The sequence below is a fragment of the Pomacea canaliculata genome, linkage group LG11 (assembly GCF_003073045.1).
Source record: "Pomacea canaliculata isolate SZHN2017 linkage group LG11, ASM307304v1, whole genome shotgun sequence".
In the NCBI taxonomy this organism is placed as follows: domain Eukaryota; kingdom Metazoa; phylum Mollusca; class Gastropoda; order Architaenioglossa; family Ampullariidae; genus Pomacea; species Pomacea canaliculata.
Genome location: NC_037600.1, coordinates 17668114 through 17790009, shown reverse-complemented (window position 1 = coordinate 17790009; position 121896 = coordinate 17668114). Strand labels below are relative to the sequence as shown.

General features: G+C 41.5%; 2 protein-coding genes across 6 annotated transcripts; both read left to right on the top strand.

Moving 5' to 3' along the window:
* The first annotated feature begins 1075 nt into the window (after positions 1 to 1075).
* On the top strand, positions 1076 to 89336 carry LOC112574661 (retinoic acid receptor RXR). Of its 5 annotated transcripts, none has more exons than XM_025255866.1 (7): positions 1076 to 1604; positions 74497 to 74869; positions 75309 to 75466; positions 76402 to 76568; positions 77268 to 77400; positions 80650 to 80874; positions 81748 to 89336. In XM_025255866.1, exons 1-7 carry the CDS (start codon positions 1535 to 1537, stop codon positions 81999 to 82001), a joined length of 1380 nt encoding a protein of 459 aa, XP_025111651.1. In that variant the 5' UTR covers positions 1076 to 1534; the 3' UTR covers positions 82002 to 89336. The 5 variants fall into 5 exon arrangements, with proteins under 5 accessions (XP_025111651.1, XP_025111650.1, XP_025111649.1 ...); XM_025255865.1 differs by lacking the exon at positions 1076 to 1604 and adding an exon at positions 70168 to 70317 and having other exon boundaries at positions 76420 to 76568; positions 77274 to 77400; XM_025255864.1 differs by lacking the exon at positions 1076 to 1604 and adding an exon at positions 70168 to 70317 and having other exon boundaries at positions 76420 to 76568.
* Positions 89337 to 96882: 7546 nt separating this feature from the next.
* On the top strand, positions 96883 to 120216 carry LOC112576113. The gene is made up of 5 exons (XM_025258365.1): positions 96883 to 97102; positions 113722 to 113819; positions 114242 to 114472; positions 116960 to 117202; positions 117927 to 120216. The coding sequence occupies exons 2-5, from the start codon at positions 113732 to 113734 to the stop codon at positions 118397 to 118399; spliced, it is 1035 nt and encodes a 344-aa protein (XP_025114150.1). The 5' UTR covers positions 96883 to 97102; positions 113722 to 113731; the 3' UTR covers positions 118400 to 120216.
* Positions 120217 to 121896: the final 1680 nt, after the last annotated feature.

Sequence of the window (121896 nt, the reverse complement as noted above, 5' to 3'; positions counted from 1 at the left end):
TGCTGCTGACATTCCCCTCCTCGTCGTTTTCTTCTTCGGTTTTGTTATCTTTTGCTTACTGTTCACTGTGCATGTGTTTGTGTGGATGCCTGACGGGGATGCCCTTCTCTACAGCATCACTACCTGCTGACCTTTACATCTTGTATTGAGCTCGCCTCCGTCTCGGGACATGCGCTGTATAAATCTTACTATTGTTATCAGCTTCTCTTCTTATTACTTGCTATGTAGTCGTCATCACCGTTGGCGTTGGTGTGTATGAGTAAGCGTGTAGGTGTGCATTGAGGAACATGAGAGGATGTTCAACATCAAGCCACCCCGTTGTTTGTCTAAGATAATATAAGACTTGACATTATTTATCCCAGAGGGTAATTACAGGGTGTAATATGTGTGCATGTATGTACTCTGTATGCACTTTATGCACATCATGAATTCTGTGTGCCTGTGTATGTACTTTATATACAGGTGTAGATCTATATATGTAGTCTGTGAGCTTGTGTACGTGTTTTATATACCTATCTATGGATTGTAAATACTTGGTATAGCTACTCCAGGGCTCTCAATGAACTCGGATTTGAGATCCATTATTATTATAATTAATTATTATTATGTCTGTAGTAAAGCCTGTGATGGAATAAAGCGCTATATCAACTATTATTATTAGCAATATGTTTGTATGTCTACTTTGTGTTCAGTCTCCCTCTCCCGGGTATCCACAGTGTTCTTACCTGTTTACATTCCCGCTACCATAGAGATACCGCCTAATGTTGGTGTACACTACTCTGTACTGAGTGTACACCATATACACCTCCCACCGCACGTGTGTCGTCTGCTGTAACGAACGCGCCGCTCGCCGTTGTTTCTACTTTTGTCTTTTTTTATTTTCTTCCTTCTTCCTACTTCCCTCGCCATCCGCCCATCTCCCCCTCCTGCCCACCTCGCTCGCCCTCCGCCCGCACTCCACACGTTTGTGCGCCTCGTTGTGGGCTGGCACAGGGGAGAGCATTGGCCACGCTTGGGCTGAAGGCGTCTGCTCCGTCCTCCACCACCACCACACCAGCGCGCGGCTGCCATTCGTCGGCGCGAGCACCGAGTCACCCCGGGGTTTGAAGGCAGTCAGGCAACTCTGCCAGGCCGCAGCCACACGGTGTCAAGGCATCCGAGGGTTTGCTGCTGACCACTCGCTCCCTCCTCCGTGCCTGTTCCTCCTTCTCTCCATCGCCGGCTTAGTTTCTTGTTTCTGTCTTCCACCCTCACTCCTTCCTCCCTTTCCCCCCCTTGAGGACTCGAGCGACTCGAGCTTTTCCAGTTTAGTCGTCGGTTGATTCGGTCAACGAGAGTTGTGTGCTCGGTGGAGGTTACAGTCTGTCGTCTGCTCGGCGGCTGGTGCGAGTTGCGGACTTGGTCCCCCCCATCACCCTCTCTCTCCTCCCCCACCCCCCGTGTCAGGCAGATTGTTTAAACGACGGATTTTTCCTTTTCTTCGGGTACCGACGGCCGGCGTGCTGCCGGACACCCCGTCCTGTATCAACACAACATGGTGGCCAACTACACTCCCAGGCAGACGGAGAGCACGTTGAATGGATTGTACATCCCCAGCATCACAGGTAAGACATTTCACCTGGCTTGCTGCCCACTTGTACTCCAGTCTTTCTCTCACAGATTTTCTCCTCCACTCTTCACAAACATCTACCCACCCGACAGACTAGTCTTGCTCCGATCATCTGACTCAACCTCGTCGCATGTATTTATCTACTGTGACTATAATAGTTGTGATCGAGGGCTACAAGTTCTGCTTTCACAATGTGATAAAGGCTGTCATTGCTCCAGTCATAACAATTCTTGATGTCGCAGTTGTGACTTCTCATATTTTTTTATTTACATTTTCTCTTTCAAAACAAGAGAGCGCGCTAGATGGACGAACACATCCACGTGATCACGCGCGCGCTAGCACACACACCAGAAAGATTGTTAAATATCTAATTGAAGATATCGTGTCCTGTATTCTGTCCAACTGTTTGTGACATAGATATGTCTAAGTGTCCTCAATGTAACTGATGCTGTGCGACACATACTGGAGCACACTGGGTCTGAGATACCGCGCTGCACTCTGATCTTTGACCTCGGACATGAGGTCGAGTTCTGAATGTTTTCGTTGTCAGTACCACTCACTAATAAACCTCGTGCTCGTCCGCATTCTTCTTCTTCACTGACCGCCTTATCAACAACCGCCACCGCCATCTCAAATAACACCAACAACCACCACCACCACCACCATCACAAATTATATATTTTCCTCTTTCTTCTTTCTTCCTTTTTTCCGACTTAAGTATGGTAAGCGAGTAAATTGAATGAACTCTGTACATTATATCTGATTGTTGTGTCATTGATTCTGTGTAAACAACACTTAGCAATATGTCAATAGTCAGTTTCTGTATTTCAGTATTGTCTCGTGTGTTTCACGAGGGTGTAAGTAGTTCTGTCTGAGCAAGTCTACATGACACAGGCTGACAGTGACACAAACTGTTGAAGGTGGCAGTCTGACTGCCAGACTGTTACTGGAAGCTTATTGTCTGTGTATTGATGTGACTTCAACACGTTTGTTGAAAGTGTATTAACAGGCTTGAGAATGTTCACAGGACTTTAATGGGACTCGTGGTCTCAGGACTGACACAAGTTAATGGCAGCTCGTTGACTGTGTGTTTATTTGACGATGTTAGCGGCAGCTGACTGTGTCACACCTCATTTGAATATTTATGTCGGTTGACAGCATAACACTGCTTTCTTTTATTAGGTTGAACACTTGTTTTCTCAGCCTAAGAGTGCAAGCAATCGTTTAGTTGCCAGTGTAATATTTATGTTGACACTGGGTATTGTCACGGCAACCTTGTATCGGCCCTCGTGGACTGAGGTGTTGACCCTGAGGTCACGCCTCGCTGATAAGACGGTTGGTGTTAATAGTAATTAATGCAGAGCTTGATGCAGATAAGACAGGAATAGAGAAAGAGAGAGAGAGAAAGCGAGCGATAAATATCAAGGGAGAAAAGAAAGTGAGTGAGTGAGAAAGAGAGAGAAACGGAAGATAGGATGATGATTAGGGAAACATCTTTTAGAAACAAAAATTATTTACAAAACTATTGTGCGGGGATATTTTCATTAGATATAAACACGATCAATGAATTTTTGTGATCGAAATAAGCCCTTAACAAATTTGGAAACATTTAAAATAATAAATACATAGTTAAAGGAAAAAGAGATTACAAATTTAGGGTACATAAGTATAAATCTATAAAGAGGAAACAGATCAAAGACTACCCCACCCCAAAAAATAAAAGGCAAAAAAAAAAAAAAGAAGGAAAAAGAAATATGAAAGCTAAACCATACAAGAAATCCGAAATAAAAATTAAGCATACACAAAACAAGAAAATACATAAAAAATATGAAAGACTGAGAGACGGGAAGGAAGACCGAAAGAATGGAAGAGGGAAAGAAGGAAATAAGTAAAGAGGGGAAGAAAAGAAGACGATAAAGATGCTTATAGTCAGCGATACAGTAATACAGTGATACAGTGATACACCAATACAGAGATACACTCGTACAGTGATACAGAGATACAGTCAAACTCTCTACAATAATATTTTATTTTGCGGTTTCTGTAGCAGGGTTGTTTTACAGGGTGGGGCTGCTAGCTCCACCCTCAACCGGTCTCCTCCATCCGGACTTGGGACCGGCAGGTTACCTGGAGAGTTTCCAGGTGGAGTTACAGTAATACAGAGAAACAGTAATCATACAGTGATAGTGATAGATACAGTGATACACTCATACATTCATACAGCGATTCATTGATTGATTCAGCGATACCGTCATGCAATAACACTTTATATGATGCACTGGGTTTTAAATGTGAGCAAATTCAATCAGGAGGTATACAAATAAAAAATTTAACAAAACACATAAACAGTCATTAGACTGGCACCGCGAGCCATTATTAATACATCAGTAGTAAATTAGTGGTAAATCAGTGGTAGGTAACTGGTCAGTCAGTGCGCTGACACACGTGTGGAAGGCTGTGGTGGTGGCTGTGTGCCCTGTACTATGTCTCTGCCATGTGATGTGTCTATGTCCTTTAATGTGTCTATACTCTGTAATGTGTCTATGTCCTTTAATGTGTCTATAACATGTAATGTGTCTATAACATGTAATGTGTCTATACTCTGTAATGTGTCTATGTCCTTTAATGTGTCTATACTCTGTAATGTGTGTATGCTCTGTAATATCCCTATGCCCTGTAATGTGTCTACACTCTGTAATATATCTGTGCTCAGTAATGTGTCTATGCCCTGTAATGTGTCTATAACATGTAATGTGTCTATGCCCTGTAATGTGTCTATGACATGTCATGTGTCTATAACATGTAATGTGTCTATAACATGTAATGTCTATGATATGTAATGTGTCTATGCCCTGTAATGTTCACACACACACACAGAGTAGAGGATGCCAAACGGACTTCTCGCGCTTTGACTTCCATTTGCCGCACGGTCCACCGCTGTCAGACATGCTTTTATGTTACAGGAACTTTTATAATATAGTAACTCACACCATGTTCATGACACTGTCTACCTTCTTAACCACCTGTCTCACGATCTAACCCAATCAAAACAAAACATGATACCTTTGAACCTGCCTTTAAAGCAAATATATTTAAAATGAAATTTTAGAGAACTTATCAATGGGCTTCTCTACTCATTTCAACAAATTACCCCATTATTTACTTCAAATTAAATGCCTCCAATTATTGGTAATTCTTCCTAACAAAAAAAAAAATTGACTTGAGTTACTGGCTTTGTCTGCTTGCCACAATATTTTCACAAAATAAATTCTACATTAGAAAAGGGACAGGTTGCCCTCGTTCGCAATGTTACATGAAATAAAGTCTTCGCACTGTTGACAATAGAATATCATACTGAAATAATAATGGAGCAGTATACTGAAGTCATAATGGAGTATCATACTGAAATGATAATGGAGAATCATACTGAAATGATAATGGAGAATCATACTGAAATGATAATGGAACAGTATACTGAGATGATAATGGAGTATCATACTGAAATGACAATGGAGCACTATACTGAAATGATGATGGAGTATCATATTGAAATGATTATGGAGTATCATACTGAGATGATAATGAAGCAATACACCAAAGAACATATACTGAAGTAGACACGTGACTCATGGCACCAGTCATAATCATGCAGCAGGCCAATCATATTTGTGCAGCTGTTCATCACAGCTGGTGTGACCTGGCTTACGTAACTAGTTCACACTCACACTCCGACACCCGCCATGCTGGCATCCGACATGTTGACGTCTGACAGGAAGCTGGTGGTGAGGGTGAGGGTGAGGGTGACGTGGCGGACGCCTGTTCCCTGCAGCACGCGCAGGCATGGAGACCTCGGCGGATTGTAATGCACATGTTACGAGCAGCTTTATAGTCGAGGATCTCAGCCCTCCCCATAATATTAACAACGTCGATCGCACTTTTACGACTGAAGGCAAATGCCGCGGCCATAACATCACCAGCCTTGTGGCCGACATGTTGAATGCAATTTTCCGATGTCCGGTCCTCCGTTAGTGCGGGTAGGATTGTGAGATATTAAAACTACCGAATATCGTGTAATGTTTTATGGCCTCGTTTTCAGCTCGGTAACACGGTTGTAACAAGCATGTTAGTAGAGTGAGAGGTGAGTACAGAAACTTATCTTTCAAACCTCTTTATGGTTATGGCCAAAAATAAAAGTAGGTTGAGCGTTGCACGGATGTAGCTCAACCAAAAAAAATCTGTTTATAGCATTTGTGATATGAATTGCCTTGAGCGATTTTGTTGGTAAAGCCTGAAGTGTTGTGATACACAGGCTAGCCCCGACCTGTGTACAAACAGCTTATCTTCATGCCATCTTCACCGAAATATTTGTTGGGAGCTGTCCTCAATCCAGTACATGAAACTCGCACATAAAACAGCTTCATTGGCCGCAAAATTATAACCAACCGTGCAGTCGCATAATGAGAAGTGAGCTCCACACTTTGTGATAAATTTCATGCTCAGAACCTTCTATTATTAGTTTTAAAGGGTAATTACTTCATACCATACATGACCTTTAAGAATTATTATACAAGATGTGAAGCACACCTGCACATTACCTGTGCTACCTGCCCCGTCATCTGTTCTGTTAATCATGTCTGCCATATCATCCAGGTAAAATCAGGGACTGTGTGGAATGATGAGGACGGAACTCTGACATTATTCTTTTAAAATATCTGCCATTAATAGTCGAGTTTAAAAAACTTAGCGTGAAAACTGTCAACAATTTAAAACGAATGTTATTTATATAAATGTATGAAGGAAAATCTCACCTTCACACTTTACACGTCGGTCGAGTATGTCAAACAATTATTTGCCTGAGGAGAAATAAGTTCTAAGTTGTTAAGAGTTAAACTTTCTGTAAATTAAATTTAAAATAAATTCATCTTAAAAATTCATATGTGAAAACACTATATTACATTAAAATGAATTTTCAGCTGGGGATTCAAATTCACGGAAATCGAAATTATATTCCGCTTGAACACCTGTAGAAATTTTTTTTTAAAATCAAAACAACAAAGGCAGTAACAGTTAACTTTCAACAAGAGGAAAGACATGAAGAAAAATTCATCTTTCTTTTATTCGTTGTCTGACATCTGACATTTCACTCATTTGACATCTGGCGACTTATTTCTAGCTCCTTTCAAGACGATGTGCTAAACTGACAAAAACTTGTAACACCCAGCCTCCCAAACAGAAGAAAGAAAATGCAAAACATGCTTTGGCACACCAGTCATGCGTGAGATATTCAAAATTCCTCTCTCTCTTTTTAAGTGCGAGCTCTTTCTCATGCGAATTTTCATTTCTGGTGTGGAAGGCATGTTTCCGAAGCGCGGTGCATGTCTAGTCACGGAGCCTCGTGACCTGCACGAGACAAAACATGCACGTGACACAACTGGCAAAACACGGCGAAACGTGCACGTGACACAACTGACTGGCAATGACAACCTCCTATTTATCTGTCTGCCTGTCTGCATGTCCATCACAAAGGCACTGAGGGCAACAAAAACAAAAAGAGAGACGAGGCAGTGACAGCTGACAGGGACTTGCATGATGTTCTGACAGCGTCTCCACTAGCTCAGGTCAAAGTTCAATGTGTTTTGACAGCAGGAAATGCGCAGAACTTCAGGCTACAGTTTGAATTCTCCTGGAAAGTTGACTGAGTTAAAATGTTTTGAGTTCTCTAGATTGTTCTTAGAAATAAGTTCTTATAGATGTGTCCAGCTGAGAATGTATAATATCTGCAAATGTGTACACCAGTGTGAATGTACACACCACCGTGAATATGTAGAGTAGTGTGAATGTGTATAGAAGTGTGAATATGTAAAACAACCTACATCTATACAGTAGTGTACATGCTGCCACAGTATATATATACTATATCAGCTGCAATTTCCTCCTCCCCAGCATTCATTGAGATGGTTTGGTGGATACAAAATATCGGAACTGTTTCTCATTCTTGTAATAAGATGGACTTATCTAGACAGGTAACACTGTGTGATTAAAGTTGTTGTGTGTTTACTAATATGCTATATTTAATAATGTTGTATTATTTGATAATACTGATGAAAGCTGTTGTATTTTTAATAATAATGACACACGGAGGCGAGCTCAATCGCTTTACAGGTGACAAGGAACAGGAGGCAGTGATGGTGTATGACAGACAGACAGACATCCCGACCACACACACAAACACACAAACAGAGAACATAATCAGGAACACGAAATAGCTCAGAGATGGGAGAAATGTGGAGAAAGAAACAGATTTAACCGTCATTTTGTGCAGGTGGATCCTGTCAATGTAAGAGGACTTTTTATTGTTGTTGTTATTGTGTGGAGGTAGTTCCTGGTGATGTAAGGATATTGTGTTTGTAGTTGTTTAGTGAAGGTTGGGGCTCGTTATGTAGCCCTGTGGGTCATTCACATGTTAAAGGATCCTCATGTGCTGTAAATCACAAGTTAAAGGCTCTTAAAGTGCTGTAAGTCGTTGACAAATACAAACATGAGGCATGGCAGATGACTTGTTACTAAAGTGTGGGGCGACCCCACAACAAAAGTTTCAGCTTTTGAAGGGTGGGACAAACAAGTTAAAGAAGCCAAGCTACTAAAGACTGTTACGAGAAGACTTGATAGAGAGAAAATATCTAAACTATATGGTGATATGAAAGAGAGAAAGACGAACTGGCTTCCGAATAGCTTGAGAACGGAAAAGCGAAGCTGATGACAGGTATACAAGGTAGGAACAACCTATATACAACTAGCGAATTTCCTGAGAAAATATTATAAGATTTTTATACTTGCATGTAATTTACACTGGAAATTTTTTATAAATTTAAATCGTAGTCGTTAAAGGTAATGGACTTGTCGACTAGTGTACAGTTTGTATGAAGACAGGAGGGAATACTCAGCGAACATTCCAGACTTTGTTGGTGTCACCCTGCACTCTATGCACAAAATATTCCCAACTAAAATGTGCAGACAGGTTAACCCCTTCGTCTACCCAGTCTTCATCATTTGAAACTGAGTTTGTTTGTCCCACCCGCCGCCGAGTGTCGACTGTCATGTGTGAATGGTCCAGCAAGCTTGGGAGTCCGAGTGAGTGCCGAGTGAGTGCACCCTTTCACACACCCTCGTGACGAGAGTGTCGCCAGGTTTATGACTTACATCGTCTTTTGTGTCTAATTGAAGAAATGTTTAACCCTCAATGGCTGCCTGGGGGACGTCTGCTTGTTTCTGTAGATGTTGACAGCATTGCTGCTTCTGCCACCTCCTTCCTTCTCTCACTTTGTGTCTCCCTCCCACCCGCTGTCGTCCGCTCAAGAACCTCCCGTGCGTGTTATTCACTTCCTTCTTTTGTGGTTGAATAGAACGAGTGTTTCGCCTTCTCTCTCTCTCTGTGCAGAGTGGAGATATACAACAATTAGTGCCACAAACCGTCCTGAAACATTTACTGAAAATGTTGAGACAGGTGTCAACCCGTCATTCATTTTTTCTTTCTTTTCAAACGTCTGTCGTACTTCTTTCTCTTCTCTGTCGTTCTCTATATTTGTCTTCAGCTTGTCTCTCTTCTTTCTGCCTTCATTTATGTCTGTCCGTCACTCTCTCGTTTTCTACTCACAGTACTACTACACACACACACGAACGCACTCATGCACGTACACACACTGTCTTACAAGCTTGGCTGAAAGCTGGGATTCGGAATAAAATGAATGTACACTTAAATACTTATGAATATAAATATATTTGTGTCTGTGTGTGAGTGCACGCTTGCGTACTCGTGTTTGCGTGTTTGCATGTATGCGTGCGTGCGTGCATGTTATAGAGGGAAAGAAAAAAAAAAACAACATTAAGTGAACGAAATGAACAATATACTTGTTGGCTCCAGCAAGATTATAGGACAATGACTGTAGACTGTAGATAAGATGTACTTTAGTGTCATTATCTGCTCTCTGTCACATGTCTATTCACGGAGCTGCCCACAGGCCGCCATCTTCCCACAATCGCGTGCATGTCAAGGGCACTGCGCGTGCGGCGCACCACGTGACTTCAGCTCGGGGCACGGGGCACGGGGCACGGGGCACCATAGATCATTGTAGTAGCCGACACCTGTTGTAAGTCCTTATCAGTTCTTGGCTTCAGAGGTCAGAAAAGTCTGACTCCTTGGTGAGTCCGCTTCCCTTGCAGTCGGGTGCTCTGAGGCTGAGAGTGGACTGACCTCTGGAAACGTGTGTGACAACGGGTAGCAGGGCGTCGTCACGCTTTGTTTGTCTGTTTATTTATCTTTATCTATCTGTTGTAGCTAAAATAGGTTTAGAGATTTGCAGTTGACCAAATGGTTGTCCCAGGTACGGTTAGAATAGACACACTTCCCTAGTCTACCACTCCAACTCCGCTCATACCTATCTTTTCATTCTTCCATACAGCATCTCTCCACCCTCTTGTCTATCCATAAATTTGCCATGGAATCATTAAAAAGCATTTAAATGTGTGCGTGAGAGAAAGAAGGAGAACATCACCTGTTCAAGGGACGATGAATTCAAGATGCCACATTTACAGTATTTCTATAAATTTCATAATCTCTAGATCTTTGCTGAATTTTCACCTGAACTTCTTCACTACAACTCTGTCATTATGGGAGACGAACAGACGGTATTATCAAACTTTGGATTGATAATAATATTTCACTGACTAGACATCTGTGTGGGTGAGATAGATACTTGACATTTAACAAACTCAAACAACGGTTTCCTGGAGTACGCTGTGTCTTTGTTATAATAAGGGGTAATAAAATCTGTTAAAGAATGAATACCCGAGAAAGCTTAAAATTGAATACTTAGACAATCATCTTATTATTATAATTGCTTGCAATCTGCTGAGGGGTAAAATTTGTTTTCAGTATGGAAAAGTACTAAACGTGTTGAAAAATGAAACACCGAATTTTTTTGCATCTGGATTTCATTAAAACCTTCAACAAGGTGGAAAATCACCAACCACGATAATTTATGAGATAATATATACAGGTCATAGTTTATACCCGAGAAACATTAAAGATTTGCCTACGTGTACTTTCTGTAATACCTCGAAAGAAACAGTGACAACAATACATTGTTTAATTGACTCCTTGTCATGTGAACGATTTTTTGCCTCATGTATGTAATGTTTTTAGAAGGACCCTATATTTTAATTTATGATATACATTGATGTCTGAGCTTGACATGCAGTTTACTCCTCCTACTTATTTATTTATGAGATGACGATCTTGTGCAAATGCTGCTTGCCTGCTGCAACTGTGAGATGCCGAATGAAAAATAAAATGCCAGCCATACCTGAACTAGCTGGCATGCTTGTCTCTACATCTTGACAGGTCACGATGAACTCTCGGTCACGTGTTTGAGATGCTGTACGAGAGGTTGGTACGTCACAGGTCACACATCGGAGACCTCGGTACACAACATCGGAAAAATCAAAGAATTTTAAATCTGTTTCCAACACGACTGTCGTGTAGGAATAGTTTGTCAAAGTTGTAACGAGTTTTAAGAAACTATTTTTGTTAATTATTTGTTGTAACGAACTGTGTCGTGCACGTAACACGTTTGTCAAGCTTGTGACGAACATGTGAGACCCACTGCAGTGACAACTGATCACCTGTAGATATGTCGCGTGGTGGATGGAAGAAGGGAACTTGAAGGGAATCAGCGAAGCCTTCAAAGTCAGGGTACCATGAAGCGTACTGCTTCTAGGATACCCAACATTCTAACCTCGGGTCGAGGGTCAGTGAGTGCATGCACAAATCTCGGCCTCGTTTTGGCTCCGTGCTCTGCCTTCTGCTATCCCCGCCCTCCGTTCTCCTCCAAACGCAGACGAGCGTGGGATGAGAGACTAAAAATACTCAGGAGCTACCTGTGAGTGGTTGTTAGCGACTTTGTCAGCAGCGCAGGGTGGACACCAGCCCCACTACTTGGCCGCAGATGACATTTTAGTACTTGACTCACTCTGCCCTCGCTGACCTCACGGGAGGGAACTCATGCTTTTCACACGCAAGGACGTCCCCTCCCCCTCCGCCCTTTGTAGTGTCCGAGTGCAGTTGTTGGTGGTGACCCTCCACTCCGAGACTATGACGTATGTAGGTCAGAGTTCACAGCTCCCCACACTTGTATTTCTGCAGACTCATCGCGAGGTTTGAACTAAGCTTTGTCCTGGCTTAGTGTTGCCATGGTGCTGTCATGGCAGAGTGGTATTGCCGGGACCTGCAGGAAGTCAGGAGAGAGGAGATGATGGATACAGAGGACAGCGACGATTCTAGTGTCTGGATCTGTCTCATGCCTCACACTAGCATCGGTCACACCTCCTGATCGCCCTTTGACCGCGAGAAACCTGTAACCCTGTCTGTAGTTTACTCTCACCGTCTACCTGTGTGGCTGGTCCATTCATCTTCAACAATTTAGTCTCCACTGGTGCTTGTGGGGGGCAGAGCATGGTCAGTAGAAGGGGGTTGGGGAAAGAGAAGAAAAAATGCAAGTAAACTCAAGTCAAAGTTAGGGCGAAACTCGATCTGGGTTCTTGGTCAGACATTTTGTGTCCGGTCAACTATAAATAGGACTTCGTCTTTAGTAAACTTTCTGAATAACCTTCACATACCAAACCAACTACATAACAGTTTGCTACCTAACAAGTCTACTTGTTAATGAGTCAAATACCTGCCCTATCACCTGTCACAGCAGGAGTCAGCAGTCCACAATCTCTCGTCGCTCTCGGAGGATCAGAAAACATGGCGAGGACTAGCAAAACAAAGCAGGCGGTCCAAACCCAGGTAAAATAAACAAACAAGCAATCAGCGAGACCGCCGACAAAATACACAGACTGTCAGCGAGAGCCGCAGATAAAATAAACAAACAAGATACAAAGGCACGAGGCAAAGTAAACAAACAAGTAGTCATCACAGAGCGCTGTGGGAAAAGTCGCTTTGACTGCGAGTATAGCGCGATTAAACAAGCGTCTAGTTGAGAAACGCGCCATACGTGAGAGGAGCTGGGAACCTCGCTGTCGGGGCGATGGTGTCGCTACCTGTCGTTGGTCATCACAGTCGGGTGTGTGTGTGGCCTGTCATTGGTCATCACAGTCTTTCACACACACTGGTCAATTTATAACAGTTTTTATATTAAAAACTAATTTTCTGCGTCATTCATTCATTCTTTTTTTCTTCTAGCCATTTCAAGCATGTCTTTATATATAATCAAATAAATCAAAACATATCAACACATGTAAATAAAGAAAAAACTTTTGTCATGTGGTGTTTCTGTCAGTTTTATTTCTTTCAGGATTTAGATATTTATATCCCAAGACTCAGATTTAAAAAAAAAATTAATCTGTCGTCCACTAAGTGGTATTGAGATATTAAAAAATGAAATATTTAAACGCATTCCTGTAACATATCTCTCGGTCTCACACACACACTCACACTATATGTACTGATCAGTTTATAAAGGCTATTATCTTAAAGGCTACATTTCTGTATCACTTTCCTTCTTGTAGCCTGTTTATGTATATCTACATATGTAGTCAAATAAATCAAAGGATATAAACGCAAGTAAACAATGGATAAACTGCCGTTATGCGATGTTTGCGACTTTCTGTCTTACCTAAGTCACAGATACAAACACATACTCATATCCTGATATCTCACAGATCCGTACATAGCGATACTAGAAGAAAAAGCGAAGAGAGGAGAAGAAGGAGGGCGAGGGGGAACGGTTGGGCTCCACCTTTCACGGCTTCTACCATCATTAGCCTGTTGGATCCTTTACCTTTATTTATTTTGTTGAGCAGTCTCTTCAAACAAACCTTCATCACACAGAAAGCATGGCATTGCAGGCAGGATGAAGAGACCCCTAGACCCCTACATCTGAATACGGCGGCCAATGGCGACAGACACGGTGACAGGCGGCAAGAGAAATGCGCCGAGGCCATGCATGATGAGTTCTCTCCTCGCGCAGTCTGTGACGGACACGCGTGAGTGACTCGTGCTCTCGCGGCGCCTTCCTCCCTGACGATGAACAGGTTCCACGCTCTCCCTCCCACCCCTGCTCTTTCTCCGAAAATTAATTGGCTGAAAGAAGAGGTGTTTGCTCTTTTGTGTCGCTAACTTCAGCAGAAGGACCTCCAAACCATCGGCCACACGCCCAACAGCTTTGTTTAAACAAGGGAAGCGGAGGAATTGAAGAAGTGCGTGGTGGGGGTTTGATGTTTCACAAGGCACCGCGGGGGTCAGTGCGTTGGGATCATGTCAGTCTTATTCTGCCTCTGCGGCTGTCTGTAATTTATCTGTGACAGCAGACTTTGAAAACGCTTTCAATTGGAGAGGTCACGGAGGTTCACTTTTGCTGTGCTGTCCCCTTTCCCGTCCCATCGCGTCCCCCCCCCCTTACAGACCTTGCCATTTGTGTCGCGAATTACACCAATACCTTTTACCAGCCGGCTTCTGGGTGGAGTACGAGGGTGAAAAAAAAAAAAAAAAAAAAAAAAAATACAGTGGACACCTGTCATTTCCTCCAATTTCATAATCACCCATCTTTTATTTTTTCCAAGTTTGAAAAAGTGGGATGGAGGTGTTTGGGGAGCATGGCAACGTGTTTCGGAATTTGTGTAGTTACGTTGCTATCACTGTGACCTTTCATGAAGAGATCTTAACCCAGCTGCGATAAAAGATGAGGAGATAATCGAGTACTTGACTCTGGTAGGAAAGCAAGGGGAGTAAGCTGATAAGGCATCGTGGCTTGTGGGCTACTTTCCCAGACGCCCTCCGCTCCACGTCTAGCTTCCTGTCTCTCCTGCACAGCTCCTGTCTCTCCTGCACAGCTCCTGTCTCTCCTGCACAGTTCCTGTCTCCTACAGGTCTTGTCTCCTGCTGTAGTTCATGTCTCTTGTCTGCTGTACACCACGTGTCCCTTGTTCTCCCCCGTTAACAGCAGAGGATGCGATGACCGGACAACGGACTTCGTGGTTACAGGTTCACTTCTCTTTGTAGGGCAGGATAAATATTATTGTTTATAAATGAAATCACGGACTTGCAGCATAATCTGTCCTACAGCAAAGACTGTCGGATAAACAGTCTGTTACTAAATTTTCTTCGCTTGACTACATTGTGTGTTGAAAGCTTTTGAAAACAATTGTGTAATTATTATATAAACAAATTCTGACCCTCTGGTAACACTGGGAAACACTGGGAAACTGGAAAGGGATGACACAAGCAAAGATTTAAATTCCTTTGAGAGAGACTGGCAAGCTGGTTCAGATCCTGTCGAAATGTTCATTGAAGTTGTCCAGACGATCTTTATGTCTTACATGAGTCCATACCTTTAAAGACATAGTATTTTATTACTCTTTACTAACCTGTAGAAGTTCTGCATCAACAAAAGTGTTTTTCGGCAAACTTTGTGCATGTAGAGTGACGTACGAGCGACTGAGTTTATCGAGTAAAATATCTGAGTAGGTAGAGATTCCATAAATATTGTTTATAAGTAAATTTACTCTCATTTCCTCCCGCGTCTTGATCTTGTTATTGCTGGTTTCCTTCTTTTCTCCTTAACATACATTTATCTCTGTCTCTCTCTCTCTGACTAACAAACATCTCTATGTAAATGTCAGATTTGATGTGTTTCCTATACTGTTTGGGTTTTCACCTTTGTTAACACGTATTTATCTTACAGTTGTAGATGTTCGCAAAAGTAACAGCTAAACCGTTGTATACATGACAGAAAAGAACAATTAAGGAGAGGGAAAAGATCAAGAGAAAAATAACAGCAATTAATAAAATTAATTAATCATTTATTTTTTTCCAGCGTTAAGAGCTCAGTACGCACGCACGCACCAGACACACCCACGCGCTCACACCAATGCTCATTCACTGAGCACACGAGAGGACGGGGTCAAGAACTTAGGGTCACATGGGTACAACACTGACTTTGCAGACAAGACAGGATAACCCTAACGCAGGGGTCAGCTTAGGGGGAAGTTAACTTGTGATGGGGTCTGTCACACCTCGGCATGGGGCTAGAACAAAAGTCAAAGCTCGCAGAAAAGGGAATTGAAGAAACTCAGTCAAGTGGAACTGGAAAATATTACTGAAGATTTCAATAGAATCGGAAAATGGTTTGTCGCTGTACGTGGTTTTGTGCATTTCATTGGAAATATCCCTATAGCTGGATATAGATAATCTATTTCACTAAGTAACTAAGTACAGTACACCCTTATTGTACACCCTTATAATGTAAATAGTTTGTAGATCATTGACTTCAACCCTGTGCCACAGTCTTCATTCTCGACATTATCTTTCCTCTACCCACAATATTTGCTGGTGCTAGTGCTGGAACTGGTATTGGGATTTGTCTACAAAATATAGTTTATTTTGAGATTACCATTGTCATCGCCATTGGTTTGATCATTGCGGTCAGGAAAGGTGACAGGGGAGGCAACTAGATATCTTTTTCTCACGGCTCTATGTAGTCAAAGATGTTTCTCACGTGCTTAGAAACTTGAATTCCGGTAAAAATTCGTTTCCTCGTTAAAAGTCTTCTTGTGAGAACCCCTCCCACCCTCACTCCCCCTACCCCCCTTTCCTGCAATGCGTGCTGTCAGAGTGCGCCCCCCTGCCGTCCGCCATGCTTGTTGTGGGAACGCTCCGCTACCTCCTGCAATGTGCATTGTCAGACATGGCGGGCAAATCCGATCACCAGCTGCACTGCTCCACGATCGAGGCTGCTGCAGAGAAAACTCTTGCTGTTGGCTGAACTGTCATTCACAGATCTCCTGAGATGCGAGCAAGCCACCTTCACCCTCACAGTTACTGCCACCGCAATCCCCCAGATGGCAGTGCAGTCCGGTGGAGAGCTGAGTCCGGGTACTAGCACCACCACAACCACGACGGTGATGAGAAGTGGTAGCAGCTACACCCGCCCTTCTTGCACACCCACCCCCCTGCCCGATTTCCTCCCCACCCCACACAGCCCTGGTATGGGAGTGAGCAGGGGCAGGTCATTCGTCAGAGAGTTGACAAGAGTGCTCTCATCTTTACGCAGCTCCCCAGCCAGTCAAGTTACGGCCTGATATTGCGAGTACACCCTTTTCTACCCTACGCCCGCCACCAAACTCTCATCCATACCCAGCCCCTTGTCCCTCCCCCGCCCATCCACCCCTCGCACCTCCACGCCGCCTACCGGCAACAAGCGTGCACCGCGATGACCTGACCTAGCCTCCTAGGTCCTGCAAACACGTTTTCGCGCCTCCATTGACACCGAGATGTAGAGACAGTGAAGCTCCCGGCTTTGAAGTCCAGACGACTAACTATTTCAACTACATCCCCACAAAGACCACGAAAGATTTGGCAAAGCAAACATTTTTAGTTCTAGTGAAAGGTTGTTTGGTTATTGTGAATGAAGTGTGTTGTAGTTCACACTCACATCACCCGCCCAGCTCTCCGCCCGAGAGGAAAGTTGAGTGAAGCTGCTATCAGCGCCGTGAAATCTCTGCCCGCCGGCCTCACACTAAGCTTGTGCACGACATCACAATACTTTCCCCTCACACCCCAATCTCTCCCTCCATCATCTGACACCAAGCCTCCCCTCTACTATTAAATCCTTTCACTAGGGACTGGTGAGTCTTTAATTTCACATGTTTGGGAGTGCGTCCTCGAAACAACTTTTAATCACTTTCTCTTCTTCTTCTTTTTTTTTTTTTTTTTTTTGAACAAATCGAAATAGCTCTCACTTGCAAGTCTGAAGATATTTCAGCATGTTTTCATTACAAAGGCAAGTTATCGTATATAATTTTCCTATACGTATGTATGTATATTTCCTGTCAGAGCCCTGGAAGGTTAGAAGGACCAGGTTCCCATGCAGTCTTCCTCTCTTTCTCTTCTCCCCTTCCCCACCCTTTCACTTCTGCTTACTTGACTAAATGTGCGCGCTTGAGCTTCGACATATTATTGATATTTATGGCATTAGTTTACTTGTACATATATGGTAACGAGCACACTGGATGATTACTTATTTACAGTCTGTTGTTATTTTCGCCGATGCTTCACTCATCTCTTGTTCTCCATTACGGTAATGCCCTCTCCTGGCCTCCACCCCTCAACCCTCCGTCCCCCTAACACCTCCCCACACTGTTCAGAATCGTGTGAGCACACCACGTGACAGGCTAGGCAGGGTCTGCACCACAGCACTAGGTAGGCTAGGATATGCACCGAACTTCACTCTCCCCCACCCACCCCTACCCCGACAACCTTTGACTCGTATACGGAAAGACAGAAATAAGGTCGCCAATGCTTTCTTCTCGCAGCAGACCTATCTGCTGCAGTAATATCTAGGTATTTGCAAACTACGGCGCCTCACGTGTGCCAAAGATCAGGCAAATGCTTGGTTCTGTCCAAACAGATTAAAATTTGTTTGTATATTTGAATTCTTTCTATTCTTACATGACTGAAACATAACTACTTCGAGAAACCTTATTTGATCATCATACATACATGTACATGCAATGGACGGGCTGAGTCCAGGGGATGATCACTCAGGATTATGTCGATGTGAACAGTGTACAGACAACAATAATTTCATTATTATTATTATTTTTCACTCGGGTATGATTTCTTCATGGCTATTTTTAGAGTTGTAGCACTAGAATGATAATGAAGGCCAGCACTGTAGTGGGCTGTAAGAAAAAGTTATTTTAGATGTAGTCTACCTCAGTTTTTCTGACCATTTTTTTTTCTATTTATTTTTGTTGTCCCATGTTTTTGTGCCACCCACCCGTTAGCGAGTATTTCAAACGTCAGTCTAATATGGAGGCGTATAGAGGTTAATATATGGAGGTGTATAACAGTGTGTAAACACATTCCAACCATTTATCTCCTCCCACTTACACACATCGCAGTTTTCACCTGTTTCCTAGGTAGGATAATTCTGTTTCTAATTATTAATTTTCTCGTTTATTAATAACTCCATCTTTTCAGTCCTCACTGCAGTCTGGAGTTTGTCCTGTGAGAAGTAAACAACATCTTGCTCTCTCCGCTATATATAATGATACATCTGAAAGTGGTATTATCTACCTGATCGCGCCTAAATTCGCTCATCTAATAAGGTAGAAATAAACGAAAAAAATGAGAACAAGACGGGGAAAAAATAGAGAAGAGATCGGCGACTATGAAAAGAAAAGTAGAGGAAGAGGAGCAGAAAAGACAGACAAGACAGGCTGGTAAATAAATCATTGCGGTATACACAACTGAAGGGATATATATATACTTTACTTATATTGTATAGCCAGGTATTCGTGTATGGATCATACTGGATATTGGGGGGCTGAGGGGAGAGTTCAGCAGCAGAAGGCACACTCGGCTTACACTGGGGTAGCAATCCTGGGTAGGTCTATGGAAATGAGTGTGATCATGTTTTCATTGCGCAAGTCATGTGATCAATTTTGTCCAATAGTGGTGTTTCAGTTTATTTTTTAAAATTTGGATAACCCTGCTCTGGTCGAAGACGAAGCTGTTGTAGTACATCACCATGAAAAAAACTTTTTGAGTGGCGTGAAAGATTTATCCTGAAAGATTTATTTGGATGCAAGTTCTGCAAGACCATTCATTTTTTGTGGCATTTTTTACAGATATTTTTTAGATATTGAGATACTTGTTTTAAAGTAGTTCATTTAAGCTCATTTAAAGTAGTTGCAAGTGTGATTTATGTGGTGTGGAGATGACATCGCAGAAATGTTGTAGAAATGAGGAGCTTGGACAGAGGTACTGGGTGCGAGTCCATTGAACAGGAGTGAGTGGAGCTCAGCAGATTAAACAGAGGGGAGTTGGGGATGGAGATGTGTTTCATTAATGAACTGTCTTACCCTATAAAGACTCCTTTCATATCTCTTATTAATCTCAAAAGCGAAATTACAAGGCGAAACAAAAAACTTGACAAATTAAATAAAGCCAATTTTCATCACTTGTTCAAATTTCTCTCTTCGCGAAGCCGGATGTGACGGGAAGCCACTTAATGAATGGAGTGAAAGAAATTCAAATAAAAAGTAGTTGGTGTAAGTGAGAAAAGATGGAAGAAGGTTGCTAATGTGATCCAGCCCAAAACATCTCTTTAAAAATACAGTCAGTGCACCTTCAAACACTATAAAAACACATGTCAAACACAATATGTCAGCCATAGAGACAGAAACCACAAAGATGGTAAGTGATGTCTTTCTACAATGATCTACATGCTGGGCAAAACAAAAAATGCCCTTCCTTCTTGTTTGTCAGTAAGACCATCAAATTTGTTATCTGCAAACCTTACTTATTACAGACTTGAGAAGAAGTATGTCTCTGAGGATACAAACAATGAAAGCTGATACAATGTTTGTGGTATGTGTCTACAAACAGTCTACATTCATTGCCTGTAGCCACCCACAGCTAGGTTTCTAAAGTGTTCTAAAGTCTTAGGCTGTATGTTACTTGATTTTACAAACTAAATACATTTTCTGAGTTCAACTTATAAATAATATGCGGTGTAGGTTGCATGTAATATTTGTAAATAATTATTAGTTTTATGATTTATTTACAGTTGGGACAAAATATTGCAGGCACCGAACTCAAAGAAAAGCATTATTTCGTGCATGTTGTATTTATAGTTTGCAAAAGTATTTGTGGAGTAGTTTAATTGTTTACGATTACCTACAACAGCGTTTCCCAAAATATATCTCCGACTGATTTTTCCCGAAAAAAAAAAACAAATGCTGAATGAAGTTTCATCTTCTTACTTTACTGGCTGCTGAAGAGTTTCCAGAATTGGAGGAACACGAACTGGTGCTAACCATTAATTTGTCAAGTCATTCTTCAGTCAATCTAACTCTGTTGTCTGCCATTCCTCCACATCTACATCTAGTATCTAGGTTTCTAAACCCTCGCAATCCACAGTCTAATGTATCACATTTTAAGTGTTATGTGGTAATTAGAGGCTTTACACAATTTTGTATTATTCTTCACTGCTAAATAAAGATAAATGAAAATCTTCCATACATCCTTCTGACCGCTGGTCATTGTTTCCGAGCGTGACGAGGACTGACGAGATCGATGTCACGTGGCGCTTTATTCTCGCGAGATTTTTCAGGACTTGCTGATGACGGGTGCAAATCACTAAATTTGAAATTATATGCTATAATAACAGACTGAAATTGACAGAATCTATTTATATCTTTCTCACTAGAATTTGTGACTATATCCTCTACTTATATTCTTATCCAGTCAGTAGCTAGTTGACCCTCTAACTTGCATTAACCCCCCTAGCGACACTACTACTATTAGTCAGTAGCTAAGTGATAATTTAGCGATACCAATACTTGTATTAACCAGTTAGTAGTTTAGACACACCGCTACTTGTGTTAATAGTCAGGAGCTTTGAGTTCCACCCTGTTTGTTTAGGGTTAGCCTTCACCTCACCCTGTCGTCCTCGTCGTCAGCAGCGATGTGCGGCCTGTTCTCACAGAGCCAGCGGGTAACTGATACTTGCCCAGTAAACCACTCCCTCCACTCCTATTACGGATTCTCTTACTCGACCTCCTCCCCACACCCATCCTTCACTCTCTTCTTCCCTCCTCCTCCTCCACTGACTTTCTCCACACTACAGTCTCCACATCACCAACCTCCGACACGTGGGGCCAGTCGCAGGATCTTTGTGTTTGCGGTCAGCCCGGGGCTTGGCTGCCGAGACCACAACGGAATGAAGGAGGGTTAACCGGGTGGGACGGAGGATGTAGGGGTAGGGGACAGTGCACGCCGAGTTATCACACGGACTTCTAGAGCCTGTGTCCCCCACCCTTTCCCCGCGCACGACATCCGGGTAACAGTACTTAACTCCTCCCATCCGCGACAGGAGGCCGTTAAAACGTCATCACTCCAAACTCGCCTTTCTTTCTATTTGTCTTCCTGGCTCTTTTCTTCTTCTCTTTCTATTTCCCATCCACCCAAGAACCATTTTTTCCTATTTTTTCCATCATTCCTTTTTCTCTGTTTTTGTCTTTCTGTTCATCTATCTTTTAGACACAGAAGTACATTCTAATTAATTGTGACGGATTTAAATTTTGATCTTATCAGTGTTATTTATAGGTTACACCTGGACATTGTATTTCTTTAAAATACTTTCTTTAAAAAAGAGTATGGCAGAGACAGACACAGGTGGGCAGATTCTCATCGAAAAGGGGGTAGGTACGAGATATTTATGGGAAGATCACTGAAATAATTATATTATCTTTGGTAAGACCACCCTACAGGTCTACTGGTTGTGTGACTGTCAGGCAGTCCGTCAGTATGCTTTCTTACCTGTCCGTCTGTCTCCTTTGCTAAACCTTGCATTCTCTTGTCTGTTCTGTAGTACAACACTCGACAACCACAGGTCTTTACACTCTGAATAATGTTATACCATCGTCACAACAGCGATAGAATATTATTGTACGAACTACAAGACTGCACCGACATCTCTACTACCCGCACGTGCACGCGCACACACACGTGAAGATCAGAGATTAAAGGGAGATAAACACTGATCCAAGACAGTGACGGTTGTCGTCAATTTATGAGGAGATGAGACGAGGGCTGAATAGAGACGATAGGTGCCACCCTGAATGAGAGAAGAGGAAGAAGAACAAACTCTCCAAATGTTTGGGGGGAAAAACGAAAGAATAATCGAAAAATACTGACTGTCCGATTTCAGCACCACAGAACTGAAGTCGGGTGGACTGAGTCCTCTTGGAGCAGACGTGCGATGTAACAGTTTAGCAAACTTGTTAGCATTGGGTGTATCAGAGACACGGCATACGGAGAATATTAAAAAATAATTCCAGATGTCTTTCAAAAAGTCTCTGTCGCAAAACATATTGTTGAAAATGAAAAACTATTTTTTTGAGGGAAATTTTATTCTATTCGTAATGTAGCATTAGAAGTGACTAGATTATATTATTCTGTTATCTCATTCCATCTTTATGTGTGTGAGTATGTGAGAGAGATGTTCACTGTGTGTTAGGGTTTGCTCTCTTTTTGTCTTTGTCTGTGTCTGTGCCCACCTTCCTCTATCTGCCTGACTGACGAGGATGATGATGATGACGACGACAATTATATCCGGTGAACAAAATTTTTAAAGCGCAGCATAATCACAGAGTACTTTCCAGTAAACATCAACATGTGACAGGAATGACAACATACTGTAATCAACAAGATAACCTCATCAGAAAAATTTATTTTGACAAAAAAATCTTTGAACGGGTGCATCGTAGCATGAAAACCACAGACAAAGAGCTCAGTAGACCCCGCGGACAGTTGTGTTCACGGACTGTTTATACAAGTTCGTGTTTTGTTTACCTGTGTTTTGCCTGCCACGTGATCTGCTTGACACAAACCTGTTTAACACCTGTAATGACCTCTGCTTGTATAAATGAGTGAATGTACAGCACCTCAGTTTTGTCAAATTCCTTACAGAGTCCATGAAACAAAGTGCTTAACATATCCTGTATGATATTTTCACAAAAATTTGGAAAATATTATTTTTAATCTTCTGTGATTTACAAAAATAATTGCGAAGATTTAAAAAAATTATAATTGTTTACAAACTTCCTTTTCCTCTACTACCTTCTCTTTGTTGTCATCGCTGCTCTGTTTATAACTGTCTTGGCATTCATATCCACGTATAAAAATAGTTAATTTATGTAATATTTTAAATTTAATAAATATTGCACCCACCGATTAAATGAGTTCTGTACAATGCAAATGGTAATTTAAAATGTCAATATGCGTGCAAATTTTGAAAGACAGTAATTCCAAAAATCCGAACGGCAGATTCCTTTTTTTTTGTTTGTTTGTTTGTTTGTTGTTGTTGTTTGGTTTTTTTTTTTGTGGTGAGATATCACTGATTAGGCATCATCTCATTAGCATAATATGGTCCAAGCTCTCTCACTGGCCCTGACCCTCAGTGACCTCAGAACTACAAATTTAGGTTAATCCACGAGTTGCTGTAAACAACCCACCTGCACGTTTACAACAAACCAACAACACCTGTATTTTCCGTTACTTTACAAATAACTGTTGAGATTCATTTCATTTTTAACTCGAACTAGACACCAAACAGCCTTTGATGTTTGTTTTTTTTTAAAAAAGGAATTCCACTTATTTGTAAAATAGGAAAACAACTCCATTTACCTTTGCCTTACATTAACAGGAACATTCTATTCAGCGCTGGAGTGTTATCTGGCAAAAATTGAAGTGAGTAAAAAAAAAAACCTTTAGTGAAAACAGGTTTCAGCTACAGATTGTTTACATGTTACAGAGAACAGAATAAAATGTGTGAGAGAGAGAGAAGGGGGAGGGAGGAGTAAGAGAAGACTCTCTCGAAAAGTACAAATAGTTATGTGATTATATCCTTTGAGAATATCACAGATGGTTGCACACTGTCTTAGTTTGACAGCTTCACGCTGTGAATATTATTATAGTTGGCGATTACATATGAAGGTTGAACAGTATTAATACATAACAAAGTATGAGCTTGAAAATATACAGTTGCGCAGCACTAAACATATACAAATATTCCCGATGTGGAATATTAAAATCCGGGCTTTTGATGGAATCGCATTAGTCGGAATAATTATTGTGTAGGCGCTGGTGGAGGCAAATCTCATTTTTGCACTGAGAGAGCTTGAAACTTGACTTTCATCTTGAAATAAGATCATTTCAGGCATTTCTGTAAGCGCATTCCCCTCCTCCTCCTCTCTCACCCCGCTCTCCAACCTATTTTTGCCCTACCTGTGGTCAGGTGCACTTTGGATGCGGAACTATTGATGTGGAAGGAGGGCGTGGCCAATAGTTAGACACTAACCTTTGCCCTGTGATCAGGTGATCAATCAGGACCAGTGAGTGGCAGCCAGTCTCGCTGACCTCTGACTTTTCGTCATCACGTGCCATTACTTCCTTCACCTCAAACATAAATCTGATTATATAAACAATGACTGGTCCACACCTGGACAGACACCGACGGCCATTTTCCAGTTCTACCTACCTGACACCTTGACTCTCGGATCCTTGGGTGGAACCTCCACAAAAATTTGAGTGTACCCGATGTACAGGATTTCTGGCACACCTTCACCTCTCTCTTTCACCTGTAAACACCACCCACACCCACACCCACACCCCCACCCGACTGACTGCTGCACGGCAAATTAGCTTTACCCGATTCTGCCGCTGTGCGCGTGTCGTCATTGCCTGACCTGTGGCGGTGACCTCTGTGGAAACTGTGCCAGGATCAACCCACTTCCACCTGCCTTCCTGTGCACTCAGTCTTACTGCCGCGCTGACAGGGATCCCCAGTAATTTTTACATAGATTGTGTGAAATTATGTCCATGTTCTACAGCGAGTGTATGAAATAGACAGACAGAACGGAAGGATATAAGAAAGGAATACACGAAAGGAAGGAGTAGAGTCTCGAACAAGACTGTTGTCAAACAACAAACACTGACTTACATTTTGACCGCTGCAAAAGGTTAATGGACATCACAGCTCCGAGACAAGAACGGCAAAAAATATATAAAAAATAAAAATAATAAAAAAAATTTCTTTGGGTAAGTTCTATCTTGTCAGAACTCTCTTGAGCTTGAACTCGGCAGGTCATTTTATTTAATTAACAGAGATTTGCATCTGTGATCTGCTTTACAAGCTCTTTCTGTACTAAAACGGACACATTTCTGCAGTAGTTTAAATTTTTATAAACATGCTACTTCAAGTTGCTCCAAATATTATTTTTGATTTTAGCTATTTACACAGTGTTCAGAGCAACCTAACTTATTCGTGAACAAAAGGAGAATTCTTTATGAAAATATTTAATGTAATATTCAGATTTTCCTACCAAAATTATGTAGCATAAGATGTTGATAAGCAGAGGGATTATGATTTTCAGGAAGAAATATAGCAACTTGTTAAAGAGCTTTAAATGTAGCCTCTGGAAGAGACGAGTGCTGCGTCCACCCGTGTTGACCAGGCGGACCGAGTGTTTTTAGCACAGAGCCACCCCTTCCCAGTCATCATCAGCTTAAATACATCATCATTTTATATCGCAAATCAAACGACTGATTTAAAGGATATGACCTGTAATTGCTGTTATTTCAATCCGAGATAGAAAAAAATAAAAAACATAATTAAAAATTAAAAAATACAGTGAAGCTGTTAAAAGAGCTGTAATTCCCTCCACCCTGCTTCACACCCTCATCATTACATCCACCCTTCAACATCAATGTTTCTTGTTCAGCCTGACACGAATGATAATGATGTTGATTAAACAAAACCCCTAACAAAAAAAATGACAAAATCAAAGCTAAACATAAAGTGAGAATATGTGGGGTGGTACTTAATGTAAGTGAGAGCTCGGAGAAAAGTTTGTTTTGTTAGTTGATATGTCTTTAATATAAACTGTGCCAGTCGTAAGGCATGGATTCCCCGCAAAGTGTTTCTTAAAATAATCAGCTTGATGCGTTTTTCACCGTTTCTACAGTTCAGAGGTTAGTTATTTGGCATCTCTTAATTTGCTCAATGAATGTTGAAATTGTCACGTGACTTCATTACTGTAGTAGATGTGTCTGCACAACTTGTAAACACGAAAATTAGCTTAGGATGTCATTTAGAATATAATTGCTAGACATTTTTTCACATCTAAATTAGTTCGTGGTAATTTCCTACATGCTTAATTTCATGAGAATAATTCCTCCAATTTATCATCATCGTCGTCGTCGTCGTCGTCTAAACGAGAAACTATGTGCGCAGTATGTTTTCGTCTATCATTTTCACATATGTTGGTTATTTTCTCCTTGCTGGTCGTTAGAACAACTTGTTTCAAGTCTGTATTTTTAAAATGTTCAGTAAAATACTTTCTTATTATGGTTTACAACCGTTATAAATCCTCATGATGCCGCCGTGTGCTGCACGCGCTTTGAAAGTTTGTAGTCGACTGTTTACCGAGTGAAAACTGTAAACCGCAGAACTGGAAAATCTCTCAAAGATTATTTCACTTCAAGATAACCGCCATCTGGGATGTCAGCATCACCGTTACGAAGTTTCCGTTTTCCTTTAAACACAAAATGTGAAAGCGAGGCTCTATCGTGCGATATCTTGTAGCCTGGCTGGTCTTCACACTTCATAAAATCTTGTTTACTGGATTTCTGTCCCATTCGGCGTGTTTTGTATTTAGGAAGCAAATAAACAGACCAATAAATTCGGAAAGCTTTCTTGTGGCAGACAACATATCTCTGAAGCACCTGCCGGCGACAAGTCGCAGTGACAGCCCCGACTGTTGAGAGCTCACCTCGCAACTGTTTGTGTTTTCTTGTTTACAACTCTGGACTGCAGTTCTGCAGCTGTCGAGGAATCGCATGTTTTCTATTAATGGTGTGAGAAAAAAAAAAAAAAAATAGAAGAAAAAACAGCTGTTGGAATTATCTGTCGGTGAGAAGCCGGCCCGAATGGAATTTCAAATGCTATCAATCTTGACCGCAACATAAGCATGTAGAGATGTTAGCACATCTATAGCAAGGTTTAGTTCTATTTTCTATTCGTTTTCTTGTTTTCTACTTTCCATTGCTCATTAAAATGCACTCTCGCTGGTTTCTGGTGCTAAACTGTACAGTCTGTCCTGATTACTTGCAAATCTTTTACTTTAACTATCAATGCAGCTGGTAATTAATGCATTTGAATGCCGGAAATTTACATTTCGTTCCCATTCATAAATTATTTTCAGGTAATTTTTGTGAGTGAATGAAGGAACTGATTACAAACTCTTCTCAGGCCGTTAGAGCACGTTATTCAAGAACCTCCACATGTCAGTTCAGAAAGTCATCCAACTGAAACTACCGACTCCTCGAAAATTAAATATATTAGATATTTATTAGGAAGCTGTCAGTCATCACACCTGAGTATAAGTTAGTAGGAGTCTGTATGTATCGGCGACTCAACGAAGTCTTTAAAGAAATTTCATGATGGAGTTATTCCACGTGACACGTGACCCAGTCAGTTCCATAACTGTTCCTGGCAGTTAAAACTTTTGGCTGTCTTCTGTATGAAGTCTAAATTAACGGTTATTAACCTGTTATTTCATCTGTGAAGTCGGTTACCCACAGGATACATGAACCAGCTGTCCCACCCCGCGCTGTGGCCTTGGCGGGTGCGGTACCCGGGTTGGAGTACTCTCAAAGACCGGACGTTACAATTACCGACACGTGTTAGAACCAGCAAAGCGCGAGCACTTGATGACCCTGCTGACCTCCCGGGGTCGAGGTAAGGTCATCGCAGGGTCAGGAGCACTTGGGACTGTGGCATGTGGAGCTCGCGGACATCAAAAACAGAAACAAAATGCGAGGGCCGTGGGTACAACATGAAATCTTGTCACGCAGGTATGGATCCTACACAACATGCATGTCATTAGCAACCTTTGTCCACATCCCTCACAGAAAGTTCAACCAGAACGAACAGTTCAGATGAATTGGAGCGTAGCTGCCATACAAGGCAACATTATTAGTGATATTCATTTCAACTTTGTTTGTAACTGTCAAACACACATAACACGCACGTACGCATGGACGCCCGCACGTACACACACACACTAATGCCTTCAAACGATTTCCACACTCGTGGTGTGTAGATAAACGTTTCTTTTGCCATCTTTCATTGGTAAACAAATAAAATAAATAAATTTCCTGTAAACAACAAAATGTGTAAGGGAGGTAAGCGTATAAATAAGCAAGCTAACAATCAGTGTGTTTTGTCTGTACATGCTAAGTCATGCTAGAACATTCTGAGAATAAAAACAACTTTGCGGAGCGAAGATGGCGCCGAGGGCCAATTAAGTGTGTCGATGTTGTTGATTACGGGTGTTGCGCCGTTGCTTTGTTCCACCCGTATCTCCGTTTGTTCGACAAAAACCATGGAAGTCTGACTTTAACACGAACCTGTAGCGAAGGACAAGCAATTATTTTTAGCCACTTTTTTGTCGCAGGGGGGGCGACAGCCATGTTGGCGAAAACAAAACCCGAAGCAAGCGGCTTTGCGTGGCTGAGCGCCAGCCACCTACAGGCGACGGAGGCGACACCGCTGATTGGATAATTGCCTTTGACAGTCGTCTTGTGGCGCCTGGCCAGGGTTCCATTCACCCGTGTTTACACACAAGCACCGCCTGCATGGCAGGCCGGCCGACGTGTCGCGGGAATCAAAAGCCGTGGAGTCACGCGCACGTAATTGCACGAGCACCTGCAGGTCAGGGTGGTGAGGGAGGAGAGAGAAAGGGGTGGGTGATGGTAGGGGGAGACAACTGCACGACAGGTATTTGAGGTGACGATCGTAGGTGGGTAGGAGGATTGTGCACCCGGACTTGGTTGATAGTCGCTGAAAGTCACACGTACAGATATACATGCACGCTCGCATACACACACACACACACCGTAACAATTGCTGATGGGGCGCTTCCCTGATTTTTGTTACCAGGGTTACCCGAGCTAAGGGAGAAAATAAGTCTGTGCAGAGGGTGGGGTTAAGGAATTTTCTCTTGTGATGCACTAACATGAAAGAGCCAAGAACAAGAAGGAAGGAAGACACGAAAACTTCTGATCCCTTCCCCTACTCTTCAGTGGACTGAACCCTCCCATATCCGCTCTCGCCACCAGGTGACTTGGAATGGTCTCCCCCTGGAATGTTGTTTTTTATCTCTAGCAAATTGTCTCCCTTATCTAACTGCTCTCCCTATCCCTCCCCACCTTTGCTAGCTCTAACCTTCAAAACTTCCCTTTCCATATTGAAATAGTTGAGGGTCCTTGTATCAACATGGACACGTGCTGACCAGTTGATGTAAGGTCACTCGGTGCAGCGACCTGCCAGCCTAGCCCTCAAGGCCGAGTAGCCCGGATGGTGATAATGCCGAAACATTATTCTTGTGATTATTATTATACACATTGAATATCTCAATATCTCTTAGAGGGTGACATTAATAAGAATTTTAAAGACAAGTGTTCTACTGCACGTGTGCACAAGCTTTGCTGTAAGAAACAACATGGCCGGAACCCTCGAGAGATTCAGGATGCATGCGGCATTTTTTCTCCCATTAAATTGTTTCTTTCTGGAAACTTCGTGAGCAGAGATCAGTCAGCAGGATTTCGTTTCCTGTTCACAGAGACGCATCCGTGATTCTCGCCTTACCATATCTGAGCATCCTGACGAGGAGTTCGCACTCTCGCGCTCTGAAGTCGACCAAGCGACTGCCGTTACTGTCAGGTGATAAGAACCTGCTTCGTCTCCTCCCGACCACAACTGCCGCGTCAAGCGTCGCGACCCGACACCCGCCGCTGCGCCAATCGCAATTGGAGCTGACACAGCGCATGCACACGTGCGCAAGTAATAGATATTTCTATAACTTCCGGGTCAAGCGGAACTTGGGAAAGCCTCGGTCTGGCGGACCTGCCTTGCGCGCTGCCGCTTTTTTTTTCCAGTAGTCTTCCTTGACTTTGAATGTTGCTTCGCCACTTTTATGACCGTGCTCGGACTGATAAATACTGTTGAAGCCGAGGAATCTATTTCTTTTTATTTTCTTGTACTCCTTTCTTCGCCGCTTTCGTTGAGGCCGTTGGGTGTGAGACGGCCGCGAGCTGTCGGGGCTTGCTGCCATTTCATTTGCGGTATCGGTGGGTGGAGAGCCGGCCCTCCAAGTTTAATGGGTTTATCATAGCCGGCCCTCCAACTTACCGCAGCTTATCACCGGCGAACTCAGTGTCTGTCACGAGACCCTCGCAGCGCCGTGACCTTTGCCGGGGTTGTCACATCTGTTCCTCTGTCGTCTTCATTTTCTGAGAATTATCGCTTCAAGTATTCCAGTCAGCTGTGCTTCACGTGAGTCGGCATGAAGAGAAGTCGTAAAGTCTTAACTAGCGACTGCTTCTGGATACTTGATACACTCAGGGAGAGAGAGAAAGTGTGTGTGTGTGGTAATAGAAACAATAAAAACTCACAAAGTTGAAAAAGTATCTCGCTGTGGTGGTGGTGGAGGAGAGGGAGGCAAACTCCATACTGACCGCCTTTTTTTTTGCCCCATCCCCTGGCTCCTACGCCATTGTAACAAGCTTTAATACATGGAAATATCTATGAATAAAAGCTAAAAACTCTATTAAGCAACAACAAACATCTTTGAAGCACCACCTGAAATTTGTCTGATACAATAACTAAATTATATCTTAAACATATAGGAAAATTTTCTTTGGCTGCAAGTGAAAAATCTCTGAATCAGCGGATGAACTATTTCTTAAGCAGCAAGTGTAAGACCTTGCTCAGCTACCTCACCCACAAGTGCACATGGCGACAGGTGACGCTCAGTGATCATGTGTCACAGTCGCGGCGGAAAGACCTTTAGTCGCGGTTTCACCTGTCCGCCAGACGGCGCCTCAGGCGTCGTCTACTTGTGATTTGTCTCTGGAAACATTTGTGTCCGGCAGACGACCCATCAGGTGCAAGCAGATGACTGAGCATGCGAGTCTACACTAATTTAGCAGATGAATGAGTACCCTAGTCGCCACCCCAGTAGATCCACTATTTCCAATTTTCTCTGATAGGCGGGTCGGCTGATACTGATTGTCGATGCGGTTGAACTTGCCTTCTAAAATGTTTTAAAATAAATGTAATTGTAGTTTCTTCTTCTTCTTTGATTGCTAAAATCACTACTCCATAAAGCAGTTGTTCTCTAAGTATTTCTGACCGCGAACCGTTTATCAAAGTAAAAAAAAACGGCGGACCACCAAAGCCTAAACTCACTCTGTACCGTGAATTTCAAATTTCAACTGTCGCATTTGTTGCGACAAACACACCTGATGACAGCCGTACACATGATACTCTATATATTCCATATACATATCTTTGGAATGCCGACTTGCTCAGTCAAGAAACACTGTCCTGTCGATGTTCTGTTTGATGAGGCGGTCACAACTCATCCTGTGATTGTCCTGCTGTCGCCGCCCTGCTGGACTTCATCCTCCATTGCTTTCCCTGGCAGACCTCACATCTGAGAACATGTCTTGTGTTCATTTTTAGTGAGACATTGGAACTTGTCGGGCAACACACAAAAAAAGAGCGATTGCTGTGGCCTCTTGACGGTCTTCATAATGACTTCCGGTCTGGAGTGCGCCACTCCACTCCACTGGTCAGAACCAGCGGCTGCTGCAGGAAGTCATCATCCTACCGACAAACACACACTGCCGACACTGAACTCACCTGCAATATTACACAAACAACTGATGCTACTAGTGCTTGATTGAAATACTACACAAGCGACTAGTGGACACAGAATCTTTCTCTTATTGAAGGACTTGCTGACCAAAGGTGCAAACCGCAAAATTACAAATGAGTAAATAAGCCGCTGTGTTTAAGGTACTGAAATTCATAGAATATATCTATAGAATCTGTTTATAACTTGAACCATTCAGGTAGGTCTTTAATGCCACACACTGATCGTATCACACCTATACTTCATTTTCACTTGTCTACTGATTTCATTGCCCTAATCTCTGTAGTTCTATAATCTGCTGTTCTCTCTCCTACAGCTTTGTTATCGTCAGTGCTGTTCACCAGTTTGCTGCTTCCCAATCGTTTGGTGTTGGTTGAAAGTCCTTAACCTTTCTTAAAGTTTCTCTAGTTAGTGTTGAGGTCAGCTGGTAGAAAATAGTTCTCAGATAAACGGGTGGCCGACCTCCCACCACTCGCAATGCCTCTGTTCGTTTCTCGGTCTTCAGCTCGCTGATGGCTCTTGAGATAGTGTGATCTTGTGATCGTGTGATCTGGTGATCTGGTGATCTTGTGATGGTGTGATGGTGTGATGGTGTGATGGTGTGATAGTGTAATCTCGTTATCAGCTCGAGGCGCAAGGTATGACACTGCCTTCTGAGGACATCAAGACTTCATAAAGCTCGGTAAAAATCGTGTGATTTCAGAGAAGTGTATATTATTTGAAAACATTGTTCGGTCTGTTGATTTTTTTTTATTTATTTATTTATTTATTTATTTATTTATTTATTTATTTATTTTTGTCCTGATTGGTTTTTAAGGTCGTCGCAGCTGTCAAGTGGAGACAAATATTGAGGGGAGTATTAAGGTAGATAAGCAGGCAAATATTGAGGGGAGTATTCGGGTAAACACGCAGGGAGATTTTGTGGCGAATATTGAGGTAAATATTGAGGTAAATATTGAGGTAAATATTGAGGTAAATATTCAGAAAACTTTGAGAAAATATTGAGGCGCTCAAACTCGAGTTGCCACCGGTCACATCGTTTGTTTCGTTCTCTTTATTCTCGCAAATCGTTTTGAAAGCATGAAAACCCAGGTCAATAGGGTGTGATGTCAGCTGTATAGGTGAGTAGGAGAAACTTTTCATATTTCATTTTTTTGTTGGTACTCATCGTATCTGTACATGCAGAGCACAGACCCTCGACTCTTGAAATCTTTCTTTTGTCTTCCTGTAGTCGGTGGTCCAACACCTTCTCACCGTCTGGGAATGTTCTCGGGGAACACAATGTCTATTTTCTGTCAGTCGTACATGTGTGATTACAAAATTACTAAATCGCTTCCTACTGTAGATAATACTTACCTGTCTATCGCAAATAATAATGAGGTTGCTGACTCAAAGACATTAAGACATAAAAAGACTGAAAAAATTCACATTCATTTTATTCTTTCTTCACTTATCTTAATCAGCAACACGTTCTGTTATCCTCGACGAAACAATTCTATTTTGATGAAGGTTTCTTCTAAGGACTATTGTTACATATTCAGCGAATCTTCTTTGTTACAGACTTTTGTTGCTTCCGTTCCTTATGTTGCTTCGCGTTTACTGTCTTCGTATTCATGGTAACGGTTGTTTTTCATTTCTGCATTTACATCGGGAAACACACCCTACAGATGAAGAAATTACTAATATTATTCTTTACCTCGCTCTGTGTACGATCTATTCAGGATATTTCTATAGGATGTTTATCTCTTTATTTAGTATTTTTATTTTAGATATTTCGTTTATCTCATTATTTATTTTGCATTTGTGATTATATTTATCTCAGTTGTACAGTATTTCTATTGTGACTTAGTTTGTCTCCATATCCGGTTAGTATTTATGCAGTTATTTAATTTCTCTCCTCATTGACTGTTTTCTGTGAGTATTTAGTGTATCTCTTTAATCGCTGTTTCTGTAGTCATTTAGTTTCTCGCCTTCTTCTCTGTAGGGGCTGAGTTCATCTCTTATTATGTTTATGGTCCATTTATTTAGTAATTCTGTTGTTATATAACTTATATGCTTTATTAGTTCGTGTTTCTGTAGTTATTTAGCTTTGACATTAGACACTAAATTCATTGTTCACACTACTTTCTAAAACTAGAAAAAGTTGTCACGTGTCCTTAGAGACTCCGAGACTGTCCTCGTATTTTATGTGAAGCTTTGTGGTAATAAATAATTAATTAATTAGTATCTTCATCCCAGTGTGGTAGTGCCATGATATTGCTGTAGGTTGCCACAAACATTTTGTGTTTCTTTTGAACCAAACAGTCTGTCGGTGGCTTAGTTTAAAATGTCTTCCTCCGTTTTGCTTGTCAGTACAATCTCAGTATTTTGTGTTTTTTACAATCACAATTTTGCTGAAAATAATTTCAATATTTTTTTAGCCGAAAACTAGCCTGCTCCTAGAATTAATTTGACATCAAAGCCGATGAAATTGTTGATTGTAATCGCCACAGCTTAGTCACAACTACTTGTCAGTAGGGATGTGAGTAGGTAGATGTTGTTGTTGTCTGTATGAAAATGTTCCGCTTGGGTCACAATGAAATGTCTACATGTTGTGGTCAGGTCTATATTTAGCTCGTGATATTGTCATTGTACTGTCATCCAGTCATCCAGTACTTCACCAAGCTTGAAGCATGGCATCTGCACACGGGGAAGTCTTGCTCAAGTCAATTCAATTCTGTTTGTACAAAGCAAGAAAATCGGATTAAGCTCCTGTGAATGTTTGGCAAAGTGAATCTTTGCTGCTAATCGGAAAAATAAATTAGTATCTGACAGAAAAGAACCCACAGGACTGCAAAATAAATCAATCACAAACTAAGTTATTTCAACAGTATAAGGGAAATTTAGCGACATTATTCTGGATTTGTAATCACAAATAAACAAAATTAAAAGTGTAAACAAGAGCCAAGCTGGGAGAACATAGATGAGTGATGAGTTTGTTATTCGCGAAAATCATCTGCGGTCACTGAACCATGAACTCAGACCATAACATGAGGATCAGCCACAGCGCGCTGTATCGCAAACAGAAAAAAAATGTTTTTGTTTACCGTAAACAATTCAAGACCTGTTTATTAGTGGCAGACTTTAGTATTTACATGTAGAGCGATGACAACTCTGTTGATATGTGGACAATGCTGGACAATAAAATATCTCTCTGTGTGCCCCTTCGCACTGGACTATGACAAATCTTCGTGTAACTCCGAATGTTGGACAATGACAACTCTTTGGTGTATGTCCTCGTGTCGGACAAAGAAACATGAGTGTGTTTGTGAGTGTGTCCGTGTCGGACAATAACAAATCTCAGGGTAAGTCTTGGACTTCAGCACGCAGGCCGCCAGTAAACGAGAAGAATTTTCTGAGCTTCCATCGACATTACAGTAATTATTGTTCCTTTTGCGTATTTATCATATGAGTCGCCCATTAAATATCCAGCATTAAGTGCTCCTGATGGACCGGCGTTAGGCTTATGTTCTGAATTGAGCTTCTTGTTGAGGGGACTATGACTGGAAACAAGATTAATTAGAGAGAGGGAGCGGAGCGGAGCAGAGGAAAGTTTGCTAAGTACGGCGCCGAGGGGTGGCAACCCGTGAGTGACATAATAAATTAATCAGGTAATCAATTATACAGGATTACATCAGGGGCTTGGGTGCACTCAGGCGTGCCTAATCTCTCGCCAATTAACTGCAGCTTGTTGTCAGGACTGGTGTGGGCGAGTTCCGCTCCGCCATTAAAATTAGTTTCGTCTTTCCGCCTTCTTTTTTATTTTGTTGTCTGTGTTTCTCTCGGTCCCTAGGTCTCGCAAATGTTCTTGACATTCAGCATTACTCTCTTCCTCATCATCATCGTTGTCGTCATGGGCTTAATTTTTATTTTATATTTAGAAAGTCGGGTACCGTCTGTTCTCTGTGCAAAATAACCACCAACGAAGTTCATCACCTAGCGGAGACAAGTCCGTGTTTCTTTGTCCTTAAGAGATGACAGAAACAGCAACTACAGCAGACAAAGGGTAAGAACACAGGAATTGACAAAATTCACAACACCACAGGAGTCTGCGACACGACCCAGGGCAGGAAGGACACTCGGCGACCAATCCATGTTTGTTCAATATCAAAAGGTTTCTAGACAGGTGCGCGGCACGAGGCGGCCAGGTGAGGCGGGCGGGCAGGAGGCAAGGAGTTTGAATAAAGTCAGTTTACCCGATCTCGACAGTGACACACATTACCCATAATCCTCCCCCGCAGCGCTTCACAGGTAGGTAGTGAAACGCGTCACGTGTCAACCGCAATTTCACGGGCAGCCAGGTAGCAGGTATGAAGCGCGGAGGTGCATGGTTCCACCAGGTAAGCTGCACCGGATGCAGGCAACAAGGCGCTGAGCTCTCCCCTAGGGAGTTACATTCTTTTTACACCAACATGGCGAATTTAAAGAAACGATATAAATATTTTGTAGAGGATTATTTTAAGATTACATCATCACCAACATCCTTTACCACCATCATCTTCATTAGCGTCGTCGTCGTGGTCACCATCAACGTCTTTCTCGTTGACGTTTCAGTTGTCGATGTTTGCGTGGGCAACGACTGACTGACCACCTTCCTCAAGAAGAGATTGTTGTCTCGAAACAAGAGCGACCCCAAGCGGGAGGCGACAATGAGCGGTTTGTGCCAGCCGGCGTCCGGGCTGTGAGTGAGTAGTGCTCATCTGGCACTGGCTGCCCACTCACACACAGTCGCCTCCCTTGAAAGGATGTGACACTTTCTCGGGTTAACACTCCACTTCCGGTTTGTGATTGTTTGCGCAGTAACGTGACCTCAGCCTTTCTCCGTCGTTTACCCTCCTCACTCTCTCCCCACCCACCCCTGACCCTTCTCTGTCTTCCTGTCTCACAGTCCTCCTACGACATTCCCACCCCTTGCCCCCTACTTCTCTCACCTCACCCCCTCCCTGCCGGTCCGCCGTGTGTCGAGTTTGTCTTCCTCCTGAAGACCCTTGCCGGGCTCCCCCCGTATCGCCGCCATCTCTCTCGTGTTTTGCTTCTAACTCACACACTCCCAGCTGCTGCGCCATTTCAAGAAGCTTGTTTTCTGCAATTCTCAGCCATTTATTCCTCTTTCTGACTATTTTCCCTTCCACCCATCGACCCGTTATCTTCCTCCGTCTTCTGTATTTATCTCTGGTAATCTCTTTTACACTTTCTCCGGCTCATTTTTATGTTCCCCTGTAATCTACTCTTCTGTAACACGCGAGGTTTTCCAAGGAGTAACGATTGTTTTCAAATGTTATTTCTCTCATCTGCCTGACTTCCGCACCGTTAAATGCGCATGCGCAGATTCCATAACAAACGTGGTTGTACAGCAAGATCTCGAGCTACAACATCCTCTCCCACATCCTGGTCCTTCACATGTAGGTGGACTACTAAAATATTAACATTTTATTAAATGGGTTTTAAGGGTCAGGGGTTATGTGGCGAGCTCAGTTGATTACAGGTAGTTGAGATCATGATGGCAACGGTCATGATGATGATGATGACAACATGTTATCAACTTCATATTGTCATTGTGTAACGACTACAGAGTGTGTTAACCATGTCGTGTAGCCCTGTAGACTAATCTCCGACTATCATGTAACATCTTACCATGTAACACTTGTAACATCGTGTAACATTTGTAACCTCTCCATGTTAGTCACGTGATATTGTCTACGCAGCACGTGCAGCACCATCCAGTAACACGTGCTGTCAGCAGCAAGCGTATCATACAGCATCTTTATGTTCATGTGTTTTTATATTTTCTCCACGGCGACTGAGATGAGCTGTAAATCTGCTGAGAGACTTGTTTACTGTTTGTTTACTTGTCAAACATTCCGCTTGTTGCTCTAATGCCACCCGAGGGTAAATTTCTTCTCTCTGTAGAGGTGTCCGATACCTCGTGCTTGTTCACAGTCCGTGGTTCCCTTTGTTGTGTTTGTTTAGCTTTTTGTAGTACTTTCTGTGTTGTTTTCTGTACTTTTATTTCTTTCTTCAAAACAGTAAACCAATCTGGACATTTATTTATTTATTTTTCATTTGTTGGATTATTTTAACGTGAAATAATAAACTTTCTGTCTGAAACTAATTTGAAAAAAGCGCAAAACAATGTTTCCTAAAACACTCGCCTATCGTTGTTCTCCAAACACCAACAAAAATTATGGAAATACAATTTTTAAAAACTATGTACATTCGATGAAACAGAATAAACAAAAGTCATGTTCCATGCGATCCAGAAACCGCTGTAGACATACTTTCATTTGTCCTCTTTTTTTTTTTTGTACTTGTTTTCCTCTCGATTATCACCTTTTTTCTTTGTAATTTTCTCTTTTCGATTAATTAATTCATTTATTGATATTTTTTGTTCATCGTCGTCCTTTCTCGCTCTTCATTTCTTGATTTGTTTCTCTTTTTTTAAAATTCTTTTTTGTTTTATTTTCTTTTCTATTCCTTCTTCTTTGTCTTTCTTTCTATATGTCTGTTTCGTTTCGTTCCTTTTCTTCTTATTTTTCCTTTCTTTATTCATTCATGTATTTTCTCGCTTCTTTGTCAGTCTGACTTGTTCCCCTGCCCCTGGCAGTTACTCTCACAAGATGGTTGATATGCACAAATTGTGTGAACCTTACCCGTCCCGTCACCTACACCCATCCTGTCTTCTTTTTTTTTTTTTTCTTTTTTTTTTTTTTTTGGCATTTCTTCCTCCCCTTTTCTTGCTCAAACACTTCCTCGCAACATTTCTCTGCATGCACATGTAGGAGCAACTTGTCCTCGTCTTGCTACCATTCTTCATCTTGATAGCACTTCGCAGACTTGTGATCTTGTTGCTGGAACTTTCAATCTGTTAAACCGAGGAAAACAATTTTCACGAAGAAGGTAGAAGGCAATACCCTTTATTACTATTTTGCTGACTCGTGAAAGCCCGGCCTGTCGGTACTTGTTCTTGATCCCGTGAATCCACCCAGGCGCTGGCGACCAGATTTATCGTTGTTTGCTCACACTAACATCTGCAATATTTCTCACAAGATATTTTTGCGAGCGATTCCTGCGCCGAGGTCTTACAATGCCACTCGACATAGTCCCGCCATGGGCCGTGGGCGGGTAGCATTCTGTGGCAAGCCTCCCCACCCTGCAGTGAGGGGAGGAGGCAAAGGTCGCCAGTGCAGGGCTGTAAGTAAGCCCTCCCCAAGCTGATGTATCATGCGACGTGTGTCAGACCCCAACTCTCGTCTGCTCGGCCCATCCTCCACATCCACCCTCCTCCCTGGCTCCTGCGAGCCCGGCTTCCTGTTCGTCTGCTTTCTCTAAGAAACCCGTTTCTCCACTCTTTTATTCTGTCTATCCGTTTATTTGTTACGTTTGCTTTTTTTTTTTTTTTTGTCGTTTTCTTTCTTTCGATCACTGAAGAGATATGTAGACAGCCCCAGGAACGACAGAAGTTACAAAGGAGCGACTTGGGTCTCACCCACCATCACACGGATGTCATCGCTCTCCTCTCTGTGACCCAGTGCCAGTGAAGATTTTTTTTATTTCATACATAAACGGTCACTTTTTCTTCCTTCGTTCTCCAACTTCTACCCAACAGGTCGGAGGTCACTTGCTGGCCCCACAGCTCGCCTTACCTTCATTAATTGCTGGCCAAAGGGTTATGGTTAGGGTCCAATTTACCTTCCATTACTGAGTTTCTTAAGTATCTTTCAACAGCTGTTAAAAGTTTCACAACTGTGAAATGTTTAAACGATCAAATGATCCAGGGTACCACGAGAGCGCCCTATTTTTTTCTTTAAAAAAACTTCATTATGTACTAAGATTACTGTTTGAAGACAGTTTCATTCCAGTCCCTAAACTTAAAAAATACAAATAACAAAAACATTCTGAAATCCCAGTAAAAACAAAAAGAAAAGCCAAACAAAACCAATTACAAAAACAAAACCTTGTAAGAATTTAACACCAACAAAACAAGAAACACAGAAAGTAATTTTTAGAAAACCTCGAAAGCTGTTATTTCAAAAACAAAACTTCTAAAATAGTCAGTATATCACATTTACTTCTTTAAAAAAATCCAAACAAAAATCAATTACTTTTTTATGCTATTGTTTGTGTTTTTACATTGTACATCCAAGATATCAACTGTTGTGGGAGGACACACACACAAACACAGGGGGAACTGCGGATATAGCAGCTGGTATCTCATCTTCACATCTCATGTAGAGGAGCTTATAAAAATGTCATTTTTACTTGAAAAAATATTCTGTCAAACAGGGAAATTATTCTTAAAGTCCTTTTTACTTATTATTACAACACTATTATGTTTTTGTGGTAGTTATTAAACATGTGTACCGAACTGTGTGTGCGCGCGCGTGTGTGAAAACCTGTTTGTGCGCGCGAACTGAATCGAAAAGTCTGTCCGTCGGATGTTTATCCAAACAAGGGAATGTAAACAGATAATTTTCATTCTTTTGCTTCTACACACTGTCCAATTCTTTGAAATACAATAAGAAAACGAGGGCCAAACAATGTTGTAAAAACAATGAAAACAAAAACAAAACAAAACAAAAAAATAGCAACAACTAAGCCGAGAGACAAGTGAGTTCAGTTGATGAAAAGCGATCACACAAAGTAAATGTGAAATTCCTGCTCGTTTCGTGCTCGCCAATATTTAATTATTTCACCGACTGGTTGTTATTACTACCTTTTGTGTTTTGTGTAGTTTTTCTGTCTTGTAGATGGATTTTTACTTCAGGTATGACAAAAACTTGTAAAGAAATCTTTCTATTCTGAAATTGAATTTCTAGAGGGTTTTTTTTTTTCATGTGTGTCCGAGCGGCCATGAAAGTTGCTGTGGTTGTTGTTTTAATGTTTTTTTTCCAAACATCGCACTCTCTTCATTCGTTTCTCAGCTTCTACCCGACACTCAGGCCACAGCTCGCTTCACTTTCATTGACTGGTGTCCGTGTTTGTGGCCAAAGGGACAGGCAATCTTTTTGAAACATCAACAAACTACAGTTTAAAATTGTTAACAGTTGAGGTTGGGTACCTCCCAGGCACACTTTTAAAAAAATGAGGGCCTTGGAGAGAGAGGTTAGGCCCTTACCTTCCTTACTCAGGGTAGAAATACCCGCTGTACATATACGCACACACGCTGATAGTAGAAGGAATATTTGACAAAATTAGAATGTACAACATGGAGCGGAAAACATGCTCTCTAACTCACACACGCAAGCAAACACACTAGCACACACACTAACACACACACGCACACTCTAACACACACACACTAACACACACTAGCATACACATTAACACACACACACACACTAACACACTAAAATGCACATAAACACAGTCACACACTAATACACACACACAAACGCACACACACTAAAAACACACTAACAAACACATACTAACACACTAACATACACATTAACACACACACTAACACACACACACACACACACACACTAACAAACACACTAACAAACACACTAACAAACACATACTAACACACTAACATACACATTAACACACACACTAACACACACACACACACACTAACAAACACACTAACAAACACACTAACAAACACATACTAACACACTAACATACACATTAACACACACACACTAACACACACATACTAACAAACACACTAACATACACATTAACACACTAACATACACATTAACACACACACTAATACACACTCTAACACACACACAAACACACACACACACACACACACACACACACACACACACTAACACAACATCTCTATCGACTATCTGTACAGTCTAGTCCCCACAACTCATTGTAAACAAAACTTTGTAAAGCCCCGCCACTGGGACAAGCCGGCGGTAAACGGCTTTAATTTTTGTTGGTCCATGTGTTCGTTCCTCTTGCTATTTCTAAATTCTAAATACCCCGAAAAACGAACACTAAGACATTTTTATTTTATTTGACTCCGAATGTTTCATACAGTGAAAAATGTTTTGAGTGGAAACACGGTCGTCTGAAGAGCAGAAGCCTTTTGTTGACTGTTATTCCAACCTGGGATTCTTGGCTGCCATTGATTTCAAGTCGGGAATTCAGGTTTGGCTCGCCATTAGGAGAGAGCAGCCATAGAAATGCTGTACAGCGTGAACACATTTCACTCCTGCACAGTTAAATGCCCGGATGGAAGTCGTGTCTAATTAATAGACAGGCAGGCAGCTGTGTGAATGCTGTCAAAACCTCTCACCAGTACTTTCTCCATTTGCTGGCTTTGTGTGATGGCGGGGTCTCAATGGACCGCTTTCTTTTCTTGTTTTTCTTTTTCTCCTGTTTTTTTTTTAAAGCTAAGCCAGTCGAAATTTTATTGAACGATGTAAAAGGAAGGAAAAACAAAAGTTTGGAGTGAAGAGAGGGGCTTAAATGGCCTGGAGTGACAAACAAAGAAAAAACAGCTGTCAGATTTGTTTTTGTTATAGTTCCTCAAAGCACGAGCAGAAAAGACACAAATAACTTGTACCGTCTTGAATACAGAGAGGGAGAGAGACAAATAAAAGAAAGAAAGAACATTAAAAAATAAAATTTAAAAAAATTCTAGACAAGAGCGGTGTCAAGAATGGAACATTGGTTTAAAAACGGCAACCAAAAATTAAATCATTCACTCGGGTAGAAGTACCTGCAGCAAATTTATTGACAGCAGTAGATAATCAAGTAGCATGGAAATTGAATATTGCACAATATCATCTTCGGCACGCGCACACTCACACACACACATTCACACACACACTCACACAAAGATGTACACGCGCTCACTTGCCTCGTCACGCATTCATGATTCCACACTTTGTCAATGCTACAGAGAGACAGACCGACTGTAGAAAGATACTTTCATCACCTAAGGAAAAAAAAAATAAAATGGGGAAAAAAAATTGTTAAAATAATTAGGACACAAATTTGCGGGGAAAATCTGCGTACAGTCGGTGTCCTGGTGGTTCGGCCCTGACTCACACCATCAGCACCGCGTGTCAAGGATGGTGTTGAAGGCAAACCCTTTAGCTGGAAACTAGAGACTTTCAAGCATCACTCTTAAAAATTTTTTTGCAAGCCACACCCTATGCAGATCAGCAGCCATCTTGTGAAGGTCTGGCCCTCCCTCTCTTGCTCACCCTCGTCCTCGCCTCTACTAGTCCTCCAGCTGCGACCTCAAGGTGTCGGGGTATCGCACGTGCACACCTTCAGTCTATAGTTGCACCCCGACCTCTCGGCCACATCCTCGTCCACTGAAGTCTTCATCGGCTAGTTGATAGCTTTGGTGGGAAAGTGCTTCCACCTACAGGTGATTTTGCGTTATGAGAGGAGAGGACACCCCCGACAGTCAGCCCTGCTACTTACCTCCCTTCTGTCTTATTCTTCTGACAGTCTTAGGGATTGAGAGGTGGGGAGATAACTCTTTCTTTTCTTCGTGAGGCATGCTTATTTACGGCCATGGCTACTTTCCTCTTGCCTTCCAGCTCGACCTCATCCTTTACCCTCCGCCCCTTTCTGCTCACCCGCGAACTTCATCTTGCATTCTTTTATTTTTCCCTCCATCGCCCAAGACCTTCACCTCTTTTCCTTCTTTCAGCACTCCCCCTTCCTCCTCACTCCAGTCCTTCTGATCATCTGCATATCTGTGCAATTTCTTTCAACCCCCCGCCGACCAGCCGTTCATCCGTCTTCGTGAGCTTCCGTCACTTCTCGGTAGTTTTTCGATTACAAGCTGCGCGCTGATTGGTTGGTTGTGTGTCGGGACGGTTGAGCTGCTGTCCTGTAAATCAGCCTTTGGAAAGTTGCCCGTCAACAATTGGATACATTTCCCCGACACTCGGGGGTCTGACATTAACTTTTAAAGAAACGTGCCCTAAATTTTTGTGTCAGAATCGGCATAAACCGTGCTGGCGTCTGGTGACTGCCGACTGGAGGAGGGGCTTGCAGTTTGATAAAATCCTTTGGCGGTTGTAGCTTCTGGCCATAAATTATCCCAAGACGGAGAATGTTGAAGCTCCGAGTTTAAGAAACTGTTTTTTCTCCACCCCTTCTCTTCTTTCCTGCTGGCTGTCAGACCTCAGACTTTGATTGGCTGATTTAACTTTACATTGTGAGAACCGCTCACACGTGTCCCTCCTCTAGGATACTTTACATAAGTAGCCAGCCTGACTATTACCAGTTCATTCAAGTACAGGTTGGTCAGTAGCAGGGGCTGACCACTTCACTAACGTAAAGCACCCTATGACGTCACTGGTCGGCGACACGCGGCAACCCGCGCGCTCTAGTGACGTCAGCGAACCTCGGCGAGAACATCGAGCGGCCTCCTCATCTGCTGCCTCTGAAATGTATTTTTTCTTTAGTTATTGTCTTTGTCTTGTCTTCTCTCTGTGTGTGTCTGTGTGCTCCCTAGACAACACACACCAACGCTCGCGCGAAGAAATTTTCTGAGATACTTTAGTTACACAAATAAAATCAACCGCAAATCATTGTGTTCGTATTCACTACCTCCATCGGAAAAATAAAACAAAATTAAAAACAAGTCTCACATTAGAACAATTAAACTTGTGCACTCTCCGTGTAGCTGTGTAGATTGTCTTGGTCATGTTGGTAGCCGGACTATGGGTTGTATCAATCCTGCCTTACTATGTTACTCTATATTTTCTTTCCATTTTGACTCTTCAGTCTTACTCTGCTCACAATTCCTATTTTTCATTCACTCCTAAAGTAATAACAGTGTTAATACCTTTGTACTTATTTGACTTCAGCGGCTGTTCATTCCCGTCAGCTACCTTTGATAGAGTTGTTTACTTAAAGTGGTGAGAACTGCTGGATGGGGTCTTTGTTTACCTGTTTGCTTACCGACCTTTGTTTTGATGGCAGTTCGATTTGAATGAATGAATGAAGGAGTCTTATAACGCGCAAAATCCGAATCCTTGAGAAATGCTCAATGCGCCGAAATGTTACAGAAAAGTACACCAATATAATCCACATTATCAGCTGCAGAAAACCAAAAGGAAAGTTAGAATTAAACGATCGGACGGCTAAAAAAGGACCACAGTTGTGAGCGAACAATCTGCTGCTGCAAAGCGCATGAACACTACTCACAACACAGGTCCACAAATCAGAAGAAGGGAAAGGAGGGAAAACAGGTGTTCACATGGGCATTGTAATTCATGATTCATGATTTCTTGCTCATAAGTTAGTTAGACATGCTTTGTCAAATGAAAATGTTCACATGTGAGCAGACCTGAGAGCAGATTTTAATGTTTGTTGGAGGGAAATCTCTAAAATAATCCTGTCCTTGTTTCAGCACGAAACATAGGGGAGACTATGATAGAGTGGTTCTCTCCTCTCCCCTACGCCTTCCCCCAAATAATAATAAAAAGTAAGAGCTAAATAATGTGACATGTCTACACCGTGAAGACAACAATAATACAAACGTAAGAGCAAAATAATTGACATGTCGACACCGTCAAGAAGATGATGATAATAAAATGTAAGAGCTAAATAATGCGACATGTCGACACTGCGAAAATAATAATAATAAAATGCAAGAGCTGAATGACACATGTAGGCACTGAGAAGATAATAATAAAATGTAAGACCATTTAATGCGATGTGTTGACACTGTGAAGATGTGGTGTAGAGATGTCACGTGATAGACTGATCTCAGTAGATGTCTCGCACCGTCGGACGACCGCATGCGGAGATTTCCATGTGGAAAGTTCACAAGAAAGGATCTTATTTTTAATAACTGGTAATAATTAATGATGAGAACAGCTAGGGCTGTAGTAAATGTGAGAAAAACGACAACGATTTTTATCAATCTTCCTCCCTTCTCCTCTTGCTTTCGTTCTCGTTTACTTTCTTTCTTTTCATTCTTTCGCTCTTTCCGAATTTCTTTCTTACTTGTCATGTGATCTTTGTTTCGTTTCATAGTTTCTTTTGTTCTTTATTTTTGCTATTGATTTGTTCGATCGTTTCTTCTTTTTGTCTTTCGCTCAGTCGTCCCTTTTGCGCCTCAATTTTTCTTCTCCTTGTTATTTTACGACGACGACGACGACAACAACAACAAAAACAACAACAACTTTTACTCTGACACCAGAAGCAATGACAGAAGACACTGTCCACTGCAGTTGTAGGACCAAAGGACTTGTCCTCCACTGATGTGCTTGCGGTCACGTGAACACAAGTTTTTCTCACAACTTTTGTGTATTAAGATATAACTCAGCCACCCCAGTAGCAGGTGATTCATCAGGAAGTGCTGCCCCGCCCGCCACAGCATCCAGTGCGGCCACAGGACCGGCCAGGCTCGGGTATCGACCTCCCCCCTACTTCCCCCGACCCCCTAACCCCACACCCTCTCCTCCCCCACCCCGAAGCTCGGGACAGGGCCATCGATCCTCGTCTCAATCTACAAATAATTCAGACACGGTGCATGTCTAACGACCTGCGCTCCCATGACGTCATAGTCACGCCTGACCGAGCGTTGTGGACGTTACGGGTGACTGGCAGTCGCCGGGCTTCTAAACCCATCCTTTACTGAGATTGGCGCTCGACATCTTCGCCCACCGAGCAGTCGGGTGGCCCAGTAATTGTTTCCTGGCCACCAGTCATGTCATCAGGCCGGCAAACCTGTCATTGCAGGTGTTTGCTGTCATCCATCCTGTCTTTTGCTGTCATCCAGCCATATGATGCTGACATTTTCAGTCATCCAGGCATGAAGCTCGGTCCTCGTATCACACTTGTAATGACAGCTTGTCTGCTCTTGAGATGAACTGCCGACATCTGGCTGAGAATTCCGTCCTGTCTACTAGCAATCCTATCATTACTTCATCACAATCCAAAATCCAGTCATCACCTCCCCGGCTGAAAAAAAAAATCTGTGGCAAGGAAGCCAGTCATGTTATTCAGTATTATCTCCGCAGTTATCGCGGTCACTTTTTCGACATCGACTTTATCTTGGTTTGGATTGACAAGCAGAGGAAGAGCTTGTTATTTTCGTTGGTCGATTCTTTGTTAGTCTTTCTTTTCCTCTCCTAACCCCCTCCCTCGCTCGCTGCCTGGGGAATCTTGTCCTTTGAACAACTCGCTCCTTTGGGAATCTCCATCTTGGACCAATTAAAACCCAGGTTCTTGCTTTTAGGACAAAGAATCTTAATTTAGTTCTTTATTTTTCTTTCTTGAAGCAAGTCTTTTATAAAACATTGAGTTCTGCTTGGAGTGCTGTGCGATTGAAAGAATTCTACGAGCTTTACGTAGTTCGAGTGACCAGAGTTATGGCTTCTGCAACTCCAGAAAGGAGGAATAAAATCAGTTCAAGCAATTTATCCGTCAGATCGGGACTGGGCCTCACAACTGTCTTCTTCTGGCCGCCAGTCACCGCTCAGTGCTGTGTTCTCTCTCTCTCACGCTCAGGGGAGGGGACTTGACCCTTTCATGTTCAACTGTAGAGATAATCAAGTCACCGACAGTTTCTAGCTACCTGGCTTACCTGTACATCCAGCTAATGAGCCTGACGTCACCTGCCTTACCTGCCTTACCGGCGGAAACATGCGACGTGGAGGTGAAGGGGGGAAACAAAGAAAGAAAAAAAGGAAGAAAACTCAGGTGTGCATGTCGGTCACCTTGACCTTAACCTTGCTGACGAGCCCTCGTGTTACCTCAGTGCACGTGCGTCATGCTGACAAGGTGATATCGAGCGTGACTGCACCGCAGACATCTTCAAGTCACGTGACTTACTCACTGACGGGCCCCGTCACTGATGGTCTTGTGGGTGGACCTCAGTAAGCGGCTTTAGTGTGATTAGTGTGATTAGTCCGCCTGTGACACTGGCTAATTACGGAGTTAGGGTGGGTGGTGGTTGGGGCAAAATGGGTTTCGCCGGTCGTGGTTCATTCTGGGATCGCGATGGAGGATGAAAATGACCGTTGAATGTCGGTCTGAGATGATGAAATGGTTTTCGTGCGAAACAGCAGCTCAGTCTGTGATGCCTGGTCTGTCACGTGGGTCTCTTGTCTTCCAAACCTCTTGTCTTCCACATCTGTTATTGTCTCAAGTCTGTTATCCCAATCTCTTGTCTTCGTTATTTGTTGTCTACTGAATCTGTTGTCTAAATTTGTTGACTGTTTGCTGTTAAAGTCTGTTATCTCGCGTGGTAAAACGCGACAGAAAATATTCTTTCTTCACACCCCACTGTTTGTTTCCCAACCGCTAGATGTAATTATGTAATAACCACCACCGCTACACGTGTAACAGCTGATCATGGTGGTTGTCAACATGTCCGTCAGGTGTGCAAGCTTAATGAAAAAGGCAGCGAACAGTGGATCTCATTAAATGTACCTGCGCTGCCTTTATTACGTGAGAAGACAGTGACATCCGGGCACTTAGAGAAAAGATGGGGGAAAAGGGAGGTCTCGTGAGAATGAGATTTGTACGAGATCTCTGCGAGATTAATTGTACGAGATTAATTTCTTCTTTCATTTATTTGTGTCATTTTGTGTTTTGATGCTTTTATTTACTTATTTATATCTTCTTTTTTGTTTTGATATCGTCTGATATGTTTCTCTGTGTTATAATAATTTTATTAATACTTGCAATGTGTTGGCTGTTACAGGTAGGTGCAGAGTTTACCTATGTAAGACCTCTCTGACGACAGAGGTATGTCTAGTCAATGTTCAATTTTAAGTAAGCTGTGTGTGTGTGTGTCGAGTGAGTTGGTGAGCGTGCCTGCACATGTGTTGATATAGGACAATTTGTATGTTATGTGTGTGTATGTGTCTATATATATGTGTGTGTGTGTGTGCGTGTGTGTATATATATATATACGTGTCTATATGTGTGTATGTGTGTGCGCACTCACACAAGAATGTTCTTATCCCAAAGTCTCTTTTTTATTTCTCCTTGCTGGCATCATCTTCCTCGACACCTACCATCATTGCAGCCAGCGGTTTATTTGTGCACTTCTGTGTGTGGTGTTACCTACAATATATCGAATGAATATTTCTTTTCTTGTTTGAATCTTCTTTAATTTATTTGCGCCTACTATAATATCCGAAAATAATATCAGTGGGTGTAATCCCGCTAAGACTGTGTGAGCAGGAGTTGATATGACAACATCTGTCGCTATAAGGCGCTTTATATTAACTACTGGTGCAGCCATCCTTCATACCTTCTATTCAGTCGATCTTCGATCTTACTCTGTGTCTGTGTGTGTGTTTGTGTGTGTGTCTACACGTCTGTTTTTCAACTGCTGAAAATGCATCAAGACGTGTAGGAGTGTGTACTAGTGTGTGTGTGTGTGTGAAACTTCAGTGCATCTTATAACCCTGATTAAAATCTGCTGCAAAGTTATGCATAATTTGTTAAATAATTACCGGAAACCTCAAAAACTCTCGGAAATTACTTTCTTAATATAATTTTTTAATAAAAAATTAATAAAAGGCGAGGTTTTGGAAGCTCTGTAATGGAGGTCCGGGTCTGTAATTTTCTGGCCAAATTGTTGCATGTAATGAGAAACAGCACGTGCAGTTCTATAATAAGACCTGCCACTAGGTGGCGTAGCTGAGCACAATGCACGCGACATGCATCGAGGTGAACACGTCTCACCCCGCGACCTGGCAGCACGTGCGCCAACCTGCTGGCTGCTTGCTGAGCATCTTGCCGGACAGGTGGCCGTTAGCAACAGCATCCTCACTCAGGGCGTCTTGGCAACCACCAGTAAATAAATCCTGGCAGACCTGTCCACTCACACATGGTTGCTTTGGTAGCTAACACTTCTTTTACAAAGATTCCTTTCCTATTTTACTCCAGTATTTGATATCGAAGTCCGGATTCAATTTAAAGACGAATATATTTATTGTATCTTCTGCCAATAGACTTTTGTAGTAGCTTTAAAGCGTGCTGCTTGACTAAAGTGTATACGGTGATGTTTGTCTAAGGTTTGGACAAAAATTGCAGATACGTATTTAGTAGTATGAGCTTTAGGAGTTTAGCAGAATGTTCTAGTCGGATAACAGAAAGGTACTAAAAATTTTACCTGTTTCTAGTTTTTTCTATTAGTGCAAAACCAAGTGTCATCTTAAGCATAAAAAAATAAGAAAAGTAAAATAAAAAAATCCCCCACCATGACTCAAACCCTATCCCCTTAAAGTCACGTATAGTTTGATTTCCGAAACAATTATTCTAGGAAAGGAAAAACCACTCGAAACTATTTTACAAGAGTAAATAGCAACAATAGAAATATTGTTTTAAACAGATACATTCGAGGGACGGATGAAAGATGTTTAAAAGACAGCTTAGTATACGAACCACATATTTAAGAGAATCGGATATAAGTAAAAACACAAAAGGCGAGAAATTACTAAACGTAAGCGTTGATTGGCTGATGGAAAAAACTTCTTTTCAAATACACCAATCAAGTGGTTCAATTTGTAATTGTGCACAATATCGCGGGTTTGGTGACCAGCTGCATATACAGTTGACAACAAATGAGAAAAGTGTGACTGTGACTGAGCCAGGAACACGATAAGTAAGGGACTTACTCTGGTCTTCACTGAGACAATTATTACTTTGGTCTTAAGTCCTACAAGACTTTTCTTGCAGGCGGGAAGCTAAAGCGGCTGACAAATTGCAAGCAGACAGGTGTGATGCTAATACCTGAGGCTAACAGCTAACCGACAGTTTCTAATGCCTTTTCTTTGAAAGCTGACGTCAGCAACGTGAGGAATGCCGCGCACATACCTTTGCGCACATTACAGAGGTGGAGACAGACTGACGAGTTGCTGGCAGTCACGTGGTAGACGAGGGTGCTAGAATAAAAGACGTTGGCATCGAGAACTATTGCAAACAAGAAGTCAACTGTTCGAAGTTTTATAATTTTGTTTTCTAATTTTATTGAAAGAACATTGACTTCGAAAACTAGTAGTGAGATTATATACACAATACAGTAAATAACTGTATAAAAAACGTGTCAAACTGTAAATAAACACATACAAAGTTCAGCTAAGTATCTTTAATGCAATCTAACGAACACATTTTATTTTATTTTTGTTTTATGATTAATATTTTAATTTTAATTCACTTTCCTTGAAAGCTTAATGAATGCCTTTGGCAATATCAGTATTTTCTTATTACTGTTGGCCAATAGCAAAATTAATCAGAAGTCTGAGACATACAGAATTTATGTACAACTTAAAAATGGTCTGGTGTAAACGAAATTTTCAAGTCATGATACTTCGAGAAGATAAACATAAATTATAGTTTTTACTCCTTAAAGAAAGGACAAAATAGACGGGCTCTAGTGGGCAGACTTCTCAGTGTTTTTCTGTAAAACAAACAAAACATAAGCGATGTAGCTTTGGACAAAAGTAACACTTCCCCGAGATGAAGTATCGCAACAAGTGACACTTGCATTTCTTCCAATGCGCACATGACAGACCACGACGGGTAGATTCACCCGAGCACTGACGAGAGTCTCATTTCAGTTTTTTGTTTATTTTAGGGACCATAAGCCCGATTATTTTAGTATTTTAGCTATAGCATCAGATACGCCACACACAATAACAATTTTATATGTATAACAAATGGTGACAAGATGGAAAAAAGAAGAGTATATGATCCAAATATATATATAAATTACTTAAACAGTGATAATGATAAGAAAATAAGACTTATTTAACCTTGTCGCCAGCTTTGTGACCGCACATTGCAGTTGTTGGTCACTTAGTCCGCACGTACAGACGCACATACACTCAAGTACACACAGACACACACATGGATGACACACCTTTCTCCCAGTGTATATGTGATTATTCGGGGAGTCGGCAGCCATGCAATCTAAGGACCAAGGAAATTACTTTTCTTGAGAGACCGATCACTGGGAGCGATCCGGCAGTTCGCCGCTCTTCACCATGGCGTGTCCCCGCCTTGGACTGCTGTTGTAGTCATTACTCCCCGCTATTTTATGTGATGAGGGTTAGACAAGCCGCTCTCAAGCACTCTTTCGCCAGCGAGGACATAAACGGCTGAGTGCTGGTAGTTGGGTGCGTCAGCATTTGGCGCTCAACGGCCACGAAAAATTAACCAATCACCGCTAAGCCTTTAAATTGAACGTCATTATACAAATGCCACGAACTTTTAACAGACCGTCTTGAGGGACTCAACTTTCTCCTGGCTGCCGCAGTAAGTTGCTGATTTGCCCAGTCAGTCGGCGGGACGGCAGCTTCAGATGATGCGAGATGAAAAATGGCAATGCACGGCGCTCTTGTCCCGCCATATTGCAGCTGGAGTTTGTACCTCATTAAGCCTGCCCACAGCAGGCATGTGAAACACATTAGCTGTACTAGTCTCCAAAGGGCAAACTTCGTATTAGTTACTCGGTCTTTCTCGCTCCCTCTACCTAACCCTCCCTTCTCTCATTTCATCTCCCATTCCCTCGCTCCCGTCGTCATATATTTCACTTCTCGTCCTCGTGCTTCTTGACAGCTCGCCCCTCCCATCCTACCCCCCCCCCTTCTGTTACCCGCTGTGACTTGACTATTCCAGTCTCAAGCTCTCACTTCGGATGCTGGGAGGAAGGGAGGTTTGCATCCTCCTTGCCATATACCACAGTGTGGCAGTTATTCGCTCCAACGGCAGTATCTGCGACGTATCGGCATGGCACTGTGACTTTACGATATCGTGTGGCAGACATTTCTTGCCCAGGGTAGGCGGTCCCGTTGTAGGGGCGGGAACAGCTTTCCTCCCGCCTACAAAGCCGAAATAACATCATTAAATCATCCTCTTGTGGTCATGCGTCACATGCGGTTGCCCAAACGGAGTTTTCTAGATGACGAGAGCGATGTACACAAAGTCTTTAGATGTTCGACGATAACAATGCTTGACGAACACGTGATGCATATAACAGACTATAGAAATTACAACAGTGGAAAGTTCAAAAAGACTTACCATCAGATGTCTATAGTCTACCCACGAGGTGTAGGTAGTCACAACACTTCATTCATGTCACACAATAAACATGTTTAAACTTTAACCATGTGATGCACCCGGAGGGACTAAAAGGCCCACGTTTACCTTTTCCCTCCTGAACTGATTTCTATTCTTCAAATGCTTAACTGTCACAACAATTTATTTTGATCTTAAGATAATTTTAAATTAACAGTAATCATTGTCGTCGTCCGCTGTGATTTTTCGTCTGCAAGTATTTTAATTGATGAGCAAGTATTTTAAATAATGAGTAGGGGATGGGCAGGTATTTTAACTGGCGAGAAGGTATTTAAACTGATGAGGGAATATTTTTAACTGATGGTGAATGGGGAGACGGGAGGGCGCCGTTGATGAACACCACAAAAATTTAACATCACAGAATGTAGCTTTTTTTTTCTTCCTTTGCATCATGTCTCATATACGAATGCGTTAGCTTTGTTTGGATTGATTTGCAAAACTTTTTCCCAGCTTCGCAGGATCACTGGCTGTTGGTGCAACAGTATTCTGTGTCCCTGTCTTTCACTCCATCTTTCATTCATTTATTCTTTCTATATATGTATGTGTGTGTGTCTAAACGCGTGCATATGCGTAGTTGCGTGTTTTGATTGCACGATAGTCTTTAAGAGGAAAAAAAAATACCGAGGTGATTAACAAATAAATGGTAAGTCCACCCAATCAGCCAAAGTCAAGTGCAGATGCACTATTCGTATTTTGAGCAGACCGTCAGATCAGCGGTCCGGTGGCGCAACGGTTAGCGCCTGTCACCAATACAGTGAAGGTTGGCTGCCCAGAGTTCATTTCTCGTCTCGGGCACGCTGTTCTTTCTCTGCACGTGGCATCTGTTTACAGGGCTGGCTGCTTGCCGTAATATAGCCTCAGTTGCTGACACGGCGTAAAACACCAAATCCCCCCCCCCCCAGACCGTCAGATCCACGTCGTTGTCAACAGCAAGCAGGTGACAGGTGAGATAAGTGCGACATACATCAACATAGCTTATACACAATGCAAGGCAATACAACTGTATTAATCCACACGGGCAATTCCAGATAGCGCTCATACTAGCAATATACAGATAAATACACACATACGCATGTTGAAATAATTTCTCACACACACACACTATATATACATGTATATCCACACATAATTATACTGTCAGTAACAGTAATACAAGATACGGGCTAGAGAGAGAGAGACCATACCCTTAACAATTCTATTAAAATAGTAAGTCCAAATGTTTCGATATCCAGAATTTCAAAAAGACCACAGACTGTAACCCATGTAAACGTGTCGCCTCCACGATGCAAACAAAGGGGCACAACCGCTACAAAGCCTGAAACTTTTTTTGCGCGCGTTTGAAGAGTAGTCTCCCTTTAACTAATCCCGCCTGCTTCACCTCCCGAGTTGTTTTCGCCAGTACCACGTATAGCATGGTGGCTGTGTGTTATTTGATTATCTGTATGAGTTCATCAGTAAAAGGTCAAAATGTTTATATCAAAATTCGTGTGAAGCCACTGTTGACTGTAAGTGCGAGTGTGTTCCTCCGATTTTCCCTCACATTCCTCTCCGATCGCCACGCGGCCAGCCGCCCGGGGGAACACAAGGGAGGTTAGCGCGTCGACTTGCTGCTTCCGCAACAGCTGTAGTCGACCTCCACTGCCTCCATGTTTCTCTCCAACATACGGTCTGTAGTAAACAAGAAAGATGAGCTTTCTTTTTACTTAATCGAGACTTCGGAGACTGTCTAGTGTTCTGCTTCGTGACATGGCCTAACCCCGACATAATAATTATAAACAAAAAATTTGTATAGCGCATATTCACACTTAGGGAACGAGACATGGGCAACATACGAGTGACAGAAAGAACAACATACGAACAAGGAAGGACATACCTGATTCTGCTTTGTAGCCACGTGGCTCCTGCCGATCACTCGCCAGAACTCTGGCAATGAGGGAGGCAGAGTGTGCATCTTCATAGATAGCACGCGGACCGAAGCCTCCTGTCCACGCACTGCTCTGGTGAGATGGAAGCGAGAACTCTGCTGCTGCATACCATTCTACTTGCAGAGGATGTCTAGCTTCCTTGTTCTAGTGGGTGTGTACATCCACCCGACGACGACAGCAATTCTTCAAAAACTGCATGCATGTGGTGCTGATTACCAAGAAGCTGAACAACAACTTTGTATTTATATGTCTACGCACGCAATCAGCGGAAATTTGAAATGTGTGAGTAGTGTTTAATGTACGTAAAAGACAGAAAAAGAGAAAATAGGCTTGCGTACATACGAGTACACACGTGTTTGCATGTGGAAGGCGTGTGCACTGCATGTATGTGTATGAAAGTAATTGTTATTTTTATGCACATGATTTCCTGTTGCTATACTTGACACTGCATGGGCGTGAGCGCATTGTGTGTGTGTGTGAAACAGTTGCTATTTATCTAGTAAATGGAAGACTACGCTCAGACATATGCTCCTTGTGCAATGTCACGTGGCAAATCAAAGAATTCTGAATTCTAACTGAAGTCAAATTTTCTCGTGGCCAAGCGTGCACAATCAAACAAGTATGTATGCACTTGATGTCGAGGACAACAATGATGATGATGATAAGGTCATCAACGACTGTCCGAACACAGCACATCGTTCAACAATGTTTTATGCACAAAAATCACATAAATGTCACAGTACATTGAGCGCCTATATTGCACGACAGTCTTTATACCTTTCTTGTAACACTGTTTCTGTCATTTGAATTCTGTATGATACTACCAAATAGCATATTTATCACATACTTTCTTCCCCTTAAGATTTAACGAGGACTGATGTACCCGGGTGGGAGTTCCGAAAAACAACGTCATAGTGCAAGCGGGTGGTTACAGCGATCACATGCACAAACCCGGGTGTCTTACACTCGCAGTGCTTCTGAAATTACAGAGTAGTTTATACTCGGAGTATTGCCATTTCGGGATTTTAAACTGTACTTGTGTAGGTTATGTCAGACAATATCTGTCTCGATGTCAACCACGCATGACCTTTTCCAGGCCAGTGGTGATGAGACATGTCAATGGCGATCGTCTTACATCTTGAATGACAACCGAGCTTCACCTGCTGAAGGTGCAAATACTTTTTATTGCTGTCCTGCGCCACAGATCGTTCCGCTACCATAATAGTTGGACTGAAAACATTTTGAATAACATAGATCCCGGTAACATTTCAATGATACAATTACTTCATAATACATTACTTTGACTTGCATCATCCTGTTTGTCTCATTGGCCTGTGGTAGACTATGTTGCTCCCAAAGCGAAACTCGTGTTATCCCCTTCACCCTCAAAAAAAAAAAAAAAAAAAAAAAAAAAAAAAGAAAAGAAAAAAAAGAAAAAGAAAAGAAAATGCATATAAATATAAAACGGTTAACAATTAATGTATACATTAACCTACCTTTTCTGGCTTTTATTGTGTAAAAAGAGGTATAACTGTCTCTTAAAACCCTTTTCTCCACCCAGAACCTGCTTGTTGTTGGGTGTGCTTGCTCGTGTGTTTATTGGTTCTATTACGTGTCATAAACTGCTGTGGCAAGAATGGCCGCTTTATAAATACATGCAAACTTGCAGCAAAACTCGTCCACAAAGTGTTTCAGTTCTAAATATAGATCAAACGGACGCGCACACGGAAACCTGAATACTTACCAGATATTACCTAGACTCGTGAATAGGGGATTGCAACCACCCGCCATGAAGGTCTTGGAGACGATCGCACACCAGTGTAGACAAAATACTCGCCGAACTGCGTTTTTCTCGTCTGATTGAAAGTCCAACCATTACGAGCTCTAGCCTCTAGAACCCTAGATGGCTGTGATGGTCATACTTCCAGACACTAGCGAGGAAAGGCTGTAAATAACCGGGTATCTGACTTGCGTGCAGACGGTGTTGACCACCCTGCCCTCGCTCTCACGTCCCTCCCCAGCTCCTGTCCTGCCTTTCCCCACATTCCCCTAGGAATAGCCATTGACTCGCGACATCCAGAAAACTCGACAGTAAACAATATATGAATCTGAAAAACAGTATAATAACAAGTTCAAACTGTATACATACCGTGCACTTTTAAATAATACGAAATAAAAAAAAAAGTAAATATACATTACAACTTGACCATTAAGTTAAGCATAACAACTCACTGAACCATAATCAAATAAAAAACAAAATTTTACGACCATGTGTCACGACAGTAAATGCCAACTTGAAGGGTGTCAAATGCACATCTCCAGTTGAGTCACCGCTGCACACGGCCATGATGAATAAGTTCGTGACAGTGTATTTCAAGTTTGCTCCAAAGATTATTATTTATTTCAACCAACTCTTCCTTAATAGTTGTCTTTCAAACTCTTTAATACTCCTACTAACTGATTGATACTCTTGTGACGTCAGCTTCCTGCGGTTTGAGGTTCGTTAAATAAGGTGAATACAAACATAAGTAGCAGCACGTGTAATGTTTGTCCCTGAGGTTTGGTGCACGTTTCCTGTGCATCCTGCGAGGAACTTCTCAATGCAGGAAGGGTGCGAAGGGTGTGGCAGGCATGTGGTGCCGTCTACCCTAAGGTAAATGTCTACCCTGGGGGTCAAGTTCGCCCTCCACTGCCACTCCGTGGATGCAGGGCGCGTTCCTGTCATAGTAAGAAACTGAGACGACAACGTGCAAGTTCTGTAATATTGTAATATGATATTTCTTACCTATATCATTCGTAGCTTCAAAAAAGACAGTAAATAAAAAGACAATCCACACCTGCACCCCCGGCAAGCGACTAGTTCACATAAGGGTAGAACCGGGCGTGACTGAGCAAAGTACTTCTAGCTTACGTCTGTGTATGTATATATAGACATAATCTACATGCCTTCATCGGGACACAGTGTGTGCAGGGTGTCGTTGTCGTGGGTCAGCCTGTGGTGCAAGTGTGTCAGCTGTGTCACTCTTCACGACTCTCGGGCGGTCCGGTGGCGCAACGGTTACTTTCTGTCACCAAAACAGTGAGGGTTGGGCGTCCTGGGTTCAACTCTCGTCTCGGGCACGCTGTTTTCTTTCTCTGCATGTGGCATCTGTTTACAGGGCTGGCTGCCTTAGCTGCTGGCTCGGTGTAAAAACACAAATACTCCCCCCCACACACACACACTCAACCTATTTAATAGTCTGTCTTTCTCAGAAGGCAAGAAAACACAAACTTTCGTGACAGTCCGAAGTAACATGTCTTGTTTTGTCGCAGTTCCTCATCGTTTCATCTGCTTTATAGATAAGCGAGACACTGGCTGAGATCAGTTAGTGACAAGGTAACTTGTCAAGTCTCCATGTGAACTTTTCGCGACACGAAGACGCTGTTCAGAGACAGGCGGCGGCTTTTAAGTTTTTGCATTAACTCAGCTGTTGCATGTCGATGTGGATGGGTTTTTTTTTCTTGCTTTGTTTGCTCTCACCAGACACGAATTTTCTATTCTTTGGTGCGACTTTGATTTTACACCGTCTCAGCTCCAAAGAGGGATGAACACGATTCGTGTCGCACAGGACCGTGGGGCCATTCTGAAATCCTTCTCTCCTTGTCGGCTCACTCAAGTGGTGCTCTGCGATTTGTCTCCTTCATGGTGTGAGCAAAGCTTAGTCTGAAACGAAGGCATGAGAAGGTTTGTAAGGAATTGGTGAAGTGACTGCTGCATTATTACCTGCTGACATCTTTGCTGGTGTCCATTATTGATGTGGTGATCCAAGGATGATGAAAGAAACTGCGTTTCCACTACTCAGTTCCAACCTTTGAAAATACTTTTTAAAAGAATCGACATATGTAGACACATAGACGTGTAGATGCATATAGAGACACGAAGACACACAAGTGTATAAAATGTATTCGCTGTTACTTTAACAATAAAAGGAAGGATTGTGCCTACGCGCGCGCTCGCGTGCATCATGGCGCTTCATCACTGCCTGTGGACGGCTTGTTGTTGCCGACAGAAATGTATTGAGAAATGTCGCCAGATGTTGATTTAAGACACACTAGGAGACACAAATTATCATTGTTTGTGCTGTTATAAAACCAGATGCTGCGTTTTCAGGTTTCTGTCCCCATTTTTCATCCAGTGAAAGAAGAACCTTTAACAGGTGTACCTCTCTGTTGTGAGCGAGAGAAGGAGAAGGGAGGAACTGGTGACGGCCAGACTTGTGAAAGAGTAAAGAGAAAGCATATACTGAACGAGAGTGATTGAGAAAGAAGTCGACTGATTTGAACAGATGTCTCGTATTTACAATTTTTGCTCACTTCCTGAGCCCTATTCACTCTTCTTTCTCTCTGTGTTATCTGTTATCTGCGCGAACGTTGGCGGCAGAGCTCGTTGAGCTGTTAGAAGATGTTTGTACCTGGTGCCCGCCAGATATTTGGAGCTTTGTGAAGTTGTATTTAAAACCTGTAGTTCGACTGGCTGTGTGTATGTGTGTTCACGTGTGTGTGTGTGTGTTCACGTGCTCACGCGAATACAGACAAGCTGGTGACATCGACTTGCAGTTTGAACCTGAAACTCTTTTGTCTGGGAAAATCAATGTATTTGAAGTGGCTGCCATAAATTTTATTCGGAAACTTCAAAAGATTCCCCTCTCTTACTCTACTTTTTTTTTTTTTTTTTGGTGCGCGGAACCTGACTGCTAAATCCTTCATTCCCACTTTCCCCCCGTTTGCCATCATGCACGCGGCGCACATAAGCTGTCTTCAGTTGTCTGCCCGTCTGTTTCCATGCACTTCATACACTGGGCATCTCCTCAGATATAGCGGACCGGTGGCGCAACGGTTAGCGCTGTTAGCGCCTGTCACCAATACAGTGAAGGTTGGCTGCCCTGAGTTCATTTCTCGTCTCGGGCATGCTGATCTTTCTCTGCAGGTGACATCTGTTTACAGGGCTGGCTGCTTGCCGTGATATAGCCTTAGTTGCTGACACGGCGTAAAACACCAATTCCCCCCCCCCCATCTCGTCAGATGATCGCATCATGTTGACATCAGCCACCGAAACATGGAAACAGGGTCAATGCATTCTCACACTTATCTTACATACAGGCGCTGGCAAATCTCTTTGAAATAAGTAATTTATAATCGCCTGATGTATTTATAAGTTTGTATGTATTTATTGTGCGAGCATTCAAAGTATTATTTAAGTGTGTGTGCGTGTGTTCAAGTGTGCACTTAGGGAAACTCTTCTTGTCTATAATTATTACCCTCAGCTCCGACTTGTAACAACGAAGCACTGTCACTGGCTGTGTGTTATTGCATGTTGCTGTGTGTGTGCCTTGCCTCGCTTATTTCCTTTATTGTCTTATCACCGTGGCTTTATGGAGCACCTGTACAGTCACGTGCGCTTTGCACGAAGGTACACGCATGCACGCACTCAAACACGTGAACCCATGCACGCACGAACACACACACACACACACACACACACACACACACAAACACGCGCACGCACGCACGAACACACAAAAACACGCACGCACGAACACACACATGCTCACGTGATTTTAAAATAACTTCACTGAAAGCAAACGGTTTTTTGTGGTTCTGCGTTCCCCGAGACAGAGATCACAAACCTGGTTGCCGTGGTTACGCTGGTAGTATTGATCGGTTATTGGTCCTGAAACGTTTGAAAACGTTGAGCCTTTGATGTGTAGCGCTGCTGTCTTGTGTCTCAACGGAATCTCTCCATCTCTCCATCTGCTCACGTACGTCACTCTTTTCACACTCCTCCCCTCCTACAAACTTTGTTCTCTCAACATGGCCACGAGTGTGCATATTGATGTGTCCTCTTATGTTTATTATATAATTATGTTTCCTCTTCCATGGCCTTGACACTGCGCGGCCTACAGTCTACCTGGAATACATCGACGGAGTTTTCATCAAAGATTTATATTTATAAAACATTAAGTAAACATTGAACAAAAACCTTGGTGTGGTTACTGGATTCGATTTGCTTGCACGCAGACATAAAATGGAAAGTCAAAATCCCGCAATTTTAGCTAGAAACAACAACAAAACTACAAAAAACAAAAACCGTTTATTTTTCAGTGTTATCGACTACACACAAGACAACAATTTGTGGACAAGACTGAACAAATTTTTACCCTGTGAAAATCCGATGCACTCTGGGTATTTCTCTACCCCTACCCTGTGTGCGCGCGCATACATGCGTGTACATTCGTGCAAAGCTTGTCTTCTCCCACTTTTGCAGTATTTTATTTTTGGCAAGTCCCATTTACCAGCTTGTATACACTCTTGAACCCTTGGTACAGCGCCTTGACATGTCAACCACACCCTCTTGTCCCAGGTTCCAGGCCGGGTTTATAGCGCACTGAGTCATTCTACCCGCTTCACTTCCCTCGCAACTTCATTCAACCTTTCCCACTTGACCCCAGTGCACCCCAAACCCTAAACTTTACAAAATATTGCAGCAGAGTAATGGTTTTTATTTCTCTCACCCACACATTAACACTGAGTAGCTGACTCACATTCATTTACTCACTCTGCACTCTTCACTCGACCTCAGCTATTTAAACACACACACGCACGAGCACATGCACGCGCACAGATGTACAGGAGGCGAAAGACCAAGTATAGACATATGCACTCCAGATTCATGAACTCCTGCAGTTCCCACACCACCTCGCCCATCTTCAGCCGAAGACATTAAATGTTTTGTGGTTATTGCGCATGCGTACCATTCTGCATCCACTTCAGCCTCCTGGCAGGATGCAGCGGAGCTTTGTGCTCAGCCTCCATCTTGACGGTAAACTCATTTCTCCCATGGAAGCCTAAGCCTTCCTGCTGAGTCCCTGCATTTTCTCCACACTGTTTTATTTCAAGGACAATCTTTTTCTTGAAGCCTGCCAATCTTTGCAACTTGTTTGATTTATTTCCACAAAAAGCAACTCTATCGCCTCTTTAGAACTCGCCCATCCCTCCAAAATGTTCCTGAAGACCTTGCTGAGATCGCCGACACTAGTGTCAGGGCGGCCCTGTGCTCCTCAGGGAGTAACAAGGAGTAAACTAAACTAGGAGTATGGTCATGGAGTACTAGCGGGACTAAAGAAATTATTTTAATAATTAATTCTCCGACTTTCACCTGGTAGTGTGACTGTGTGAGGTTTAAAGACAAGACTGTTGGTGTTGACAACATTGCACGTGCTACTCGGTGCTGTTTACATTATTTGCTGTGCCACAATGCTTCCTCCTGCAAGTGTGACTGACATGCTATTGTTATTGACAATAATGATGTAACTGATACGACAGGGATCTCCCAGTGCAGGCCGACATAATGAGTGCGTTGGCTGCCATCATCTCCCCCGCTAGAGGGCGTACTACATCCGGTGTTCAGTTCCGCCTTCTTTCTGTTTCGGCGGTTGCGCAGAAGATGACTGAAAGGAGTCTGATGTTCAAGACTGATGTACAAGACTTGTCAAGAGCTACAAAACATCCCTGCATTTCCTGCCTCTGAATAAAAATAAAAATTTGCGTGGCTCTCCGTGGCACAGAGCAAATGAAAAGGTTATCATAAAAAATGTGATTTTGGAAAAGTGCAGTTTGCCAAACGCGTCTGCCAACGGTTTCACAAACCGACTGCTGGTCACGTGGGCGAACGTTTCGCACGTCGTTTCGGAAACACTGTAGCGTCCCTCGGTGAACTCCAATGGCGGAGTTCGTGGATTCTGAAATGATTTGAAAGAATTGGAAGGGATAAAAGAAGAAGGTTATAGGTCAGACCCTGGGCGTAGGTAGCCAGTGAACTGTTATCATCAAATCTGCGTGTTGCTAATGTTGCCAAGTCCGATGTTTCGTCTGTGTGCTTAGTGTTTATCATTTTCAACGCTTCCCTATTTGTGACCTCTGACCTCTATTTGTGGGTTTTCAATACGCCTTTCACCGTGGTTGTATTCATTCAGGGTGTGATTGATTTATAATAAGTCAATTATTTACCACAAGCTGTTTTAGCAATGAAGTCATTGCGCGACAAGTATAATCCGCCATTCTACTAGAAGTATTTGATTAAAATGACTGGACAAGTGTATATTTGAGGGATTAGCTCACTGGCGTCCAAACCTGGAGTGCGCGGTTCGATACCCATGTGGTACAGCGCACTTTTCCTGGTCTATCCTGCTGTCGGGAATAGGATGCTGACCCCACAGAGATAAGATAGGGCAGGAGGGAGAGGAGATGGACACCACCCTCACAGCAATTTGGTCCCGTGAATAGTGTGGTCACATGACCAAGACCTTGAAAAAAGCTTAGGGGTTGAGCTTTCTTTTTAAACAGTCTGTCGTGTCACGAATGTTTTTGTAGGGTTTGCCAATGCAATGGGGAACCATATCGAAGGGCGTATTACAAGCTACGTTATCATAATTTAAAAGGAACAAAAGAAAAAGCCATGTGAACCTTGAACCTTAGACCTCACAGATAACGACTCCATCACACAGGCTTCAAGCACTATGGTCTCCAATTTTAATACAAAACATTAACGACAGACTGACAGGTATCTGATCTCTTAATTTGGTGTTTCGATGGACTCGTCAATGCTTCAGACACGCAGATCACACTTGACCACATAATACAAGAACATATTACACCAACAGATTATTCAAACATCTTTACACCAACACATTATACAAACACGCATGCACGCTAATTTGATCAGCAAACTATCAATTCACAATAATTGTCACGTGATCACTAGTATACCAGCGTGTTCCCCTGACTCGTGGAGGGAGTAGAAGTGCGGCACCAACACTACAGCCCTACACTAGCTGTCACGTGACAGTGACGTTACTAAGCAACGCCAGGCACCTTCACGTGTCTCCAGTGCAAGCGGCCAAAGACTGCCTGCCGAGCAAGCCTTTGTTTCTTATTAAAAGCCTTTTGCACATAAAAAATATTCACGAAACCCATACTTTGCGACCGTCGAACAATTCATGTCAACAAGTGGAATTGGCGAGAGGCCTTGGAAGCCATGTTGAAAGGAAAAAAAAAGAGATAACCTGACATTTAGAACAGGTATACGAGCCAGACAGGTTTGCCAAGGTGCGGACGGAGTATGTCTCTGGACTGTTGGCAGCAAATTTTCACGAGGCCGCTGATCGAAAATGCTTCTTGTTTCACTGTCAGATGGAGAATAGAAGATGGTAACTTTCACATTGATGAAGGTGAAAAATCTCAATCTTTGCTTTTTGTGCTTTGTTGGCCACAGGCAGTGGTGGTCAAAGACCAACGTTTGGTTGGACTGGTCATCAAATCCTTTGAGCTTGACTAGGCAGCTTCGCTAGGTCGGAAAGAACTTTAACCCTCTTTACAAAGTTAAAAAAAAAAAGGAAAGATAGAGAGATTTTAAGGCTCATGTTGACGACAAAAACACATAAAGTAATTGGCGAATGTGCTAAAACTGCGGGGCGCAGCACTTGTCTTTCGCCGAGGGCGCAACGAATCCTGCACGGACTGCTCGCATCGGTCGACTGACTGGGTCAAAGTTCGAGCCAGGCTCACTGCAGATGTTTCTCGCGCCCACCCACCCATTCAACCTCACTCCCCACTCCCCCACAGAAACATACACAGAGCATGTTTAACAAACACACACACACACACGTCACTCAAGTAACGTTATTCTCACAGCCGCAAACGTCACTCGTGTAGACAAACGTCACTATCAAGCAGCGGTCCGTGAAGAAAAAGTAAACGACACGCTTGACTGGAAGACTGAACTCTAGCCGAGACTGTCTCGAAAGCAGCAGTGTATAATGTGTATTATGTTTCAAACTTGTAAACTGTTGTTGTGTCCTGCTATTCACATCTGTAAACTGTATCTGAGACCAACAATGAGGACCTCGTAATGTGAGATAACGGTTATAGTCGGGTAGGTCTGTAGACGAACTTCAAAACACATGTCTACGGGTGTCTACGGCGTTTCGTAATATGGAGACTTGGCTCCTGCCTGTAGTTTGTCATGTTGCCCCCCGGGAAACCACTTGACCTCTTTTCATAACCAAGACCTACTTTTTTTCAGGAATATTTGTACAGTTAATGGCTTCTTTTGTTTGCTTGTTTCTCTCTTTCACACATTTATCTCTTTGATTGTTTGTGTGTGTTACAAGTATTGTTAAGCTGTTTATTCATATCAAAGCACATTGAGCTTGCTGCTGGCAGAAAAAAGCGCCATAGAAATGCTTTTATTATTATTATTACAGCCCCTGGTGGGCTTCTGTGCATGTTAACATGGATGTGGAGACATTTAATTCCGACAGTGTGTGCGGACACTTGTACTTTATAAACAGTCATGTCGCGCCCGTCAGACGGTAGGAGAAGCGGACAGACAAGTAGTTGGAGCGCTGACGTCCCAACTGAGAGCGCGCTGGTTCGATTCCCGATTAGCGCATGACTCTTTTCCCCAGTCGACCCAGCTGGCGGGTCTAACCGAGGGTTAGGTAAGGTAAGGCAGCGAGGGAGAGGAGACGGGCACCGTCTGGCCCCGAGAAAAAGTGAGGTCTCACCTCACTCTCCAACGAAAAGGTCAGGGGATGACCTTTACCTACCTTTAAGACGGTATGATACCTCGCTGTCGAGTTTCTATGTGTGGGGTGGTATGAGATTTCGTTTCAATGTGTTTATTTCTGTGTGTGACAGAAACAGTGATGCACTTCGCTTCGGGGGCAATAATGAGGCATTACTCACTGACCTCAACAGACCATCTCTAAATTTAGATTGACGGTGAATGTCTGTTCAGCTAGCACTGACCTCTGGCGGTCTGATTCAGTGGCTGATCACAAATAGCAACAAATATATGTCATATCGACCTAAATTAGGTCTGGGGAGTGGCTAAGCTGTCCTTCGGTGATCTTTACAGCAGGTAAAGGTAAGCAAACCACTTAGCTCTACGGTAAGGACTGTAAGTATTTCGTTGACAACAGCTTTTGTTTACAGTAAACACATGGGAAAAAAAATCAAGAAAAAACAACTGTCGTATGCTTGGAAGTATGTAAATGTGAGAACTCTGTATGATGTGCGTGCCACATTTACTCACCCATTCCTCCCGACAGTTGTGCGTTCTTTTGTTCACATCAAGGACAGATTGCACCTGCCAGGTGAGGTCCCATCCACTTTAATAGTCTATGTCGTATAGAAGAGGCACGCTCGTTGTCTTAACTTCACCTCTAACGTGTCTTTACTCACATAAATCACCTGTACCTATTGAACACTTACAATCGACCAACAGACGACAAGTGACCCAACTTATAAAAACCTATGGAGAGAAAAGACAATAAAATATTCCGAACGATTCACAGAATGGAAGGCAAAAACCTTGCTCGTCATCTACAACCTAAATTAAAAGCTGAACACCCAAGCTTTCACATCTCTGGGTGTGTTAGTGACCACTGTGTCGTTCACTGGTGATGTCACCGAGGTTATAGTTCACACGGAGTTATTCATTTCTTATCAGTTTGTAGCTGAGGTGAGATAAGGACCTACTGTTGGTGACAAAGAAAGAACATGACCACTGGACAGCCGCATCTCTTCACAAAACAACAATATGATCTTTATCTGTTTCATATCGCATCTTGTCACTGCAATCACACTAATTACTAGCTGTTGTGAAAAGGTTTTTGTACTCATGACAATCTGAGCTCGCAAATAGTCCACATCATGACAGCCGCGAAGTATTAAACACTATTACTACAGTTACACACAAACATGATTAAGTCACATTTTCTATCAGACTCACAGATCAAGTGTACTGTTTGAATATTAATACATTTTCCATGCCACGCACACATACAGATACATCACATTGGATAGAATTTGAAGACGGAGAGAAGGGAGACATCTATTTTGATAAGATAAGATAATACTTTATTGATCCCTAGAGGGCAATTCGATCAGTTAATTGGTGCGAACGGGCTCTGAAATTTAATAAAATGAGTAAAATAGGTGGACAAAGTAAAGCCAGGGAGACGGTAAACACTCTGCAGCTTTTAAAAAATCCATTTGCTTGACGTCGTCGTTGCCTTTAAATTCTGGATGCCTTTGTTGTTGTTAATGTTGTTGTTTATACGTTGACGCACTGAAGGCGACAAGCCATTACATCAGACTAGACATTAGGGCTTCTTATCTCGCCCGGAGTTAATCTTCAAACTTTTTCCCACAATGTGGGCTTAACACGCAGGATGGTGCAGCCAGCTTTTTCAAATAGACACAATAATCAACCAGCCCTCCCTCCCTCTCAACCTCCTGCCCTTCCCTCCTCCCACTTTCCCTCCCTCTCAACGGGAGGAAAGGTTTGTCAGTGGCTGCAGTGCTGCCAGCTATACTCTCCCCCCGCAATACTGCATCCGAGGGTTCGTTTTTTGTTTTTAAAGCTACATGTGTTTTGTTTTCGGACTGAAACTATGCTTTGGTTGTGAAGTGCGGTGCAGCTCTGTGACTGATTATCTCTTCCTGGAGCGCGTGCGCTGCCTTGACCTGGTTAACTTTTCACCCCTGTGCTCGGGCTCTCACAGGGATGACAGGTTTACAGCTAACGATCTCTGGACGAAGCCAGGGCGTGCACTGAGAATAGGTTAGTAGACGACACCACACTCGGGTACGTGGCCGCCCACCTACTGCGCATGCGCGAGAAACCCGGCCGACCTGCGTCTGGAGGCTCGAGTACAGCAACTACAACTCGTTTACTACGTGCAGTCACATTTTATTTATACAAATACCTAGCACAGCTTTCTAGTCTATTATTTACACTTCAGTAATTATTTTTAGTAAACAAACAACAGAAAACAGACAGACAATACAGCATCGCAAGCTATATACCCGATGGCGCTGGTGGTTAACAACTGTATTTCATCTGACGGTCTTGCAGACTGGAACAAAGGAAACAAGAAAACTGTGTTCAGTGTCTATACTTAGTAGGTTTAGTCATTCAATGCATAGAGGTGTGTATCTAACATGCATAATATGAATTCCAATTCATGCTAGCTATAAGACCCCTCTAATGAGAATCACATGGTTGTTTTGTTTTGTTTGTTTTTTTGCAGTTTTCTTGACTACATTCTGAGGTGCAAAATATGGCTCGATCTTTTCCAAAAATCGAAAGTGCAATATCTCAAGCTTCGATCTCTTTAAAACTATGTGTCCATGTGACCTTTGACAGGCTGAAATAGTTGATTTTGATGAAATGACAGACAAAAAGACAAGAGCTTATCTTTGACAGGCAGTGCTTCCGCGAAGCATTTGGTAAAAGTAGTGTAGCACTCTAGTAGTGTACTGAGTAGTGTGAGAGTCGGCATCGAACCACAGGACTGTCCCCCTCTCACCCCGTTCTTGACCTGCCCACCCGCGCCACTGGCTACTGGGTCTTTAATTGTTACACCCGGAGTTGCGAAGTTGCCTCAGCCACATGGGGAGACCTTGACCAGACAGGGTGGGGGTGACCACGTGGACTGAGAAAGGACTGGGAAAGTTATACGGGGATAGACTAAGTAGTGTACAGTTGAGCAGGCTTTTTGGATTTGGAAGTGATCAGAGTGGAGAGACGCCAGGCCAGCCGCCGAGGGAACGAGTGAAACTCTTTATAAAAATAAACAGTTGTGAGGCAATTGCCATCTTTAAATAGTTGTTTCTTGTACGACTAGCTGCCCACCCTATAGCCATCAGGGACTGACGTGTTGGTTACAATATTGTATAAATAGTTGATATACATATAAAGCACCGGCCTAGCCTACTCAACTACATACATCACCCTTGTCTTCGCTTGAATAAACCAGTTCACATGTCTCCGGGCAAATATTGCAGAATGTTTGAGCTCAACATGTTTAGAGAAGTCCAAAAACCTTGGCCGAACTTGACCAGTCTGATTGGATAGTTTAACAATGCCAACTCATAAAGAAAACCATGCAGTGCCGTTTTCTACATCATGCCAGTTTTTTTTTTTTTTAAAGAAAACATTGAAGTTATATTCTCGTTGGATTTTGGAATAGTTCACGCTTAGCCTAGATGTAAATACTGGCAGACAACAGATGGCAAGGTCGATTTGTAGATCTATGATGTATGAACCCATCGATTCTTTGGTAATGTGTCTCTTTTTAAACTCTTCCGCTATACATCCTTCCGCAGGCGAAAGTCTGACAAACTGATAAACGTGTGAGGCTGCACTTGTTACGGGTTTGAGGCTTCTCGAAACGGTGAAAACTCACTCAGTAGTGTATGAGAAAGTAAAAGGCATCGGAAGCAAAGGGTTGGGCTACACCTCATATGTGCTCTAGACACGGTTAGCCACTTACAGTTCACTCCACTAGGGCAGGTAGGTCATGGGACCTTCATCTTACTGTAACCAGTCTCAATCAGATTAGAACACAGAGTGCAAACACCATTTCAGTTCTGTCTTTAGGTTGGATGCATAGCCTGACCATATGGTATGTAGGCTTCTTCCTGTCTTCTTGCAACAATTAATGGGCATGGCTACTTATATAGACTATCTTAGAGAAGAATGCATGCATGTGACATTCACCCTAATTTGTAGTGTAAACCTCTTCCGGTACTCATGCAATATCAGAAACATATATGGGAAACTTGCATGGTCCCTTTTAGTGCAGATGCTAGACATCTTCAGTTTATCTCCACCTTTGAGAGTGGTTAGGTGTGATTTGTTTTGATGCTAATCGTCACTGATGACACACACTCACACAAACTTGTGGATACTTGTGTCTCTATGCACAGGTAACCCTGCCCACAGGTTGAAAGTTAAAGCCTCCGTTTTTCTGGGGAAACAAATAAAGCTACAATGTTTCAGTAGCACTATAGACGCGAAGGCCACTGTCACTACTAAAGGTCAGCGTGACTTTGCGAACTCATTGTTTGCGTCAATGGCTTACAACTCTGACCTTTGACCTCAAACAACCCTCGCCATTCTTATTTCCCTCTTCCTCCATCCCAAAGGCAAACAAAGACTTTCTACACACCCTTCTTCCCGCAATAAACTGCTAAATTTTCAAGATGTGATGTGCTGTGTGTTGTGCGTCACACACGGAAGAGCCACATACATATATATTGATTTCTGTTGGGAAAAGCAAAACATAACGCCGTCCGCCGTCCGCGAGCCGCTCGCACTCCATAGCCCGTGCGCGCGGTGCATTGTGGGAGCCCTGATTTTACTGTGCCAGGCATTCCGACTCGAGTCACGGGCGTTTCGCAAGGATTGTCCGCTTTGGACGTTCTTTGGAAACTCACATAGCATGGATCGTTCAGAGATGGGTAAGCAGATGCTATCTTTGCTTCTTTTTGTGCGGACGAGTGTAGAGAGCAGTGGATACTTACTGGGTGGGTAAGAAAATGCAGTCATCATGTGCGTGCTTTCGCCATCTTGGAGTCAAAAGAGTTCGCGCACTAGATTGCTCTCGTCTCTACTTTTGCTCTCAACTCGAATCAGCGTTGTGAAAGATTTTTTAAAAATATTGCAGCAGTACTGTTCCGTCTGTTGCCAGAAAATGAAGTGTAATGCTCGTAGATGTGGAGCGTTGTTTGAGTGAGGTCAGTGCACAACAATGTATCGCTGTACACTGAACGTTCAGTACAGTGCTGACAGTGACAGACACACAGCACTGTGTAACCTGTTGTAGGTGTCTGGTACAATGAGAGTGATAAGTTGCATGCTAACAGATCAGTGTCAGCAGATGAGGTGTTTGATTCTTAATTAGTGTGGCAGATGTCTATCTTTACTTTATATCTTTATGATGTAGTAGGAAGATTTGATCATGATCATACTGTTGGGAGAAGACTGATGGTCAGCCTTATGTTTGTAGCATGGTGTTTGTAATGTGTCATTGTTTGCATTGTGTTGTAGGTCGTAGGTTTTAGATTGTAATAGAAAGCTTAGTTAAGAGAATAAACTTAATGATGTTGGTTACTCTCTCAGTGCAGATCTGAATTCAGTCACCTTTTATTTATTTATTTTTTTCTGTTTCTCAATAATATTACGGGTATTATAATAATTCACTGTTCACTGTGTGATTCCCATCTTAAAGCTGTTGGGGAAGATAAAGGAATGCTAATTAATGACTAATGTAGATTGATACTCAGGAACGAATATGCCTTCGTCCTAATTGAAATTGGGACAATAATCTGTTCTCAGTAGGTCACCATTCATTGTGACTAAATGTGTCACCAGAGCGTCTTAAAAATTGACTTTCATTGTTTAAAATTATTATTAAAAGTTAACCTATTCACAAATTTAAGCAGGTGACACCATTTGTCTTTGCATAGAACTTCACCAGTTTGAACTGTTATGTCCAGAAAAACTTTCGAAATGATAGTTGATAAAAAGCATCATTAAATATGATCATCAGAAATTATAGTGCACACACTTGAAAAGCCAATTTTGCAGCTCAAGTTTGGGAGCGTGCTGTTTGGAGATATCAATCTGTACAGCATTTTGATTATTAACCGAGATCATCAGTTGAGAAACTGTTATTATCAATGCATTAATATTCTGTCAGAAAAAATATTTGTTTTATTCAGTTCTCTGCATGATGTGTTATTTTTCAGATTTACATAATTTGTAAACAGCTTTTGTTGACAGCTGATGGCTTTCTTCCTTATTTCTCTATGTTTGTCAGCTTTGTTACTTTTATCCTTCTGCTGTCTGTTCTGCTGCAGAAAATCTTCTTAAGTCTCAAATCCTTCAGTTTTGTTGCCCTATGAAGCCATAACTTGATGCCCACTATGCCAAGAAATGCTTCTGGTTATAGTAGTTTTAAATCTCAGCTTAAAACCTTTTGCTTTTGTGCAGCTTTCTCAAAACAGCCCTCCATTTGCTTGTGAGCAATGTATTTTCATGTTTATGCTGTATGATTGTGTGTGTGTGTTTTAGAGACTGTATGCCCTTAAAATTCTGGATGTGAGGGTAGGGCTGTATGCAACATGCTTTTTAAGTGCAGTGATCTGTTTTGGGAATAGTTTTATTTAACAGTACTTATTATTATCATTAACATAAATAGCTTCTCGAAGGACAACTTGATTTCAGTTGGTTCATCTCTCCTACTCTGCATTCTCAGCCTTCTTTGTGATCGTTGATCTTGTCTCATGTCTTGTAATTGAAAGACTACTGTAAGTGGCATGAAGATTCAGTTAATCATCATTTCAGATGCAAGATTTCATTATTTGTAACCCAGTGTGCCTTGTCTAAGTGGCTAGGTGTTTCTGGAGAAACTCGTAAGGCTGTAGCAAGCTTTCAGTCTTTTAACAAAAACCTTTTACCACTCATCTTCGTGAGTGATGCTGCTTTTGTAAAAGCAGTTTTAGATAAGTTGCAGGCCTCTTTTGAACATGTGCCAGGTTTCTTCTGCTCTTAACTCCACATGGGGCTCAAAAATTGGTTTTAAAAGTATCAGCCTGACCATAACAAGTAATGCAGTCTTTCTATTCATGACTCTTTCTTTTGGGCTGAGCACTTGGCTGGATGAGATTGTGAGAACATTTCTGTATCTGCTCTACCCTTGAAAGTTCTTTTATGGGGGTGCTTTTGTTTTGGTGTGATGTTAAAGAAACACCATTGTAAACAGACTTCTGATAAGTGACTTTTTGTGGTGCCTTATCAAATCCTCTCCTTGTCTTCAGTTTGAACTTTTTCGTATTTTTGCATTGGGGAGGGGGGAAGGGATGAAAGGAGGCTAATTTTGAATTACTAAGATCTGTATCTCACCAGAGCCTTGTGCTCTTTTCTGTACAATTAGTAGACTCCCCTTCACACTCTGCCACCCCATGCACAAAAAATCTTACAGGTTTGGTACATGCAGAATGCTTTTACAAGATTTTTGTGTTTGACTTGTTTTTTTTATAGTCAAAAAGATACTATGGTTTGCCATAGATTCTAAAGTGGTGTTTCCCATTCATGCCAGTTAGTAAACTAAAGCAATAGGAAAGATCTAATTTGAAGGTTTATTATTAGTTGCAAGGAATAATAAAAATAAAGTAGTTGATGCAAATAAGGTTAAAAAGTTTCAATTTATTTAAAGGAAGCTATTGCACTATATAGGAGAAGACCATTGTGGTGTGTTAGATGGTACACCCAGGGGGGGAGGGCATCATTCACCATTGTGCAGAGCTCAGGGGGTGATAGGAGAGAAGCATATTACTGATAAAGCTGATCTTCACAAAGGAACATAATGCATTTGTCTTCCTTTTGTTCATTTGATGATAGCTAGGCATTGTATGTACAAATTTTATCAGACAATTTAAGAATAGTTAAATGCCATTGCTATACGAAGCTACAGAAGATAATTAAAGTTTAATTAATTTAATGAAGTGTCCCAAAAGCCAATGGATTTTAATACCTTCATAACAGTACCCAAAGAAAAAGTTTACCCACAGATCAATTTCTGCAGGCATGATAATTCTGTGGTAGGTCAGATTTGGTGGATTTGTATTATTTTCTGTCAGTACTGGGAGGTGTTATTAGGACTGCATCACTTTACTCCCGTGGAAGCTGCCCTTAGCAATGTCTCTTAATTCTGGACGCACACAGTTTGCCTTGGCAAGTGTCTGAGAGCATATGCATTGCCCTTGGAACAAAGACGCTTTCTAGGAAATGTCACGATATGCAAATGTCCCAGGTAATTGCAGAGTAGTCTGAAACTACATGACCTGATTCTGCACTGCTCCAGAGCTTAGCTTGGTTTGGTGTGAAGGGAAAAGCAGTAATGCTTATGCTGAATGGGTGGGGGGGAGGTTATTAGCCTGACTGTGAACTAAGATTATGATGAGATTTGTAAAAGTAACCAAGAAATGGACTTCTGGCTCTCCTGCCTGTTGTCCTGGATGCATGCAGATAAAATACAAGAGGTAGCTCCTCATGGAAACAGACTTTTACTAGCAACTTTGATTTTGTTTATAAATGCAAACTTTTGGACATTTAAGAACTATCAGACTTGCTTTCACAAGAGTTTTTTTTAATTGCATACCTTTATTTCGTGCAGATAAGTACGGAAATAACAGAGCAAAAATAATGTTTTAAATCTCTCACATGGCTTTTTCCAGAAGTCCTTGTATATCAGCAGAGGTTGGTCTGGAGAAATTAAGTTGAGAAATGAGCAAGTGATAGCCTGGTGACTGTATCCATATACATCTGGGTGTTTTTTTCAAAACATTACTAAAGCAGCTTTCCTGTGTTCTTTTGATCATCTAACTTGAATCAGTTACCTCCTGTTGTCATAAGATGCAAAATATAGGCTTGAAGCAAGCATTGATTATTAAAATGTTTTTTGTGTGTATATATATCTTTTATAGATCATGTGCTATTTATTTGTTTTCCTGTCCCTCGTATGCTGTCTATGTTTCGTTCTTGTTCTTAAGCGATAAGAGAATGCTCCTTAGGAGTGTGAGTATGCGCTTTACAGATTTTGCATTTATTATTATGCATATGACATTTTTTCCCAGATACTTTAGAAAACAATGGACCAGGATCTGGAGGTATGCCGGGTGGAATGTACATGGGTCACCCACCACCTGACATTAAACCTGATCTGGCCACATTGAACTCTCCAACTTCAACACATGGGCCATATTATGGATATGGTCCAGGTGGTTCAATGCCGGGTATGCCTCCGTCTACACAGCCCTCACCTGGAGTACCTAACATGTCCTCAGGAATGCATTCACCCACCTCCTCCTTGGGCTCCCCTCCCATGATGTGCCTCTCCCCTACAGGCCCCTCCCCTTCCCCAGGGATGCCACACTCCTCACTGCATAACAAGCACATTTGTGCTATTTGTGGTGACAGAGCTTCAGGCAAACATTATGGTGTCTACAGGTAACTAAACTATTTATGGTTTCTCTCAGTAGTAGTGCTAAAGTTCTCCCCCCCCCCCCCACCTTCAGTTCCCTTTTCTCCTGCTGCTGCTTCATTTATGTGAGTGTGTATGCTGCAGGTGGAGTGTGGCTTGAAGTAGGTGGGAGGGTCAACCAAATAAAAGTGCTGACAATCTTTTGATATGTATTATCATGGACGATGCTCAGGGATGCCTTCTCTCAAAGCATTACATTAAATTATAGGTATATACATAATGCGCTGTGCTGCAACATGGTAGGCAGTAACTTAGATTTTCATTTGTTTCCTCAGAGTACAAATGTAACTTAGCTATGCAAAGATTGAATTTATCTGTTAAAAACTGTTGAAGTCACAAATAAGTGAAATGAATTGTAGTCAGTTTTCAGATTATTTGATGCAAATGTGAATTTCTCAATTTCAGCTGCGAGGGCTGTAAAGGATTCTTCAAAAGAACTGTGCGTAAAGATCTGACATATGCATGTCGAGATGACAAAAACTGTATGATCGATAAACGACAGCGGAATCGCTGCCAGTACTGCCGTTACATGAAATGTCTTCAGCAAGGCATGAAGCGAGAAGGTAAGCAGCATTCAGTTTTCAAATACATTGCCATGAAGACATCTCATTTTGTGGTGCAAAGCTGTTCTGCCAGTCCTTCCATTTTTTTAATTACCCCTGAAAGCATTTAATTAGCATAAATCAAGAAACAGAAAGTGCACTCTGGCTTCAGAAATCATTTATCTTTTAGTCTGTGAAATACAATTTGAAATGTATCTTATGACTGAGTTTTTGCAAATTTTGCAGAAGTTATTGTTTCCTGTATAAAGTATTTAAAAATAATTATGTCTGATAAAACTGTAATCAAAAATATTTGGAAATAACTCTGTTATTGTGAAATTTATGACCAGATTTATCCTTGTCAAACCGACCTACAAGCAGTAAGTTGTTTAGAATTCATGTAAAAACCAGAGTAAGCTGGCTGAAATTTAAAACATCGTTGTGAAGAACACCACGTCTACATCATTTAAAAAAAAAAACCAAACACTTCAGTGATGTTAATTAAAATTGATTTTTAATGAATAATAGAGTATAAATATTTCTTAAATTAAGCCCTTTATGCTTCTTTGTATAAATCCATAACAAAAAGTGGAGTAAAATCTTGAAAACTATGCTCTTGATCTGTTCAAGCTATATGGGCAAATTGAGAAATCACCATTGTAAGCTATGTGGGGAAAGGGAGAGAACAAATGGCCATTTGACATTGATAATAGCTCCCTTATCCACTACAGTGTTAGTGCTTTTTGTTGGCAAGGCAATTCATGATGCCATGAAGTTTTGAATAACTATTTGAATATTTTTCTGAACAAGGACTCTTAAGTTTGACAATCATGATGTGGCATGTTAGGCAGTAATCGTTGACCGGTAACCATCGTTTGGTTTTTGATCAATGCAAAGAAACCCCTTAAATCCGCTGCATTTGGCAGGGACTTAGTGGTTTCTAAATTAACCTGCAGCCTGTCTGTCCACTGCAGCTGTGCAAGAGGAGCGCCAGCGTGTCAAGGAAAAGGGCGATGGAGAAGTGGAAAGCACCTCTGGTGCCAACAGTGACATGCCAGTGGAGCAGATCTTAGAGGCTGAGCTTGCTGTGGAACCCAAGCTTGAGACTTTCATTGATACACAGGTATTGACACTAGCATGCAGGTACTGTCACACTGACACGGGCATGGTACTATTATTGCAACATTGATCCTTGCTTTAAAGTGGATTTAGTATTTTGACTAAACGAATTGAAATGAACAGTATAAAGTGAATGATGCATGAATACTACACTTATAACATCAAACCTTTGTCACCACTTGAGCTGATGTCTTGTTACTGCCTGACACTGTTATTCCCTCTTTCTCATTCAGTCTGTTTATTGACCTCATATTTGAAGCATATCCACAAATAATGAGCACATTGGATACATGCAAAACACTTATTTGTTAGTAATTATGTATGGAGTATCCCTTCTGTTTCTAGCATAGTTGTATGGTTTTTTAATATGAGCTGGGACTAGAGGAGAGAAATTTCATGGGAGGAAATCATCAAAAATGTCATTGCCTTAAAATGTCTTTGCCTTATTGATAGTGAGAGGTGATCATGTTCCACACTTACAATTGTTATTTTATTAAAAAGAAGCATCTTACTTTCAAATAGGCTGGCTTGCAAATTTTTATAGAAATGTCTTGCATGCATAATCTACCTTGCCTGTTTTTCTTCTCACCTTTGATGTCCTTTCTATTTTTTTTAGACACAAAATAATTGACTCTTGTAAATGATAGGTCATGAGCTGTAGAATACATAGTTGTCAGAGTCAGTATTTTTTTGTGATCATGAGAAACAGAGAGATCCTGTGACAAACATCTGCCAGGCAGCTGACAAGCAGCTATTCACTTTGGTTGAATGGGCCAAGCGAATTCCTCACTTTACTGAACTGCCTCTCGAAGACCAAGTCATCCTGCTAAGGGCAGGTAAAGAATCAGTTTGTATTTTCAGTGTTTGTTATTGAAACATCGTTTAACTATATACACTAGCCATGTTTTAAAAATCTGTAGTAAAGAATTATTAATACCATAGTATCATAGTGTTAACTTTCAGCCTGTTGTCCCACAAGCAGCAACTTGCACATAGCTCACTCAGCTCTCAAAAGAAGCAGTGATGACTGACCTGACAACATTAGAAGATAGAGGCAATGCTTGTCAGCAACAAGCAAGAAGCCCCACTCTCACTGCATGAGGAATGTATTACAGAGTCTGACCATTTCACCTACCTAGGCAGCATAGTCAGCAAAGATGGAAGTGCAGAATAAGTAAAGCAAGGCTTGCATTCCACACCGTGTGACCTATCTGGAACACCAAGGCTTTATCTCTACCCACCAAGATCCGCATCTTCAACACAAATTTAAAGTCCGTCCTTCTGTATGGATCTGAGAAATGGCGTGTGACAAACACCATCACCAAGAAGATTCAGACATTTGTCAACAGATGTCTGTGCCACATCCTCAACATCAGATGGCCCAAGATCTCCAATACAGACCTGTGGTAGAGAACCAACCAAAATCCTGCTAGCCAAGACATCAAGAACCGGAAGTTAGGCTGGATCGGTCACACCTTGCGAAAGCTGGCCAACAATTTAACGAGACAAGCTCTTGGCTGGAACCCATAGGGGAGGCACAGGGTTGGGAGAGTCAGAGAGACATGGAGGAGATTGGTCCACAGCAAGGTGGAGGCAGCTGGCATGACATGGTCCTAACTGGAATGGGACGCCCAGAACCGGATCCGATGGCATGGTGTAGTTGCAGCCCTATGCTCCTCTGGGAGTGAATAGAAAGAAGAATAATCATAGTGTTAAGAAAAGATCATTTTGCAGTCTTCAATCCTAAATTAAATTACAAATAAGCAGCTGGTGTAAATTTATAGTACAGTGGTTTGCCTTACAAAAAGCTTACATCAGTCCAGACCTTTTGGATGGTTGTAGTGCTTGATTGACAGAGTTCTTGTAAGCTGTATGCTCCACCATTTTCTCCTGGGAGATTTTGTGCTGATGGCTAGTACTAGGCATTTCAAACTTTCCCTTAAGACAATGCTAGAATTTTTTGACACAAGATAGCTCTTAAAAACTTCCTGCACATTTACTAAGTTTATTAAGATTGGCCAAATAAAACAAAAGTTATACATTTAAAAAAATAATTGTAAGCTTTTTTGTGGAGAGAATGAATTGGATAAAATGACATTTTTAAACATGACATTTCAAGATTATTAGTTCTGTAGATTATATTTTGGAATTAATGTTATGCTACAAATAGGTAGCAACAGCTAAAATTTTGTTTCTTGAATGTCACTTTGAAATGTGTGTTACTGCGATGTATAGGAAAATACAGGAAAAACAACCAAAAAAAAAATTAAGGTCTTATCATTGCTTGAAGCAGGGCTACACTATTTTAAAAGTGTACTAGCATCCAAGAACTACTTGCCCAGTGCGGGCAGGAGAGTATGGCCACCATCCTGTTGAGGAAGCGATGGCGCTGGATTGGTCACGTCCTCCGAGGCGGGAGCAACTCCATCATAAAAACTGCTTTACACTGGACACCAGAAGGAAAACGTAAGCGAGGTCGGCCCAAGATCACCTGGCGCCAAACTGTGGAGGCAGACATAAAGACCCAAAACCTCAGCTGGGGTTCTGTGGGGAGTCTAGCCCAGGACAGGCAAAAGTGGAGGACCTTTGTCGCTGCCCTACGTGCCGACCGGCATAACGGGAACTAACTAACTAACTAGCATCCAAGTTGTTTGTATCCGTAGCCTTAATGTTTGACAATTCTCTAATTTGTTACGTGGAAAAATATAAACCATTTGCAGTTCAAATAACATTACATCATTATGCTGATGCTGGTCAGGCCTGTGGCAGATGACGCATCTAAAAAAAAAAAAAAATCATTCTGATCTGAAAACAAGTGAATATATTCGTTAAATAACATGGATCTTATACAAACTTAGTGCACATGTTGCATAAACGGCTTTTTCTAATGTTGTATGTGACTTCCAGCGTATAATACTAGCCAAAAAAAAAATAAATAAATAAAGCTTTCGTCTGGTAAACCTGTGTTTCATGTTGCATAATCGAGAAAATAAACCTAATCCTAAAGCTTAAAAAACATTTATTTGCAAATACTGCGGTTATGGTGAGTGCAATTTTCAACAAGATTTACATTTTTTACCAAATATATGCTCATATTTTGTGAAAGCACTGTCCATGTTGGTAATCTAATCGCTCAGCCCAGTATTGTCAGCCATGTTGAACTTTTTGTGTGGCATGACTTCAAATGTTCTCAAATAGAAATGGTTGGCGAGTCATGCAGTCAAAAGTAATAGTTAAGCTCTGTATGCCAATTTTTTTCTGCGATAAAGGACCTTTCTGACAATACCTGATACAAGTATGTAATTTTCAGCAGTATTTTCATGGTTGTGGATCAAAGTTTACGTTTGTTAATGATTTAAGAAAAAAAACCAACTTCTGATTCATGTATACCTGGATATCAGAATCAAAGGTCAAGGCCCAGACTCAATATGTTAAAAGTTCCTAATTTTTGCAACTGGATCTTTATAAGTTGTAGTCAGGACCTTTGAAAAAAAAAAGGATAAATGTGTTGACGTGGGTAAATTTCCACATGAAAAAAAGTCTTTTACAGAAACTATAATGACTGTTTTTCACACTAATGCATACTGGGTAGTTTTACATAACATATTACGTTGTGTTTAAATAGAAGAATATTTAAGATATCATTAGTTATAAGTAGTTATAACTTCTCGTCTTTTAAATTTTGTAAGTGAAATTTTCAAGCTGATTTTTCTTGGCAGTTACGTGAAAAATTATTAATTACATTTCCTTCAAAACGTGAAAAAGCATTAGCAAGATTTCCATCATCAGTTATACTTTGGTTTTATAGTCTTTGCTTTTTACACACATCAGCAGTTATACTGTAGTTTTATAGCCTTGCTTTTTATACACATACTTCTTCCTGACTAGTATGTGAATGAAGAGATTAAAAATGCATACACAGCATTTCTACTATGGTAACTTTTTCAGCAGGTAGCTTATCTCATAAATAACAGTTATCACATTAAAGTTTATATTTTTCCATGAAAAATGTTTCATGTTGGCCATCCAAAGAATATTTGGAGTATTATTTACTCATCTGATAAACGAGCTTCTAATGATTACAGGGTGGAATGAGCTGCTGATTGGCGGCTTCTCGCATCGTTCGGTTGCTGTGAAGGATGGTATCTTGTTGGCAACTGGTCTTCATGTGCATCGTAGCAGTGCTCATCAGGCTGGCGTGGGCACTATTTTTGACCGAGTGCTGACTGAGCTGGTGGCCAAAATGCGCGAGATGAAGATGGATAAGACAGAACTTGGGTGTCTGCGAGCCATTGTCCTCTTTAACCCAGGTGAGAACATTGTAGAAACATGGGCATTTATAAATAATATGATGTGTTATACAAACTAAGCTTTCTTTTACTAATTGTTGTTGTCATCTTTGCCATTCCAAGATAACATGAATGCAAAATATACAACAAATAGAAAATTGGAATATAAATATTCTAAGCAGTTAACTAAAAGGGCTAAAATGTTAACAGCTATGGTGATAAAACAGCAAAGCTTAATTTAATTTAAAACTATTCTGTACATCTGACATAGAGCTTAATCCATGACATTTCAGTCCCGTTGAAGCAAACATATTGACAAGCATCCTGACTGCTTCACACCCTATAGTTCAAACTAGGTTGCATCGCTAAACGCTCTGCAAAAGTAAACAAGGGGAGAAACTGTTGGCTTCTTAAAGGATTTTACTATAGATTACTTCCCTTAAAGAGCTCAGACAGTCCAGCAAACTGGTATTTGAAAGTAGGCAGTGAGTTGGTCTAGGGCCATGTTTGAGATGGTTGTCAGTTACTCAATTTGACATGGATTAGTACTTCAGCAGCTGAAAATCACAATGTAATAATTGTGCATTCTAATAAAGTCTTTAATTTTTTGGTATATTTATGTTTATTGGGTAAATAAAAAAATTCTACCTTGTGATCTACTACTATGAGAAGTGCTGTCCTTTTAATTTGGATATTATCTTTCAAGATATCATCTTACAGGCAAACAAAAAACATATTTCTTGCAAATTACATCATTTAAATGTTTAAGAAGTGCTCTTTAAAATGGTATGCCATTGATTCTTTATTGTAAGCTACATACAGTGTGCTAGGATTCAATGGCGTTGCCCTCTGGTCATCTTGAACATGTTAAACATGCGTATATTATTTCTTTAGATGCCAAGGGCTTGTCTGCAGTATCAGAAGTTGAGCAGCTTCGCGAAAAGGTTTATGCTTCGCTGGAAGAATACTGCAAGACACGCTACCCTGATGAGCCAGGACGCTTTGCCAAGTTGCTGCTGCGTCTTCCTGCCTTGCGCTCAATTGGCTTGAAGTGCCTGGAGCATCTTTTCTTCTTTAAGTTGATTGGGGACACTCCCATAGACACTTTTCTCATGGAAATGTTGGAAAGTCCTTCTCCATCCACATAGATGTGCATAGCTGGAAAATGCCCTTGTGACCTTTGTGTTTTTGTTTAATAACTTTTTTGAGTGGGAAGGGGAAGGGCTTGAAAGGTTAAATTTTGTAGGGCAGCATCCAGGACTTAATGGCTACTATTGAAAGGCCTGTGGACATAAGCCAGCACCTCTTGGCTGCACAAGACTGTTTTGTGACTGGGACATGCAATGCTAGTTCTGTGTACAACACTGTGTCTGGCTATGCAAAGGAGCAAAAGTATCACAAGCCCTGCGATTGGTTTCTAGCTTGTCTGCTTCTCACCATCTTTCAAGCGTGACAGTTTTGGATGTGCATCAGGCAAGTTGTTTGAAGATAATATAGTATCATCTTCAAGCTTTCTGTGGTACAGTTCAACACTTTTACTTTGAACATAATGCTTTTGAAACTTGCTGATTAGAGAAGACGCACTTAGATGCGACCTCAAGCATACAGAGAAGTATTAGGCTTGATAAAATTTTCTGCCACTTCATTGTTTACAGCATTGATTCTAACAACATATAGGTTATAAGAAAATTTATTCTTTTACTTCAAGTAAGAAAAAATAAATAACTTAGAGCAAATTCTAGTTTTACAGAAGAAAGCTTTTAAATAGGTACTTAGCTTTGTGTAACCATGGCGATCTTGATGGTTTTATGAGCTGCCTGTATGGCTTGACTGCATGAACCACTGATTGTCTCTGCTTCTTGTTATCTATGTGTAACACACACCCCCTCCCCTTGTGGTTGTGGCAAACTCAAAGGCGCTTTTGTATCACACTAAATACACATTTACATGACAGCAAAGGGTCACCGCAGAAAATTGCAAAGTGAGTTATCATTTTTTTTCTTGGGTTCTCCCCACCCCAGTTTCGCGTATTTTCTCCAGCATGAGTAGTAAATTGATTCAGAACATTCCCATCAGTTATCTTTTTTGCATTAGCAAGAGTAGAGAAAGCAAGGATGAACTCTGTTTCTTTTGATTTTAGTTTATCAGTTGAATTTTTCATAGAGCATTTACATTTCAACTTTTAAACCAGTGCAGGTGTTCCAGGAACAGAAGACAGGTAACTTCATCAGACACTTTGTCACCTGTAACCTGTCCAGATAAATTTTTCAAATTTTAGCTGTTTTTTTTCCCCATTGTGTTTAACCTAGAACAGTTGCCAGGAACTTTATCAAGCCCTTTGTGTGCCAATTGTGTGGTGTATTAAGTGCCTCAAGTTTAAAAATCTGCATGTTTTATTAAAAACCACAAAATTTCGCTGATTCTCATATAATGTCTACTGTAGAACATAGCTACACACTTGCACATTCAACCTCTTTGCCTTATATAAATCATAAAATTGTATTCTTAGCACTAAGTTGTCTTGGCAGTCTTTATTGTTCAGTGGTAATGGCAGTAAGACTTAAACAGCAGATCTTACATTCTTCTGAAGAGAAGACCTTTAGGAGCTGACTCTTGGATATTCCATGTAGAGTTTATTTTTACTCCATCATGTAGAAGAAGGTTGCACATATTTTATTCGCTTTTGTCAGTTAAGATTCTTTGCATTCTTAAGTGTTCTGTTGGTGCAGGTGAGATATTTGCCCTGTGCATAAAACTTGCACTCTTTGGCAGGATGCAGAAATCAGTCATGTTAGCAGAACAGAAATGCATAAAGAGTATGTGCTAGCATGATTTTGTGTGTATGCCTGCTTATGAACTCAGAGTGCTTGTGAATTTATGTCGATGAAGTTTCTAGGAAATAGCTGGGTTATACTGATGTAAGGGTGGAGGCTAAATATTGTGATTTCAGTCTTTAAAGTTTCTTGTTTAAAGGGGCATGCAGGTCTGCTGCTTTTTTTTTTCAAAACCCATTCCCCATAAATTATGGACAGTGCTTGAAATGTTGCCCTTGGTATTTTGTTATGAAAATTTTTGATAATTTGAGGCCATTGGTTTTGGGATGTTCATTATGTTCTATCAAAATTGTGGAAAAGTAACAGCTGAGATGAAAGCATTTGGCATCTTGATGCCATTAAAGTTTTGAAGCAGACAGGGCTAGGTCACCCCTGGCCGATGCAGTGGCCGTGGATTTAGCTGCTTTGTTACAAACTCATTGGGATTGGTGCAGAAAATGTTAGATTATTAGCTTTCTTTAACAGCATATATGAACCAGTATCCCCTGCTTGTGATAAAAAATGTAAAAGGACTTTATGATTGGGAAAGTTCTCAGTAGTGCACACATGGTGGACCTCGATCCAGCCCAAGGTAAGTTGGGCGCCTGTCACTAATACAGTGAGGATTGGCTATTCTAGATTCAGATCTCAACTCAGGCATGTTCTTTTTATGTGGTGCCTTTATACAGGGCCGGCTGCTTAGCTGTGACATAGCTTTAGTTGCTGATGGTGTATCACCAATCTCCACTCTCATCCTCAAAAGAAAATGCAACCTTCATGATTTCACCAGGTTGGGATAAAAACAGAAAGAACCATGTTTGATTTTACAAAGGGGGAGCTGAATAAGACCAAAAATTGTTTTCCCATGTAAATTTGTCCATACCAGTTTTCTTGGAATGTTTGAAATGAACCAACTTGCTAAATCAGTACCTGTCCTGCCTACCTCCCTTTCCTTCATAAGCAGTGACTGCAGCAGTTTCCAGTTGTGACAGAAAATAAATCAAGTGTATGCAGAAGAATATAGAATTTGTGTTAAAATTTGCTTCATTGAATAAATCTGAAGAAGCCAATTCTCACAAGATGTAGTTAAGGACACATTGCGCTGTTTCCTTGTTACATGTATTTTAGCATGTATACAAAAACTGTATGGTTAAGTGGTGGGAAATGCGGAAACAGTTTCCAGATTAGATTGAGTGTAAAAAATGTACAGGAGAGCCAGAAATGATATTTACACAAACCTCAATATTTTCTGACCCCCCCCCCCCAAAAAAAAAAAAAACCCTGACTGAAGTTAAAGCAGCATTACTTAAAAATTAAATCCAAGAGAGCAGTGACTCATTAAAATGGGGTCAGTGGCCTCCATGTACAAGAGGAGCCCTATCACAAACTATGATAAGGCTGATGATTGTCTAAAGTAGTGAGATCACTTAACATTTATCTGTGCTGCCTGATGCACAAACTATGATCCTTTTTAGATCATTTGTTGGTATGTTGGGGAGATAGTTTGTATGAGAGAAATACATATGCAACATCTGTAATTCTTTGTAAACTAGACTAGGTAAATTTATCGATACAATATAGTTTTTCAGCTATACTTGCACCAGGATTCCATGAAATCATCACAAGGAAAGCATTTTAGAAAACATATCTTGCATGTAGAAAATTTTCAGTGGTTTTTTTTTTTTTCATTTGTCTGGGGTGTTTTTAAAAGGAAATTCTGAAGACCTGTAGATTTCTGTGGTTTAGAGTGTGTCTTCAGTTTGCAGAAGAAAAAGCTGTTGGTGGCTGTCTAAATTTTCACCCTTATTTTGGCGACTAAAATTTGTGCAATTTAGTGGCATGCAACTGGGTTTTTAGATAAGTTATTTTCTGGTTTTAGCAAAGAGGCTGCATATACTGTTGAGAATATAGCAGTTTTTCTTTCAAGGACTGTTAGCAGGTTTGTGCAGACTATTCTTAATTGCAGGACACCACTACTGTATTCAGGTTTTGTGTAGGCCATTGTGATTTACATGATAAAAGTTTCACATGCAGTTTTGAGCAAGATAAAAGTTTGTTTTTGTTTTTTAATGTTTTTTTCAAATGGAGGGGGGCAAAATATGTTTTTTAATGTTTATTTGAGGCTAAGAATGTGTTTTGTTACAGATAAAGTACTGATTTTTAAACTGACAAGCACCTAAACCAGTCTAATATTTAGAGAGATTGTGATGCATTTTTGGGGGGTCTGGAGGCTTAGGGATGGCTGGGGCTTAGGTGAGTGGCACCTAAAAAGGTTTAGGATTGACTTGCAGATAACCATGCCACTTTCATTTGTTTCCATCTCCAACCAAAACCATTGTGTATTTGTGACATACTGAATTATTACAATCACTTGCAAAGGTTGTGTCGCTCGTTTATCTTAACACACATCGCCATATGCTTCTCTCATATGCTAGCTACCACCGAAGAACTTCAAATTCAAAAATTGTGCTATGAAATATATGTCGTGACAAACGACCTGTGATGGATTTGGGAATGTGCTGAGCATTGGTAATCTAGCATGTCGGTCATAGTTGTAAACTACACAAGGTAAATCAGCTACTTCTGACTGTCTCATCATCCTCATTGAATGTTCTTCTGGAAAAGTGGCCGTTACAGCTCATTTAAGTAAACTCACCTCTGTTCCAGATTCGTAGAGACTTGAAGCTATTGTATTTTTATTATTCATAAGATACAATGATGAATCTGTTGCAGTTAACAGTCACATGGATTTTATCCATTCTCAGTTTGGACTTTAAAAAGTACATGTAAAGTAGTTGCTCAGAAGTGTTTATTAAAATCATTTTTAAGAAATTATTCCGTATACCAATACATTTTCTTGCTGCATTTGAAATTTTTTAATTTAATCTTGATTTTAAAAAATTGTCACTTCACATGCTTATGTCCAATTTGGAGAGCGATTGTAAGTGGTACTATGGTGTGGATATGTTATACAGCATGTTCATCTTTGTATGGAGGGTATTGTAGTTAATAAAATGTAATGTGTGCATTCGCTGTTTAATCCACTTAAAGCTTTAACATGCATGTGAGTGGTAGGGAAAGAATATTTTTTGTAAGAGGTGAGAGAAAAAAAAATACTATTGTTTCATATTGGATCTTATGATGGGATCCTAGTCTACACTCAAGAAAGAGAAGCAATACAGTTGATTCCTGAAATAAGGCATTTTCAAAATTTGTTATTAAGTGCAGGATTTGTTAAAAAAATATTTTGATTATTTTTTAAATCCCTTTTCATTGTAATCAGAATGCTAAATTATTAGACCAGTAAAACTGCGTAGCATGGCTGCTTTGATAAAGAATAGTGTGAAGAAAGCACTCTCAGATATCTCGTTTCCATGTCAGATACAATCTGTTGACAAGCTTAAAGCATGTGAGGAAACCATGGCAACAGAGACAAGAGAAGCTCATCTTCAATGTCAGGGAACTTACTGGGAAACTTTCTGAAGAATTTCTTTAGTGGCACAGACCTCTGCTGCTGGTTAAAACTGCCTGTGTATCAGACAGTTGATCTAAGCTCCAAAATACGGGAGAATTTCTAGGTTTTCTTTTATAAAAATTTTATTATTGTCTCATAGGAAAAATGATTATCTTTTTTAATCCTTCTCCATTTAGTACAAGAAAAATTAATTTTTTGAAAAAAATTTTGTATAGGCTGTAATTAATCATTTTTTATAACGTGGCTTAGTTTCTGAACTGTTGTGACATACAGTTGTTTATATGACTGAACTTTTTGTTTTTGTTGCTTGATATTTCAAGCAACGTCTTAATTTTAGAAACAAGATTTGTAAAAGTAAAGCAGGATTTACTTAAGGAAGACAATTATAATATTATTTCTGTTTATTGTTATTGCCATATGGATATTGTACTTGAAAGATCCCTTTGGCTTTGCTTTATTGAGATTTGTGTGTTGCTGATGACAGCCTTTTTTTCATCAGACGTGGTAGTAAATACAACAGTAAACGGAAATTGTACGTGCTGGGCCCATGATTCTCACTGTCATGGTTACAAGTGCTTTATTACTGTGCCACTGGACCACATTATGAAAATAATTTATACTTCATAATGCATATCATTAAAGAAAAGTGTTACATGATGTAGTCATTCTAAAGCTCATGACATTGTTTTTGAAGGTCTTAAAGTGTCTTCTCAAAGAGATGTCCTGAAATATAATTTTGCCCCCTCCTGTAACAAAAATATGATTGAAAAATGAGAATTAGATGTTTTGCCCCTCTCCCCATATCCATAAAAGTAAAATGAGTTAAGTTTTTTTTTTTAAAAGGATCTCTGCAGTATTTTTGTTGAATGTGTACTGATAGTAAATGTTGACACCAGAAGCCATCTAATAGGTGATATCGGTATATATAAGCTTATATCATACCTTAAGTCTTACATGTTGGTGCCTTGTCAGTCTCCTTGTGAGGAAAAGTACCATATTTACTAACTTCTTGTGTGTTAGTACATAATCTGAAAATAGTAGTAAAGAAACAGAATTAGTTCACTAATGAGTAGTTTTCTTGCCACTTGATTTTTTATTTACAGCTTGAAGAAATGACTTCCATGGCAGGCATTTAAATAAGTGTCTAGTAGTCAAAAACTTGTAGATATGGAGAAAATTAGAAGAAAATTCACCTTATTAGAAAATGTGTCTTGATTGTTGTTCCTGACCAGTATGCAGGAAAAAACTTGGAATTTGAGTGGATGTCAGGATGGCAGCATTTAGGTCTTGTACAAAGCTGTGTAAGAGGCAGTCACTTGAGGCCAATGGCCATCAATGTTCACAGATACGCATCAGAAATCCCAAGGTGGTGATGGCAAGTGTATTGTTGAATGTTTTTGCATTTGTATAACCATGTTCTACAGGACTGGAAGTTTATTAGAGGAGTGTCAGTGTGACCTGCAGAGCTTAAAGTTAGTGTCAGTGACTTTCATCATGAAACTTGCATGTTTTGGTAAACAACTACAGTGGGTTATTTTTTCTTTTTATCTTTTCTTTTTACATCTTAGCGTTTTATGTTGAGATTACATGTCCATAATTTGCTTTAAATAAGACACCTCAGCTACTGGAGAGCTAAAGCTAGGAACGTACTTCTGCACAAATTGACATGAAACATTTTGCAAGATTTCAGCCTGTCTTGTCCTAAGAATATACATATTATAAGGTTGGGTTGTTTTTTTTAAAAGGAATATGAAACTGTTCTATAAACTAGTTTTTATAAAGTCCTCATCAATCAAGACTGCATTACTTATCTGCAGTCAGCTCGACTGCATTTCTTTGGTTACATGCCTACAGAACCATAGCATTGCTATGCTGGTACTCTCCGTGGGTTCACAAACTACCCTCAGCAGTTGTGTGCAGTTTTAGTTTTTCATTTACCGGTGGAAGAATACACAGAGCATAAATCGTAACTTAAATAGTAAAGCAAATATTTGCACTGTTGTATTGGCTGTACCTGGAGACAGCCATCTGTACAGTAGAAAGTTTGGTGACGTGTCTGCTACTCGTTCATTGTTAGCTTCAGCCATGCATCATTTCTCTGAAACAGAGCATCAGTTACATTGCTCGTTTCTTCGCTAACATAACTTTTTTTTGTATATGTATCATTCTTCTAATAAATGCCACAAATTGTAAAAGTTGTGTTTGTTGTTTTTAAGCAATGGTGAGGTATGTGAGATCTGTAATTGAAGATGAATCAAAACACTTAAAACTTGATGGAATGAGATGAAGTGTTGTGTCAACATTAATTTCTATCCAGCATAGTGTTTCTTGTCTGTGTGTGCGTGAATGCTCCTGTTTGGTGTGGAATGAAGGAACTTGTAGTCAATCTCAGTTTAAAGAGTTATGCCTCTTATACTCCACGCTATGGTGTATCACGGTACGCTCTGGACGAGGCAATTGCTACTATTAAGCATGGAGAGAAAAATGATCATTTGCTTGATGCAAATTTCATTAAATTTTTACTTGTCCTGTTCCTTTTGAGAATTTCTAATGCAGCAATGTACACCAGTGACAGTCCACCTGTATCTACTAGACGCGCAATTGAATTGCGGTTCATACATTGCCTGTCAATCGCCCACAGGACAGTCTGTCACCATTTGGAACGCAGGTGCTGTTGTCAATTAGAAAAAAAGCTGAATTTGCTTTTATTTTAGGCAGCTGGTGAGTCGTGATCACCTCTAGTACGATCTTAGAAACACATGCAGCTGTTCGCCTATACAGTTCTATCAGATCATATTTCATTGTCTGCTCCTGTGTATTATTTATCATCTAATAAATAGCTGATAACTTGAGAATTACTTAGAAGTCCAAGATACATTCTTCGCTGACCTCATGACTTCCAGGAGTGTTTCGCCAGACTTGCTCTGAAGTCTTAGGAACAGTGATCATCCATCTAGTCACGAGATTCTTGTGTTTTGTTGTCCCCCTGACGAGCTGTTCCTCCACACACCGGCGAACTCAGAAAGACTGACAGGATGAGATATGTAACCAGCAATACTTACAGTCTACGGACAGATCGCCAAATGTTTCATTTTTTCCTTCATTTTCTAGGAAACAAAGGTCAGTGGACAGCACAATATGAAGCAAACACTTTGTAGTGAGAGGGAAGAATAATCTTTTACAGACTTTCAAGCCCTCGTGGAGACCTAGCGAGACTTATAATCAGTCCCAGTGCCCGTGGCTGTATCTGCTTCCACTTGTCGTTATCTCAATCACTTTGACTGGAGGGCAGCGAAGTGGTGCAGTACAACAATATTTACCAACGCCACCAACGGACAAACAGATTGCACTGATTAATAGCTCAGGAAGCAGGTGATCGTTTATTTGGGCATCACGACTGCGACAGCTGGTCCTCGACAAATACAGCACGTCCAGCAACAACTTTGTGCTTGTCTTTGGATCAGGATTAATTGTCAAAGGACACATTTTTCTAGGAGTAAAATGGAAACAGCCAGGACATACTCATTAAAACAAGAAACGGTGCAAAAATCTGAAACTTGAGCTGTCACAGAGGAAATCGTTGTGCATCCATGCCTCTTAATAACAGATGGTCAAGGCCAGAAACTTCTAGGTGCGGCTGTTGATAACAATTTGTCTTGGTCCCAACATTATATCCCAGCCATTAGCAAAACTATCGCAAAGAATCCATATCTTATTAGGTAGAGTTCTATAAAACAACCTTCTTCACACCTGCAGCAAAGGGAATCCAGTCTATATCAGTTCAAACAAGTTCAAAACCTTTCATAGCTTGTAAAGGATTCCTTCCTCAGGTAAACACCTATTTATAACAAGGAATATGTACTGCTTGTTCATTATTCATTAGTCAAATCCCTCTGTAGCTAGACATCAACCCCAAGCTTTGTACATATTCTAATTTTTATTCTTGTTGTCTTGTTGTGCCTTTGGTAGTAATGTAGTGTTTCACTTTCTTTTCCTTAGATTGAGCGCTATAGATATATATCTAAAACTTTCACTTTAACCTCGCAGATGAAGATTTGTCAACTGACAATGGCGCTGGTATTTGTCACCTGCAACTCGGACGGTGTGACAGCGGGACGACAGTTGCCGTGGAAACAGCGCCAGACCGAGTGATAGATCCCTTGTTAGTGAGGTAGTTGTAGGTAATTATAAAACTAGAGGCGAATCCTATTTGTGACTCTAGTAATAATTAGTTTCCTGTTTTGAATAAACTGTCGATGTAAGCTGTTGGCTAACTGGTTCTCTCTCCTCTGTGTGTATGCCTCTCTCTCTCTCACTCTCTCACTCTCACGCACACACCACACACAAACACACACACATCCTATGAGTGAGCAGAACCTCACAGAGGTAACTTTGTTTCTCAGACTAACTGATGCTCTCATCTTTTACAACTCCGGAACATGCTCCCCACACACGGTCGCTTTTGCTTTACTCGTCTACTCACTCATTGATATCATCAAATCTGCTGAAACTACCTTTGGAGTTATGATTTGAATATGGAACATAGTGAAATGATACAGTGCAGCGAGTAGACAACATTCACAATTATTCTACTATGCTGGCTGACGGCTAGAGGTCAGAGGTCACAGGTCTTTTAAGTGAAAATCACTGGCAAACGTGTAGACAGGTACGCTCTAAACAAACTTTTCTTACCTTTTATTTTGAAGGATACTAAAATAGTATTTTATGCCTCAGTAAACCCATAAATAAAAGTGATTGAATTTACAGCTCACGCGAAGTTAGTCATCAGTCCACCTTGTTTTGCTGTCAAGAACGAGGGACTAAATAACAGTTTTGATCACCAGTTCATGGCACCTTTTAGCCTGCAACTTCTGTAATAAAGATGGAAGTTATTGCATTCTTGAAGTAAACAAATCAAAACTTCCAAAACCATTAATTTTTTTTTAATTCTGTTTTCCAAAATCACGTTCTTTCACTAAAGTCCAGCCAAAACAAGTTGTAACATGACAGGTATGAGACATCATAAACATCAGCGCTTTACTGAAGCTTTAAATCGTCCTTACATTATCAGCCCTATGTCACTCTTGACACTAGCAGCCCTATCTCAATCACTCTTTACATTTGCAATCTTCTGTAAACAGCGGTAGGGAGGGGTGATTTCCCTGTTTCATGTTGACGACATCATCGATGTCATGCGACTATTCATTGAATAAATCGGAACAATGGGGAGGTAACCCGGAAGAAGCCAATCACAGAATTTGCTCACATTTTGCAGATGTCACAATTTTTTACAGCAGTAAGGAGCAGAGAGAATATTCAGGAGGATATTCCCCTCCTCCCCACACCATTATCAGCAGCACAGCACTGGCTGTCCCCTGTGTAGGTGTCGACAGAAATGTGATTACCTCTAACGAAACTTAAACAAAAATACAATATAAAGACGATTTCAGGAAACTCCACAAGAAGTGGAGAAACTAATCTTATTTATTAGAAATTCGGAAAACACCTGCCCTGAATTTGAAATGAGCGAAATTTAACACCTTTTTGTAAACACGAAATTTTATGGATATGACCCACATATGTCCGTTAACCGGGAAAGTGAAAGTATCCTGCGTGCTCATCTGAACTGGAACATTCTGTTGACGTGTCCTCCGATGATTATTCACGCGGAGTGCGCGCGCTGTCCGTGGCGGGGGTGAGTGGTGTTCACCGCGCTGCCGCTGGTGGCGATGTGAATTATTGAGGCGACGGACACTTGCTCCACATCGATTGCTGCGGCTACCGACCCACTGGCGGTGAGTGATTCCCGCCACCGACAGCAAGGGAAGAAAAACAAACCTTCTGGAAAGGAAAACAAAAAGTTGCCTGTGAATACTGTTCTTTGCCCATTTCCCTGGCAGTTTCAGGGTTTCAGTGAACAAAGAGACTTGCAACAAAACCGTTTCAAAGAGCAGAGGAAAGAAAGCGGGCGACAATTTTCACCTTTGTTTTCAAAAATCTCATTTCAAAGCAGGAAACGTTTGGCCATTTATCACTCTTGCCAACGAAGCTGAACATGACCTCACGGCCGGAGTTCTACTGGTTTATTGCGTGCGTTTCTGTATACTTTTTTTTTTCGAGAGAGAAACACATTGGTTTTATTAAAGGGAAAGGAAAAGGAACTAGAAAATTGGACTTAAATGATAGCTGACTACATTTCTCGCTAATTGCAAACTGGACATGGAGGTCTCGCTGGTTAGTCGGGAAACTGCTAACAGTACCACAGCATCGTTCAACGAAGGGGTCCTCCTACATCATGTCTCTTTTTCTTTCGGGGGGAAAACATGCACATGGGGACCTTTGTTGAAATCGATCCCAAGCTGTTTAAGACCCGAGTTCCTCTGGAGCCCGTTATTTTGATGAGACACGATTAACAACGACAGTGTCTATCATTTAAGCCTACTTCACATTTCCCTCGCGTTTTTATCTAATACATCATTTGGTTTCGAAAAAGTTTGAGCGAGACAGATTAGACAAAAACCAAACAAACAAAACTGCATTTATGAACCATAGATAGAATAAAGGTATTTAACGAACTACAAGATCCAAACAAATACAAGTTTTAAAATGACCTTGCTGAAAAACAATGGTCAGACCGAATCCAATCTGCCATGATTTATAAGACAGACTATCGACGGCTCCCATTTGTGTAAGTGGTTAGTGAAGATGTAAATATCTTTCGTCAATGGCTAACACCAAAGACGGCGACGACCTGAAGTACCAGGGTCTCGCGGTGTGGTTGTCTTGACTGCCGGGACTGAAGTCGAACCCTGAGGCTCAAACTTTGTAGTAAGCTAACCGAGCAAACAGTTTTATTAGCGTGTTACAGAAAACTAACTAAAAAGCACAAAGAAAGCATAATTTAAGTGACCTTAAGTTATATTTCTGACTTATATGAAGACCGCAGCCAATACACCAAGATGTGGATACAACAGTCTCCATCCTTTGGGCGGTCTGATGGCTCAACGGTTAGCGCCTGTCACTCATGCAATGAGGGTTGGCTGTCCTGGGTTCAGTTCTCGTCTCGGGCAATCTGTTTTTTTGTTGTTTTTTTTTCTCTCTGCATGTGGCATCTGTTTACAGGGCTGGCTGCTTTGTCTTGATATAACCTTAGCTCCTGGCTGGGTACAAAACACCAATCCTTCTCCTCTCCATCCCTGAAGTGTGCAAGCCACACACGCATGCACGCACGCACGCAGCAAATGTGTGTTCTCTTGCTTTTACACGAAATAATTTTCTTTGGGTAAGAACCGTGGCTTGGCGACATCGTCCATCATATTGGTCCCCCGAACTTTCAGCGTCTGCTTTTGCAGAATTGTTTCGGGCATCTGTAACTGTCTGATCATTACATACTTAAGTGTTAAAACATTATATACTTGTTCTTATATAGCGAACAAGTTCTGCCATGATGTAGTGGCATGTTACATTATTTTATTTTTCGTTAGATTTCTTCGCTAAAATATTGGAAAATATGTTCTAGGAATTAGCTTTACTTGGAAACATCAATGAAACAAAGCACTTTGTATGACAGGTTTAGTTTCTGACTACTTATTTCCTTAATAAATAAATTTAATAAATTACTTTATAAATACATTTTAAAATCCCGTTCTGAAGTGTAATACCTATACACAGGGACCTTTGTAAGAAAGTAATTGTCGAAAGTCAAGATGGCTTTTGCTGATCTCACTAAGACCAACAAATGTTGAGACTATGGATGTCTGCGGTCGTAGCTCTGTTCAACTCGTCCACTTTGCAGTTAGCTGCTCTTGTATCAAGTAGCAGTGGCGAGGGAGACTTGATTTCCAGCCCACGCCTACTTGCAGATAATGTTCCCTTTTCTATTTAGATAGGTGTGCGCCATGTTGTGCCCGACGGAGACGTCCTTCTCCCACGTCCTCTTGAAATAGAATCCGGTGCTGACGTCTGGCGGTGCTCGCGCCTCATGTAGACACCACAGATATATCTCCTGCAACCCTCCTCCCTCTCCATCTATTGACACCATATCTATCTCCTGCAGCCTTCATCACTTTCAACCTGTTGACGTAATATACTCGAAGGCTACGAGCTGTAAACATAAGTGGTTCGCACAAACGGAAGTGGGTTGACTAAAAATAAACTGGGTTCATTTGAATGTGGTAATTAATCCTTACAGAAATAAGCCGCCAGGATGCGATGACAGCCAGAAACAACTGGAAACCAGAAAAATATGCTGGCTATTAACAACAACAACAACAACAACAACAACAACAACAACAACAACAAACAACAACAACAACAAAAACAACAACAACAAACCAACAAACAAACAAAACCACGGTTGTTAATAAACAACTTTACAGAATTCGCTATATAAAGTTATAGATATATATGAGAGGAAAACAGTTTAGTGTTAGACCGAATGACATTACAAAATTACCTGACGGCATTATTTTAAATATTTCAACGTGTTAGTCATTTTTTTAAACTGTTGACATCGAATTTGGACAAGTGCGGCTACTTTTATTTTATACCATCTCCCTTTGAAACGAAGGTAAAACACTATCGGCTCAGACTCTGTGCGCATGCGCGACATCACGTGACCCAGAGTTGATATCAACGTAACTAATGGATCAGAGAAATAAACGCTTTGTCTGTCCGCAGGATCGATGCCATTGGCAATTACATTCCACATCACAGACACCGACACCTGCCTGTCTACGTGGTCTGGTACCCCGGGTAGTCGCGCGCCTTCACGCTTGATGTTTGCCATTGATTTCCAGGGTCGGATGGAGCGTTTCCAGCGGTGGTACAGGGTGAACATTGATCTGACATCGACGTGTTGTTAGCGACGTACGACGACGAGAGTGCACTGGTGTGTGACCGTGAATACAGATACCAACCGTTGTCTGACAGACTCGGGGAAAAAATAGCTCCGGCCAATCAGGGAATCCATTGATGGCTGGCAGTTGGGGAATCGATTAAATACTGAAAAAATCCTGAGGATTATTGTAACAATTTAGCTTTCTTTTTATTTGTCGCCTTATGTAATGCATCAAATTAAAAATAATCAGTTAATACAATATATGGCTAGGTAGGAAGGAAATGTGTACATGTAGATATATTTTTTTTCGCTGGAAATTTATTTTAATAAATATCATTGCACAGGACAGGCTAATAGCAGGAGTACTGCATGACAGGTTTATCCTACATCACCGAGTTATCCTCGGTCACAACACATGATATCACCGGGGTATCCGACACTAACACTTGTATCCAACACCACCACAAACTAGCAACGGTTTGTCTCACACCGCAAAATAAAGGCAATGATTTGTGAATTATCATAGACCGAATGACACACACACTCTCTCTCTCTCACACACACACAAGCACACACAAACACAAAATACAAACCATTACAAACTCTAGGGCAACTCTAGTGTTAGTGTACTTTAAGATACTATTGATCACAAGCTGAGCAAAGAACTGTTTTCCATATCAAACACAGTCTTGTGAGACTTTCAAATATTTACACGCGCATCAAGAAGTGACACCTATGACGTCATCATGGTTAACGGTTGTAGCATGTGTGTACGTATATGCGTGCGTGTGTGCGTGGAAATGAAAGAGGAAAAGATGGTGTGAGTGTGTGTGATACCCAGACTGTCAGATGTACACAATAGGTGAGAGAGAGACAGAGACAGAGAGACAGAGACAGAGACAGAGCGCGCGTGCACGAGGCGCCACGTCATGTGTGTGCGCCGCACCATGGCGCCAGAGCGCGCTGCATCAGTTCCGCAGCAGCCGCCGCAGACACACACACGCTGCAGTCACTAGCGGCACCCGGAGTCCTGTGGACGCACCCTGACGTATCCCACACTGCAGCAGCCAGTCCACCCTCACACGCCATCTAGCGGCCAAGCCAAGTCCCGCTATCTGGGCGGTAAGTAGCACAAGTACAACTAATCATTCATTAGTAACAACAGACAATGAGCACACGGCGCCTCGTCAAAATATGTCGAGAAATGTTTCGACTACTTGTGGATCGACTTCCTTTCCTAAAACCCAGATTGTGTTTCACAATAATCGTCGCTACTTCATGGTGTATGTGTACTGATGTATATGTGTGATGATGTATATGTGTGATGATGTGTATGTGTCATGATGTATATGTGTACTGATGTATATGTGTGATGATGTATATATGTCATGATGTATATGTGTCATGATGCTTCATGACTGTGATATTCATCCTTCATAACCGTTATCAGTTATTTCTTGCCTGCAAGTTGTCACAACTTACGGTCCAGGTGTTTTCACTGAAGTGTTTGTGACTTCAAACACACTTTTAGAAAGGATAATTTTATATTTGCATTGATCTCAGTCTATAAACTTGGTTTTAGTCTTGTCACGGGTACAAACTTCAGCTAGTTCCTCTCAACTTCACCAATTAAAGCCCAAACAACCAAAATTATTGCTTTTAAGCCCAGGAGAATATCTTTCTTTCCCGCCCAATGCAAGGGTGACGGGCGGAAAACGGGATGTCCCTATTACATTTAGTAACAACCTCCCAGAGCACCATCCAGCCCGGGGTCACAGCGGGGTCAGCTTTCAGCAGTCGCCGATGAACGTGGGCAGACCAAAGGTCTGGTTCCTGGCGTGTCTCACACAGACAGGTTCATGACCACAGTCTGTAACAAAAAATTCTTTCTTTTTTTATCCCAATTTTGACTCACCTCTAACAGTGAGGGTTCCTAGTTCAGATCCCACTTCCGGAACACATTCTTTCTGTATGTATGTAGCGACTGTTTGCATTGCTGGAAAAGTTGGCCATCATGTAGTTCAGCTGCTGACTCGGTAAAACTCCAACAACCAACCTCCCTTATTATATTATATACTGGCAATGTTACCTATCTATGTTACCTATAACATTGGTTCCCTGTTCATAATATCTGTAACGTTAGTGTATTACCTGTTCATATTATCTGTAACATTTAAATTACCGATGTTGAGTATTACCGTAGCTCATGTTGCTCACAACAGGTTGCCGTGAAAAAACAATTGTCATCAAAACAATTTGTGTCTTGTTGACGAAGATATATGTTAACGAAGTTTCTCAGCTTTGCCCTTTCTGTCCATCTTTCCTCCAAAACGGAAAACAATTAAATGGCTGCATTGCCTCCCTTTTGTCCTTGACTAATTAAAAAAAAGGATTTAAAATAAAAGGAAGCAAGCGTAGTTTCATAGTTTAATCAGAGAGATAACTGGTCAAAGGTTTGGTACCGGGAAGAGGTGCCAACGATCATGGCTGAAGCGCAAATGATGATTACACCGAGGATGATGACAGATGATGACGGATGATGAGTGCGCGAGGACAAGGCTGACTAGAGAGAGGTGTGAGGGGAGCCGGAGGTGTAAGACTACTCAGCTATTCGGGATCATGAACTGTACTCACGCTCCACAGTCTAGTTCTCGTCTGTTGGGCGTCCTGTCCACCTGCATGACCTGATGCAGACATGAATGTTTCAGGAGGAGGCACAAGAAAGCCAACGGTCCTCCGAGACCCGTGCTTTAATTAGATTGCCGGCAAATGCGGCCAGCAGAGCCGCACGACGATCGCCCCATAAAATTGTAATGTATGTGGGTGTTGGGGCCATTTGTGAACATCTGTGTCCTCCACTGATGTCAACGCAGAGCCGGCGGTTGGGAGGAGGGGGTCAAGGCCGTGGTTGTCATTCAGCCAGAATTTTAAATTTATTTTTTAATCAGGATAAGTAGGGGACAGACAATTTTCAAAGCGCTTGAGGAGATAACTGTGTGCTTTATTTTTGACGATGTTTGGCGAAGATGCTGTAATATATTAATAAAATCTGGTTTTGTATGTGCTGAAGTTGTGGGCTCTATTATTGATGCAGGTTTTTCTCATATTTAGTATTTTTTTATTTGATACCATTTGGTTTGTTAAGGAGATATTTGCGCTTTTTATACCTTGCTCGCTTTAACTCTCGGATTGTCACGTGGGCTAGCAGTAGGGTTTGGGTGAGAACTTTTGTTTACTAAACAAAAACATCTTTGTGAATAAATAATCGGCATCTCATCATGTTAAACTACACCCAAAGACGTTGGTCATCGAGAGATAACATATTTCTAAACCATTTTAATTGTGTTTTTGTAAGTGTGGTGTAGTTTATGTGCGCTTCAATACACGCATTATCAGTGTCCACCATGCATCTTGGGGGGAAAAAATAGCACCTCCAGTATTTGCAGACATCGGGCTACCCCCCCCCCCCCTCGATGGGTCGTGTGACTGTTGGCTGATCCACACGAGTGTCCTGCGTGGAGTGGACACAGAAACAAACACAGAAACAGAGACACAGAAACACAGACACAGAAACACAGACGCAGACACAGAAACAAACACAGACACACGCATGCACAATGCACAGCAAACTATAAATAAAGTTGATGGAGAGGGCGCTTTACTCGCCATTCAACAAAACACACAAACACAACAGTTTATTATTAGAACGGTTTTTACACTAGACATCTGCTTGTGTTGCTGTGTCCAAGCATCTTGTGTGTTTATCTCTCCCAGGCTCTGACTCTTGTCAGCCAGTACTGGAGACACGTGACCCCTGCTGTGACGTGTAAGGAATATCCTCCCCTCTCACCATAAACCATCTTGTTTCAAGTCTGCTGGGAGGAGGCCGAAGAGGGATTTTATGGCAAAAACCGTTTCCTTTGCTTTTCTTGAGACCCACATGTCTATGGCACAGTCAATGCGGGTGTATCTGGGTGGCAATGCGGGTGTCAATGGAGGTATATCTAGATGTAAATGCGGGTGTATCTGGGTGGCAATGCGGGTGTATCTAGATGTAAATGCGGGTGTATCTGGGTGTCAATGGGGGTTTAACTGGGTGTCAAATAATTTCCAGTATAATTTTAGATTATCCGAACAGAGCTTATGCAGTATCTTTACTCTTTTTTTTTTTCCTGTTTTGCATACTTATGTCAATGCAGAGTTGATCATTCTTTAATATTTGTGTTTGTCACAGTTACTGGACATACTTCCGTAACCCTGTATTCATTCCAAACACCATAAGTTTTATCTAGATTTACTGTTTGCTGTAGTCTGTGCAAGTTATTTGATCGGTTTTGTAAACCTATCACTATGCTGGAGAATACAATGTCTTCTGTAAAGAGCAGAAAACCATTTTTATTTTACTTTTATCTGTATACCTGTTACCGTTAAGGGACACTTCATTCACAAGCTGACTGAGAGAAACGGACAGCAGTTCAGAAGACATGCTTGCTCTACTTCCCGCGGACAGTCACAGTGCCTGGAGCGTGACTTTGGTCTGTTACTGACTTGTATGTACCCCGTAGTGACAGATACACCCTGTCATTCACTCCCTTTGTTAAAACACACCCAAAGGGTGGAGGTAGAGAAAGACAGAGACCTCTGCCTGACTACACATCATTCCAGCCTCCTGCGCTGTCTCCTATGTTGCCTCCTGCGCTGTCTCCTATGTTGTCTCCTACGTTGTCTCCTATGTTGCCTTGACGTCTTGCGCGTGTGTGCGCATGCGCGCAGGTGCATTGATGCCGCTACTAACGACAACCTTTGCAGTTCTTGCGTTTAGATGTTCGTACTCCGGAGCGAGAGTATGTGCAGGTGTTTGTGTGAGTTTGTACGCGCGCGAGCGTGCAGCTGTACTGACAGGTTGAAGGCGAACAGTACTAATCGAAGTTCCAAAAACATAAGGCAAGACGATTAACGGGCCTCCGTCTCTCACGACAATGGTTCTTGTCAGCCTGCTGGTGAAATCTTGACGAGCTAATTGGAAAAAAAGGAATTAACGGAAAAATGTCTTTCTGATATTTATCTCTATTACCGCTAACACAGTTTTTACCCTCGAGTAATGCAGTTTCCAGCGATAAGGTGCATTAGGTGTGTTTGTCTGACCTCTTAGTCTCATTAAGCACATGGCTGTTGATGGCTGTTGATGGCGGTTGATGGCTGTTGTAGAAGACAAAACCTACGCTGACGTCTACCAGCGAAACGACAGCCAATTATCTCTACCTACATCAGTCACCCAGGCGCGCGCTGGAGAACTTCAAAGATCCAACCGTCGTCGTTTCTGCGGGCAGACAAATTACTGATGACAGGAAAAGTCTTAATGGCACTTGATAAATCCATGTGCATCGACCCGAAGGTTCTCGAACAGCCTAGTGTACATTTGTCTGTCGGGCCGAGTCTGGTTTGAGCTCGGTTATTTCTTGTTGTCCCCTCGAGTCCACTTGTCTACAGTCGTATGTAGGGTGTGGGTAGACCACCTGTCTTGGTGTGTGTTGGGTGCGTTGACCACGTATCATGGGTACCCGGACGCATATCATGATGTATTACTAACCTAGATATAGTCTGCTGTCACTGAGTGTATGTATATATGTATGTATATGTACAACTTAACACAGGTAAGGTGTGCTTGCTATCACTGAGTGTAGGGTTAAGAGTGTCGGAGGGCGCATTTCTCCATAGAACCAGTATCAGAGAATATATCCTGACATACATGTGTCAGTCAGTGTGAGACAACCCTGTGGGCCGATATTCCACCAGAGGTCGCTGCAGGCAGCTGACAGGATTGTCTTTGGGCGCTGCACACCGCAGAAACATCAAATGGATTCGCTTTTTTCACGCTTTGGAGCTCATCGATTGGCGTTGAAGTGACTGGCAACAGCGAGAACTGAAGATGATGTTTCTAACCTCCATTTCTCTGGTAAGAGAGGAGAGGGGAGGGGTCGGGGAGGCTTGGACGTGTAACGATGATCTCTCAAATGTTCTAGGTCACCGGGTGTGTGTCTCCCAAGGCTCCAACATCCCTAGAGACTGCTACTCAGTAAAGATGGCGATAATAAAAACAGAGCAAATATAGTGTTTGGCAGAAGAGAGCAGACACATGTACACATATTGTTTGTGTGTGTGTGTGTGAGAGAGAGAGAGTCAAACAAAGAAACATCCAGAGAGAGTGTGAGATGCACAATAAATAAATACAATATGAAAAAAACTTATCTATTGTTAGGACTATAAAATTGGAAGATTTATTTATATATATATATTATAAGCTACCTGTACCAATATATCAGTTTCTGAATCTCAAAGCAGAGGCGAACCATATTATTTCTTATTCTATGTTGAAATACAAAAGTATGCAGACCTCCTTGACGATTAGAAAAACCTGATAGAAGGATTGATAGAAGAGGGAACTCCCATGCCAGAAGTGGCGAAAGTTGTCAAATAAACTTCCATTCAAAATGTGAGTTTGATGAAACATGAATTTAATGAAACACAATGGCATTAGTGCTCCAAGGCAAACAGGCTAAATACCAAGCAATTTCGTGAACTGATTCGGAAAATATTGAAAAGACACTTCTCACAGCTCAACTGAAAGCGAGGCCGGAAATGAAAGGACAAAGTCGGAGGCCGGGCTGGTGTCGAGATCGATTCTCACAAGGAGGCAAGTAGGTCACAACATGTCTTATGGCGAGGTCCGCTGGCATGGACACACTGCGACAGGAAGGATGGATAATTGAACTTGCGATTTGAGATGTTAAGCTTTGCCAGTCTTTATTCTCTTCTTTTACTGTCTCCTAATCTCGTCTGCTAACTCATTATTGGTTTTTCATAATTTAGATTTTTTCTTTCCTTTAAGCAATCAGCTGCAAGCATACTTGAGTTTGTTTTAAAATGCATAATTTCCATTAAACATCAGAGAGAAAAAGCAGAATGAAAGAGCAACTAAGACAACAATAAAGAAAGAAAATGCAGTGAATGTCAGGTCTTGTTAATGAACAAAGCAAGTAACCGAGAAGACAGCTTTGTGTTTCGTGTTTGTCAAGCATTCATTTCTGATATAAAGGTAGCTCAGTGAGTAGGTGTGATGACTGACTGGCAAACAGGAAGAACAGGTGTTGACTGACGTTCACAGTTTCATTGTTTCCGTTTTGAATATCAACTGTCGGTTGTGTTTGCGCAGCCACCCGTGGTCAAGACAGAGCCCTTGACAAATGTTTTCGCAAGTTGTTCGGGTAGAAGTGGGTTGGTCGGGTGGAGGTAGTGGGCACCTCGCGAGGTGTAAGTAATAGATGGCGAGTGTTTATCACATTCTTCATTTTGTTGCACGGCAAGTAAGGCAAGTCTGTAGGAGTGTGTGTATGACTGCATACGTGAGGCTCTGTCCGTGTGTCTGTGTGTCTGTGTGTGTGAAGGAGAAAGGAACGGACAGGAGGAGTTCGTAAGTACCAGAGAGACGAGCCAATTAACAAATGTGACTTCCTTTGATGTCCTAAGGCGACCGACTGGTTGTCAGGGCAAAGTGTCAACATGGACAACAGCTACATCCTGGGCTGCTTGACAGAGGGAAGATAAATATAATTACACAAGTGTCAATGGTGTAAAAGTATTAAAATATTACACTAGTACCGTATTAAAGTATTACAATCTTGTAATATTCCACTACTACTATATTACAAAATTATAGTATTAAAATATTGAAACATTACCGTATTATTACAGTATTAAAATATTAGTATTAAGGTGTGAAAATATGGGAGTATTATAATATTTCAGTATTACAGTATTAAACTACTGCAGAATTAAATCATTACAGCATTACAATATAACAATAATTAGTCATTACAGTATTACAATATTGAGTATCAACAGTATTATCTCCACACTGGTAGATATTTATAATCAAATATCATCGACAACATTATCAACAACGAGCTGTCGTCATCCACGTGGTCAGTATGCCATCCTATTCATCTTCAAGAAAAGTTGACCAGGAATGCAACAGGTTGAGCGTCAGACACAAGAAGCTGCTCAAGAAAACAAAAAATTCCTGTTTTAAAACGGTTTTCGTGTTCACCGAGAACACTGCATGCTGTACAATTAGTACTCCGGCTAGTTGCAAAGGTTGCCATGGAAACCACGCTAATGGTGGACATGCACACAAAGAGCAAGTGGAGCGCCTCGCTCTCTGATCTCTGTACTTTATTTATTTAATTTATATCTGTATTTTGCTTTTTTGGTTCAGATCTTCGATTTAATCTTTAGCCACTTTCAAATGTCAAGATAGAGCCCTCGGCATCTACCACAGCACGAGTGACGAATTTTATTTTATCAAATCAGTTAACCTGGCTTTTACAAAAAGTTCACTTGACATTTATCACAAGAATGTTTTTGCTGGGGAAACAGAGAAAGAAATCTGACTTGAAGGTAATTTTTTTGTACTTTTGATTTCTCTGCAGACTTCGAATAAGTTGGCTGCCTCTCTGATTTCTTGACGACCGCTGGCCGAGTTTGTGGAAACCTGTAAACCGTTCAAATATTAGTTAATACCTAGAATTGTTTTCTAATGACGGGGGAGGCTCAAAGCCAGATGTTATTTCCCCCATTCTGGGTTAACACCGACCTTTTGTCCCCGAGATACACGCCCACAAACAATCACCATGCACAAGAGGTCAAACTCCATGTAAACAATGAGTGGATGTGTTTGTTTTGAGTGTGTTTGTGTTTGTGTAATATGTGTTGTTTGTGTGTGTTGGTATTGTGCTGAGAGTGCTGTGTGTGTGTGTGTACTGTGTGTGTACTGTGTGTGTACAGACCTCTGAAGACTTTGCACCTGTAATATCAACACATCTCTCGTATGACAGTTTTGTTCCAACCTCAATGTCACAACGAAGACAGCAAGAACAAACATATTCCTGTCTTGAACACCAATGATATCTAGCAAAACTATTTTTCGTGTAACAACTAATCGAAGCTGAAACTCGACTCGCTGTGTTGTGACAAGTCCCACCGGGGCATCAGCTTACACTCAGCCTCCTGATGGCTTGACTGCCGCACTCGCTGCACCACACCAGCCGCCAGGAGGTGAGAGCTGATGTGTGGAGGCAATCTGTCAAAGTGCTTTTTGCATGCGGCTGGAAATGAGAAGGATTATGAGACTAATTAGCAGGCTGGTGGTTTAAAGCCTCGTCAGGAACAAAACTTCAATTCTATTTTGATTTGCAGCTGAAAACTGAAGACTGTTGTTCCTCAGTTTTGATACATTTGAGAAGTGATCTCACAAAAATATTCTTGAAGTCTCGCTGCTTCATGAAGTGTAGTTTGAAGAACTGTAAGAGGCGGTTAGCACTTCTAGACTCTTCTTGGACTGCCAGACTCTTGTGGCACTTGTGGGGTACTTCCAGGGTCTGGTGACAGTCTTGTGGCAGAGTCTGTGATACTTCCAGTGAAGGAAGGTGATTGCCTTGTTGTACCGAAACAGGTCCCGCGACATTACTGATGATAGTTTAATCCAGTTTATTTGTAGTTTCATGTACTGAACCTCAGGTGTGCTCTCAGAAACTGAAGATACCCCAACACTCTCACACCCCTCATCACTCTCACGCTGGGTATAATAAGAGTGCTGACAGAAAACTCAAAGTGTGACATATAATTAGCTGACAGTTGTTGTTGTTGTTGTTGTTGTTGTTGTTGTTGTTGTTGTTGTTGTTGTTGTTGTTGACTGTCGCATTAAGGTTCACATGCCGACTAAGTAAACTCCATTAAACAAGAGGCTGTTTAACTAATCTAACGAAGGCTACCCCCAGGGCGATGGTGAAGACCACCTGCACCGTTACTCACGTGACAGAGCCGTGACCGCACAGGGTCATTGACCCGGAAATCAATCATCGCTCCATTTGTCGTTTATGTTCTCTCGGTAAATGAAGACGCCCCGGGCATGGCTCGCCAGTCGATAACTCCTTCCCTGACATTGTTCCTATCACAGAGGTATTTGCAAATAATAATAATAATAATAATTCATATTAATTAATTGATATAGCGCCATTTTTGATTTAGCAGAGGCTCAGTGCTCTTTACAAGAGAAAGGTTAATAATTGTACAAAACATACATACGGACACAGTCCAAGAAGAAGAAGAAGATAATTATGATGATGACAACGATAATGATGATGTGAATAATAATTATTTGTGGTGACGAGCTTTGTCATTGTAGCCTTCATTTGTCTGTGGTCGGTGATGTCGAGCTCGCTGCCTTCTTGTCTGTTGCTTTGGTCTCCAACTGAAAAGTAAGAAAGCGCCGAGGAAAGACGAGAGGATTTCTCATTCATATTGCTAAAAGCTCCCTGACTACTTAGCTTGGCTCTGATCTTCCCTTTCAACGGCCTTCAAAGACGAATCACCTGGAATCCTCCCCGCAAAGTCTAGAATTTTGTTTTGCCAGGGATAGCCAGTAAGGAGGAGGCTGTAAAGTAGATGTATAAAGTTTTCAAGGATGTAAGAAGATGCGGTGTTTGTTGCACTTAAACTCATTTTTTACTCAAAGGAGTCCATTATTGTAGTCGGCGATACCGCCACCCTACACCGCTGTATATCGCTGTATATAAGCTGTATATTGATGACATTTTATGGCTGCTAAACTCTGGTTAACTTCAGGTATTTGTTTCACTAGAAAAAAGTTAGAATAAAGGAGAAAAATGAAGAAAACAGGGTAACTGTAGTTTGCGTTTGACTTTAAATCATAATTACAGTTTATAAAAGATAAAAGGTGTTCAATGATTACTGCTTCTAATATTGTCCTCCATTGTTTGGGCAAATTTGTGTAAATATTTTCTTGAAAGTGTACTATATAACAATATACAGTAAAGTTGTGATCAGTAACGTTGACGCCGTAGTCCAGTCTTAGCAACCTTCCACTAGAAAAGCAACTGACTACAAATTCTTGCCCTTCTGTCTTCAGTAGTGACAGAAATGTGTTCATTATGGCTGATGATGACCAGATCTTAGTAGATTGATTAATAATAGTAGTAACAGAATGTAAACTGTGCTGTAGCCGAGCAAATGCCACGATTACACTCGTCCACAATCCCTTACATGCACAATCCCTTACTCTTTATCTCTCGCCTTCCCTCATCTGTCTATCCTGGTGTCAGGGAAATGCATTCTGACAGTACTTCCACCCCTCTATACAGATGTAGATATTTGTTCTCAAGGGAGCGGTTTTGTCGACAGCCGTCAAGGATTTTACAAAATGGAGTCGCTTCTCAGAAACCTCAAACCGGAAGTTCCATCTAGCAGCACTTCGTGTCTCTGAGGGTTTCTCTGGAGTCGCAGGTTTGACAGGGCATGTCTCCTGCGGTCGGGGAAAAGCCACAAGTGATAAGCTTGATAGATGGGGAGGACCTTGTTGCTGGTCTAAGGTCAGGGTTATCTGTACTCGGCTTCGTGGAAGCAGAAGCCAGTCACGTGGGACTCCAGGGGCACGTGCAGAGTCCCTCGCGTGGGACGCCCCCACTCAGTCGAAGATTGACGAATCACCTCGTGTAAATGTCAGAACAAGCAAGAAAACTTGTGTTTGATCATTCTTTGACTTTGATCTCCGTCACTCCTTCCATCATTGGTCTCATGACAAGTGGGGCCTGATGCATGAAGGAGGATGATGGCTAAAGTCGGGGCCTGCAACCGTGTCACCGACAGAAAACAACGGAACATCTCGTTTTCTCCATTTTGGGACGAGGAACAGGGTCACGTGATACTCGTGTGTCGAGTGTTGGACCACGGACTTTCCACACTTGCACATAGTGTCATCAAGACATCAGCACGTAGTGTCATCAAGACATCAACACATAGTGTCATCAAGACATCAGCATATAGTGTCATCAAGACATCAGCACATAGTGTCTAGTAATCAGCACTATAGCCATTGGAACATTGTGTTGTCATTATCAGATAGTGTCTAGTCATCATTACAACACGTGTTGTCATTAGCATGTTGTGTCTCGCCATTGTCACAGCACGTGAAGACATTAACATCTGTCTCGCCATCGATGCACCACTGGACATTGCAATCCGACTTGTCAACAGATTTGTTGACGAACTGCTCCGGTGTGACCCAGATATCTAAGCTCTAGGGGGCAGCACCGGGGCTCACTCTCTAACTAAAAGTCCTGATGCAAGGAGAGGACGACAATCACATTATTCCCATTCGGTGCTCGCGCTCAGATCGTTTCAGCTGCTACCCCAGGGGAGGGGTTGACATTGCGACCTTTGATCAGGGATGCCACTGAGGATGAGTCAGAGCGGGGTGGCTGATTGGGAGGTGGGGGAAGCGGAGGTGAAAGAGGACGATGATCAGATCACGACTGGTGGTCGAGTCAGCATTTATTCGCTACGTTGGGTTCTTTCTTTGACCCCTTCTTCTGACGTCCTTCCGATATCATCCGTTTGATAAATGTCACAAATTATCAAAAATACAATAAAAAATACGAAAAGATTACTAAAAAACGAGAGTTAAATGGTAGGATAGTTGACACTGCCGTGATGTGGGAGTGTAGGTGATGTTACAGGTATGCAGGTGACGTTATAGTGATATGGTAATGTCGGTGACACAGGGAGTGTGCGTGAGCTATACACAGTGTCTTGCTCGTGGGAATGTCACACCAGTCGATGGCTGTGAATACTACTCACTTGTATGACCCCCTACAAGCAATAATTGTATTCCAGGTGATCCCACGCTTGTCAAAGTCTCGATCAGAACTGAAGTTATTTCCAAACAATGGCTTGCGACCTGTCAATCTGTCATCACCACAAAGACTATTGTGACGCCTCAGGATTGACAGCCGCCCGAAGTCAAGTTTTGTAGCGAACTTCGTGAACCCTGAACTTCACAAGAAAGCTATTTTCGTCTCGATTTTGCCTTTTCGTGAAACGAGGTTTCTCTCTGAACGGCTGTCCATCGACTCCAGACACCGCAAGTCGATGGCTGTCAGCCTCCCCGGAGTCTTGCAAGCATCAGGTGTCAAACGCTAGATGAGCAAAATCAACTTCGTTATTATTATTATTTTTTTGTGAAACAATTATCATTTTAGTGATATATCAGCTAACAGTAAAATAAAAACTCGCACAAGGACAGAGACGAAATGTCAGAAGTTCATATTTCATTTTTAAGGACACACATATTGTTGACATCTCATATACCACCACAAAAACAAAAAATTAAAGAGAAGAAGGAGGAAGTGTTTGACAAATCGATGAGTAATTATTAATCTATAATTATTATAATTATAATGTCTTCAAGTTCACGTGTGATGCACAGCACCTGAGTCCATAATGGTTTTCTGCTACAGGCGTCTGCTTGGTATAGGAGGGGGAAAATATATACATATATAAGCTGGATTATTAATATGTGTGCATATGTAAAGTATGTTTATATATGTGTATAGAAGCTTGAATATATATATATATAAGCTTGAGTATTTCTATATTTATAAGCTTGCGTATGTCTGTGTGTTGATATCTTATGAAAGGAACACACTTACCAACAGACTGAAAGTACAACAAACAGAGGTGGAAAAAGAAAGAGATAGCTAAAAATGAAAAACAAGAATCTGCAAATTTCTTCCAATATGTCAAAGCAGTATTAATTTTCCCTCCGCTTGAAGTGGGCGGACACATGATCAAACACCTGAGGCCTGACGGGATGGGTAGCCACACATTGAGTGTATTGTCTATGTCTAGTATTTCTCTAGGACAGCTCTCTGACAAATCAAAATACCTAAAGATAATGATATCCTAGTATATTAATCACGACCTGTATCAAAATAGGCAGCCATTTGATACTTGATTGAAAGAGAGACTTGGGTGTAATTTGAACTTAAAATATGCAGAATGTCAGAATGTGTCAGTTTTTTGGTATAATTTCATGTTTTGTATGTTTAGGCCTGGAGACTACAGAATTCGACAGAAGGATGCAAATGCGATTTTTTCTAATAAGGAAATATTTTCACAAATAAATAAGTTACAAGAGAAGGTTCAGGGCAATGTAACAGCAGATGAGTTGCAGACAAGAATTAATAACAATAAACTTGGTGACATCAACAGACAACAGCTTACTTCCTCTATTTTTGTGTTTTTCCTTTGGTAGCCATTTTGGATTGCATTAGTTATCCAATATATTTATCTACCAGATAATACACAAGACAGCCAAATTCAAGCCACAAGATGGGGAGATGCACTGCATTCTTTTCTCTTGACTGATCCTTTTTTTCCGAAACTTTGGAAATGTTTGTATTTTATCATCAACACTGGAGCGCATTAGGTTATCCCTCCCATCATCAGAACAATTTTTATTGGCGGGTGTTCAGACTGTTTTTCCTGTATAGATTGTAAGTTTATTTTTGTGTGCATTTGGCAAACGTCCATTTTATTGCCTTTCACAGCAACTCAAACCGACTGTCTCGCCATTAAAATGAGATGTGACAGAAGCTAATGGCGCACAGCCATCAGTCTGGAGGCTCCAGGATCGCGTTACGGCGGGTGGCGTTGTCTGGGTGGACGACCATCACACGGGTTATCGACTTCATTGCCAGAGTTCCTCTCTATGAATTTTATTTCTGGCTGCACCACAGTTTTCAATTTTTCCTCGAACACCAAAGGTCACGTCAGTAGCAAAGACGAGCATTGCGCATGCGCTAACCTACTAATCAATGGCGCTAATCACGTGACGTGTTATTTGACGTTCCTGCCGGTTAAATGTGCTTCGTCAGACCGCCATCATTGAGTCGATATTAATATGAACACAGTGGCATGTGAGCTTTCTTTTGTTCCTTCATATGTTTATGGTTGTGTCTGTATATCTGCCCCCGCGTCTGTCTGTCTGTGTGTGTCTGTGTGTGTCTGTCTCTGTGTCCGTTTGTCCGTGTCTTTATGTGTCTGTATATTTTCCTGTCCGTACATCTGTTTGTCTCGTCCCTCCGGATTCATTTCTAAAAACCTCAGTCGTTCACTTCCCCACTCTCTCTCTCTCTTTAACACCCTAACACACTCGTCCTGACTTCTTTCTCTTTTTCTCTTTCTTTCACACACTCGGCATTTATGTCGCCCATACTTTTTTGTAACCTCTTCCCATAAGAAATCTCACGGCATTGCCAATCATACCCCAGACATTGTGTTTGTTCTGTGGACAATCTCCTGTACCCTGGTCAGACTGGGTTAGTCTACCTTTCTCACATCCGGATTATCAAAGGGGAGGGACTGTCACCTGTCTCCCGCATCTCCGGTCAGCCACGGTGATGGGGTCGACAGACTGTGGTGATGAGACTCATCCGCCGGCTTTCCCGGTCTGCAGGCTTTTCATTTCCTTCTCTCCAGGCCTCCTGTCCTTCTGTCTCTCCATCCACCTGACATCCACGTGTGACCGCCGCTGGTCCCCGTCTAACATCTCGGGATTCCTGCTGTGACCAGTAGCTTCCCTTCGTGTCTCTGGTTGTCTCCCCTTACAGATCTTTGTGTGTCCTACTGTCAGGAAGATGTGAACCACTCGGCCCTCCCACTGGCAGTTACATACTCTTCCACAATATCTCAGAGTGAGTTTTGTTTGTCTGTCGATGTTAATACCGAGCTTTGTTCATCACTGAAAGTGTTAGTAACGGTTTTCCTAACCTGATTTGTTCGTCCACAGAGGAATGCGAATAAAAGAGACAAATGTAAGGTTCCAAAGACCTCGTGAAAGTCATTCAGATAATCAAAGAAGACAAAAGCCACAAACAAACATGTAAAGTCGTCAAACTATTTATCTCTCATAACCCTGTTTCCTAACAGATCAGTCATCGAAACCATGGATCGAGGTGAGGTATTTGTTGACGAGCACACATACACCGAGTGTGACATACATCAAGTCGAGTCAAGGAGTTAAACATATCAATAATGAAAGAGATATCAGGAAAGGTAATATTAGCCTCATAAATCTTGCTTTAGAATCACTTTCTTTAAGAAAAAAGTTGAAATGAAGTTTCCTGTGCTCGCAGCCATTGCGACAGACTAGTTCACATCCTTTGTGGTCGGACACGTGACTTCTGTCGTCACACGTCTCCCTCGTCGGACGGCGTGGCGAAGTGAATTAGGATGGACTGAAGCGTGAACACGCCAACCCTGGTTGGAAGTGGGTAGGTGGAGAGGGGGAGATGGAGGAATTGCAACTCGGGGAGCGGAAGTGGCGACCGAGATTAACGGTTCTTGCCATCACCCTCCCTGCGTCTTATCAGAGGTCCCTGAGGTAGACTCTCATGTGTCTCTTTCATCGATCAGAAAAAAAACTTCAAGATTTTTCCAGAACTTTTTTTGGTTTTGTTTTGCTGTTTATGAATTTCTTTTCTCGGAGATCAGAGTTACTTTAACTGTTTTATTTATTTTGGTCGCACGAATCGATAGAATAATCTATAGTATGATAACGAGACGGACTCCGGTCTGCGGTGACGAAAGGGATCATCGAGGATGTATCATGTGACAACACCGCCCTCCAAGCTCTCAACACTTTCGTCCATACATCGCCATAAAAAATTTAGCCTTTCAAAAGTTAATCGGAGGAGATCATATTTCAGTGAGCTTTGTGTTGGTTTTGTTGAAGTAAGGAAAACAGCAAAAAGTTTACAGAAATTGAAGAGATGTTTTGTGACCTTGATGATTTGTGATGAGCAGCTGCAATGACTGACTGAAAGCGAGGCTTCATTGACAGCAACCTCCGTGTCTGCAAACTGACTGTCGGTCCGTGTGGTTGTGTTTATGTGGCTGTGTGGCTGTGTGTCTTTGTGTCGGTATATCTGTGTCTGCTTCGCTCACTGGTGCATTCGTGTCCAAAAACACTCGTTCACTCACAACACTGACAACAACACAAAAGGTTGAAGCTGGTGGCCATTGTACCCGAGTCTGTGCCATTGTGTGGACCAGGCACGCCACCAGATCCGTCTTCCCTCAGTTTTTGCCTTTCAAAAGATTTCCGACAGTTGCATGTCCTGTGAGGATCAGAACCCTAACCTAATATGACTCCAGGGTCGGCAACGGTTTATATAGGAACTCGACCTCTCCAATATATTTTGCAATGGATGTTTGCCAGTGTTTACTGGTCCAGATTGTTGCTTCAAACGTGCTTTTCCTTCCTGCACTGACTGTCACATGGAGCAGTAAATACAGAAAAAATACTCTGTGTGTCTGTGTGTGTGTGTGTGTGAGAGAGAGAGAGTGTGTGTGTGAGTGCGTGTGTGCGTGTAGGAAAAATGCGTGTAATGCGTGTAATGAGTGCACTGTTTTGTAGAATGGATGTTTTATTCCTCCTTTCGTGTGTACTAGAATTCTGTCTAAAAATTTACATTTTCTGCTTCCTTCCGACCTTCACAGCATGGAATAAATATTCGTTTCTCTCCTTTGGGATCTCACATCCTGCCTATCTGTATATCACAGATTAAATGTGAAGCATTGTTGTTTAACATGTTACTGATGCTACAAATTCTTGTCTCGTTCTCCACGGTTTTCTTTCTCTAGAACTTCAAGGTATCTCAAGCAATGCGATGCTACACGATTGTTTAGTTTTCTTGAACAAGATTGCTTCTTGTCCAGTTAACATACAATTATTTTCAAGGAGATCGATACAAATAATTTTGCGAAGGTAAAAACGAAATTGATTTTTGAAGAGGTGGGACTGGTTTGTTTTTATGTTGCAGAAATAAAACAATGGTGAAGGAGACAAGTGGATTCAAGTTGTTTCGCTCCCTTGCCGTTGGCCTGATGTCCGTGGGGCTGATGGCTGTGGCAAGCCTGGGTAGGTTTTGTCTGCTTTTTTGTTTGATGTAAAATATGACCTGGATGCGATGTCATCATATTACATTACTAACAGATATTGTTAGCATGGATTTTCTCTAAGTCTTTGCTGTTCTGCTTATCCAGAGGACGCTTCCTAGCTATATTTCAATTTTCAGTAAAGACTTGGGGGGAAGGGTTGTAAATACTTTGAAAGAACCTAAAATAATTCATTGTGATTGAATACTGATAAGAAAGAATAGATTAAATTTCTGGTACCACAATTTTCTCTTTATTCATGAAGGTTGTTGAGCCTGTCATTGTTTCTAGTTTCTGTTAGCCTCGCGCTTTGAACTGTTGGTAGCAATCTGAAAGGTCGACAAGAAAGCAAACAAAAATAACAGATCTTCAAATAACACTTGTACCGATGTTCTCAAATTCCAGCAGGTGAAAATAAAGATGGAGTTGGGTCTAAGAATAGCTTTGACTTCAAGGATGTCGACTCGGATGGCAGTGGATGTGTGGAAGGTGCGAAGGAGTTGCAAACTTTTCGATCAGAAGTAAGGAGGATACTGGGAGAATCTCTGGGACTCGGGGACCTGGAGAAAGCCCTGCGAGCAGCGAAGATAACTCTGTCTGCAGACGTCAGTGGCGACGGCAGGATCTGCGAGTGCGGTGAGCTTGAGTTATCTCCCCCGGTCTTAGAAAATTTTAAAAGTTTAGAAACTTCTCAATAAACTTTTTAAAAACTGTATTTTTTGTCTAGGGTTGACTGGTCTGCGTTTAACTGTTTTAGACAGAGCAAAGCCAGTGTGTCTAAATTTCAGACTAGTAGGTCAAAGATAAATATGAGAAAAATAAATAAGATAACCAACAATATCTGCCAGAAGCCGTTTAGAAAAAAATAAAGGGGTCAGTTTAAGGGTCAGGGAGAAAGTAAATTTACGAATTACACATTCCAGTTTGCTTCTGTGTAAAGAGTAAACACTTGCCGGTAATTATTACGGTTTTACCAGTCTTAAAGCTATGAGACTGTTGTGGGTCTTGACGTCACTTCCGACCTGTAATGTAATAAAAACAGGGGCATGGCTTAAGGGAGACAACAAGGATGGATTGCGCTTCCTAACCCTGAGAAAAAAAAAAACTACGGCGAGCTGAGTGTGTTGTTGAAGGATGTATCATAAACAAAGTCCAGCAGTGATTCCAAAGCACCACCAACAGTTTGTAAACAGCAGGAACGGCAAGTCTCTGAGAAGAACTCGTTCAATTTACAACAACTTCGGATGATAATTTACAATACTTTCCGATGGTGATTTACACTGTCCTTGTCCTTGTGAGAAGTACCCGGAATAAACAATGGATTAGATTTTGCTTTTTTATCAGCTTTTTATGCAGCGGCGTATGAACATGTAGTGAAAAGGCCAAATGGTTGTCCATTTCTGCTGATATTTCTGATATTTCCTATTCCGAGAGATTATCGCTGAATCCGGGATACAGCACATAAAAACTAATCAGAAAAATCCCGAATGCCTATTTCTGTCAGCCTGATGTTGTTAGTGTTTGTCCTGTGGCGAGCAGAAGGCCAACTTGGAACATATGGCTGCAGGCCAGTAACATTTCCCCGCTAATTCAGACTAAACTAATTCACACTAATTGAGAATGCATGGTCTATGGACTAGGAGGCCACAACACGCATTGAATCAGTGATAGCTGACGTGCACTAAATCACTTACATCTTTCCTGTGTACTTTGTACATTTTGTTTACACCCAAAATAACTGTAAATATATTGACCGAGTAGAACGAGCCAGTACTAACTGGACATATCTGTTATTTAGCACTTACAGCATTGCTATCCTGTATTTTTAATATTCATTAGAACACAATATTTGACTTGGTGATCAGTGCTTGACCAGTCTGACAACACACTGGACTGCTCCCAACATGCTCACTCGGACAAAAACCTGTAATAAGGCTAAAGTTCAAACATAGGGTAGCATTGTTGAACACAGTGAACAACCAGCTGTTTGTACATGGATGTCAGTATACTGGGATGTAGTCAGGCGCTGATGTTCACAGTAACGGCACATGTGAACTTCAGATGTGAACACGATTACTAACGATTAGCTGTCGCATTTTACTCCCTTAAAATATTTCAACCCTCTCAGGATCCGCCAGAGGCTATTGTGACATTTCACTAATGAAATGTTTATTGTGTACAGGGTACAGTCTACATTGTTCTTTATACACTCTCTGATATTACAGGATTTATATATACAATCTTTGATATTGCAGGGTCTACAGGGTTCATAATACACTCTATGATATTATTTGGCCTTTGTAAGCGAGCTCCAATACTCAACTGAACTATTTTTTTCCTACGGCATGTATTGCGACATTTATACTGATAAATATTTTTGTAGAGACAAGGAGAAATGTCGGTGCTGCAGCTGTTTCAAATGTCCTTTCTTCTCGCACTCATCTGTGCACAAGTCACGACCAACACTAAATAAAATGAGTTGTTCTCAGCCATTGCTTTTCCTCCCACTCGGTTTTGTATTCCAACTGACCTTTTTATATTTTCCCAGTGTCAGAAGGGAGTAATGTAATAGACTTTACTTTTTTCTATCATTGTTGACGGTTTGAAAACTGTTTTTTTTTTTTTTTTTTTGCTTGGTTCTAAAGAGTCACATTAATATTATTCTGGTCGTCTCCATTCAGCGCTCAGTGGAATGCATGAACACGGAGTAAAGTTTGAAGGAGGCTGATCTCATGGGAGTAGTCGAGTCAGCTGACTCTCATTTCAATAATTTGACAATGCTGTGCTGTCCTTAAAGAACTAGCAGGGTGTAAAATATGGCAGATGATTGGGCAAAGCTCAAGGCAAGATGTTATTTTCCAATACTGGGCTGAATACACCTGTTCAGTTCTCAAGGCACGGAGCTTTAAACAACACCGAGGGCAGAAACAGGCCAACAGCACTGACATTGGAATGTTGCCTGGATACGTTTACAGGAGTCAACCAATGGGAGAGCTGGGAACATATGTTGTAAACTATGCCACAATTTGAAGTTTAGATAAGGTATTGCCATTTTTATTGCTTGTTGTTTTCCTGATAACAAACAGCAGCTGATGTGTTGTCTGCCGTTGCCCTGTCCTACAGACCTCCTCAGCATCCTCCTGTCCGAGACGTCCGGACTGGGGCGCCACCATCATGCATTTCGCGTCTACGAGGACGGGTCGATCTTCGACGATGTGGACGCGGACAAGGACGGGTATCTTGGCGAGGACGAGAGCGAGGCGCTGGCTGTGAAGCTGTCCAAGTGTGTGCCGCTGGACAAGGCGCGTGCTGCCGTGCACGCCATGGCCAAGCTCGCAGCTGAAGATGGAAAAGTCAGCAGAGAAGGTAGGAGGCCATTGATTTCGCTCGTCAAAGTTAATAGCTTCTGGCCACCATTCATGCCTGTATGTGCTTGTCATACCTAAAAGCATTTGGTCGCCCTCCATCAATGCATGCCCGCCCAGGAAAACGAAAGAAAACACTAACTTGCAAAGTAAAGCAGGAATAGATGTGCGTACTCGCGCACGCAAACGCACAGACATAAAGACTGAAAACTTGTTTTGAGAAAGTCTTTTGATGTCGTCGGATTTCCGCAGGCACAACCTCTAAACACGGCAGACATCTCGATGCCAGACTTAAAAAGCTTCTTAAAAGACACTTAATGATGTCCTTTCAACATTGAAGTATGGCGGGTGAATATCAGGCAATTAGCGGCCTTTCAAGCTCCTCACACTTCAAACGCACGCAGGCCGTTATGCGAATCCGCATTATGCGAGCCCCGGGGTCTGATGTCGACACAATGACGAGAAATACTTGCTTCCATCACCATCTCTACTGGCTGCAACAAGGAGCATGCATACTCTCACTTCTAAAGAAAAGCTTTTTCTTCGCTGTAAATTAACTTTGTTGGCAAAATCGGCCGAGTTGTTTGCCCTTTTCTTCCTCCTTCCATCTCCCTGCTTACAAATACCCGCTCATGTCTGTCTATCAGTCAGCCTGTTTCTTAGTCTGTATTTCTGCCTGTCCGCCTGTCAATGTAATTACGAAGAACTAAAATGGTTTGTTCCAGAATACCTTCAGTTCTTAGCGCCAGTGCCCTCCAGTCTTCCTGTTGTACCAGGACCTGCCAGACTCGATCAGCCTGCACTGCCACAGTCCTTGCAGGCGGCACAGGTCCAGCCAGCGAGCCAGCCAGAGACCACGGTAAAGGTCATCTCGGTCCCAAAAGTTCAGCAAGGTCAGGCGCGTGTGGACCACTCCCTTGCCTCTCAGTCGCAGCAGCAACAGGATGAAGGTGTGGTTAGACAAGATGCTTTTCAACCTCCGTCAGCAACAGCCACATCAGATCAATCAGCTCTGCATCTGGAACATGACCTGCAGGAACCTGCAGAGCTCGTGCAGTCATTTAACGCCTGGCGTCTTCATCATCAGCAGCAGGAGTCCCCGGATGTTGCCGAGGTTCAGCAGGAAATCCTGCGAGAAACCACGAATTCGACCAAAACTGTCGGCGCCGACAGTCCCCAACGATCTGTCGGGAATTAACCCTCGGTCACACGAGCTCTGCACGTCCAGCATCCACGCTTGGTACCGCACACCACAGATACAGTGAGAACACTCTCCACAGACACACAGACATGAAAGGGTTAACATGATCATGGACGATGGTCAAGAATTATGTTTCTTGTTTCAAGAGGAACAAGATGGTGGTGTTATGTACACACAATTCCCCTTGCTTTGACCCCACCCCACGTTTATGCCAATTGATTCTTTGTGTGCAACATCCTTTGTACGTCCCTCTGCCTTTCTATTCTTCTGGAAAACAATATTTTGTAGTTAGGTTAGAACAAATCGTAGAACGACTCTCCCACAAGGGAAAGATCAATGAGTAATTTAATTATTTTGTAAGCTAATGAACTGCACGAAACTGTCACAAATATCATAATCCTTGCACAAAATTCAACATGCAAATTTTAAAAGTTGAAGCAAGGTGAACAAAGGTAAGAACTGTGTGGTCTCATCGCAAGGCTTTGAAATGAATTCCATGAAAGATGAACTACGAAACAACGAGATACTTTCATGTACTATGATGCCACTTTTCTTTAGAAATATTTGAAAACTGTGTAGCATTCCTGCTACCCTCATGCGGCCGTATTTATTTAAATTTCAGACTGAACCTTTTTAGTTATAATTATTTATCGTAGATTGGTTATCTAGACAGTTGATCTTTAAGGAAGGTGTGCAAGTTACCTCTGATTTTTTCTATAAATACCCATATCGCCAGGTTCTTCAATGAATTCTCAGTAACCGAGGAATTCTATTTGCTAGTGTTAATCGATGGAACCGTTAGACAGGACCCCAGTCACGAGTTATTAGGTAAGGTCATGTGATCATAGACGTGAACCCTCGTCAAACGTCCAGTGGACGTAGTGCCGCCGGAAACTACAGAATAATATTAACATTCCAGCATTATCTAAACTATCGATAACATAGTATTCAATATCAAATTAATCAAACTTAACGGTGTCCTATAATTTGTTGACATTTCTGATCATTCGTTATGGCAGTGAACGCAGGAAAAAAAACTTAGATAAAAAAGGAGATTATTGATGAACCCCGTGAAACCGTCCGACAAACACACTCCTTCCTTCTTTTACTCTGTCATTTCAATCAACCAGAACCATATAAGAATGTCGAGGCAAAACATGAGGGAGAAAATTACAAACAGGTGCAAGTTTTAATAGCAGTTATTTTCGTGTCGCCGAGTAGAAATACACTTACAGGTGTAAGTAATACAATGGCGACGATCCTCTAGAACACCCGATGGAAGCTTTTGCCTGATGAAAGTGTAGATAGGTCTGCCACGGCACCTTTGTAATGGTTCTTATTTATTGAAATGTCTGATGAAATGGCGATGAAATTATTTTAATTGTAACTTATTCTTTATAACTCATACTTCAGTGACATTTCATTAATCAATGTATCAGTTGATTTAGGGACATCAGTAATTTTACAATAAACTATAGTGAACTGTTTGCACATTTTGTCAAATTTACTACTGATATTTTTATATCACTCACTCACTCACTCACTCATTCACTCACTCACTAAGGTGGCTAATGAGGCTTATTTAAGAATAAGACATATTTGTTGGCAATGCCTATGTTTTGAACGCGTAACCAAAGAGTTTTCTTGTTATGAAATATATTTCCATATGTTTACATCTACCCATGTATTGTTTAACAAAATGTTTCAAAGACATATTTTCATGAATAGGAACATTTTATGTTTCTGATCGTGCAATGGAAATGTAATTTTTGAAAAAGTCCCCAGCTCTAATAAACCTGCGTCAAAGCTTCTAATTTAAGATGTGATCTTTTTATTTTAAAAAATGTTTGTTTTTAATCCGTATGTTGTGTTATTCTTTATATGTGGATCATTTGTGTTGATTTTTGTTTGTTTGTTGGTGTGCTGTTCTGTCAGTTATAAAGGTATTGGTATTGGTGCAGGCGTAGTGGTCTGAATAATAATACAACTGTAGTAATTTACAGGGAGGACAACAATAAACAAACCAAACTCCAAAACAAAATAAAAAGGAAAAAAAAAAGAGTGGCAATAAGAAAAAATAGGTGGAAAATAAACAACAAAATACATGGTAATAATCAACAATAACTAAAAGGAAAGAATAAACAATAAGAAAATACAGAGCGAAATGAAATTTAATAAGCAATAAATTAATACAAGTGAAAGGTTTAGTACTTTTTTCTAAGAAGTTTTGTTGCTTCTCTCTCTCAATTTCTTTGTCACCACTCACACAAGCATGCGCTCACTCTTCCTATTTTGAGATATATCTATTGATATATGCATATATATTTGTATTAAATTTTATGTGTATGTGTAAATAGATACATGAATACTCCCACACTATCTATATATATATTTGTGACACTCGTGCACTTATATGTATGCATGATGTCCCTGATATGACACAAGATGTTAAGGTGTAAAGGTATAAAGGTATAAAGCAAGGTAGGAAACTAGTCTGGCTGTATCTGGGGTATGTTTAGAGACGGTTATCTCATAGGGATACAATAAACTAGTGCAATATTTTGCACCAAACATTATCATCCACGTACGAGAAAGAGAGAAAAGAAAGGAGAAACAGCAGCGCAGAGAAAAAACACACAGAGAGACAGAGAGGGAAAAAACAGAACCAAAAAGGATGAGACAGATTCCGATTTGTATTTTTAATGAAGGGAAACAACCTCGTTTAGAAAACAACTGCGTCTATTTCAAGCAGTAAATTATGTCCCTTAACACGAAAAAAAGTTTGTTTTTTTGTTGTTGCTAAGAATAAATACATCAATCTCAATTTAATTGTGCAGACACACCTGGTTGAGACACACTTGTCTGTTCGTATGGACTACATTAAAAATCGAACATCATTATTAAATGGCGCAAGACATTTCATTAACTGACTTTAGACCTTTTATGAAATATAGTAATATACAATGACAACATATACACGGCTGCTTAAATAAACATGTCCTCCCGTTCCCTCACCTCCTTTCATTGCCTCCTCAATGTTGAAGCAAAAATTAATTAGACTGGTTCTAAATATTTTGACTATCAGCGATAGCCGACTATCACAAAATCAATGATATTCACAGATGTTTACAAGTTTATAGACTGAATATCTTCGTGCAAATAAAGTTCTACTTAGCGGAGTGTAAATCGTGGATCAACCTTAGGGTGTCCTAGCTTTAAAAACAACAACAACAACAACAACAACAACAACAGACAAACAAAAAACAAACAAACAAACAAAACAAAACAAAAAATAAAAAAATAAATAAACAGAAAACGAAACGACCAGACCGTAAAAAGCCTGACAGCTCAAAATAGTTTATGACATGTTGCTGAATTCCGAACCTTCATTGTATTATTTCCAGCTTTTTTCATGCCTTAAAAGTGGAACTGCTTTGACAGGATGCTTGTGTTCGAAACTAGGCAGTCTTCATTCACTCACACACACACACACA

Coding starts and splice junctions, on each gene's coding strand:
- LOC112574661 (XM_025255866.1), top strand. CDS start 1,535: ATGGTGGCCAACTACACTCCCAGGCAGACGGAGAGCACGTTGAATGGA. Junction 74,870..75,308: donor AAACATTATGGTGTCTACAG/GTAACTAAACTA, acceptor TCTCAATTTCAG/CTGCGAGGGCTGTAAAGGAT. Junction 75,467..76,401: donor GCAAGGCATGAAGCGAGAAG/GTAAGCAGCATT, acceptor ATTAACCTGCAG/CCTGTCTGTCCACTGCAGCT.
- LOC112576113 (XM_025258365.1), top strand. CDS start 113,732: ATGGTGAAGGAGACAAGTGGATTCAAGTTGTTTCGCTCCCTTGCCGTT. Junction 114,473..116,959: donor CGGCAGGATCTGCGAGTGCG/GTGAGCTTGAGT, acceptor CCTGTCCTACAG/ACCTCCTCAGCATCCTCCTG. Junction 117,203..117,926: donor TGGAAAAGTCAGCAGAGAAG/GTAGGAGGCCAT, acceptor GGTTTGTTCCAG/AATACCTTCAGTTCTTAGCG.